Source organism: Orussus abietinus, unplaced genomic scaffold, assembly GCF_000612105.2.
Source record: "Orussus abietinus isolate OABI.00-Male unplaced genomic scaffold, Oabi_2.0 scaffold18, whole genome shotgun sequence".
Classification (NCBI taxonomy): Eukaryota; Metazoa; Arthropoda; class Insecta; order Hymenoptera; family Orussidae; genus Orussus; species Orussus abietinus.
In genome coordinates this window covers 1634061-1767628 of record NW_019396011.1, presented here as the reverse complement: position 1 = coordinate 1767628, position 133568 = coordinate 1634061, and the positions used below count along the sequence as shown (strand labels likewise).

General features: G+C 47.5%; 21 protein-coding genes across 38 annotated transcripts in view; 9 read left to right on the top strand and 12 right to left on the bottom strand.

Annotated features, from left to right (window-relative positions):
• The window catches only part of LOC105700325 (trichohyalin), a 52790-nt gene extending 18365 nt beyond the window's left edge, over positions 1-34425 (bottom strand). For 3 of the 4 annotated variants that reach the window (XM_012426068.1, XM_012426071.1, XM_023434504.1), the window contains exons 1-5: positions 34276-34425; positions 29180-30455; positions 28559-28844; positions 27054-27167; positions 21113-21217 (exon numbers count right to left, since the gene is read on the bottom strand). In XM_012426068.1, the coding sequence (XP_012281491.1) occupies positions 21113-21217; positions 27054-27167; positions 28559-28844; positions 29180-30408 (1734 nt within the window). In that variant the 5' untranslated portion in view covers positions 30409-30455; positions 34276-34425. The other variant, XM_012426069.2, reaches the window with a different exon arrangement.
• A 3958-nt stretch (positions 34426-38383) lies between these two features.
• LOC105700266 lies at positions 38384-40966 on the top strand. The gene is made up of 3 exons (XM_012425942.1): positions 38384-38745; positions 39345-39767; positions 40050-40966. The coding sequence occupies exons 1-3, from the start codon at positions 38468-38470 to the stop codon at positions 40339-40341; spliced, it is 993 nt and encodes a 330-aa protein (XP_012281365.1). The 5' UTR covers positions 38384-38467; the 3' UTR covers positions 40342-40966.
• Positions 40967-43131: 2165 nt separating this feature from the next.
• LOC105700295 (putative U5 small nuclear ribonucleoprotein 200 kDa helicase) lies at positions 43132-50827 on the bottom strand. The gene is made up of 5 exons (XM_012426008.1): positions 50709-50827; positions 50340-50503; positions 49632-50151; positions 49304-49550; positions 43132-49239 (listed from the first exon to the last, which is right to left on the bottom strand). The coding sequence occupies exons 1-5, from the start codon at positions 50751-50753 to the stop codon at positions 43811-43813; spliced, it is 6405 nt and encodes a 2134-aa protein (XP_012281431.1). The 5' UTR covers positions 50754-50827; the 3' UTR covers positions 43132-43810.
• Positions 50828-50852: 25 nt separating this feature from the next.
• LOC105700296 (another transcription unit protein) lies at positions 50853-53854 on the top strand. 2 transcript variants are annotated; one of them, XM_012426010.2, is made up of 7 exons: positions 50853-51005; positions 51118-51545; positions 51616-51901; positions 51976-52373; positions 52445-53035; positions 53101-53305; positions 53398-53854. In XM_012426010.2, exons 1-7 carry the CDS (start codon positions 50960-50962, stop codon positions 53595-53597), a joined length of 2154 nt encoding a protein of 717 aa, XP_012281433.1. In that variant the 5' UTR covers positions 50853-50959; the 3' UTR covers positions 53598-53854. The 2 variants fall into 2 exon arrangements, with proteins under 2 accessions (XP_012281433.1, XP_012281432.1); XM_012426009.2 differs by having other exon boundaries at positions 51088-51545.
• A 62-nt stretch (positions 53855-53916) lies between these two features.
• LOC105700301 (CDC42 small effector protein homolog) lies at positions 53917-65811 on the bottom strand. The gene is made up of 3 exons (XM_012426014.1): positions 64798-65811; positions 57432-57777; positions 53917-56129 (listed from the first exon to the last, which is right to left on the bottom strand). Exons 2-3 carry the CDS (start codon positions 57714-57716, stop codon positions 56121-56123), a joined length of 294 nt encoding a protein of 97 aa, XP_012281437.1. The 5' UTR covers positions 57717-57777; positions 64798-65811; the 3' UTR covers positions 53917-56120.
• An 84-nt stretch (positions 65812-65895) lies between these two features.
• LOC105700298 (non-specific lipid-transfer protein) lies at positions 65896-68423 on the bottom strand. The gene is made up of 3 exons (XM_012426012.2): positions 67921-68423; positions 67021-67830; positions 65896-66928 (listed from the first exon to the last, which is right to left on the bottom strand). The coding sequence occupies exons 2-3, from the start codon at positions 67821-67823 to the stop codon at positions 66109-66111; spliced, it is 1623 nt and encodes a 540-aa protein (XP_012281435.1). The 5' UTR covers positions 67824-67830; positions 67921-68423; the 3' UTR covers positions 65896-66108.
• Positions 68424-68954: 531 nt separating this feature from the next.
• On the top strand, positions 68955-72293 carry LOC105700297 (kelch-like protein 18). The gene is made up of 8 exons (XM_012426011.2): positions 68955-69694; positions 69821-69951; positions 70066-70566; positions 70625-70803; positions 70873-71053; positions 71127-71343; positions 71402-71571; positions 71680-72293. The coding sequence occupies exons 1-8, from the start codon at positions 69401-69403 to the stop codon at positions 71885-71887; spliced, it is 1881 nt and encodes a 626-aa protein (XP_012281434.1). The 5' UTR covers positions 68955-69400; the 3' UTR covers positions 71888-72293.
• Positions 72294-72402: 109 nt separating this feature from the next.
• LOC105700300 (probable 39S ribosomal protein L45, mitochondrial) lies at positions 72403-73997 on the bottom strand. Its single transcript, XM_012426013.2, has 6 exons — positions 73797-73997; positions 73378-73683; positions 73160-73311; positions 72988-73036; positions 72760-72909; positions 72403-72681 (listed from the first exon to the last, which is right to left on the bottom strand). The coding sequence occupies exons 1-6, from the start codon at positions 73845-73847 to the stop codon at positions 72457-72459; spliced, it is 933 nt and encodes a 310-aa protein (XP_012281436.1). The 5' UTR covers positions 73848-73997; the 3' UTR covers positions 72403-72456.
• Positions 73998-74197: 200 nt separating this feature from the next.
• On the top strand, positions 74198-76987 carry LOC105700393 (60S ribosomal protein L4). Its single transcript, XM_012426198.1, has 8 exons — positions 74198-74332; positions 74866-75043; positions 75118-75363; positions 75444-75568; positions 75813-75911; positions 75980-76251; positions 76449-76608; positions 76691-76987. The coding sequence occupies exons 1-8, from the start codon at positions 74330-74332 to the stop codon at positions 76910-76912; spliced, it is 1305 nt and encodes a 434-aa protein (XP_012281621.1). The 5' UTR covers positions 74198-74329; the 3' UTR covers positions 76913-76987.
• Positions 76910-77739, bottom strand: LOC105700394. The gene is made up of 2 exons (XM_012426200.2): positions 77322-77739; positions 76910-77248 (listed from the first exon to the last, which is right to left on the bottom strand). The coding sequence occupies exons 1-2, from the start codon at positions 77475-77477 to the stop codon at positions 77033-77035; spliced, it is 372 nt and encodes a 123-aa protein (XP_012281623.1). The 5' UTR covers positions 77478-77739; the 3' UTR covers positions 76910-77032.
• A 1130-nt stretch (positions 77740-78869) lies between these two features.
• Positions 78870-85500, top strand: LOC105700250 (neuronal acetylcholine receptor subunit alpha-9). Its single transcript, XM_012425924.2, has 11 exons — positions 78870-78930; positions 79886-80028; positions 80137-80291; positions 80380-80563; positions 81630-81846; positions 82182-82316; positions 82408-82574; positions 82641-82773; positions 82845-82987; positions 84561-84817; positions 84899-85500. Exons 1-11 carry the CDS (start codon positions 78870-78872, stop codon positions 85377-85379), a joined length of 2076 nt encoding a protein of 691 aa, XP_012281347.1. The 3' UTR covers positions 85380-85500.
• Positions 83007-84212, bottom strand: LOC105700392 (calmodulin-like protein 4). The gene is made up of 5 exons (XM_012426197.2): positions 84008-84212; positions 83909-83939; positions 83689-83820; positions 83442-83624; positions 83007-83366 (listed from the first exon to the last, which is right to left on the bottom strand). Exons 1-5 carry the CDS (start codon positions 84008-84010, stop codon positions 83266-83268), a joined length of 450 nt encoding a protein of 149 aa, XP_012281620.1. The 5' UTR covers positions 84011-84212; the 3' UTR covers positions 83007-83265.
• A 647-nt stretch (positions 85501-86147) lies between the features above and the next one.
• On the top strand, positions 86148-90366 carry LOC105700286 (signal recognition particle subunit SRP72). Its single transcript, XM_012425991.1, has 8 exons — positions 86148-86463; positions 86726-86843; positions 86913-87168; positions 87234-87713; positions 87864-88226; positions 88343-88647; positions 88736-88948; positions 89064-90366. The coding sequence occupies exons 1-8, from the start codon at positions 86364-86366 to the stop codon at positions 89191-89193; spliced, it is 1965 nt and encodes a 654-aa protein (XP_012281414.1). The 5' UTR covers positions 86148-86363; the 3' UTR covers positions 89194-90366.
• Positions 89253-99496, bottom strand: LOC105700288 (coiled-coil domain-containing protein R3HCC1L). 3 transcript variants are annotated; one of them, XM_012425992.2, is made up of 9 exons: positions 94971-95068; positions 94666-94880; positions 93618-93767; positions 93182-93309; positions 93003-93111; positions 92027-92903; positions 91639-91879; positions 91088-91324; positions 89253-90773 (listed from the first exon to the last, which is right to left on the bottom strand). In XM_012425992.2, the coding sequence occupies exons 2-9, from the start codon at positions 94743-94745 to the stop codon at positions 90709-90711; spliced, it is 1887 nt and encodes a 628-aa protein (XP_012281415.1). In that variant the 5' UTR covers positions 94746-94880; positions 94971-95068; the 3' UTR covers positions 89253-90708. The 3 variants fall into 3 exon arrangements, with proteins under 3 accessions (XP_012281415.1, XP_012281416.1, XP_023290257.1); XM_012425993.2 differs by lacking the exons at positions 94666-94880; positions 94971-95068 and adding an exon at positions 99413-99496 and having other exon boundaries at positions 93623-93767; XM_023434489.1 differs by lacking the exon at positions 94971-95068 and having other exon boundaries at positions 94666-94964.
• Positions 95401-100167, top strand: LOC105700284 (biorientation of chromosomes in cell division protein 1-like 1). 2 transcript variants are annotated; one of them, XM_012425983.1, is made up of 4 exons: positions 95401-95664; positions 95742-98707; positions 98843-98978; positions 100040-100167. In XM_012425983.1, the coding sequence occupies exons 1-3, from the start codon at positions 95533-95535 to the stop codon at positions 98943-98945; spliced, it is 3201 nt and encodes a 1066-aa protein (XP_012281406.1). In that variant the 5' UTR covers positions 95401-95532; the 3' UTR covers positions 98946-98978; positions 100040-100167. The 2 variants fall into 2 exon arrangements, with proteins under 2 accessions (XP_012281406.1, XP_012281405.1); XM_012425982.1 differs by lacking the exon at positions 100040-100167 and having other exon boundaries at positions 98843-99359.
• LOC105700291 (MORN repeat-containing protein 4 homolog) lies at positions 99723-100534 on the bottom strand. Its single transcript, XM_012425999.2, has 4 exons — positions 100525-100534; positions 100250-100433; positions 100054-100163; positions 99723-99980 (listed from the first exon to the last, which is right to left on the bottom strand). The coding sequence occupies exons 1-4, from the start codon at positions 100532-100534 to the stop codon at positions 99832-99834; spliced, it is 453 nt and encodes a 150-aa protein (XP_012281422.1). The 3' UTR covers positions 99723-99831.
• A 298-nt stretch (positions 100535-100832) lies between these two features.
• LOC105700285 (MMS19 nucleotide excision repair protein homolog) lies at positions 100833-104910 on the bottom strand. Of its 8 annotated transcripts, none has more exons than XM_012425990.2 (10): positions 104817-104910; positions 104315-104464; positions 103973-104211; positions 103573-103905; positions 102899-103493; positions 102553-102834; positions 101760-102484; positions 101430-101687; positions 101192-101356; positions 100833-101123 (listed from the first exon to the last, which is right to left on the bottom strand). In XM_012425990.2, the coding sequence occupies exons 2-10, from the start codon at positions 104409-104411 to the stop codon at positions 100929-100931; spliced, it is 2889 nt and encodes a 962-aa protein (XP_012281413.1). In that variant the 5' UTR covers positions 104412-104464; positions 104817-104910; the 3' UTR covers positions 100833-100928. The 8 variants fall into 8 exon arrangements, 7 of the variants coding, with proteins under 7 accessions (XP_012281413.1, XP_012281408.1, XP_012281411.1 ...); XM_012425985.2 differs by having other exon boundaries at positions 104315-104510; positions 104817-104908; XM_012425988.1 differs by lacking the exon at positions 104817-104910 and adding an exon at positions 104566-104805.
• Positions 104911-104914: 4 nt separating this feature from the next.
• LOC105700290 (ubiquitin domain-containing protein 1) lies at positions 104915-108360 on the top strand. 3 transcript variants are annotated; one of them, XM_012425998.2, is made up of 4 exons: positions 104915-105097; positions 105577-105936; positions 106013-106131; positions 106211-108360. In XM_012425998.2, the coding sequence occupies exons 1-4, from the start codon at positions 105016-105018 to the stop codon at positions 106370-106372; spliced, it is 723 nt and encodes a 240-aa protein (XP_012281421.1). In that variant the 5' UTR covers positions 104915-105015; the 3' UTR covers positions 106373-108360. The 3 variants fall into 3 exon arrangements, with proteins under 3 accessions (XP_012281421.1, XP_023290258.1, XP_012281420.1); XM_023434490.1 differs by having other exon boundaries at positions 105577-105939; XM_012425997.2 differs by having other exon boundaries at positions 105577-105942.
• A 407-nt stretch (positions 108361-108767) lies between these two features.
• LOC105700289 (cytochrome c oxidase assembly protein COX15 homolog) lies at positions 108768-111143 on the bottom strand. 2 transcript variants are annotated; one of them, XM_012425994.1, is made up of 6 exons: positions 110970-111143; positions 110731-110896; positions 110508-110640; positions 110137-110269; positions 109433-110063; positions 108768-109355 (listed from the first exon to the last, which is right to left on the bottom strand). In XM_012425994.1, the coding sequence occupies exons 2-6, from the start codon at positions 110887-110889 to the stop codon at positions 109101-109103; spliced, it is 1311 nt and encodes a 436-aa protein (XP_012281417.1). In that variant the 5' UTR covers positions 110890-110896; positions 110970-111143; the 3' UTR covers positions 108768-109100. The 2 variants fall into 2 exon arrangements, with proteins under 2 accessions (XP_012281417.1, XP_012281419.1); XM_012425996.1 differs by having other exon boundaries at positions 109101-109355; positions 110731-110913.
• Positions 111144-111396: 253 nt separating this feature from the next.
• On the top strand, positions 111397-114181 carry LOC105700283 (xaa-Pro aminopeptidase ApepP). The gene is made up of 7 exons (XM_012425980.1): positions 111397-111560; positions 111624-111711; positions 111801-112924; positions 112990-113316; positions 113379-113509; positions 113590-113765; positions 113857-114181. The coding sequence occupies exons 3-7, from the start codon at positions 111810-111812 to the stop codon at positions 113977-113979; spliced, it is 1872 nt and encodes a 623-aa protein (XP_012281403.1). The 5' UTR covers positions 111397-111560; positions 111624-111711; positions 111801-111809; the 3' UTR covers positions 113980-114181.
• A 7129-nt stretch (positions 114182-121310) lies between these two features.
• On the bottom strand, positions 121311-130652 carry LOC105700249. Its single transcript, XM_012425923.1, has 3 exons — positions 130301-130652; positions 125126-125719; positions 121311-123461 (listed from the first exon to the last, which is right to left on the bottom strand). Exons 1-3 carry the CDS (start codon positions 130650-130652, stop codon positions 122215-122217), a joined length of 2193 nt encoding a protein of 730 aa, XP_012281346.1. The 3' UTR covers positions 121311-122214.
• Between the last annotated feature and the right edge of the window lie 2916 nt (positions 130653-133568).

Sequence of the window (133568 nt, the reverse complement as noted above, 5' to 3'; positions counted from 1 at the left end):
GACAATTAGCCTCGACGGATTACCACGCAGTCTCTCGGGCATTACAGTTAAGTCGGCATGACGGGGATATTTCTGGCCGTGTACCCGCGTACACGCACTTTTGCTCGTACAAAGTGCACCCAACGCCAAGAACATCCGCGCACTCTCGCCAGTGAAATACCTGCGAGTTCTTTACAGGACTTACGTGCCATAAGAGTTGTAATAACTGGAAGTACCGGGAAAACTGTACTTGGTACATGAGCTGGATTATGATAAATATTCAACGATATCATGAATTTCCAGTACAGAGGAAAATTGCCAAATGCATAATAGAATGCATTTTCAACAGGTGCATTGTACTTGCCCACGTTCCAGGACGCTTTTATAATGTTTTCGAATTAATGATTTATATTTTAGAGCCCACGGTGGATTATTAAAAATATTCAACGATATCATGAATCTCCAGTATAGGAGAAAATTTGCAAATGCATTTTCAACAGGTGCATTGAACTTGCCCACGTTCCAGGACGCTTTTATAATGTTCTCGAATTAATGATTTATATTTTAGTGCCGAGAGTGGAGACGTTAAAAAATGGATGTCATGGAGACGAGTCGGTAATCGCACCTTTTTAAGGATCGGGTCGCGATTCGTCGATGTCGCCTTAGGAATGCACCTTGTGCCTCCATTGTGATCCTGTTAAGGATCGGCGGACGCCACGGTCGAGTCGTGATCGAGGACTCGATTTCCTGTCCTCGAGGCTCTTTAACCCTTGAGCCGATAGCAGAAAGAACTAGTCTCGAGTCTAGACGAGACCAGTCGAGTCTTTTAGCCTCCCAAGTCGCGACTTTACGCGCAACTTGTTAACTCTATGTACCCATAAGTGCGTCCGACGTTTGGTCCAATATCGCATGTACGTGCGGACGAAATTCGCCCATATGCCAAAAGGGCTTAGCGCCGAAGGCGTAAACAGGGACGGAAGGGTCCCAAGAAAGCAGCCATGTACCCTCCGCACTTTGACATCAAACTTTTCCGGATAAACTCGATAGAAAAATCTGGACAAGTCGATAGAGCTTAAATTGCGTCGGGATGCTCGGAGGGGAAGGAAGAGATAGTCGTCGAGGAGGATAATCGCGATCGGGAATGTGCGAGAGGGACTTCTGAGAGTCATGTGCCCCGTCCTACTTTTCCGGCATTACAATCTCCACGAGGTCGACGTAAACCTGGCCAGAGGCACATTTAATTCATATTTAATCATAACCCCGGGCACTTGTTTGCAGACCTGTCCGAAGAGCAAGCACGGCCCGGCTACACGCCTCTAATTAATTCCCACGAACCCGAGTAAATAAATAAATAATCTCGTAATCAGCGATGATCACCCTTCGGGATTGAGTAATTTTCCGCGGTTGACTGGATAAAAAGCAAGGTAGAAAAAAAATTGTTAACCATAAGAAGCATCGATTACAGCTTTGGCCCTAAAATCCGAGAAAATTCTAAAAATTGAATTAATCACTCGTGCCCGAGAACGGGTCAATTAATTGAAAAGGGAATAATGATAAACCGTAGAAATTGACGTTTTTCTTCGAGCCTAATGTCTTTTCACGTGCTTTGAAGCGAGATGAGAACTTTTGTATGCAGCCAGGATCCCGTAAGTTTCACCTTAAACTGTTTCCGATTGCACAAGTACTTAGAGGGTAACCCTTTCTCGACTTGCGAGCAAACAGTCTCGTCTTGAACCCCGAGATCGCCCAGGCCGAGGTCGCGACGAAAGTTCAAATTTCACCGTCCTGTTTGCACTTGCGAATCCAGGACTTTCTTCCTTCGGTTAGAGTATCGTCCTCTCTCTCCCGCTTCCGGATAGTGGGTATCCTCCTCTCTCTCCCTTTCCCAGATAACAGGTATCTTCTTCTCTTTCCCTCTCCCAGATAGCGGGTATCTCCCTCTCTCTCCCGCTTCCGGCCGGCGGGTATCGGCTTCTCTTTCCTCGGGTCCAATTATCGCCACTTAGCACTTTCGTGCTTTTCAAACAATTCCTTTAGACGACGAGAAGTGCTGCATACGCGAGTCACATTTCACGTAAACTATTCCACTCGTACTGCATTTTTTTTTCCCCTTAACATTCCTGCATAACCGCCTTCCACGATTAATTAAAAATCATTACGGCAAAACGACTAGACGCGTTTGCGGGGTTGTTACCGTTGCAAAATTACGGTTTTCATATTATACGAGTTATTTTTTACATTACGTCAGAAGGTTATATAAAAGATCGTGCGAGGGATTATGTAAAATTTCAAGAATCTCCCCGAGTTATCAGTCCCCAGTCGATTTTCGTGTAATGTATGTCATTCGTATAATAACTTGTACGTGATTTATGGTATCATTTCCTTTTCACGGGACAAAAAGAATAATTAAGATATGGAGAGACGGCATGCATGTGCGAGGTCATGGTATTTAGCATAATTACGAGCCCCACGACTTATATGATACATCGATATGACTTTATATGGCGGATCATAGATCGATACGATTTTATATGCCCGATGGTGCAGACTTTATGATCGAGGTGTCAAAGGTGAGCAGCTGTTAATTTTGCAACATTGTACAGACCCGACAGAATTATGTCAGCGTTCGCATTAAACTTCGTTAAAGTTCAATGAGTGCAAAAAAAAAAATAATCTAATAACTTCACCACGGTTTGCGATATTATTTTTGTACATTAGAGCGTGAGAAATCATTCAAATACAGAAACGACGCGTATGCACGTGTCATGATAATTTTGATAACTACGCACGATGTGATTTTATATGACCAGTCGCGCCACTAATTTTGCAATATTATACAGCCATTTACTAAGTTATTTCAATTTTCGCTACATCCTTCTGTAAAGCCACGCCATTTATATAATAATTTTACGCGGTATGCGGTATAGTTTTTTTTTTTTGCGCACGAGAATATAATTAAAATGGGGAAAAGGCAGGCATGTACGGGTCACGATACTTTGCATAATCACGCAGGACATGATTTTATATGACGGATCACACGACCTCATAATTGGAATGCCAAAGGCTGTTAATGTCGCAACATTATACAGCTGTCACCAAACTATATCGCAGAGCCGTCGATAGCTCGTCGGTCTTGCGTAAACGAACGACTCGCCGTAAACGGCAATCGAGGACTCGACTATCCACGGGTGAAATTGCAAATGTCTCTCTTCCGTGCCGATTAATACCGGTTATCGGAATCGGCGGGGTTCTTTAGATCGCCGCGGAATCGATCTCCCCGAGTTTCCATCATTGGGCCTGGAAAAGAGAGAGAGAGAAAGAGAGAGAGGGAGAGAACTCATCGGTCCTAGCTTCCGGGTTAGCAAAACCGATTTTACGAACCGCATCGATTCGACTATCTGAAAAAAAAATTGATCTGGTCTTGCGCAATTTCTCTCTCTACTGAAATGACACCGCCACCTAAATCTAAGAGCACCGTATTAATTAACATATTTCTTTGCATCGCGACCTCCGCACATCCCGGTAAAAAAAAAAAAAAATATATTAAACACGCCAATGAAATTCCGCGATGACTCTCGGTACAAGCGTTATTGATTATTTCGTATGAATTTAATATTCACGATTTCCCGATCGTTTGTCGGTTTGCATTTTCCTTTCTTCGCTCACGCTGGAGGGCAAAAGTGAGGTTAAGGAGTAGTTTAAAAAAAAAAATTAGCGGCTCCTTTTTCTCCCCTCGCTGGGGAATTCCGATCCGCCGGGTCGGATTTCTCGGGGTAAATTACCGGGGGCCCTCGGTTGCACACCACCTGCGGCCGTTCCGCGACGGCCGTTCCGCCGCGATGTATGCTGCGCGGGGCCTGGAACTGGAACGCGATCGGCGAGATCGAATCCCGGCGATCGCCATCGGCCGTTACCGACCCTGCGCTTGCGAAATCGGACTCGACTCATGTGAGACTTTACTTTCGATCGCGGTGCCGCTCCTCGCAGCTGCGACTACCGCTAATTAACGATTGCCCGTTATAAGGAATCTGGTTAAGGTGAAGTGAAACCCTGAAAGTGTCAGGACAATTGCGCGACAATTTAGAGCACTCCGGTAATCGACGAGCTCTCACCTGAAGGGGATAAATACAGAAAAAGCGTCTTACGCGCTGGTACTTTAAAACGACGGTAATACGAGGAGTGAAAATTTAGTTGGCAGGGAAATCACAGTGGATTAGGGTCTCGGGAAGCGAAAATTTCGGGCGCCATCTTGGAGGAGATCTGCCCGCGGTTTCCGTTCCCGGAGAAGATCGCGCAGGAAGAGATATGCTGCCCAGGGCGTTCCACGTGGGAGCGCCGACAGGGCAGAACGAACGCAAATTAATCCCGGCTCTCGGCTATTCCGCATCCGAGGCACGGGAAATCAATGTTGCAGGGAGGCGGCCGCGATCCGCGAGCACACCCTTGGATTCACCTGTCAGAGCTGCCACGCGCGGCAGGCAACTGCCTTACCGACCCTCGGGGTATCCCGCTTCTAAACGCGGGACTTAGGCGTGAACGCCGTCGGATGTGCGTGAGAGATGTCGGATTAGAGGCATTACAGGCAATTCCAATCGATCAGGCGGTACGTCACGGCTCGAATGCCGAATGAATTGAATTTAATCACCAGTGGAACCAAGAAGCGACCAAAGGCTAACCGCGGGTCGCGAGGAGGTCCCCAAATTGGAACGCGGTTCCACTTTATAAAGCACGCAAAAGTGCGCCGGGAATTAAATCCGTAGCTTCCCGGCGAGGTCCCCCGAGGGCCATTGTGCCGAAAATCCTGCGGGGGGTGAAAAGGCGACCAGGAGTTACGGTAAGCTCCCCGGGAGTAATGTGCCCGCAGGGTACAGGTAATGCAGGCAATTGCAAGACCCTCGGTGCACCGATGGGAGGGAAAACCCCTGCATGGGCTGCAATCGCTTAACGGATCCATTCACGGAGCTCGGCACCGAAGCTGCTAACGCATTTACGACTACTTAATGCCCACAATTTAAGGACCGAGACGCCTTCTCGTGTACTTGCAGTTAGACAATTATTTTCAAGCGCAGAAAGAAAATAAAACCGCAATGCTTGTCGCGGCTTCGATATAATTGGAAATAAATTAACTGGGCTTTGCGTCATGTAAACTCTTCTCTCTTCGGGTGTTGTTTATTAATAAAATGCGGTTTGTATACGTCTAACATATGTTTATGGCCGAGGGATTTATCTCGAGGGGAAGGAAGGAAAAAAGAGAAAAAAAATCGTTTCCGGAGCACCGAGAGCCGGTGCCTCGTTATTGGAATCGACTTAAAGAAGTGAAAGGAGACAGACTCCTTCTCCAGGACGAGAGTCGCAAACGGACAAAGCGTTATAAATTATAAAAGCGCCGTGGCGGTGCATAAAATCTACGGACAAGAGCCACCTACCATAAACGAGCCGTGGTACGCCCATGGCCGCCATTGTGCAAGGTGGAGGGCGGACGGTTTCGCGGTTTCTCGACTTTCGGCTCGGATTAGACTCGACTTTACTGCCAAAGTGACAAAGACGAGGTTGTTACGACTGGTAATGACTAGGGATTCAAGGGATTATCCGCGTTTGCGCAACGCCTCGTAAACGGGCGCGCCATCTTGAATTTCCAGCCCCCGATAAAGACTAAATCCCGAAAACGACGAAAGTCAGATTACACGTAAAAATCAGGAAAAAATTTCAAACGACGCGTGCCACCTTCTCCTATTACTCGTTACCGAGGATTATTAGTGATAAGCTCGGAATGTCACCTTTTTTCTTTTCTTTTCTCTCTCTCCGATTTTCGTAGCGATAATACGAACGATGGGGAAGATTTAACGATTTCGGGATTTCCTGGCATTCCGCTTGGATTTTAAATCCTGGATATGAGATATCGTAAGTCTGAGTTACGACTTTATCGTTGTCTCGTAACGTTTATGGGATTGTCCGTAATTGCGTAATGCGCCAATAGGTGGCCAAGTAAATAGTCTTTCTCGCTTTCGACTTGACATGTCGGAAAGGAACGAACGATACACTACTTGTAGAGGAAGAAAGCGACTTGTAGAGAGTCTCGAAGTGACGTTAATGGTATTCTTTGGTTAAGGAGGTTACAAAGTGATGGATGAGATATCGTACCCTCGAGCGAAATCGAATATTAACTTTCGAAGATACCGATCACCGATCATCGCGTCGTGTACCTCCCCAAACTTCCAAATATATCCCTCGGCTTTAATCGCGTTAATAAAATTTATTAACAAATCCAACCCCACCTTAGGAAACAAAGTCCCTAGGAAAGTGCGTATCAATCGTTAATTTCCAAACTTCGAAACTATATCCCGATAACGAGACATTTCTTATCTAACAATATTTCCAGGAGGAAAAAATTCATCTTCTCCTTCGCAATTATTAAGACGCAAAGATAAGCGTAAATATCCCTGGAATTGCAAGGAAAGAAAAAAAAAAGGAGCGTTTCACTTTCCGTTTCTCTTTTCACACGTGGGGACTCCCGCTACACCGTGACGTAATATAGGGTTTCTCTCGAAAAATGGAGGAAAGGAAAGAAGAGAAGGCTTCTCTCTCGTCGCGCTTGTCGGGGAGGAGGAAAAGAGAGAGAGAAAAAAAGAAAAATAAAAAAAAAGCGAGTAGCCGATTGCAGCTCCAATTTCGGAAGGCCTCTCGACCAAGTCGAAAGTCCTTCTTAAGACATGTAAGGGACATGTAAGAGCGCTTAACGGTGTTCCCGATTTAATGCAAAATCGCGACGGGTTTTCTCTCCTCGCGATCGACTCGGACGTATCGATTCGCGAGTACGTACCGGTCATTACCCGAGGCGGGATGAATAATACATTTCGCGGTTTGGGACTCGGACAAAAACTCGTCCAGAGGGTCCGTTTTCTCGAGCCGGGCATTCCCGTCCGCTCCTCCGATATCCCCGATCGGGCGATGCTTTTTCAAAAGACCGATCGGCCGCCGATTCGATATCGATATCAAGCGCCAGGAAACTCGCTCGGGACCCCCCGAGTTCTCCTCCACCTTGTGGCGGCTCTCCTTTTTCTTTTTCGTCTCGACCTTTCTTTCTATTTTTTTTTTTTCCCCTCTCCCCGAGGAATGGTTATCGACTCCCGTTCCTTGCGATTTCTAATGCAAATATGAAACCTGGAGTGGAAGGATAAGGATGTATTTTTTTTAATGAGAAATTAACTGACGTTAAAGAAATAATGGTTAACGTCTCTCGATCTACGTTGGCGATTTTCTCGATGAATTATTGCAAATAATGGTTAGTACCAGTCAATCGATTCGATCACTTTCTCTACGAATCCCAAGTCCGAGTATAAAAAATGTTTACTTCATTTCCACTTTTCCTTTATTTATTGAAAATAAAAATCATTGTTATTGCTATTATTATTATTATTTCTTGGGGAAAAATATATCATTTTAGCAGCCGGGAAACACTTTGGACAGTTCTGAGAGGTGCTCTGGTTTTACGATTTACTCGGAAACACGTCGAATATAAAATGATCGATCGAGACATCGTGCACCATCTCTCCTCCACTTTACATCGAGGTACCCGAAATCTTTATTGTCTCGGCAATTTCGCAATTTCGCCCAATCTGTCGAAGAGTCGCCCCGATATCGTGCAAATTGCAAGTAAAGATCCGAAAATCCCGCAATCCTCGCACTTTACGATTTATACCCGGAAATATGCAGAATTTAGAGAGCCCAATTGTTTGTGCACCTGGAAAGCCTCGTTTCGTCGGCAATTTCGAGAAATTCAAGGAATACCTCGAATGGAAATACCTTCCGGGTAAATCTCATCGTAATCGAGCCTTCATGGCCGACGAAACATTTCATACCCCCGAAATTGGGCGAATCGTTGGGAAAAGCTCGTAAACGAAAAAAAAAAAAAAAATCTCCCCCCAACATGAATCCCCGATAAATTGGAAGAATTTCAGTAAATGAAAGCCAGTACCGAGGAAAGGTAGCAAAATTACGATCAGTCGGTCGAGTTGCATTTTCTAAAATCGTTCCAACTGAAGGATCGAGCCCTCGATGGGGAATTTCTCGCCCGGCCTTTGAGCCTCCTCGATTAATGTTCCTTCCTCCTATTAATATCCTTTATCCTCCCCGGACAAGGATCCTCAATCACTTTGTCGTTTAATTTCCGTCTTTCGTCGCTCCCAATTTCATCGTCCCACGCGGCTTTTCATCGTCTCGATCAGGAGAAACTCTCGAGTCCTGTCGGCTATCGCGAGCGACCGCAAATCGATTATGAGTGCGGTCGATATCAGGATTAATTAGAAATCGAACGCGCCCTCCTTGTCGCCGATCGATTAGCAGCGACACGCGGTGGATCGTAATAAGATATACTTGTGCGTTATGTACCCGCCAAATTAATATATATATGCATATACATGCGTGCGTATATGTATATGACAGGTCGAGCAGTCTCCCACGCACTCGACATGCTTCGATGATCTCTCGCATTCTCCGCTGGACCACAAAGATCCATCCAGGAGGAGAGACCTTCGACCACGGTTTCCACGTCCTCGGCTCGGCATTATTTATTTAACCCCCAAGATATTACAACAACAATATTTTCCAATACGACCGAGAAATCGCGGAACGTCGCCAGAATCCAAAAGAAGAAATAACAAAATCAAAGTAGCAGTGATTCTTCTCATTTATGGAAATAAATCAGGTAATGGTGTATTCATTGTGGACTGGTTCGACGTATTGTAAATGCCTGTTTTTTTTTTTTTAATTAAATAATTTAATGGGAAATTTATTGAATGCCAGTTCAACACATTCCGTACGCTGTTCAATGACCACTCGCATTGCAATAAATAATCTCTGTCAGGCGGCGCTCATTGAATGTAAAGAGAAATAATATACCGATAAATTTATGACTAACCACTTTCTATTAACATAAATGATTTTCCTCGATATCCAATGATATTTATCGGGAACAAAACATCCGAGGGAGAAGTGAGAAGTTTCTAGCGGGGGGAGTGAAATTTAATCCGATTTAGAAATTCATTGAGTTTTTGTCATAGAAAGGCAGTTTGTACTTTTATCGGGATATATCTCGGGAGGACTAATTCCTCATTAATTAGATGCAAAGCCTGGATTTGAAAGGTGCAGCGGCTTCGATCGGCGCATCGCCGTTAGCTCATTTTTGTTAAGCAACGAGCGTTGCTAATGATTAAATCAATTAATCTCACGGGCCGGCGACTATGATCTATTTCAATTAGAACGCCTACGTCTTCGTTTTCTGTTCTCACGTTCGCCTCGAGGGGAAACACGAGATGAGTTATGGCTGAGAAAGAGACGATGACGCATTTCCTTCGCGACATTGCGTATCGACACGTACCTCGAAGGTGTTCCAAGTACGAGCTAATGTACTCACGTGCAGGCAATTCTATTCTCAAAGGACATCCCGTCATCTACATTCGTCGTGACTCATACGTGAGAAAAAGTCGCGTGCCAGGTAAAAAAAAAAAAACCGTCCAGTGTAAATACAGCCTTTCTATAAAAGGGTGCGCCCAATAAACATGATTATCATAATCAAGAGACACTTAAACGAAACTGATCGAGAATCGATCCTGATAGGATTTACCTCACTCCTTGTGTGACTCCTCGGATCGGTTTGCTTTTCAGAGAAACAAGGAAATTCCGGCCAAATTGAAAGAAATTCTAAGGGGTGAAAATGCGCGTGGGAAAATTCGGAAAAAATTCTGGAGGGTTAATCGAGATCCGGGGAGAGGGGAAAAAAATGTTAATACGAAGCAAGGTGATCGAGAATCGATACAGATAGGATTTATCGCGCTCCTTATGTGACTCCTCGGATCGGTTTGCTTTTCAGAGAAACAAGGAAATTCCGGCCAAATTGAAAGAAATTCTAAGGGGTGAAAATGCGCGTGGGAAAATTCGGAAAAAATTCTGGAGGGTTAATCGAGATCCGGGGAGAGGGGAAAAAAATGTTAATACGAAGCAAGGTGATCGAGAATCGATACAGATAGGATTTATCGCGCTCCTTAGGCGTGACTGCGAATATCGGTATTCACGGCTCGGGGTTTACGAGCTCGCCGACACACCGTGGCGATGAAAACGACGCCGGTCGGTCTTTCAGAACTCCGATGGGAGCTAGCCTCCCCGAGGGATCGGCCTCGTCATCTGCGAGGTATACGCACGAGCATTAAAATCGACAATCGACTTTACGAGGGCGCTGGCCCGATCCCGACGGTTTCTCCCACGGTCGGAAACGATTCCGGCATACAACGACCCCCCTGACTCCGAGTCCGCTCTTTCACGGAAATCCCGCAAAATGTAACTTGAAAAATCAATCTTGAGGGGTGAATAGGTAAATTTAATTAACCAAATTTATTTATTACATCTGAAAGCGTATAGATCAAGGACGCACTTCATTACCTCGGGAATTAATCGATAAGCACAAACCCAGATTGAAGATAAAAGTCTCTCGCGATTATTCCAGGCAGTACGGAGGCAAATGACCGGCGGATTTGCGAAACGGTATTCCCGCAGCTGAGAAAATTGGACCAGGTAATTGCGGCTCGAAAACGACCGTTCCAACCACCTGAGAGAAAACGACGTTAAGCGGTGTCAGGTGAGTGCACCCGAAAACGAGTGCAGTGTGTTATAGGTGCCCCCCTTCCTCCGAGTGCGCTTTCGACGAGTGAAACCCCGTATCCCCGATATCGGTGCACGATCCATCGGACATGCGCAATGAGCCTTGAGTCTTCTTCCCCGAGAAATTCCGCGATTAGAACCACGGGGTCACGCGGCGTGAAAATCGTGCCGATTTTCCCGTCAAATTGGAACGTGCCATCCGGACGGCCCGATTCAAGACGACATAAAAGACATAAACAATAATCTTAAAATTTAACTCGCGATTACGTAGATCCCAACGAAGGGAATTTCCCCCTTGAAACTCGGAAAATTTCAAATGAATTTCTCTCGTCCGTGGGTGCAGTTAAAATGTCGTCTATATTTTCCCTGTCCACGCGCGAGGGGATCATCTCGAGGGAGTAACTTCGACTCGGCCAATTAAACAGCCGAGTACTCTGTGTACCACCTCGGTACACGGGGCGTATGACCAAGATCGGGCGATCTCTTCTCGCTTCGTCGGTAAAGGCGGAATCTCCGTTCCGGGTCTTACTCCTCTCTTGCGGCCGGTTTCCTTTCATTGAGATTCGCCCGGCGAACCGGGACATGGAAACTTCCCTCCCTTGTCGGAAAGATTTACTTGCCGAGACCGAGGCGGCCTTTTCTGGAGCGATTCGCGAGCGTAGATATCGGGAATATAACCCCTTTCGGCGATCGCCGATTCATCGCCGCCCACCCTTTCCCCAAATTTTCATTACTCCATATACGTCAAAATATAATATAACTCTTCGTACCCAAGAAATGAATACTTATCAGATTCAAGTGTCGAGAATTAGCGCCGAGTACTCGGAGAAAGAGACATTTACACATTTACCTCGGTACAGGGTTGCTGATAAGGTTTTTCTCTTATCGTTTCTCTCCATCAGAAGGATGAATGGTTACGGATTGGGCGTAAGATATTATGTTATAATCTTACTTGCGTAACTAGGAATTTTATAGGCACGGACAAACATGAATGGTTGCAAATACGCAGAGTTTACAGCTAAGGGAAATTTTGCGCGTAAGTACGAGTATAGAGGAAACAGAAATATGAATGGTTACCGATGTCGTGAACTTTTAGTGGTACTGGGATTACTAAAGAAAGCTAAAAGCATGAATGGGTACGGACAAGGCAATATGAATGGACAGGATTAACGTAGATCCCACAATTCTGGTATTGTACCAACACCTGTACAAATATCGAACAGACAATATCAAAGGACCGACTCATTAGAGTCATAAATAGATTAAAGTCAGACCTGGAAAATGCCGGCCAATAAAACCCACCTGGGCCTCCCTTTTACCCCGAAACACCCCAGAACCCCCTAAAACCCCCCAGAAATCCCCAGGGAGCGCCAGGCGCTAAAATTTCCAAAAACTCGAACTGACTCACCGAACTAATTCCCTGACCTGAGGCAACTTTCGAGAAAATCCGAGAATTCGAAACAGTGGAAAAGTAAACGGGACCTTTCGGCTACTTTTCCCCGTAAAATTTAATTCCCCCTACCCGGGCACTTCCGAAATACCCCTGGGTCCGTATTTTCTATCATAGAAAAGAAATTAACTTCATACTATCGCCATTTAAATGTAAGTTACAAAAAAAGGCCGGATAAATTCATTCCTTTTTTTATTTCTTCTGGCTTATGACATTGGTAATTACGTGCACGTGTGTACAGACAGGTGTAAGGTGATAAATTCATTTGTTTTTAAATTTCCGACTTAGAACATTGATTATTATGGACCCATGTGTACAGACAGGTGTAAGGTGTTTAACAATGGGAAAACAGCGCAAAGTATGTGATAAATTCATTTGTTTTTAAAATGTCTGACTTAGAACATTGATTATTATGGACCCATGTGTACATACAGGTGTAAGGTGTTTAATAATGCGAAAACAGGGCAAAGTAGAATGCCTTAGTTCGCGAAAGGGGTGCAAGAGCCCGATCGGCAGTAGTCAGGTGAACTCGATGCGACACCGCAGATAAAACCTGAAATCCTGAAAGCCTTCCTCTCTACCGAGCCGAACGCCATTCTCGCGATTATGTATGCGTCGGTTAATCCGGTACGAAAGGTTACTCGGAAAGGGGACGATAAAAGCGAGGACAACCGCGAGAGAAAGAGTAATCGCGACTCGGCTGCACAGCGAGCTGCACTCGCCACCACGTCCGATTTCTTTATTTATTTATTTACTCAAGACGAGTGACGGCAAAACCATTTTCCTCGTCCTTTCCCTCTCTCGTACCGAAAGATATCCGGAAATCCTTCGTTTAGTTCGCAACGCTTGTGGCCGATCGAGGATGACTCGAGAGGATCGATTAATCCAACGACATTTCCACTAATCACATCATTCTAAATATTGTATTAATTTATTTTTGAAAATTTATATCACATCAACTTTTCGGACAAATCGAATGATAATTGCTATCGGCGTCGTTAAACGAAACCAAAGTGATTTTATGATTTTCCGAGATTCGATTTTAGCATTTTTTTTTTTTTTTCTTAATATATCGGATAAATAAAATCTCATTGAGAAAATTGAATTGTCAGGTCCAAGAGACTTTGAAAAATGAATAGCTTGTTAGGAAGGGTGTATGGATACAGGTGGAGGTGCGCCATAAAAAAATTCGGCATTAAATTGGGCGTGAGGATCCCTATGAACCTTGAATGGCGTTAAATCGATACGAGGTGGTCTAAAATCGATGTAATTAGCGTCGTTTAGGGCCCTTGTCCATCCAAGTCCGACTAATTTCACGGTTCTGAACAATTTCATGGTCTTTACGTCGAATTTCGAACAAGGCGTCTTGACTCCAAATGAAAATGCCGCTTTTAATTACGACTAACTTCGACAAATTTTCTGTCAATTTCCCCGAGAATTTGTAATCACGCATTTCGATTCCCATTGATAAGACTGACAGATATTAAAATTCACATTTGACGAATTTCGACGTGAATTTATGACGAAGCAATTAGACCCACATCGGGGAAAATGTTATCAATGTTATCTTAATTACTATTAATTACATTGATATCCGGCACGACAATGAAATCGACATTCGAGAAGCTTCCCGGCTTCAGAGAATTGTAATTCTGCGTCTTGACTTCCATTGAGGAAGCTGCTATCACTGATAACCGTTCGCGAGAAGTGATAAAATCTGCTTATCTAGGTCCAGAGTATTTACCGAATGGGAGTAGGAAATGGGAATCGATCTAACTGTATTAACATAATATAAACAAAAATGCCATGACGGTAAATGACTAATCTCGGGTCGTTGATAAAAATCGTTACACTTCACCGGTTACGGTAATTCCTCTCCCGATAACGAAACATACTTGGGAGTTAATGTTAAAATTAAGCGGCTCGTGTTAGAGAATTTGTTAAAAGAATAACGAGAAAATGCGTTAACTCGGGAGTCGGAAATCCCGAGGTCAAAAAATTCAATTCAGCGTCGCGTCATTGACAATGTTATAACAGCAATTCTTGTAATTATTCACTCAGCTTCTGAACAGTCTTAATGACTTCGGGAAATTCGCGGAAATGATAAGGATAATTGTTCTCTACCGGAAGAAACCGAACAAGCGATTTCAGCCAATTATTACCACTTGCTAAAGTTTGCGACCGCTTCTATTAACATCGAGAAATAATCCTTTGGACAAACAAAAATATTCTCAAAGGTTAAACGTTAAATTCCTCCGTCAGCTTGAATACTAAATTGCTCTAGTTTCGAAACAAGACAAACAAACCGCGCGTTCGTTCCGCCAGCCGGGAATAACAAAGAAACGAAAACCAAATCAAGGAGCGAAAAAGTTCTGCGACAATGTGAATACTTAAAATCGTAGAAAATCATGCATGGTCACCGATCGCAGAAAGAAATGAAATGATTAAATTCCCGATTGAATAAATTCAACGAATAAAAACAAGGTTGAAAGCCGTGTCGTCATTGTCGCGAGTCATTTTCTCATTTTCTTTTAAACCATGTAGTTGACAATGCTCACCTATTTATTAAATTCCCGATTAAATAAATTCAAGGAATAAAAACAAGGTTAAAACCGTGTCATCATTGTCGCGAGCCATTTTCGTATTTTCGCATTTTCTTTTAAACCATGCAGTTCACAATGCTCACCTCGTTCCACGCAAACCCCATCGCAGGTGGGTGCCGAGTCTCGGGGCCGCATACACTCCGGCGGAGCTTGGGCGAAGCTCCGCGAGCCAATGACCGCGCTAGCTTTCCCCTGTGCCGGTGGGCGCGCCAGTGGCAACGCGGGAGGGTGTCGCGTCTCGCTAAGCGCGCACTGCGAGGACGGCGGACGGCGAGCGGTGTGCGCGCGGCCGAAGTCTAGTCAAGACTGAACGTGACCGAACCTCTGGATCCGCACCGTGGCCTTCCCCGGACTCGCGCGGCACATCCTTTCCTTCCCTACTCGTTACGTCGCCGAAGTACAAGGTGAAACGGCCAACGGCGCGGTCGGACCCCATTGAACGCCGCCCTCGCCGATTCGATTGTTTACCCCATAGAATATTATCGAAGGGGATGTTTAGTCGATCAGCTGCCGCCATAACCCCTCGAATTACCGATTAAATGATTTACCCTGAATTTACAGATAAAATGATTTACCCTGAATTTGCCGATAAAATGATTTACCCTGAATTTACCGATAAAATGATTTACCTTAAAATAATTGATTCGACTAAATTTAACGTCTTTATAAAGTTTACTCGCCTATTCTAAGTGGTTGATCGATTTTTTTTTTGGTTCTGGTTAAACGCAAAAATGCGGATAATTGTTTAAATTCGATTGACCCTCCGTGATAAGTGATTCTACCGTTCCGACGAGATATATCCCTGGTTCTATAAATTATTCAACTCGACGAGGCGTTTCCCCGCATCGGGGATGCATCTCGTTGTTTTAATAAAGCACGTGAACGGACTGCCAATAAATTTCGTTGGATCGATAACAAATATCGCCGACGAACCGTTGCGCCGGCTCGGTAGGGATATTTCATTGCTCCGATAAACCACTTGGCGGTCTCGACGACAATTGTCGGCCATCTTGTCGTTATCGCAAGAAAACATCCGGTTCCAGGTACATCCTTTCGTTCCGTCCTCGTTACGTCGTCTCGAATAATAAGGCGAAACAATGCACCGAAGCCAATACGTCCTACACCTGAATTTCTACTTCCAATTAAAATACAGTCAAATGGGGCAAGTGTAAATGCAAATGCTTTTTATACTTGCGTTTTCAAATTGTGTTTCCGTTTAAACGATACGTACTTGGTAACGGTAACAATACCCATATACATTAAAAAAGTTTCACCTTTACTTGGTGCAGGCTATAACAAAGGTCCCGCACCCTTGAGATTTTATTATCAATTTTTATTTATACATGATCAATTCATCTACGAATCATTAGACATTCATTAATATCATTAATATTCTATTCCATACAATTTGCAAGAATCGGCCCGATGATCGTAATCAAGTCATGATCGTTTCTTTGCTTTCAATTGTTTTTATTTATTCGTGTTTACTCTCGGTCTGCGCGTTGTTACTTCTTCGGCCTCCCTAAGGGGGCAATTTCTCCGTTCATAGCCTTCGACTTCGGTTTTTATTTTCTTTCTTTTTCCTTTACTCTATTTTCATTTTGCAAACCATTCCCCTCCGGATCTCCCTAGGGGAGTAATTTCTCCACTCGGTTACTGCCGGTATCTCTTTCGCTTCCTTCGCGAAGTACAACATAAAACGGTACACGAGCTGCAGCACGTATACAGTGCGTGTGCGTAACGGTCGGTAATTAGCTATCAAGATGGCGATAAAGATGCCCTTTTTTGGCTGCGCACAATTGCGGAGACATTTTCCGGGGACTCGTTATTTCACCTACGGCTCTGGACTTTTTATTTTCTACGGCCAAGTGCAGTTCTCGCTTTCTGGAAGTGATTATTCCGAGTGCAGTGCTTTATTAGCCGGTATTGTTTTAGCCCCTTGATTACCCAAGATGGCACGAAAAATGGCCCTGTCGTAACGCGACAATTTAATTCGAGCAATTTGCCAAGGCATTCCTCCGCCATTTTGGCGAGAGGTAATTTACCTCTGTACTGTTTACTCCAATTTCAGGGAATTGTCTCGTGGACTCCTTTTCCCATTTCTCTGGGTCTCAAGTTTATCACCATTCACGTCTCCCCAAACACTCTTAAAACCACAGAATAATGTATCATTAATAACAACGTTCAATCATTTCCCTCCTGCAAGCATGAGACGGCAGGACCTCGAATATCATTTAATTATTCCTGACAAAGAGAATGAAATGTTCATTCGCAGACATTTACAGGAAGGCAGTGCAGAACATTTGGGAATTTTTCCACCGTGACTCACGGATCCAAAAATTACCAGATAAAAAGAGGAACTGCGAGTAAAGAAGTCCACTGTCCCACTTTATATTCGTTTCTTTTTTTACAGTTAAAGCGTTATATATACTTTTTTTTCGCATTATTCACCTGGAGTTCCCGTTTGGGCCGTGGCATTTAAAAATCTCGTGGATCTGGACTGTCAAACTCGTTTTCGAGTAACTAAAAATTCAAGATTCACTAAAAAAAAAAAATTCTCAAAGCCCTAATAAACCCATTTCATGAAATTTTTTTTTCTCTCCGTAAAATAGAATTCCTGGCGTTTTTCGAATTTTTTTTTCGCTGGAGTTCTTAAGGTCCTAGTTCCTCCATATTTTCGCGAGGAATTTAATCAGTACTCGCGGGATACTCGTTTCCAAATAAGGTACACGCAGAAACCCAACGTAGGCCTGAAAGCAGGAAGGAAGTCGATGCCTGGCGTTCTTCGTTAAGCATAATTGTATTTTAATGAAGTTATTAAACTCACGCTCGCTTCGGGGTCAGGTCGTTCGGAGCTCACGTATTCTACGACGTAACGCGATAACCAACGCGGAACGTAGCGTTCCTCTTGTTCTTCAGCTAACGGTCTGCGACCATCTCTCTTAAGAGCTGAATTACCACTCCCGAAGGACCATGAAATTACCCCTTTTACAATAAATAATTCCCTCAATTAGAGCCGATAATGCGGAAATTCGAGATATTCTGAAATTATCCATTGAATGATCCATTTCCGAAGGGCCCATAAGATCCATCTTAACCCATTGCCCTCCAAGACATTTTGGCAATACGCAGTTAATTAACTCCAAGACCTGGTATAAGTAAGGTAAAGGGTTAATAAATAATTTCAATATATTTCAAAATAAACCGGAAGGGGGAGACATTAATCTGCAAAAATATAGAAAAACATGGGAAGTAAAAGTAATCTCTCTAGGAACTTCTTCTTACTTTCCACATAAATTGAACGTTACAATTTAAGGATAAGTAGGTTAAAGGGTTTCCAAAACGTCTTTTCTTTTCCTCGTCGGGTTTAATTGGATGATAATTGGACGTAAGGAGTTTATTCAGAGCGGATTAATATTTCTTATGCACGGTAAATGAATTCCGATTGGACTTTTACTTCTTCTCTATTTCTTTATTTCTTCTTCGCGTGAGAGTACTCTCTAATTTGATTTTCGTTCACGGTTCGGCCTCGAATTGCGCAATTTTCCGGGCTCTATTTTTTCCGCTTACCTTTGACAACTCGGCGACGAAATCGGAGAGAGTGGCAGAAAAATTAAGATGACCAGATTTTATGAGAGCATGAAAAAGGCCAGTACGTGCATTGTACGCAACGTGGTTTTCCATCACGCGTTTATTGGACCAAGTCTGATTTCTAATCTGTGAGTGGTTCACTTCTCCGACAAACGTTTAATCGACGTCGATTTCAGTGAGTGGCATATTTTATTGCCTACCAACCTGGTCTTGCGTAAATTACAAGTACGTAAATTGTAAATGCACATGAACGGCCAGTTGTTAAATCGAGTCGCCGATAAAGGCTCCCAGCAATCAAAGGGAAACACTATGCTCGCGAGAAAAAAGAGAGAAAAAAAAAGAAAAATATCAACTTCGCCCACTTGACATACCTGGTCTGTTTTAAATACAATTTCCGACTCGATCGAGGCTTATCGCGTGTTTAGAAACAATACACGCGGCTTTAATCGCTTTTAAATCGAGGCGCGGTGAGAAACGCTCCAATAATTTGCGCGAAAAATTCCCCACAATTTTTTTTATCGAATTGCGAATTAATACAAGGCATTCATTTTTTTTATCACGATCTCCTCCATCTTCTCCCGATAATATTACCAGTCTCCCATTTTTTTTCAAGGCGAATTTAGTCACTCGTTCATGTACATTTTTTACAAGACGGAAGAAACTTGGTCGTTTAAATATTCCAACTAGGAAATTGTTGATGGACTTCGGGAGGATATAAAAATACGCACGTGCGTGGATAAGCCCTCCGATTTATTGCTAGTCGTCCGTGCGTGTCCTGACTCTTCGCTCCAGATACGCACGTTATGGAAACGTGTGCGAAACGGAGATCTCTCGATTTCCAGGGCACGAGAAGAGCTAACGACAACGGAGAATTAGTTGGAGGTGCTCTCATAATTGGCAGGAGTAAAAGTTGCACGTGCTCTAGAAAAACCCGCAAACTCGCGTCTTCCATTTTGCGTCGAGGATTGCGTGACGACCCATTCACTTAATTTCCACAACAATTTCTTCCCGATAAACTACATAAATATCAAACACGAAATACTATTTGAACATTGAACACCTCTACGCGGAGAAAAAAATTTATCCAATCAAAGAAATATTTTATTAAATTTATATCCTTGAATATTATTGTATCATTAAATGGCTGCAGAGATACCACATGCATTAGCATTCTGCAAGGTGAAGTGATCAATCAATGTTTCGGTGTAATTAGAATATTTAATTCAAACCCACGATGCATCGCGGAGATTGGAGTAAATTACTCGTTTAATTTAGTTTCTGATTGCCTCTTCTTAATCAGAAGTGATGTCCTAGAAAAGCATCATCGCCCGATGAACATAAAATGCGTGGGTGAGTTTTCACGCTCGCCTTGGGCTAGAAAATTAGCAAGTCGATTTTAATATTTTTCCTCGATGCCTTGGCTTCGAGCAATGATCCAAAAGAGCAAATTATTCCCTCCATTTCACTTCCACACATGTAATAACATTGAAATAGTGGTTTAGAGAAGAAAAAGATGAAAAGGAAGTTGAAAAACGTCGAAATTCAGGGACGCGCAAGATGGCGGCGCTCGGGGGCCCTCGAGGTGTTAATTTCCAGGGCCCTATCTTTCGCGTTACGGCGTGCATTAAGAAAGTGTCTCGAGCATATAGGTTCGCGTGTCATAATGCTCGTTTATATCGTGAAAGCAAGCATCAATAATAATCCCCGAACGATACCGGCCACGGCGCCTTTTAAAGGAACCGTTCTTGAGAGTTTCGGCAATAAGATGGCGGGCATGCCGAGACTTTGACGGAGTGCCACGGCTGACCGGAGTTTGGCGTTATCACCGAGAAAGGAGAGAAAGAGAGAGAGAAAGACTGCGAGTTATCGCCTTAAAAGAGAAGCTAATCGTTCCTTGTGGGAGCTTTCACGAGTTTAACCAGCCACTGTCATGTCAGTCAGAGGCGACATTCGCCGGCATTTAAACGGCCGATCGAAAATCCATTACCAGAAAAAAGCCCGTTATGTCCCCGAAATGTTGGCCCGTAAAATGCCGGATCTGTCGAATATCGCACCTCGCCATGGAATTGTTGACAATAACACATTTCACGGCAAAATCTTTCTCCCCTAAAAATTATACGTACTTCTAACCTAACCTAACCTCCCTCTGTATCAATTGTTAGTAATCGGTGTTTTTCTTCATACGTTTAATTTAATTTTTGCTCTCAATTCATTGAATGAAATACTTCAAACCGACTTCCTTCCGTGTCCGTATTTTCTGTTGATCCAGATATTATTTGTAAATAATGGAGTCGCGTGCAGTTGGTGCTGATAATTAATCTAGCAATCTTATTGTAGTCTGGTAGAAACGTTTCCTTGGACTGCTTCGTGAGAGGGAACCTCTATTGAAAATGTCTTCATGAAATTGCAAATGAGTATCTTACCGGGCCTTGATTTTCTCATTACGTTCAATGCGTGGGTTACTTCTTACGTCACTATCCGCAAAATGATCTCATCTTGTCATTCTCGAAATAAAACTCAGAGCCAGTGCCCGTCCGTCAACGATTTAATGCGAGAGGTGAGGCGATGCATTCTACGGAAATAAGCCTCCTCACCACTCGATTTTACAATTTAAAAACAATACTCGATCCACAAAACAGTTATTCTACGATGAAAAAGAATCATCTCGGGTCTCCGTCAGACTTAAAATAATTACCCACTTGCAATACGAAGGTACAAGACTGTACTCGCTTTACTTTGGACCTTCTCTCTCCGAAAGTCAAGAACAACTAGCAGAGATTAATTCACCTAATTACTCAAACTCCCGGTTAAACAAACTTTCTGCAAATCTACTTACCGCCTCCTCGTCTTTGATTCTCGACTTTTTCCTCAGAGCTTGCAGCTCTCTCAAGAGTTTCTCCAGCTTCTCGATCTCCCTGTCCTTACTTTTCAACTCGTCCATCTAAAACAGACCAAGAGAATGTTTAAAACCAAAAAAAAAATAATAACACATTTATAATACTTATTCCAGACAAAAGCGTATACGCGATGAAGGTGACTCATAATCTGAGCAGTCAAATCGAGTTCTTCAACATTAAAGAAAAAACTGCTATTTTATAACATTTTCCTAGCAAGATTCGCAATACGTACTAATTATCGGTTAATCGGTTAATCGGCGATTAACTCCACATAAGAGAAAGTAGGGAAAATTGGTAAACAAAAAAAGTGAAGTAGCAATCAAGTGCCCTAAATTTATAGAAGCTCTGCAAGTGGAGTTAATCACATTGGCCTGTAGATAGTCCAAATTATCCTTGAATTAAGGGAAGGTTTTCCTCGTTAGGAAGACCAAAATGGCCGACCCAGTTCCTTCTCGAAGTAGGTCGAAATACTTTTAACGGCCTTCGAAGTCTGACTCACAAGGGCCCTCGTTACTTTTTCCCCCCGCATTATCCTCCGTGACCGATTATTGGTCTCGAAAACCCTCTGTCTGGGAGTTCAACGATCGTTCCCCGGGTTTCCTTTGGCTTTTTGTCTTGGCAACGACCAGGCGAAAGTCTCTTGCCCATCGGCCGCGTCTACGCCATTAAGGAGGGGCCTTTGCCTTCACCTTGCCTCTCGCTAGGTTTGCGCAAGAAACCCATTGCTAATCCTTGCAAATTGCTAGAAACGCAGGATCGATCGGTGCTGCATTGACATTGGTGATCGGCGTTAATTTATGCCCACGAATGTCTCTCCCGTTTGCTCGGAAACTCGCGGCCGGTAAATTAACATAGAGAGCGGCGTCGACGCTCTCCAACGGAATTAAAATCGTATAAACTAATGAATAGGTACATTAGACTGATAAACGCGAACGGTGGTACGTATTAGTGTTAATTTATGCCTTTCTCATATTTCTTTAATAAATTCCTCCGGGATTTTACGGCACTCCGTCATTGGACTAACAGTTGTTAACAATTACACGCGACGTAATATATGCATCTGGCTTGTCTTGGTCTAATGAATTTAGATTCACCGTGCGCCAAATTCCGGACCCGACGTCGCGTTATGAATATTTAATATGTTTCAATTTTCTAACGGTAATCCATTTCGGATTTAGTACCGCGGGTGCAAGTACGAGTAACGTGACGTCAGTGCTCGGAAATGCAAGGAATACGCGCAAGAAAGTCTCGCGAGTGGTATATTAATTTAATTTCATTTAATTTTATTTAATTTTATTTCATTTCATTTCATATGAAGTTGATGACAAAAAGGGGGAAAGAAACGTTTACGAGGTGGCAGAGTTTAATCTCGATTGCGACTTCCCCTAGAAAAGGTAGATTTACGCTCCGATTTGCAGCGCAAGTAAAGTCGATCTAATGAGACCCGAATGACCGATTATCGACTTATATTATTATTTTATATGGAATGAGCGGGTCTTAAAGCTACTTTCTCGTATAATGTCGTCCAGCTCGGTATCACGTGCACCCGTGGGGTATAATAATCGAAATGGAAACCTGTTCGAGCAGTCTTTGGTAAAGAGACCGCAAACTAGAGAGAAAAGAGTTCAACGACAGAGAATTCGACAAATAGACTATCTCGTTACGAACAAGAATTACAAGCAAAACACCTAAATTATTCCCCCCCTAAGCATATTATCCATGCACATTCATTACCATAGAATTATCTAACCCGATGAAAAATGTCTCACAAAGTTCACAATAATATATCAAGGAATTTAATTAAATTTCCGTTAATGATCTTGTTTACAGTGCTCCCGCCCGGATTCGTTCGCGGCGCGGAATGCTTGCGCGCATGCGCCGTGAAAAGTAAAGGCGAAGGGAAAAGAAATTCCAGAGCAAGGCTGTTCCCACCGATCGGCCGTCTTATCTTGCCGATTGCGAAGAAAGCTCGACTCGATAGATCGATTCGGTTCGATAATCTGGCAGACGTCGCGTTACTTTCACCGAGGCCGCGAGGTCGAAATCGATCGTGGCGCCGCCGGAGTGTCGCGGCGGTGGTGAAAGCTCCAACTCGTTTTCGCGGCCTCCAAGCCGCGACCGCGCGTGCGCATATCGCACGTACTCGGACGTATTTATGTAATACCGTGAAATATTTATGCCTCGACGGAACTTACCCTGAGAATCGCGTAAGATCAGATATTCTAAAGCCCTGTGTCGACGATCACGTCCTTCGGTCATGGATACAGGACTTAAGATATTGAAAACAATCCTTCGACTGCCTTAAAGATTAACGGGGGCGGAATTCGAATCAATTAGCTAACCTCTTCCTGCCCCGCCCTCTTTGCGCTAAAGATCTGATTAGATTATTAATATCCTATAAATCCCGCAATCAATATAATTATATGCCTGGACTCACTTCCTTATTAACGCTATTGCCGCTTTAGTCGCGTGTCCATCCGTGCAGGAATATCGAATCCTTTGCAACGTGCGCCCTAACCTATAAGCGAGGTTATAAAACACGGGTACGCTTGACAGTACTGCCTGCTCGGTATCAAAGCACCGACCGTTAGGTCAGCTTGTAAACTTTCTCGGCTCGGTTTGCTCCTTTAACTGCGATTGCAAGCACCTTTCCCAGTTTCCACTCCGAATGGCGTCTTAATAACAACGGCGCGTGCGCGCGCACCCAACGTCCCCGGAAAGGGAGCGACCTTACGATCTCGATTTTTTCGTCTATTCACGTTGCAGGGAATTAAAGAATTTCCTACGTGCCAGCACGTAACGAGGCCACGATTGTCGAGCAAGTGTTCAATGAAATGTATCAATAGATTGTTCCATTATCGCCGCGAATCGCGGCAAAGGGAATAAACAAAATGGCCGCGCATGATTAGTCGAACTAATAGTGAGAAAAGAGTGAAGTAATAAATGAAATAATCAAAAGTTTAGTGTATTTAAAATGCAATTAGTCGATATTTGTTTGTATATAAAATATCGGAGGGTTGGTTTTCATTACTGATGTAGAGGTGTCTTTGACAAAAATTCATTCTTCAAGGTTTCTTTAGGGAAATGGCTACGAGGGTAGTGCACATGACACCGTGCATTGTCGAGGGTTTGACGAAACATTAGAAAGTTAATTACCACCGACTTAATGGCGCTCAGTTTCTATCGCCATGCTGGCCATTATGCAAACAAGTTTGGAAATTAAAAATCCCGCAAAAGATTGTCGATAATAGCTTTACGATCGCGGTTGCGAAACTGGCCTCAAAGGCTGGTTACCCGTTATCGAAAGTCCGCATTGTTAAGAGAAGTTGGCATCCGTGGAAAATTGGGTAGTGATTTTCTGTGTGACATTGGCGATTTACGTTCTAAAAGCTAACTAAAAAAAAAAAAAATAATCACTAACTAAAAATTTCCACAAGCGAGGTCGAATTTTGAATTTATGGTAGGCCATGAATCAATCCACATCGGTATTACTCGTTGGGATAACGATAATATCGTTGATCGTTGACTCGAGTTATCCTTGAGTGACTGGCAGTAACCCGTGACCCCCTCTACTCCTCTTTCTCCGTTTTTCTTATCCCCCTATAATCGGGTAAAGCAACCTACCCTGGACACAATGCAACATTGACACGTAATTTCATCATACAAAAAAAAAAAGAAATAAATATCGAATAACGAACTCAAAGTGGCGTCAATTGCAAAGTTAAATGCAGTTATTAATCCTTACATTCAGAAACTATATATGCGCATGTGTGCGTCCGTTGCATTGTTCTTAAGTAACTGTCGGAATGCACCGAGAAGTGTCTCCTCCAGCCCGACGAAACCGCGAGTACACGTAACGAGTGCAAGACTCGCTCGAGCACGGAATATCAAATAATGCAACCTGCACTGCGGCGAGCAAGTAGAGTCCGACGCCAAGTACACGTATGACCGAGTATTCCCACGCTGCCATGCCGCCAGAGAAACCAGTTTTGACCACGAGGTCGAAATTCACACGCTCCCCGAGTAATGTGCAAGGACGGGGACAGAGCTTTTTTTTTTCCACCGGAAGTGGGTGCAAAACGAAGGACGGAAGTGTGTAAATAAAAAAAATAAATAAATAAAAATACATGTATAGAATGACCGTATCACCTTAAACGGTGTTAAGATGCAGGAAGAGACCCCGTATCAGGAACTGCGTGTTTTTTCCCGGAGAGGAGCGTTCGATTGCTACATAACGAACGGGTTATGAGGGGTTTACGCGAGTTACCTACTTATCGGTCGTGGAAAGAGAGCGCATCACCCGCCGCGGGTATTACGAGGAATTCGACCTAGAAATCGACGGCGTGCGGGAAGATGGACGCCACGCCATTAGAATCACGCGATAAGGGTGCCAGGAAGGAAGCTTCGAGAGATCGAATTCCACTCGGTTGACCTCTCTCGGTATCGGTAAAAACCCACCGCGACAATGAGGGCTCCGAGTAATGGAGCACTCCTCCGAAGTGACCGGCTAATCTTTACTGGCGACTCGAGAAAGGATAATTAAACGCGCCATGTTGGGGGCAGAGTGCTTGCCCGGCCACCTCGCGACTTCGAGGCGAAAAATACTCCCCAGGGATCGGGGATAAAGGGTGACTTGGACCACCTCGTAAATTCAAAGCTTAAATTCTCTGTAACCATCGACGACAGATCCAAAATGTTTACTGGAATCTCTAAACAGGCCCTGAGAGAATTCGATGCGAGTAATTGGAACTAAAAAACAGCCCTCCATTAAATAGGAGTCCCATTTGAAAATGTAGGCGTCGATCCCTTCGCCGCCATATTGCCTTCCCTCTGCATCTTCCACTTTAAATCAGTGCTCGCCCTCGTAAAAGTCACAACAAACCGCGTTATACCTCGAGTCGCACGGAGGATCTCGCAGGGGAGACAAGGACCTCGAAATCAAGGAAAACAGTGATTAAGGGGGATTACTTTCATCGCTAAATCGGCCATTACCCCGTAATTGTGCGGGGCGCGCGGGGCGGGCCGCAGTCACAGCGAGCCGGGGAGGAAGGGTCAATCTGGCAAATTGGAGCGTGCACGCAAAAATCCTAAAAATAGTGTGGGAAGGTATTTCGTGTAATTACACGGGGGGCCCGTAGGGACTCCTACCGCAGTGGCATGGCAAGCATTCCCGCGGCCGGCGAAACTATTGACCGGTCGAGGCCCGGAGCCGCAGGGCGCGCGCGGGGCCAGCACTTTCCCCGCCGCTCCCAGACTCGGGGCCCCCGGGCCCCGAAATTTTAATCACCGGGTCCTGCCGGCCACTCCACTGTGGGAGTATATCGCGTGCCAGAGGGCCTTAACCACACCCCCGCGCCCCGGGGCACACGTCCCCGAAATCATCGTAGTCAAGACTAATGGCCGACCGTGCCCTTCGCACGAGATCGACGACAGAGATCGCGTATCTGGAGGATCTCCGCGAGATCTCGCAAGATCCTCGATCCCTCTGATCAAGATCCACCATCGAGCTAAATACGGCACTCCGGAAGGGCGTTGCTGAATACCTCTTTTCTTAGCTTTTTCGTTTACCTCGCACCTGACATATTAGATATTAAAAATAATAATCAGATATTAAAAAAATATCTTCCCTTGTTCGAGATAAATGGAAAGTTTCTTTTCGAAAATTGAAATCTCACAAGCTGCGCGTTCTTCCTTGGAGCCTCCGTAATCACGTGTTAAAGTTGAAAATAATTCGGTGCACCCAGTTTGGAGAAAAGTTTGACAGATAGGTTCACTTTTCGGTATGTGTGTATGTCACACTTTCATAGCACCTTAAATCACTGTTAAGGGCGAGCGGAATTCCGGAGCCGTTCAAGGGGGAAGAAGGAGAAGCTGACTCACCATTTTGATGGTGTCTGCACGTAATGTTCTTTGCAAAATGACAAGCTCGGCCTCGTGGCGTTCGTGCTGCGCTCTGAGGTCAGCTGCTCGAGCTCTCTCAGCTTCCGAGACGACCTGGACAGAAAAATCCCCACCGGTTGGAATTTATTTCATGCAATCGAGAAACCGCCGGGCGGGAATCGCGCGTTGGCGGTCGACGATAGACGAATATCCGGGGGATTTCGCAATTCCGTGGGTGAAGGAAGGAAAAAAGAGAACGAAAGAAAGAAAAAAAAATACACCCCGGAGAAATAAATGCTCGATGCCGGGAATTCAGCGAGAATGATAATGGTCATTTGATCGATCGATCGATTTCCTGCGACTTTTTACCCCGGAAATAATGTATGGTTTGCGGATTGTTTTTTTAAGCGGACGTTCCTGTTCGTTCATATTTATAGAGTAATACTAATAATTTGTCCGACTGTGCGATATGCAGATATGTCGTGGAATCCCCTGGGTGTATTAAATTGCAACTATCGTTTAAATAAGATTAATGTCGTAAGATGAATTTGATTTTCTCAGAGGGAGAGGCTTCATCTTGGTAGCTCCAAAGCTTTGAGAAAGCGCTTAAAAGGGTTAAGGGCGATTAATTCCCCTAGGCGAGGGCTAATTCCCTAGTCGGTGACTCGCGTGATCGGATTAAATCCCCGCGAATCGCATTTCCGTATCAAAGAGCGCCCCGAGGTGATCTAATTGTCTTTATCACCCCGCGGGGGTGGGGGATTAAATCGGGCTTCGAGGCGGCGAATAAAGACGTAGAGATTAAGTGACACTCCGGAACGTTATCCTGGTCGATAATTCATCTTGGCACTTCGAGTACCTATGGCGTCAAATGATAACCGAGAGTTGTACTTTCATTCCCGCCCGCCGAACCCGTCCGGGCGGATAAAATAATTCAATTCGCAGACCGAAGGAAACGTGACACGTAACGCGTAGAGCGAGGCCTTTCTTCGTGAAAGTGAAATTCCGAGAAGGCTTCCAGACACCGGCTCGAAAAGGAAGAATCGACGGAAAAAGGAGAAGAATCGACTTCCTGGCGATCGAGTCTCCTTTCAGGGCAACTCGAATCGTCGCAAGACTACGCTTCCGGTGCTGCGTGGAAAGTCTGCAAAGTCGATTTTTCACGTGATGAATTTAAAATATGACCCCAGATTATGACTCGATAAGGTGATTAATCATCGTGTTAAGCTTTATGTCGGGCACCTAAAACATGGTTATTCTTTGAGCAGCCGAGCATGGCGGGTCCACATTCTGCAGGGGCTTAAATTACCTTCAAATAGAAGAATACTTAAGAATCCTTCACCTACGTTATTTTCTTCTCCGAGTATTTAATATTGTATAGAAAAAGTAGAGCATAGCCCACGAAGAAATTTCTTCCTCGTGGTGCCTTTTCCCAGGATTTGCCAAAAGAATTATTTTTATAGGTTTTAATATCAAATCTTGATAATAACCACGTGAGCCCTTACGTGCAATTTCTCCTCCAGAGATTTGTTCAGCCGGCGAGCGTCTCGGAGATCGGCTTCGAGTTTCCTGAGGTCGATAGGTGCGACCGGGTCGAGTTTTCTGCGTTTCCCCGGACATCCGGGATCCAAGGAGTCAGCCTTGAGTTTCCTTACGGTCGCCTCGGCCTCTCCAAGGCGATTTTTTAACGCCGACATCTCTCGGCGGCGATTCTCCTCCTTCAGCATCTCGGCCTTCGCCGTCGTGGACGCGCTCGATTCCGACGTGGACCGCGAAGGAGACTGGGAAAGTCTGTAAAGAACATCGCCGAGAGGTCACAGATCGGCCAAAAAAGAATCCACCTTACTACCAACGTGCATCCGCCTTCGACTTGAACAATGGGCTTGTTGGAAACCACCGAACAACGAGCCTACACCTACGACAACCACGAGAGGTCCATTAAGGTCGACTTGCAGCGAGTAGTGACCTCCTTAAGGTGATATGAAAATGATATCGCACTTGTAGGATTTTTTCCATGGAATTGGAAACCTCTTTTGTTCATCTTTACAGAGTCTTTAATATGTTTCGAAAAATTGGACCGTGGGAAGAAAAAAAAATAGAATGAACGCTGAATCCGATTCGCTCACCTTGTCTTCAGATCTGTCACGATCAGCTGATATTTGGCAGCCTCCGCGTTCCTCGCCTCCCTCACTGCTGTGTCCATCTCTCTCTTGATAATTCTAGCAGCTCGTCTCTCTTCGTGAAGTTCAGCCCTCGTGCTGGCGAGATCTTCTCTCATCCTTCTCGCCCCTTCTTCGAGCCACGAGATGGTCTTCCTCAGCCTCTCGGAGTCGTCCCTCCTAGACGTCCTTGTAACTTCTCTTCGAGGTCCTTCGACATGCAGAACGGGCCTCTTCGAGGTCCTCGAGTCTTCTTCCGCTCTGGCTACCTCAAGATCCTTGCAATCCTCACTTTCCAAACTTCCCTTCAAAGCGTGGTCGTCTTCGTCTCCTCGAATTTCCCTCTCCAACGTCTGCTCCAATTTCTCGGAGGTCGAGTTCTCGCTCATGAAGGTCTCTGAATTTTCGGGAATTTTCATCGGATCTCGATCGACATTCTGACGGGACTCTTCAGGTTTTCTGCCACTCGGAGTGACATCCTGTGGCCTCTTCACCTCCTCGGAGCGGTTTCTTTTCCTCCGGTTACTTTCATCCCCCTTTGCACATCTCTTGACGGCCCTTTTTTCCGAATTCTCAAGATTTTCCGAACCCTTTCCCTGGATACCCTTTTTCGACAATTTCTTCAGAGGCCTCTTCGTCATCTCCCTTGCAGAACCCTCGACCCCGATCTCCGTCCTCTCTCTGCCGTTTTCCATCCAAGTTTTCCCAGCCGTGAATTTGTCTCCGCGAGCTGCGGGGAACTTCTCAGCATCTTCCTTTAATAGTTCTTTGACATCCTGGTGCACGACCTGGGGAACTTTTTCAATTTCCGAGTGATCTCCATTTCCATTACTCGGGCTCCTTTTCGAGGCTTCTTCTTCATCGTCTGTTCTGTCAACGATCGAACCACTCTCCAGGGCAGTTTTGCTCTTCTCGAAGCCTTTCGTTGACTGGGCAATTAATTCGTCATTTTGGCACGATTTCGAGGTCCCAGTTTGTAACCCTCCCGAAATTGTCAGCGACTTTTCGTCATCGTTCCCTCGAAGGTTATCGTCATGGCGGGGATTTTTCCTTGGTGTCTCGAGCCTCGAAGACGAAGACTCGAGCTGTCTCTTTCTCGCCACGGGTTTCGATTTTGTCCGGGCGAGAAGTTCAGCGGAGTCTTCGTCGTTTGCCCCAGTCTTCACCATCGTCTTCGTCGTCATCGTGCTTGTCATCGTCGGGATGACGGTGTCTCCCCCTGAGGAGCTCTTCAGGGTCGTCTCTGGAAGACGAGAAAAATCGCTAAAAAATCTCTTTCCCGCAACAAAGCCGTAGCAGAACTCATAATAGAATCTGCAACAAAATTGAAAGTGGAAATCGACGTAATTGGTCCGCCCTGGAACTTCTAAAAAAATTAATAAAATAAATATCAACCCATTTAATTTCCAATCCTCATTAGTCGTCCATTTAATAATCAGCAAGATTAGTAGCGACGACGATATGTTTTCATAATTAATCGTGAAAAAATTTAGTTTCGTGGAAGTTGTGATTTTTCACGCGAAGAATGCTTTTTCGAGCCACTTTTTGCGAGAAGCGATCGTTATTGATCGGCACGCGTTATTTCAGATAGCTCTCAGCGCAATCGATGACTGATTGACGGTCTGGGAGCGAGATCGATGGATTGCGCGGGCGGGGAGTTGTTCTTTCAAATGGAAATACAAATGCGAGGGTGCGTCCAGGGGCGCGACACTTTCGAAAATGAATGAAAAATTAAGGACACATTCCAGACAGCCCACGAGGCCCCAAATGTCTCGTAATTACGTTAACAATACCGGGTCAAGACCGTAAGACGACATAATTTGGCAACAACATTTGTATGTATATTTTTGCGAATTTCTTCATTTACTTTATTTAAGTGAAAAGGGAAAGAAAATTCTTGAGCAATAAAACCATTTAAATATCACTCCTGGGTGGAAAAGCATGATCAATTCCATAATCACTTTCCAAGATGCCTCCGGTTTTTTTTTTTTTTTTTTCTTTCGAAATTCCTCCCTCGACAATTGCGGAGTAATGGTTTCCTTCCCCTTTGTAACGAGGCGGCATTTCGCGGAGGTCTGTTTGCTCTACTTAAGTGGATTGGCCTTACTCTTTATTGCCAAGTATAGCGCTCCTAAAGCTCGATTTACATCGGCAGGAAAATTCTCCACACACTCAAAATCACGGCCCAATACCAACTATTAGAGATTAGAATTAATAGAGATGGAATTAATTGACGGGAAAGTACCAACTGACGTGCGCTTTTTTTTTAGGTTTTAAGCAAAGGGGTGAAAAAGTGGCTTTGGAAGGGTGCGAATTGTGGAATTAACGCGGCGGGTTTCCGCGGGATTGGCGGCGTGCCGGAAATGGGGATACGGGGACATGAAGAAACGTAGAAACGAAGAAATGGAGAAATGAACGGTGCCCAGGTGGGCGCGACTCGATGTTACTTTGCGACATTAAAGCACCGAGCGTTGCGGTGACTGCCTTTATGTTGGCAACGCTATTCATAGCCCTGGCCCGCCGGCCGCACCCTCCAATGGTTCCCAACTTTCGAGAGGAATATTTTTCGAATTACCTGTGTCCTCCAATTTCCCAAAATAACGCCATACCATTTGCACAGACCCTGCCACCTGAGAAGCGTTACGTCAATGTATAAATATTCATTTACACTTTTGGTGGCGTTTTCAGAATTTCTTCAGGAGCACTCTCGTGATATTCCACCTCATAATCAATTATGATTGTTATAAATCATTGGAAATTGAAAGTGAACGCAGAAATAGGAATGAAAGAAGAGTAGCGTTTCTTTGGCATGATTCAGGTATGAATTGAGGTCTTAAAAATAATCGGTCAAGATCGAGGGTAGGAATATTTTACGTCGGCGTGCGTGGGATCCTCGTAAGAATGTTCCACAAGACTTGATCGATGGTATCGAGCTAAGGGGAATTGATTTACGATCGAAATCCCAGGACCTTGCAACGAGATGGAATCGCCATATCGCGAAATTACGTAGAGACGTGAAATACCGGATTACGTCTTTCGCGCTTTCGCCGGATTTTTACTCGATTCCAAATTTTTTTAGAAGGAATCGCCATATCGCCAAATTACGTAGAGACGTGAAATACCGGATTACGTCTTTCGCTTTGTCTGATTTTTACTCGATATCAAATTTTTTCAGAAGGAATCGCCATATCGCGAAATGACGTAGACACGTGAAATACCGGATGACGTCTTTCGCTCTTCGCCAGATTTTGACTCGATTCCAAATCTCGTAAAATGTGGATAAAAGCGTCCATCCACGGTTTACTTGACCTCTTCCGAAAAACCGGCACATTTTCTCCATCCAGGAGAAATGTCAACGAAGATAACGCTTCACTCATTTTATCCTTAACATTAGAAAAAAGTGATAATATGCATTACTTGAAATTCTAAATGTACAACTGCGGTACAAATTTTTAATTATAAATATCACCACGAACGCTATTGCATGTTGTTCCAAAAAAGATAATCGAAAAATCTGAAATGATAAACCTCGACATAATAAATCGATCGTTGATTTTACAAAATATCGGTAGAGAGAAAAGTTGAGGGTAAAGTGGAAGGGCCTTTCGGCAAGTTTCCAAATCGTGGATCGAGCGTTTAAGAAAAGCGAGATATCGAATTTCGACCTCATTTCGTGGCGTTTTCCCTCTTTTCGACGGCTCCTAAATTGAGAAAGAAAAGTTTCTTGGAGGCGAAACATCTCTCGAAGTGTGCAATCGATATTATTGATCGTAATAATATCGCCGTCGCCAACTTCCAATAGTTAATGAAAATTATTTGTAATAATCCAAGGTCTAACGACACTGCGTATCAGTTTAATTGCTTCTCTCGTATCGACGATGTATTTTTACTTCGTCTGTAATTGCCACATTGAAACGCCCCCAACATCGAATGTCGAGGGAATTAAAGCTGATGCAGTTATGTAAATCATAAATAGAGCAATCCGTGGCATAGAAAGACAACCTGGTACTCTGAAGCAGGATTGAATTAATCAATCACAGGATGAGTTTAAAGAATTTAATCGAAACTGAGTCAAAAAGTGCGATCATTATTCTTAACAAAAAAAAAATGTATCATATTAAGTGAATTACCACGTGGACGGAGATATGCGTGAGAATTGTCGCTTGATTAATGAAAGCCCATCTATCCGGAAATTAGAACAGAAATGTTTAATTTCCTCAATTTATTAATTTACATATTATCATTGGATAAATGAACGGCCAACGACCCGGAAATTAAGGCAGAGAAACGTTTTATTCTTCCTTGGAAGAATAGAATCTTCAAATAGAGATTACATCTCGGCTACTATTAATTTATAATATGACAAAAAGAGGAATGACGCATTGTCCAGAAAACGGATTCTAGGGCGAGATTCAAGGCCAAGGATATTCTCTTGTAAATCAAGCACTTTGTTTCAATTCATCCAACAACAGGGAGGAATTACTCGTTATTCGACATCACTTGTTATTCAAAACAGGGCAAGGTAAACTGTCCAATCAGCGGCCATTTTCTTCGACATTTACAGCGGAATTATCAATACCCTCCTGGGAGATAATTGACATTACATGTAGACATTATCACCGGATCAGTGACACGAGTAACATTTCTATCTAAATTCCCGATACCGCGGTAAAAATATCGCCTCGAAATAACCGAGAAAAAAAGAACCTCCAATCGGCAGAAAAATTATTCTTTAAATTTAAAACTTAACCCCAGTTCAGCATCATAATTTTATGAATAAAGTCTCATTGCCCACATTAAACTTAGCACTTCACCGAGGTTCCTCGTAAACTACGAGACAATTTCTCATCGCTATCTCGAAGTTGAAAATTATTTTCATCTTATCTTCCTTACGAGCGTACACCCATCCGAGAGCCGACCGTGGAGAACGCCGCTTAACCTCGACACCTTTCCTCTCACCTAATAAGCAGCCAACGGGGCATTTAATTCCTCATTGCACCCAATTGCACCGGATTATGCACACATCGAATCTGTCGTACAAATCGGTCGGGAAAAAGAATTACCAAAAATTCGAAGACGACTCCGAGCAATCTGTCGGTCTCTCTCGGCAGTACGATCGGTGATTTTCCGCGGTATCGTGTTCTTATATTTATTTATTTTCCTCGTGAAACCGGCAGTGAGTTCCTCCTCGTGAGAGACACCGTCACTAACTAAAGCCTACACTAAAACTGCCAATGGACACATCCTCTTCTGGTATCTCGCAGGCACGCACGACCACACTTACGCGCGCCTACGCACTCGCTGCTGCAAATATAACAAGCCGAGCGAGCACACGAGAGAGAACACGAAAGTGTGTCCTGTGTACGTCTCGATGTATAGAAACGCTCTAGGGTGCACGCGAATATTTCTGACCCACCGAATGGATCCGATCCAATAATCAAATGATCTAGATAATTCGAGCGCCGACGCCGGAAGCTGCTTCGATACCTTGTTAAAGGGTGCTGCTTCGATTACTAAAATGTCCTACATTTTAATTCATTTTCAACAGATATAAGTATAGAGATGGATTAGCATCTCTTAAATCTATCATCATGATTTCTATCAACTAAGTGAGTTATCCAGATAATTCCAGTGCCGCTATCAAAAGCTGCCGGAATTTCCTGATTGGCGGTCATGCTTGAATCTGGATTATATTATAAACAAACTTTTTTTTTTTCATGGAATTTATTTGTAAAGCAAGGAATTGGACATATTGGGATGTTATCTCTAATGGAAGTTCCTAAGGGCCTCCATAATCAGGTGTTAAAGGTCCAGATAATTCGGTGCTTGGAGAAAGGTTTTATAAATATTTGGACTTTTTCTTATTTATATATCATACTTTTATATCAACTTATATCACCATTTCAGGTGAAATGAGCCTACGGGGAAGAGGAAAGCTCGCCGGCCGGGCGGCGGTTCCCGGCTAGGCGGAATCCTCGGCGTCGCGACGCCCTCTCTCGCCCATATCGATCGACGCCTGTGCAGTAGGCGACCCGGCACGCAGCAGCCCACCGGAAACAACCGCCATTCATCTAAAAGAGCCCAGGACGGTACCGCGGTCTCCGGTCCGGTGTGCGTGCCAAGTGCGACCACGAGACGTCCCCGAGGTGCGTACCAGGAAGCGTCGCTCCTGAGGGACGTCCCTAGGGTCCCGGAAGACCCAGGTGCGTCGTGCGCGATTCCCGCATCAGTGCCACGTGTCCGGGCGTCGCGACGCTCCGTCCGGGCGCCGCGTCCCACTCGCTGGGGTGACTTCCTCAAGAAGAGCCGAATTCTCACGAGGTACCGAGTTTTCCAATATGGTGGACCTGCTGCGTCCAGGGCGGTCCTTCTGGATGGGGGTGCAAGGGGGTTAACGTTTAGGGTGAAGACTTGTAAGGGGTAGTTATGGGGGGTTGCACAAATTATGAGGAATTGGCGAAGCTTTGGAATAGTGTCCCTTATGGGAGGATCAAAATAAGGGAAAAAAGGGAAATGAAGTTTGGGGGTTGTAATGACTTAGAAGGGGTAGTTATGGGGGGTTGCAAAAATTATGAGGAATTGGCGAAGCTTTGGAATAGTGTCCCTTATGGGAGGGTGAAAATAAGGGAAAAAAGGGAAATGAAGTTTGGGGGTAAAGTAATGACTTAGAAGGGGTAGTTATGGGGGGTTGCAAAAATTATGAGGAATTGGCGAAGCTTTGGAATAGTGTCCCTTATGGGAGGATGAAAATAAGGGAAAAAAGTGAGATGAAGTTTGGGGGTGAAGTAATGACTTGGAAGGGCAGTCATGGAGTTAATTACAAGGATTACGCGGAAATGGTGAAACTTTGGCATAATGTCCCTCGTGGAATGAAAAAAAAAGAAAAAAAGAAAACGCGCAGGGGAAATTGAAATCGAGGCTCGTGAAATATTTCACAAGGAGTCCTCCATTTCCTGGCTTAAATTTCATGTTGGTCGGTTCCATGTGTTGTGCAAAACGCATTAAAACCCCTACACAAGGTCCTCGTGGGTGGAATGCACTAAGGGTGCAGAGGGATGCCCTGGGGAGTGGTATTGCTGGAATTAAGGTCGAGGGTTGTGGAACGATGTTCAATAGTGAACCTCTACAGTTCTACAGCTCTACGTGGCAACCTAATTTAACACTCGACAAATTAAAAGCCTACATAGAAAATATTAAAACCGCAAGTCCTCTTCCTTCGGGGGTGGAAGGAAGAAACAATGCATTCGGAATTCCCCCTGCACTTATCCTCCTACTTTGTCCAAAGTACTCGTCTATATTCAATTCGCTCATCTCCATGCCCAAAAATATCAACATCAAACTATTCACCGATAAGTACAGGAGCATATAAATTGAGTAATAGGTACTCGCATTATTTTTCCACCGTTAATATCTGAGTTTAACAATTCATTAGCCTTCAGTTTCGATATCGAGGAGCGCAGTTTATATTAAATGGAGTATCGATATCGTGCAGGACGCGAACGAGGAAATCAGGAAGGTCGTTGCCTTCGATATGAGCTCCTTGAATTATTTCCTTCATGCTCGGCTGATGTTTAGCCTACTTGATGCTTGATTCGGTATTGACGAGTCTCATACATACATACTAGATATTAATATATCAAGCTGTTACTGCTCCGGAAATATCCCTAGTGCTTCCATGCTTCGCGCATAGAATAAATATAAAAGTCGATCGAAAATACGACCATTGGAAATATCCATGCCTACCCTGAGTTGTCGAAGTTTAACGCAAAGGTACAATTACGGAATATTTAATAATGCCAGGAGACCCTGAAGAGGCGGATTCGGTTTAATTAGCCTAAAAGGCTTCTTTTCGCGTGCGGCGCTTTCAGAAAATGCACGCAACCCCGTATAATCATGAGCCGTGTTTTTTTATGCCTCCGAGTAGAATGTGAGTACACAAAGGTGGAGGCAAAAACCTTGCCGAAGGTACAACGCGTCTAGGTAAGGTGTAAGTTGGTAGCCGGGCACTGGAAGCGTTGCTTTTCCCGAGAAATAAAAGCTGCACCCCTCGAAAAGGTACTAGAATTAATGGCGACCCTCAAAGCAACATTTCCGGTACGTCGGCGTAGAGAGGGCGACATTTTTGCGAAAGATTCTCGGTCGAGTGTCCCTTTGACAGGAAGGAAGAAAGGGCAGGAAAAAGAGGAACGGAGGAAATCGCTCGTGCCCTCTTCGTGTCACTTTTGCTTAGAAAATTTGAAAAGAAAAACGATTATATCGGAAAGTGAACGACGAAATGCATAATAAATGCCTTTTGTGTACTTCGCCCTGGGCGGACGATAATACAAATCACGTGAAAGGAAATGTTGACCGAATGTACCGTAAACGTTTATTTAACGTAGAGACTCGAGGCGCGTGTTTGCACTCAGTGTTCCGTGGAAATAGACATTTTGACCGCCAGAAGACGGGAAATCGATACGTGTGTCCATGCTACGTGTCTCTTTGTGTGACAAAGGGGCTTTGAAGATAATGCTTGGAATAAAACCCGTGAAATTGCGACGTCAGAATTTGCGAAAAGGCAGACAAGGCGACTCGTTACGTCCGTCAGGATAATCTATTTCCTCCCCGAGGAGATGACAATATTACATGCAAACATTTCCCCGTGACCCTGCGTCGACTAATTAATAATAAAATTAAATATAGGAGACGGAAAAGTGATACAGCCTTTGTAAACAATTGATTTATCAACCATTGCCTCGTTCTTCAGGTTCCCGGAGGGAATGCGGATCGAGTGCTTCCTGGAGCAGAAAGAGGGAACGGTATAGGAAGAGGACCCTGAAGAAATCGCAGCAAAGGCTTCTCGAAGAGCCTTTCCCGTTGTTCGCCACAAAAGGGACCGATAAATCGATTTCCCGGAGCCGTAGATCGTGACTCAGAGGCGCCTGCATCCTTTAAAATGGCGCCGATGAACGTTCGACCCGCTCAAGCGAAAAGTGCGACAAATTAGAGCGATTAACGCTAATCGATCGACCGATGCGAGGTTTTAGATCGTGATCGATCGGTTTCGCGTAGGGTCCGAAGGCCGATTTTCCCCTCCGCGCGTGCGTGGCTCCGCCAAGATGGCGCCGGCCGAGGAACGTTAAATCCCCGTATATCTCCGCAACCGATGGCGATTCGGGGCTGAAACTCGCGTGGGACGTTTGTTCACGTCCGACGATACTGTCTGTGCAGTTTGAGTGAATTAGGGTGGACGGTGGCCGATAAATCGAGGACGAAATGTTCGAGGCGGAGCAGAAGCCGGCCTCACCGGTGCCACCGGCCACGAACACCTTGACTACCGTACAGACACCCGTTCTACAGGTCGCCTGCAGGATGCTGCGGTCTCCTAGCCACGAAAGCGTCATTACTGATTTATCCCTGTTCAGTGTCTCGTCTATCGCCAGCGAAGTCAAGGCCGGCAATCGGCTCGTCGCCTTCAAGTCGTACGGCGATGTCCCGCTAGGTGGACGCGGCCCCTCACCTAATCCGGACACCAGACAGATCCAGAGCAACAGGTGAGACGATGAGTAATCCCGTGTTAACGCAATTGGCCAGATATAACGTGTCGAACCTTAATCTCACCCCGTAGACAAATTACTTGGGTCGACCCACCCCAAGATGATCTCCCAGAAAACGACATTTAAGAACCAAGCTTTGTCCTCGGTTCACCCTATTTCGAGATTACTAGATTATTTCTACACTCTGGAAAGGGACGTTACCAAAAGAATTCCCCGAAAATCAATTCCTGCGATAAACAGAGCACATTAATAATTAATCACCCGATAATATATTGCTTATTTCGAAGCCAATTGTCCCGAGGAAATTTTAGATTTTATACCTCAACGGCATTATCGACCTGCATAGTTAAAGTGTCGTAAATGGATGAAGAGATGCACACAGCCCATGAGGTTATAGGTCAGCTAGTAAAGCTCGGCGAGATTCAATTACTGACCTAATCGTGCGTAATTTCATGTCACTGGCAGGACCACGTGACCTTTCGAGAAACCTCGGGAGCCGGCCAACAATTCGTTCCCTTGATAAAAATTATTAAAAAAAAAAAACATATTGACCAATACAGAAACTCAATTTGATTAATTTTACCATGTCTGCCCAGGCCTGCGGATATTCCTGAAATCCTCTGGTTCGAGGAGGAGACGGACCTGATCCGCAGTTGCGGAGCTTTATCTTCCGCCTTGGGTCTGCAGAAGAGTTTCAGCACGAGCGACGTCTCCCAGCTTCCCAGTCCGGACGCCTGCGGTCCCCGGAACCTGAGATCGGCGGTTTCATCTCTGGCCCTGGATGCCGCCCACACGAACGGGTTCCTTCTGGAGCAGGCCAGGTTGGACCATGCCTCCAGGTCGTGCAGCACCTGGGTAGCAGTCGGGGACGTCGTCAGCACTTCGCAGCTTCCCAGTCCCCATGGAGGAGCTGCCCAGCAAGCTCCTGCCCCTCCTCAGCCTCAGACGATCCCATTCACCGCTGCCGACCTGGTCAGATCTGTGAACAAGAAAGTCCGCCAAAACTACATCAGACGAAGGTGGCCAAATTCTCAAAATTGAAATTTTTTACCCCATTACCGCCCCAGAAGTTCTCATTTGTTTAGTGATTAACACGACTTAAAAACGACATCGAAAGGGTCTCACCATTATATGTTATAAATTTATGAAATACCAGTCTACAGAATATATGAATAGGATGATACAAACTTAGCATACCCTGTCGAAAAAAAAAAAAAAATGTAAAATCACAAAATTTTCCCGGGGAAAAAATGTAGCCTGGGAGATGAATACATTTTTTAACAATTGTTCCTTATCTTCAGATTGCTGACGACCTATCGAGCCTTGGAGAGACTGTCTCAGAGCGAGTTCAACCTGGACCGATTGGAAGCTGCAGCATCTGCAGCCCAAACCAACCCTGGAGCAACTTTAGTGGTTCCTGGAGCTCCCAGCATCTCAACCAGCTTGGTAGGTCGCAAAAGTGGAAATCATCCCCTAACCGTAAGAGATGTCGAGAGAGAACGTGGGAAACAGCTCTCCAAGTACGAGAGGAACATGATGATCTTCAACTGGCTGCACACCCTCGACGACAGTGTCATCGATAGTATTCAATAAGGAGTTAAAAAAGGAAAAAAAAGGGCCGATTGGATATCAAATCTCATTAAATGGAAAAGAACGCGACCGAAAAGTGCTCGAACGGGATGAAAACGAGACCTCGGAGCGCAGACTTTAATTCTTCGAGAAAGGGACAAAATTAATAAAAGTAAAGAGAGCGAGGTGGAGTAACAATCGACAGATGTGCAATTTCTTTTTTTTCTTTTTTTTTTTAATTCATGCTCGAATGAATTCCTCCCTCTTGCTCGTAAAACGAGAGGTTGTTTAAGCGATTGTTTCGACCTTTCGCCGATTTTCATGAATTCTCGCGGATAATGCAATAAACACCGCAATTACGCGCGGCAATTGTTGACGTAGATTTAGTTGGGACAAAGTTCAGTAGACTCGAGTCGGATTAACAATATCGATAAACGCGAATACTAAAGATAAACATAACGTTGTTACGTCTAGTCTCAGGGAGTGTACCGAAGAATGAGACATTGTTTAAACAACGAGCGTCACTTGGTATTGCTCGGTACTGCACATAGAGCCGGATGAGTGCGGAGTACTTTTGAATGATAATGAGAAAAGATGTCACTAAAAGATTTTAAAGACACTAGCCTGAGTCCTATTAAACTAGAAGTGCATGTAAACAAAGACAGAAATAATCACCGATTGACTTCCAAGGTACTTGATTAACGAGCCTAAAAACTGCAAAAAAAAAACGCGACGTTTTGCGGAGAAAAGTACCGACGAAATCTCGCAAACCGTGAATGGCAATTTAAGATGTAAATGGTCCATCACCGAAGTCGAGACTGTGCCAAGAGCAGCCAACAATGGCACCGAGATAATGGAAATATCCCGGGATCTAATTATTGCTAATCTTTGTACGGGGAGATTTTTTTATTCCAAGGAAATCGGACCTACACCGAGAGGAAAAGAAAAAAAGTCACTTTCCAAATGTCGGAAACAACTGCGAGATGTCTCTCGAGTGTAATGAGATATACAGCAACACTGACCTAGACTGCTTAGGGCTACTTTTAGAGTACTTTTAAACAAACTAGTACTTATAAACAAATCACGTCGCTTTTAACGTGCGCGTAATTTATACCGTAGATTTGTACTCGGCATTGCATAAGGGAGACGAGGAATAATTTCTAATTGATCATTCGACAATTGTTAACGGACAAACCACTATCAGCTGTGCCATTAGTCGGAGTTACCATTTTTTATCGCCGATGATAACGTTCCCTGTATTCAGGCATCCAGAATTTGTTTATTCGTCATATCTTCCTAAGCTTTCAATATCGGTGCCGGAAGATGCAGAATCCCGAAATGAAATCGAAGAGATCGATACCAGAAGATTATGAACCCACGTTAATTTTGGATGAACCTTAGAATTAAGATTAACAGGAAATGAAAATCCCCGACTGACTTTTAAATCCTTTTTATACGCACTTTTATTTTTTTCTTTCTCTCATTTTCCGTGACAATCAGCTACGACTATCGAAGGCCCTTGCGAAAGAATTTCCCGATTTTGAGGAGACTTTTGATAAATCTTTGCGGGAAAAGCGAGAAAAGCGATGTCCAGATATGGAAGATAATCCGCAAATGTTAATTAAGTCTAGTCAGTGTTTCTCTTCTACCATAAAAAACGCACCTCTAGATCCCCAAGGCGTGAAAAACCTCCGAATAACCACTATTGCAAAACAGAAAGGGAAGCAACAAATATCTAATCGTGCAGATTAACATAAAGATATATGTATATATATATAAAGAAAAAGAAGAAAAACAAGGCATCCGTCCCTTCTCGTCCGAGTCTGCTTCGAGAAAATCTTTCCTGGCATATCCAAGCGTTTTTAATAATCTAAGATTAATCGCGAGTCCCTCGGGATTTCTTGATAAAGCCTAACAGAAAGATAGATAATAAAAGAGGAAAACACCGAGAGGAATGAAACGGTCGCTCCAAGAAGCCTCCAAATAAGGAAATGTAACAAAAAGTACTCGTAATCGGTCTCTAATCAGCGAGACATTTTTACGTTTACACGGCGAGGACTGAAAGATTAGAAAACAAAATGGGAATTTTTACATGGGTCCACCACGTGTTGCGAGGAGCCTCGAAAAATACAAATATTTTCCAACAAGCGCTCATAATTTTTTTTTTACAAAATCCATCTGCCACCGAGCTTTAATTTACAGACATATCGCGCAATATTTCTAATAATTTCCCCGCAGATTCTTTTAAACCCGAATAGCGTGAAACTAATTCGACCAGATGTTGTATTAAATTATCGGTGCCGATAATTGATACCCGAATGTTAAAAATTAATTGCGTCAATTACCACTTCGCACCGCTCTAAAACGCATACCGCCCTTTTTTACATGTTCTTTAGGCTTAAAAATATTTCGGCAAGCTCTTTCAAAATTAGCCGATTTTTTTTTCTCGCCAAGATCGAGGCTCCTCGCGTGCGATCGATAATTTATAATAATCTCCGAGACGACAACATTGTATTCTTAATGCGTGTTCCTATCAGAGCCTTACATGTATGCATAAATAATTAATGTTTTAAGAAGCGACGTTAATTTGCCCTGGATTTATTAGCACGATTTCTCAGCTACCGTAGATAGGACTGCGAGCTCCCACGAGTTTTTCTTTTTTATTTTTTCGACAAATCTCTCGAAATTTTTTTCTCCTGGTAAACTCGCAGATTTGCAAATTTGCAAGGATCGTTACACACTCGATGGCGGGGCGTTAATTTTAAGATTCATGATTAAGAGTAAATAAAAGAACGCATAAAAAACACACGCCTGTACATTCCCGAGAAATCGTTATAATTAATACGCCGATTGACCGTCGATAATTACAATACTTTGTTAACGAATAGGTACCTCGGTTTTACTGTTATCGATATTACTAATAAAATACAGAAACTCTATCGTCTATCTGCCCAGATAATTCTTCAGAAAAAAAAAAAAAAACGAGGCAGAATTAGTTGCAAGCAATCCGAGTTTACTCGCAGTGGCCCGGAAAATGTAATTCAATTATCCTGAATGTAAAATCGAAATTCGATTTCGAGTAAAATTTCCCTTTCAGTTATAACTGGGAATTCTTCTGGGGGTGGATTTGTACATAGTCGGTCACATTTCAGGACGATCTAACTTGATAACAGAAATGTCTTTGATACCCACGTCTAACTACACCCCTCCCTCAATTTACGCGGTAAATTAAAACACAATTTACGCGGTTTGTCTTTCCAATATTTTTTTTTCTTTGCACCGACAGACTCTACGCGCCGCGATTTTCACTCGCTCTAAACGGGTACTCAGGGTAAATTGAGGGACGGCTGTACACTTAAATTAAATTACATTTTCCACTCCTGGGGTAGAAAAATTCCCTCCTCTTGAAGGGCCCCGGAAGTCGCAGAGTCTATCCTCCGGAAGGGTAGAAAATTGTACAAAATGCATATCCAACACTCAGTCCACCTTATCTTCAGTCCGATTCGGATCCGGAGCTGACATCGGACTCGTACTCCCCGACGCCGATGGTGAATTTATATTCCTGGTCGCATCCGAGATAAGCGTCGCTCATAAAGTACAAAGTATACGAGTGTTGTCCAGGAGCAGGAGCGACAAAGTCCAGCTTGACTTTCGCCTTCTGCTGGAGCGTGAGTCGTTTAATGGAGAGTAAGGAGTTGCTCTTAGGATCCCCGATGACGACCCACCAGCCCTCCTCCCTCTTCTGCGGGAAGAAGGGTGCGACAACCGGACCGGTGATCTCATCTTCCCTCTCGAGCTGAACGATGACGTTGACGGTGCCCCCGCTGTGCAGCTTATCTTTATCCTGGACCTCGTAGGACATCTCTATGTTAGGATACCTGTTGCAGAACTTGGCGACGTCGGCCATCTGAGCATCGGTCAGCTGCAGGAGCCTGTTACGATCGTCATCTTCTAGCTCCATGACGTCAAAGACGGTCTCCACGCCCTTATCGGTGCACCTCTTGATGGTCTCGCTGGTGAAATGCGGCAGCTGCTTCAGGTACGAGTCCTTGGACCACATCGCCTGGGTGACCATCTGGGCCAGCTCCATGGCGGCTACGGCAGGAGCAAGCCACCCCGAAGAGCTAAGGACATCCACGCACGCCTGGATCAGGCGAACAGCCTTGCCGAGGACGAGTTCCGTGTCCTTCTGCAACTCAGGGCCCAGCTGTATCCTGGAGAGATGCGCCTGCAACAAGAGCTGGGCCTTTACGTGCGGATCCGCCATCCTGGTGACCTGGGGAGCGTGCGGCAGTCTGGCCGCCAAGCTCCTCAGCAAGTTCTCCTCCCTTTGCCTAACAGGGATGGTCTCGTACTCCGCGGCCGCGGAGATGATCTCCAGCAGGCCCCTGATCTTGGTCTTATTGTTGAGGGACAAGCTGAAGAGCTCGATGGTGGCGTAGTTTATATAATAGTAGGCAGCGATCATGCCCAGGTTGAGCGGCACCGTGTCCATCTCGTCCTCCACCGCGACGCACTTGGCCTGCTCCAGGTCGCCCAGGGTGCTCTCTACAAGTTCCGACAAATGGTCCGAAAGATGTCTGTGAGTCACTCCCTGAAGTCCGTAGTAATTAGGGTTCTGGGTGAGCCTTCTATAAAGGAAGGTCCAGGTGAGATAATCCACCGCGTCCTGCTTGTTCTCGATGGTCTTGGTGACGATCTCCGCGTTGAAGTGGTCGTGGAGTCTATGGTCCAGGTGGCTCTCAACCGGTAGCGGCTCGTTGAGGAACTTCTTGAAGAAGTCCTTCTTTGAGCTCTGGCAGAGCAGGACGCACTTGGCGTCGTCGTCCTCCAGGGGTCTGTTGGCACGAGCCACCATCTGAAGGACGTCGGTTATGGGGTAGTCCTCGTAGGCATGGGTCTTCCCGTTGTAGCACTGGGTGTCCATCACCACGACCAGGTGGGAGCTGATGGACAGACCCCAGCAGAGGTCCCTCGTGGCCACGGCAACCTGGATGGCCCCGCTCTCGAAGAGCTGCTCCACCAGGTGCCTATCATCGGCGGAAAGGCCTTCGTGCAGGTAAGCTACACCTTGAGACAGGGTCTCCTTCAGGGTCTTATCCGCCATTCTGTCCAGGAAGGGCTTGATGTCCGACTCCTCGGCATGGAAGAACTTCGACGGCTGACCCTCTGCAGCGGCGAAAGTAAGCAGATCTATCGCGGTCATCCTGGCCTGCCTTCTGGTAGGCACAAAAATGATAACGGGCTTATGTGGCGCGTGTCTTAAGATCGCATTGTACACAGGCTTCGCCATGGCTGCCAGACGGGACGCATTGTGGGTGATGTTCACCCCCTGGACGTGGAGTTCCAGGGGAATGGGCCTGACCGAAGGGTGGAAGTTGAAGGTTGCCGAAGCAGGAGCACCCAGCCACTGGGCGGTGTCTTTGGCATCTGCCAAGGAAGCCGACAAGGCAATGATTCTGGTGGGCTTGTCCAGCTGGGAGGAGATGTACCTCGCCCTGGAGCAAGCCACTTCCAGGACGGGCCCCTCCTCGCCGCCGATCAGCTGTAACTCGTCAACGATGAAGAGCTGGATGTTCTGCACGTTCTTCCTCTGTTTCCATCTCCGAGATAGAACGTCCCACTTATCCGCGGTCGTTATGATGATCTGTCCCTTGGCCAGGAGTTTCAAGTCCGTCCCGGTCTCGCCAGTCAGCAGGACGACTTTCCTCCCCAACAGCTGACCGAACTTGAAGAACCAATCCTGATACACGAGCTCCGCAAGAGCCTCCTTGCTGACCATGTAGACGCACCTCCCTTCAGGGTTCTGCATGAGAAGTCTGAGCACTCCAAACTCTGCTATCGTCGTCTTCCCCGACCCTGTTGGGGCTCCGATAAACACGTTATCATCGGAATTATACACCGCGTTGAAGACCTGGGTCTGGATAGGATTGAACTGGGGGAACTTATCCGAGTAGAGGTTCTCGAATTTCGAGTTACGGAGGGCGGTGATGGGGAGAGGCTGCAGGTCCAGGAGCTCCGTGGGTGGCAAGTTCTTCTCGGGCAGGATTAAATGCCGGAAGCTGACCGGAAGTTGGGTCTCGGCGCCGATCCAGCGGTCCGACACGACCCTGAGGAAGTACTGAGGGGGCAGCGGCTCGAACACTGGAACGAAGAACTTGATGAGGTGCTCGTCCGCGGCGTACTTGGCTTTCAGCAGGAAGTACTCGTGGTGAAGGATGACCTCGGAGTCGACGTCCTCCACGAGGATCCAGAAGGCTTCCGAGGCACCGTGCACCTTCTCGTCCCATTGGAAATCCGGAGTAATAGTCAGCTCCACCCTCAGGGTGCTCCTCGTGATTGGCTGGATGTGCGTGGAGAGCTCCAACTTCGGAAACTGATGAATGTACTTGTGAATGGTCTTACCGAGTTTAGGGACCCTGATGAGTTCCCCGATCTCGTTGGGCCCCAGGTCGTATAGCCTCTCCCAGGGGAAGTTCTTCTTCTCTATCTTCTTAACGATCTCTTCGGGCATTTTCCGGAATTGCCTCAGAGGAGACATGGACTGCCACATCCTACGGTCTATCATCTTGCACAGGGAAAGACACTTGTCCGCCAGCTGGGCCCAGCCCCGGAACAAGACGATCTCGAAGATGGCTCTCATGAGTCTGGACGCCGATTGCGTCACGAAGACCATGTCCGACATCAAGGCGAACCCTTCCAGCTTCAGCTGGGAGATGTAGGCCTGAAGAAGCACGTTGACCTTGGCACTAGGTTCCTCGATGCTCTCCTTGATGGGGATCGGCACCCTCTCCATGAGCTTCTGCAGCTCCAGCTTCTCCTCCTCTCTGACATTGATATTCTTGAACTCCCCCGACAGGGAGAACACCCTGAAGAGCTCTATCTCGCTCAGCGTCCTCTTCAGAAGTTGGTTGTACGTCGACATGGTCTCGTGGGTGCAATAATAATGGGAGGCGATTCTTCCCAGCTCGGTGGCCTGGAAGTTTCCGGACTTGCGGTCGTACTTGATGAGCCCACTGCGATCGAGAGCGATTGCAGCGGAATGGATCAAGTCGGCTCGGTGCAGCTCCAGCAGAGGATCTTCCTTGAGCTTGTCGTAGCTGATCCCGTAAAGGTTCGGACACCTCAGCATCCGGATGTACAAATACGTGTAACCGAGCCAAGTAACCGCATCCCTGATGTTCTGAATAGTGCCTAACACTATCTCCGCGTTCAGCATGTCGGACATCTTACTGATGAGCTGCGACTCGATGGGCAGCTGCTGGTTCAACAGAGACAGGTAATACTGGAGCTCGCTGTGATTGGTTATCAGGATGCCTTCGCCTTTGGTATCATACTGCGGTCGACCAGCTCGACCCAGCATCTGCAAAACGTCCAGAGCACCCAATTCTACCCATCTACCCTTTTCAGGATTATAAACCTGGGTGCCCTTGATAATAACGGTGTGAGCCGGCAAGTTCACACCCCAAGCCAACGTGGCCGTCGACACGAGGACCTGGATATGCCTATCGGCGAATAGATCCTCGACCAGGGTTCGGTCGACCCTGGTCATGCCGGCATGATGGATAGCGAACCCGTAAGGCAGCAGATCCTTCAGCTCCTGGTTCTTCACCTGCTCAGCTTCCGTCCTGAGGACCTCCATCGACGCCGACCCTTCCCTGAGGAACTGTCCCAGCGTGTCTTTCTCCAAGCACATGTCTCTGATAGCTCTAGCCGTCTTCCCGGTCTCCTTCCGGGAGTGCACGAACACGAGGACCTGGTTCCTTCCCGCGTGTTCCATAGTCTTCTCGTAGACGATCTCGTTCATCACCTGGAACCTCTTCAGCGCCTTCTTTTCCGTGACGCCGATATACTGCTGCTCCAGGGCGACGGGTCGGAAGCTGTTGTCGAAGTAGTAGAGTCCAGTGTCCGTTTTTATCCGTAGAAACGCAGCTACGTCCTGGTAGTTTGGCAAGGTAGCGGAGAGGCCGACCAGACGGACGTCTTCCTGGGTCGTCTCGATGTTCCTGATCGTCCTGGCGACGAGGGCCTCCAGGACGGGTCCTCGCTCGTCGTGCAGCAGATGGATCTCATCGATTATCACCAGCCTCACCAGCGAGGTGAACGTCTTCTCGCCCCCCTTCCTGGTTATTATGTCCCACTTCTCCGGGGTGCATACTATTACCTGGGTCGCGGCTATCTGCTCCCTTGTTAGCTGATGATCACCCGTTAATTCGGATACCGTTAGGTTGTACGTTGCCAGCCTTTTACCGAAGTTTCCTACCATTTCTTGCACCAGGGAGCGCATCGGAGCCACATATATAATTTTAAACTCATCAGCATTGATCGTCCCGTCGTCGTTTATGTGCTTTCCTATCTCTCGCATCATGCACAGTAATGCTACGTTAGTTTTACCAGCACCTGTGGGTGCACAAAGCAGGAGGTTCTCATCGCTCTCCAATGCTGCGTAGTGCAATCTACTCTGGATCCTATTTAATGTTTTGAATCCTTCGAATGCTGGTTGTACATATTTAGGCAGTTGATCGATAGGATGTAACTTTTCATTCTCAGCGAAGGGCTTTGGTTTCAAGGCTGGGACGTGGACTTCTTCGTAGCCTTTTCGTTGTTTTCTGAAGCTACCGTCTGGCAGCTGACATCGTTTGTTGGCCATGAAGTGACTTCCTTGGGCGAATATTAAGTCCTCCAGGTCTATTATGTTTCTTGTTCCTTGTACCTGGCCCCCAGGACCTCCGGTGTCCTCGTTCTCTTCTCTTCTTTTACGTTGAGCTCTTGCTTCCATGGTTTCATCTGCGTCATCGTCTCCTTTGCCTGTGTCCAGTTGCCGGAGAATCTTCGCTAAACTGGGATCGTCGTTCATTTTGTTACGGATCTTTTGCCGTTCCGAGTCAGATTGTGAAGACGCCAACATCGTACAGTATGCGACTGAAATTGATAACATAATTGTAAATAATGTGATAAGAGATTGTGTGTCTTTAAGTGTACTTACTCATGTGTCGATATTTCTTTAGCTGTTTAATGAAATCGAAGCAGTCGTATCCGAGTAAAAGAACTAGTTGATTTTCACAGTCACGGTCATCTCCAGCGTCTCTGAGAACTGCAAGCACTTCGGCAGCTCTTGCTTGGGAAACCATTGCGTCGTCATATATTCTACTGAGTCTTCGCTGCAACCAATAGGCATCTATGTCTAACGGGTGCAGTGGCTTCTCTTTCTTCATTTCTTCTGCACCTCCAAGCTGTTAAGAAAAATATATAAATTAAACAAATTCTTCCAAGGGATAACGTACTGTTTAAACGAAGCAAATTATTTAACTTACATTTTCAGCATGTATAGCTCGATCGTCATTAGCTTCTTCACCTTCATCCCCGTCCTCATCATTGTCTCTTACTTCTCCATAAACATCTTCGTCGTCTTCTTCGCTACTCTCTTCAAATTGTACATTAATCCCATATGTTTCATCAATATTCTCCTCGTTAGTTGTACTCTTCTCGTCGCTTCCAAAGTCCGTTATCTTTTTCCCAAGATTTACCAGAAGTGCGAATCTTTCCTCTGCTAATGTGCCGAGTAACATTTCCGTTTCTTTTTTCTTTTCTTTCTCTTTCAATCTGTCATTTTTTAGTACTGCTAAAACCTCATCAGCCGCGCCGCATAAAATGTCACGAGGCTGATCACCTAAGGCTTCTTGAATAAAACTGAGCAGTACTTCATAAGTCTGCCGAGTTTCCTGTGTTTTTGGTCGATAAACAATACCGACCATTTCATCGACTCCTTCCGAAAGTAATGTAGCCCCTTTCATTCTTGCAAAATCATATTGCGCTTCATCACGCTTTTGTCGCCTGAACGGAAATTAATAGTGACATGTAATATGGTCACGAATAAAACAATATACAAACTTACAAATGTGAATAAATACTCATTTCATACCTAACATAATGACTTACAAGATATATTCCAACAGAGTAATTTCGAATTGAAAATACTCTTCTTGAACTTAAATTTAGTATATGCTTCACAGTAAACTCACTTCGCTTTACGTTCTTCAGCCTTTCCCGGTTTGGTACGTTGGGCTCTATCGCCCATCCGAGTGCCGTCAAGCTTGCCCACAAGGGACATAACTTCTCCCGTGGCTTCATCTCTACTCCGACGTTCTATCAATCGTACGTCAGCTTGTAAAACGAGATTGGAATTCTGCAAGAAGTATTGTCAAACAGGTAATGAAATTACAAAATATCAGTGCGCTCAGTGAAAACAATAAACGTAACCTATACGTCCGGTAACATCACAACTATTCGGAGTCTGTCAACATCCTGACTTAAACAACTTATCTCATAGGTACATATAGAACTTGAAGTTGTATTACGCATATTATTTATAATAAACAAATGTTACTTACCGCTTTATATTCATATTGAAGTTGTCTTGCCGCAGCGTCCGCCATGGCGACGGATTATTGCGGATTATTTACCAGACATGAGTTGGGAGATTGCTCACGGGTAGAGTCGCACGATCGCGTCCTCATCAGGGGGCAGCACAGGACGCATGGTTGAAGGTGCATGAATTTATTGTATTCACCCAGCATCACATAACCTCAAAAGATACGGTCCGAGTGCTGTTAACTATAAATCGAACTGGATAATGTGAAATATGTCACCGGTACATAGTATTTCACGCGATTCCAGCGGTGATTCGGGTAAGTATTGCTCACATAATAAATTAATATGAGTTTCTCATTATGGTTTTGATTCCTTGTATGGATATTTAATCTGTAATAGAGGTAGAGTTGGAAAATCATGATTTTCCAGGCTCAGAGTCTGATAGTGGGTCGGCTTCCTCGGGATCGAGTCGGAGTGCAAGTCCTGCTTCAATCGCAGCTGCACCAGCTTCAAGGAGTGTGCGTACAGACGATGAGCACGATGAGAACATTGAGAACGATGGTCCTCGATCACCGATGTCCACTGGTAGTCGATCCAGATCTGGCAGTCGGTCCGTTGGGGAAAACAGGTCCATTGTTAGTCCTAGGTCTCGGAGATCTCCCAGTGGATCTCCGGCTAGGTCTGGGTCGAGACATTCTACTCCAGATTCGCCAAGAAGCAATAAGTCTGGTTCTCAACGGTCCAGGAGCGGTTCTCCTGAATCGGCTCGCTCCGTGAGTGCTGGATCACAGAAATCGGTTCGTTCGCGTTCTGGTTCTCCACAGGGAAGCGTGAGATCTGGAAGTGTCAAATCTCAAGTAATTATCAAACTCTGCACTTCTGTGATCCTCTGTTGTTTATACTCAAGTATATAACTCGTAATTCCAGGGACGGGAATCGAGAAGCCCTGCATCTCCAAAAAGTGGACGATCGGACAGCCGGGCCTCTCCGTCCGGTCGAAAGTCTGCTTCTCCAGGTTCCCCAAGAAGCGGCAGATCTCGTGGTGGATCTCCAGACAGTGTAAGATCAGACGGCGCATCTAGAAGAAGCGATCGATCCAGGTCTGGCACTCCGGCAAGTCCAAAGACCGACGGAAGTCCTAGATCCAGAAAATCGCAGAGTCCCAAAGACGAAGGCAGTGATGCCGAATCCGAGAGGTCCGTCAAGACTAATGGTTCGTCTCAATTGATATATTACTCCTTGCCATATAATTTTCTACAACCAGCTAATTTTCGCCGTTCTCTGCAGGTGAAAACCGGAGTAAAAAATCAGAAGAAAGCGACGAAGAAGACGGCGAGGCGAAACGCAAACATGGGAGTTCAGACTCTGGTTCGGAGACAGAGAAAATATCAAAACGAAGGAAGGTGGCTTTGGCATCCGACTCTGAAGAAGAAGAGGAAGGAAAAACCAATGCCCCGGAGCCAACTGCAGACGCACTCTTCGGAGATGCCAGTGATATAAGTACTGACGACGAGAAAGAGAAACCCGAAGCAGTAGTAGAGACTAGGAAGAGCCGAAGCAGGAGCAAGAGTCGCAGTAGAAGTCGTAGTAGGAGTCGAAGTCGCAGTAGAAGTGGAAGCCGCAGTGGCGGAGGCAGATCTGACAGCGGAGGCGAAGGCCCCAGCAGACAACCAGTCATCGAAGAGGTACGTTTCTATCCAGATTCATGTAATTTTTAATCAATCTATATCTACAGAAATCGTCTCTTTATCCCAAGGACGAGGAGAAGGAAAAAGAAGAGGAGCCGGAACCTCCACCCGAAACCAGGATCGATGTGGAGATCCCGAAGATCACGACAGATCTCGGTCGCGAGATCCACTTCGTGAAGCTACCGAATTTCTTATCCGTAGAAACGAGGCCCTTCGATCACGAGACGTACGAAGATGAGATCGACGAGGAGGAGACCCTGGACGAGGAGGGGCGAGCGCGATTGAAGTTGAAAGTGGAGAACACGATCAGATGGAAGGATGTGTTCTCCGACGAAGGGAAAGTGGTGAAGGAAAGCAACGCCAGGTTTGTCAGGTGGTCCGATGGGAGTATGTCCCTGCACCTGGGGTCGGAGATCTTCAACGTGTACAAACAGCCTCTCCAGGGGGACCACAATCATCTGTACATCCGCCAAGGTACCGGTCTTCAGGGTCAGGCGGTCTTCCGCACTAAGCTGACGTTCAGGCCGCACTCGACCGAGTCCTTCACGCACAGGAAGATGACGATGTCGCTGGCGGACAGATCGCAGAAGGCCTCTGGCATCAAGGTCCTCTCGCAGGTCGGAATGAACCCCGACCAGAACAGATACGAGATGATAAAGGTCCGTACTCTCTCTCTCTCGGCTTGTCTAGAGAAAGCGATAACCATCTCTATTCTCGTTCACAGAAAGAGGAGGAGAAGCTGCGAATGGCGATGCGCGTCCAGAGCAAGCCGAAGAAGGCCAGCGGGAGCGGAAGAGGTTCCGGGAGAGCATCCGGTGGATACAGCGGAGACGCCTATCACGACGACGGCTCCGACGACGAGGGCGCGATTTCCCTGGCCGCCATCAAGAACAAATACAAGAAGGGCGGCTCCGCGGTCACCGCAAAGGGTGAGCCCTCTTCAGGAATTCTCGGCCTCGCCTTTTCTTAGAAAAGAACCTCTTTTCTTTCTCACTCTCTTCCTTTTTTATCTCCCCCATAGCCGCGTCCAATATTTACTCTTCCGACGAAGAGGGCTCCGACTTCGAGACGACCAGGCCAAAGAAGAACGCGAAGGGGAAGGTCCTCAAGGACTCCGACGAAGACTCCAACACGAATTCGGAGAGCGCCTCCGAGGCCGGAAGCAGCGCGGCGAACTCGGCGGAAGCGCCGGCCGATTTAACGGACTTCGAAAGGAACTGAAGCACCTTAGGAAATGTTCCACGATCGCGACCAAACTGTGGGTCATCGTAAAAGTAATGACGCATTTTCGTAACACATGGCATATGAAGAAATGCGTCAAGACTTTTCCGACAACCCAATTCTACCCGAGACAAATTTTTAACTTCTCGACCGTTCCGCTCTTTTCTTTCCATTCGTGTACTTAGCGTAATTAGGCACGCTCGCGCATGGTGCATCTTATATACAAAGTGTAACGGTAAATAAAAATATTTAGACTACGTTCAACTGTAACGATCCTTGAAGAGGATATTTACCTAGAAAGAAAGAATTTGTCAACGGGTACCGTTGATCACGATTTTTATTCTCGGAAATATCTCTGGTGTCCTCGATAAAGGAAATATTAACCATTAGTCGCTTACGATTATGAACCTTGAACAGCCTCGCGGCTTAAATCCTAGTTTAACGGATACAATGCGAGGATTCGCTTGAGATGAAAATCGAAGAGTCTTCGAGTCCGCGCTCAAAATCCGGAATAGTCATTCTAATTCGACTTCTAACGGCGGGCGAGAGGTGCGAAATTTAATATATATATACCGCCGCCTTTTTATGGTAATTCGACCACGTCCTCGGTACTCGTCCAACTGATCTACGGAATGGAATGAGATTCCTAGACTCTTCTAACATGCGGAGTAAAAAAAGATGATTGGGATGATGGGCTCGTCCTTGGCGGAGATTCGCCTCTTAAACTCGCCCGCCACTCGATTATTGTTAATTGCGGTAATTGTCGCCTTAAGTGTTATTCCATGGATATATGTATATATACACAGTGCAGTAATCGTTAATAATCACAAAGCACGGATTTAAATACGCTACCGTTAAAAGTACACGACGTATATGTACACAGTCTATTCGTCCAAATCTGCCCTCTCTAGGATCGCATCTAATCGTCTAATCGCACTTTACATATATCATTACATTTATATTTATTCTTACGTCTCGCGTCATCAGCGTCGACCGTTTCACTTTCGTTATCAGTTATCGCGTCTATTGCACAGGTTTGCTCGCTAATGCTGAATCCGACGTCGAGGCTCGATAAATATCGCTGCCGATATTTATATATATATTATTTTATAATTCGACCCCGACTCGCGGATTTATCTTAACATGATTAGGGCGAATCTGCGCGCGATTTGTCATGCAAGATAGAGGTAAAAAAAAAAAAAGAAAGTCCCCTCGCGATGCAATTCGAGGAAAGGCGCGATACATGGTATCGTTCCTGGATTTTCGCGACTTAAGGTCTCATGAAAGTGTCATTCTACGTGTATCATAACGTGGGAATATTTATGAAACCTTTCGCCAAACTGCACCGAATGATCTTAAACATTAACACGCGAAGAAAAGAGGAAATTGTTTCATCTATCTCGGACCTGAATCAATAGTTTCACACCTCTTCGGCGCCACTTTCATATCACCTTAAAAACGTGCGCGTTAAGTTCTACCCGGGAGGATGTGCGAATATCTTAAAATAGAACGAGTTATTCGGGAAAGGCCGGGGCGCGTCTATTTCTTTCCTCGGGTCTCTCTCCCGCGAAAAGTGATCGAGGGCCTCCTCCCGTCATTAATAAAAATCGGTAGAAATCGCATCCTGGCACTTCCCACTGACGGGGATGATCTCTAGGTGTCCTAACTATCGATATCGTACAGAGAAACGCTCGAGCAGTCGCAATAAATAATAATTCTCACAGATGGCTCCAAAATGGCGGAGCTCGCGAGTACATGTGCGGAAAAAGAAGTGTCCATCGAACCGGAACGAGATATTACCTTGAACGGTACCAAAGAAATATATCATTCAAAGGATCACCCCAAACACTCCAACTCACATAAATCGTCAGTTCCGAAGAAACGTAACATCGCAATTTATTCCAGTTCATTTGGGTAATATAATTACTCTTGGAATTAAGGGGACGGGAAAGTGGCATTCAAGGAATCAATCGTTCGTGAAACTTTTCTCTTGACTGGATGTTACGAATCGTGTCAAGCCTTGCAACGCGAATATAGAGGCCATAAGGAAGGGGTGTCTCATGGCGACATGAAATTTAATTCCTTTATGAGAAATTAAAAATAAATGGAAATTCCATGGGCGTCGGGACCTTCCCTATTGCCTCTGTAACGAGACCTCTTTGACGCCACTTTATCACGCCGCCTTAACGAGATATTTCTCCGGTACCGTTCAAAGAGGAGTGAGCCGAGGAATAAGTTCCCACCGTTTTTAACGTAACGTGCCGCAATTAAAACCGCGGGAAGTCATTCCTCAGCCTAATGTTTCTTAGGTTCAATGAATTATTATTTTTTTTCTTCTTCAAGCCGCAAGACGCGGAGCTCCGGAAGAGGTAGAGCCAGTTTGGGATGCGCGTCCACCTTCTACGGGAAGTTCTAAGTCGACGGCCGAGATGGATACCGCTTTTCGTGGTGCCTCCTCGACGAATGTTCGAATGCTCAACGGGGTCCAGTCGCAGCCTCGCAGCCAGGACCACCGACCGTTCCTCAGCAGGCCTAAAACAGAGAAAAAGAGGGGAAGGAGAGGGCGATCGATAAGGCAGGCCGGTTTCTTCTTCTTTTTTTTCCCTCTCTCTCTCTTTCTCGCGGAGAACGCTTTTAACGCGAAAATCCGCCAGACGGATGGACACTTCAGGGGCCGTCGAACCGACGCTCCGTCAAAACTGGAGTCAAAAGCGAGCCAACGGCGAAGGGGACGGACACAAAGCGACCCTGAAGAGAGGAGAGACTGTAATGGACTTGCGCCGAGAGAACATTTTTCTCCCCTTCAAGGATATCACTCCCTTGAATGGAGTTAAAGATACCGCGGCATAAAATTAGAGATGCGGTATACCCTTTAAAAAAAATGCCGAATGTTTAAGGCGATATCAGAGGGTCATTCTTTTTTCTCTCTTTCAAGGGAAACTTCACGAGCATCGCGTTCTTCCTTAGGACCTTCCTAAGCACATGCTGAGGTTTCAATTGATCCGGTGCACCCAGTTTGGAGAGATGTATTATAAATATTTTCACGATTTGATATGTGTATTAGGGGTGCCCTTAAGTTAACGATTTTTTTTGACGTCTAAAATACCTCTTCCAAAGTAATCGATTACTTATGGGTAACCCTGATATATAGAACGACCCTATCATATCACCTTACCTGTACCGTTACGTGGGCACGCACGCGCGTTCACCACGAGGAAAGCAGATCGGATCGGATCGAATCGAACGTCACCGGGTATCGGCTGATCGCGGTACGGCCGCGGGTATTCCGCCGACAAGAGCGGGTAACCGAGGGCGAGTTACGCGGCGGTCAGGCGGAAAAATCAATCGCAGAAGTTAAGCGGCTCTCTTGCGGCGACGATTTCACTTCCGCTCCCCGTATGCTAGGCAGTGGATAAAAATGAAAAAAAAAGGAAAAAGAAAAAGAGAACAAAACAATTACACTGGAAAGAAACGGAATTCCGGTAACCCCACCAGGATTAAATCCAAAGCCCTAGCAATTCATTTAAGGGCACGTGAAAGTGGCATCCGAAGTGCCAATCGTTCATGAAGCTCTTCTTCTAACTTAACATGCCGAATCGTTTCAAACTTTACAATGTGAATATGAAAGCTGTAAGGAAGGTCCTGACATTTCATTTTTTTTCCTAACAAATTTTAACAATACCTACGAACAAATATTTTCGAAAAATTTGGGACTCCATGAGTTTCGGGACCTTCCTTATGCTGTCCACATTTGTACCGTAAAGCTTCGATCGATTCGGTGCACCGTGTTGGGAGAAAAGTTAAATCCTTTTATGACATCCTTCCAGGATGTACCTTCACGCCGAAGGAAGCCTCGTAGCCGCCCTTGCCCTGCATCTGGGTCTGGATCGCCGTCAACCGGGCGCTGGCCATGTCGAGGTCCCCGCTGCCGATGTGGCCCGTGTGCTGGAAGTTCGTCGGGGCCCCGATGGTGCTGCGGTCTATCCTGTGCCGATGACGAGGTCCGGGGCCCTGGCCCGAGCCGGGGCCCGATCGTTGTCTCTTGCCTCGGGCCCCGGGGCCTTGCTGCGTCAGACAACACGTGAACCACTGGACCCAGACCTCGCCTGCACTGGCCATTTTTTCCTCTCGACGATCTCCCACCACCTCCGAGGCTCCTGCCGGTGCTTCGATGCCTCTCCTGCAAAACGGAAAGATTTTTATATATATACTTTTTCTTTTTCCATATTTTTTAAAAACATATATATATATATATATATATACGAAACGTCATTAACGTTGCTACATTGTTAAGGGAAGAAAAAAAAAAATGTTTCTTCATGCAGGAAAATCGGATAGAGTCGTTCGGCTGGAATTCCAGGACTCTCTTTTCGCGAATCGCCACAGCTCAATGCTCTGTGCTTTTGGAACAAGTTCGCGGGCTATTCTCGCCCTGGGCGTAAAGTCCGCGGAGGAAAGCATTTTTTCCTCCCCGGGGGTTCAACGCCGACGAGAAGGTGCGACTAGAGCTGCCAGGCCCGAGAATAGCGTCGACTCGCCGCTTTTCGAGCCGAGTCGGGGTCGACCTTTTAATAGACTCCCAAGACCCGACCTTTCGACGATTCCCAAGCCGCGATGTGTAAACACCTCGACCCTGGCCTATGGCACCGAGTCCCCTCGTGTGCAGGGAGTAGATCCTGAAGAAGGCCCTGAGAAAAATTCAAAAGGGTCCTTCCCGCTAATTTGGACATTTCATTTCATTATTTCAGGTGCCCAGACGATGGTGTAGCACTGGTTGAGGTGATTCCTCGTGTGCAGGGAGTAGATCCTGAAGAAGACCCTAGAAAATTTCAAAAGGGTCCTTCCTGCTAATTTGGATATTTCATTTCATTGTTTCAGGTGCCCAGACGATGGTGTAGCACTGGTTGAGGTGATTCCTCGTGTGCAGGGAGTAGATCCTGAAGAAGACCCTGAGAAAATTTCAAAAGGGTCCTTCCTGCTAATTTCGATGTTTCATTTCATTATTTCAAGTTCCCAGACGCGTTGCACAGTCCGAGGTGATCCCGATTGCGGGGGCATTTAACGGCGACCTGGGCAACGGTGAAGGGAACGGTACGCGGTGTGCTCTTCGTCTTCGAACGTCCACACAATGAGATTTTCGCACGGCACGACCGTTTCGCACGGACCGAGGCCTTGACTCCGGTGAGTTTGGCGAATCGGTCGTACTTTCGGCCCTCCGTCTGGTAAGTATTCCTCGTGCCGATTGTGCTCGATGACGGGCGTCCGGGATACCGGATGATCTCTTTAATAACGCCGGACGCTATAGGTGTGGAAAGGGGATCCGGATGAAAGAATGGAATAGCTGACGAAGGGGTCGCCGGCCCTATACTCGCCCCGTTCGTCGCTCGACTTATCGCCTCCATCTACCCCGAGGTAAAAACTCCACAACGTCCAAACAACGTCCGAAACTATATTAGTCAGACCCTGGACAGGTTTTGAGCTCGGAACGACCTGGCCTAGAATTCTCTTCGCTGATGGAGGATGATTTTCGACCGCTCCTTATAATAAAAGGAACATTTTTCAAAAGGCATTTCCCCCGCCTTGACGAAGAGGATCCATCGGGAATCAGCCTGGAGAACGCTTCCTGAAGGCATTCCAGGTCTCCTCGATATTTCCCCCGCCTTGAGAAAAATCAGGAATGGTCTAGCGGCAGAAAGGAACCCACTCCAGGAACCTGGAATCAATTCCTTGCGTAATAACCCAGGTTCTGGTCCTTGGTACCCGGTACCAGGGTATCTGGGGTCAAGTTGGGGGCCAAGCAGGAAGAGAGCCCGGGGAACAGGGTCACGCCGTCGTGCAGAGGCTCTCATCCTCCCTCGTCCTTCTCCAGGGTCCTGCCAAGCGATTCGATTCTTCGCCCGGCGGAAGATGCCGCGTCGGGAAAAATTCCTGGCATCGGGATCACCACGTCGAGAAAAATTCCTGGCGTCGAGATCGCCACGTCGAGGAAAAATCCCCTGGCATCGAATCGCCACGTCGGATGAGGAATTCCCTCCGCGCCTTCCGGGAGGACGGAGTTGGCAGCGAAAGGAAGAGAAGAGGAGGGAAGAGGAGATAAAAGAGGGAGCTTGCCAGGTCCTGGAGGCTGAGCCAAATCTTCGACCCAGAACCGCGACGAGAGTACTCGACTGGCTCGAATTGGAAACCACGAGGAAAAATTAATTTCGATTGTTTAAGACGATACGAAAGGCGCTGAGAAGTGATAATCGAGGTCGATTAATTGAAATCCATGTATATACCCTTTTCGGTGGTAACGTCGAAAAAAAAAAAATTGATATTTCATGAGTTTCAGGGCCTACTTTAGGGCTCTCCGTATTCACGTGGTAAGATTTGCGACGAATACTTTCACCAACGATTTGACCTCTGAGATATATATTTATAGGCAGACTTTTTCATATCGCCTTAAGGTGATTCTATATATTTATCGGGACGTCAAAGTATGAAACTTTCCTCTAAACTGGGAGAACCGAATCATATTTTTTCCCCTTTCGTCGCTCCTCACAGCAGAGTCGTCCCGTTCCTGTCGACGCATCTGGGACACTCTCGAGGGCGAAAATCCCGGCCCGAAAGTCGGAACAAAGCAACCCGGAAGCCCGAACGCGGGGGCGGGAAGAGATCACTCGGGACATTTTTATGCACCGAGTCGGACGAGCCGATTACACTTTCACTCGGCTCTCTTTACTCGGGAGGGTTTACTCTTTACTCGGGACTCTTTACTCCGGAGGAATTGGAGTGCTCTCTCGAGGCGTTTCACCGAGCGAGCCTCACATCTCGCTTTCTCGTCCCTCCGCGTCTTCCCTCGGGATGCGGAAAAAAAAAAGAAAAAGAAAAGGAGCCTGCCTGAATCTACCAAATTTTTCTTACTTCAGCCATAAAAGATCCCGTCGAATGTTACGGTAGGTCGCGTCAAATGCTCGGTACCCTCGAAATCCTTTTAACTCACCGTGCACGTTTTTGTAAGAAAAGCATTCCCTTTATAACAGTTTCCCCGGTAAGAGATGAACTTTGTTTAGTGAACAAGAAAAAGAAAAAAAAATCCGCGTCCCTCGTCGCGACTTTGCACACGATATGAGCACGTTCGAAACGTAACCCTCGGCATTCGCCCTCGTGAATATCTCTCCGAGCCTGTCCAAACTTTAGATAGCGAGGAGGACCCTGGCGATAACTCGAGATGCCGCTCTCCGAGGAGGGCCTAATGCAAACCTCGTCGCCTCCGAATCGATTTGCGAAGTAAACTTATGAGTAATTTTTCCGACGCGGTCTCGCCGAGTCGTTAAATAATTTTTCGACGAATTTCCGAAGACCCACAAATTTATTCCTCGCCACGTGACGAACCACGTGACGAACCACGTGACGAACCACGTGACGAACCACGTGTCGAAGTTGACCACGTGTCGCCGCCATTCTGCGGTACTTTCAGTTAAACGTGCAACTGTCATAATTATGTTATACATTATGTATATATATATGTATATGTTAATTCGAAAAAATGTGAGGTTTTCTGGGAGCTTTTGTTATTCCAGATGCACATCCAGGAACACCTTTCATTCGAGTGTCCTTAATTCGAGTAGCTCGCGAATCTCTCGGAGATTCGGGCCGACCTGTCCGACAGGACGAGGTGGAAATTCGGCATTGTTCCCCGGACGATTTAATGCCCTGGAATCGCCCGAGTCCCGTTACGCATTGTCCGGATAAGATCGTGAGCGAGCACGGGTAACTGGGCACGCGTGCGAGACCACTGCGTACCCTTCCACCTACTTCCACCCACTCCGCTTATCAAGACCGCCCGTTCACCTATCACCTACACCGAGGGAAAAAAAAAATGGGTGAATGCACCTTAACACGCGTTTAAATGGCACCGTTCACCCTACGCAGGTCGGACAGGGTGAACGGAATCACTGAAACGCACGTTAGGATATTCTGTCGGATCGGAACCGGCACGTGTCTGAACCGATACGTGTCGGACAGGGTGAATCCACCTTCAGACGTAATTTCCATCAGTGCACGGACCCGTCACGGACACGATACGGGGTTTAATCGATCGCGGAATTGGCGCCGCCTCCGAGGGATCGAATCGGGATTTCGCGTGGATCGAACGGATCGATCGGAACTTTCCCCGGCGATAGCCAGTCGAATCGATCCCTGAGCTCCTCGTGCTCCCGATTCGGTCCCGAACGGTCTCGTTGCTTTTTCTCGGCCGTTGCGACACGCGAATGGGCCCTGACGAAACGGTTCCCTGAAACGCAGCGACTCGTGTCCGTCGTTTCACCAGGTCGTCGTCGGTCCCCGATCTACTCTAAAGACAATGGACGCAAGCCTCGAATCGATGCAATCTATGGAGAAAAGTTTTATCAATATTTTGACGTTCTATATATGTATAGAATGACCCTTTCGCATCAGCTTAATCTGAGGATATTTGACGGATAATAGCGTGGCCTCATTTTTAGGAACCCCGGAAGTGACGGGTACCTCCGGAATTGGAGATCGATCGGCGAGCATGGCTCGATCGCTGAATCGATCCAGGTGGGACGAGAACCGCGGTCCATAAGTCGTTGCAAATCCCTGCCTACACGTAGCCGACCTCGCGCGAATTCCAGATCCAAGGAGATCAGGGAATACGTGGAAACGTCAAGGATCCTTTCGGTCCCGGCTTCGGCGAGCTTTCGATTTTCGAGTCGAGCCTCGATCCGCGGGAAGGAAAGTCTCGACGAGAGGGATCGAGGATCGATCGTATCGAACGATTTGCCGGCGAATTTTCGGTTATCGAGTCGCACCTCGATCGGATCGAACGATTTGCCGGCGAGCTTTCGATTTTCGAGTCGCAGCTCGATCGGATCGAACGATATGCCGGCAAATTTTCGAATATCGAGTCGCGCCTCGATAGGATCGAACGATTTGTCGGCGAATTTTCGATTTTCGAGTGCCGCCTCGATCCGCGGGAAGGAAAGTCTCGACAAAAGCGATCGCGGATCGATCGCATCGAACGATTTGCCGGCGAATTAGAAACCGCAGGGGTTCCGCTCGACGGGTCTCGAGAACGACTTCGGGATCCGGTCCCAGAGCTTCCGACCTGGTTAACGAAAAGTTGATCCCAACCGCGTAGAAAAAAAAAAACAAAAAAATGTAACAAAATCGCCCGATCTCTTTGATATATACGAAATGACCCTTTCACGGCAATTTAATATTCATCACAACTTTTTCCAGAGACCTCTCTCCAAAAAGTGCGATTTTCAATTTTATTTTTTTTCTCAAGATCCAAAGCGGTCGATGTTCAGCTGAACTTCACTTACGGGAGTCTCGAGGAAGCCACCACCCTTATCTATGAAATATCCAGCAGATAATTCTCCACTTCATAATTTTCCCCGGGTTACCCTCCGAGAACGCGATTGTGTATTCCTCGGCAGAGCCAAGCCGAGGTCTCTGTTTACAAGCAGTACTTATACTTCTTATGCGAGAAAAGAAAAATGTACTCCGGCAGGGCACACGCGTTTCCTCGCCAGCCGCGCGCGCCCATTCCGCGCGGTTCGGCCGCGCGGCGATTAAAGGCGGAGGCTCGGGGCCCGATATATCCTGCCGGGGTTTTTCTCGGTTTCGGATCCGCCGCGTATTCGCCGCACGTCGCGCGAAATGGACGTGACTCACGTGCGCGCCCGGCCGCAGGGAAGTCGCCGAGCGAACACATTAAATCGTTTATCGCAAGCTCGAAGCACAACCGAGCCGGAAGTGGCCGTCTTCGGCGTCCTCCCTGGCATCGTGTTCAGCCTCGTCTTCGGCGTCCTTCTCCCCAGGAGGCGGACTATCCTCGGCGCGACTTGACCGACCCGAGGGGTCATTCGCTTAATAAATCATGAATTTTTTATACGCGAAATCACGCGGAAATCGGTGGAAATGTTATCACAATTTCAAGAACGAACGTCAATTGTTACCAAATCGCACTTTTCATCACGTGAAATCAAGGGCAAAATTTACAATCTAATATTCACGTTTCCCACCGGCTGATATGAAGCCACGGATTTTAATTGAATTATTGGCCGATGGCCTAGCAAGACGAGTCTCTCAGCTTATGGCCGTGGGAAAGAACAGCCCGACCGAATCGGCTTTCAAAATATTTAATTGAATCAACAGAATTTTTCTTAACTTAACACGTGAAAAATGAAACCATCCGGTTCACATGACTTAATCCTTTGTTTAATAATTTTTCATTCTTGATCAGAATAAATTTGATCGAGTATACTGAAATTCGATTCGCTCAACCAAAACGTTTTCTGAAATGTAACCAAATGCGGCCAAATGATTTCGACAAGTGAACCAATTTTTTTTTCCTGCGTGTACACTTCGTGCTGGGAAAGAGCCGATGTCACCAAACATCGATACCCTTACTTATCACTTCCATCGAGAATAAGTATGACTCGGTATCGAAGGAAAGACATCGATCGTATTGAAGGAAAACACGGAAATGTACGAACCAAACAGGACTTTCGCAGAAGACACGAAGTGGTAGAATGTTTATAACCAGTTCTTTTTTATTGGTTAAAACAGTGCAAGTGCTTTCCATCGACACCGGGTACGATACCAAAGGTACTTGATATCGAAATGAAAGTATCGAGTAAATACTTTTATCGATTTATCCCTACTTGGCGCTCGGCGGGCTTTCACTTATTGTTAGTAGAGAAAATCGTGTATATCATTTATGCATCTATGAATGCTTTCGGAGTTTTCCGTTCGGAGTATCTAGAGACTTTCACTAGTTAACAGAAAAAAATCGCAGTATGGTCCGTTTTCAAGTTCTCCATTGCCATTGGCGTCGTGGCGTTCCACAGAGTAAAAATAGAGTTTTCTACAAAATTTCGATCATTCGACTCTTCGACTGATTTTGTCGTCGTAACAAGTAAAGTATTCGATCCAAGAGATTTTTTTTCTCTAAGAAGTGATTATTTCTCCCAGGGTAACCCAAGCAACATCGAAGGTCCTCCCAGGGCTTTCACATAGTAATACAAAAATCTCTCTTGTTGCCGCCGAATTTATAAACATTTTTAAGGAATTCTCAATAACACCAGGCGTCGGTGCGATGTCGAAGGACCTTCCAGAGCTTTCCTATATTAATACGAAGCCCTCGATAATAGCCTCCGAATTTACAAACGTTTTCAAACAGTTCATTTACCTCAGGCGTCGCGGCGCTGTCGGTGGGACGTCGAAGGGCCTCCCAGGGCCGAGTGCACGTGACTGCGCGGCGCGGCTCGGCAACGACTCGGTCCCTCCTCGAATCCTTGACGCGCCTGCGCCGTGGCGTCCCGTCCGGCCGTTGTCACGCTACCCTTTCTCACGCGCGAGTTCTTCGACTTTAATTCAACGAGTCGGCCAGCCTCGAATTTCGTAGGGTCCCGTTGAAGCCGACTTACGACCGCACTTCTCCCGCGTAGCGGAAACCGCGAAAACCGGAGCGCGCGACGCGAAGCGGAGTACGGGCTGAAGCACGACTGCGCGAGTCGGTCGAGTACGCTCAAGCATGCTCGAATCGGGCCGAGTCGGGCCGAGTCGGGCCGAGTCGGCTAGAGTCGGCTAAAGTCGAGCGAGCTCGGGCCGCTTGAAGCTCGAAATCCTCGAGAGTGGGGGGCGTGGCCGGTCGCGGCCGAGTTTGCGGAGGGGAATCGACTCGCTTCTGACCGCTTCGAGCGATCGCGAGTTCCGGCGAGATCGTTCAATGTTTTCTGCGGACCCTCCTCGGCGAACCGGTCGAAGGACTCCTCTCTTCGAGGCCGAAGACGCGTTCCTCGCGGCGGCGAGGTCGCCTCAAATCGGGGATCCCTTTACAATTTCTTCCTTCCGCTGTTTATTGAAAACTTGTATATACGTATATATGTAACATGCAGGACGAATGCGTACACCTACGCGTATAAACGATAACCGTAACATTGCAATTTAATTGCCGATTAAGCGCAGTTCCCTAGGCCCTGTGACGATATATCAAAAATATTTCTCCCCCCTGATGATAGGCCCAAGATCCCAAGAAGAGCGATTTGATTCCACTGCCCACGAAACTCGTGTCGTTCTTAAGGCGACGTGAAAATGGCATCGAGTAGGTCTCCTTTATGAAACTTCTCCGACCTGGGTGTACCGAATCGTTTGAAACTTGACAATGTGAATACGGAGGCTATAAGGAAGGTCCCGATACCTATGAAATTTCAATTTTTCTAAAAATTTGTTTATAGATACCTTCAACATATTTATAAATAATGACATTTTATGAGGGTCGGGACTTTCCTTATAGCCTACATATTCACGCTGTAAAGGTTGAAACGATTTGGTGCACCCAGTTTGGAGAAAAGTTTCATGGACAATTGATATCTCGGATGCCACTTTCGCGTCCCCTTAACGCGACCCACGACACGATTCGGCGATTTGATCGACGAACGATTATTTATATTAGCTTTTAACGGAATGATCGAACCTCTGGACTTCGTCGCGCGAGGGTTTACAATTTGGCGCGGATTAGTTCTATCTTTTTGGCGGCGCGTTTTTGCAGATCGGGGAGCTTCATCGCCAACCCCATGTTCCCTTGGATCTTGACCTTTCCCTGGAAGAAGGCCTTCTGCGGGTTCAGCTTTCCAGAGATGAAGTCGACGATGTCCGTGTCGCTGATCGTGAAGGTCACGTCGGGCTTGGTCTTGCCGTTGAACTCGACTTTGCCTTTCCCGGTCTTAGCGTCGACCACCCAATAGCCCTCGGCGCCTCCTGGACCGTTGATGACCTTGAATCCGTAGATACCTCGGACCCTCTCGATGAGCCCGTCGGTGTCCTCCTGCATGGCGATCTCGAGAGCCTTGAAGAGCACGTTGGCCTTGAAAAGGTCGGGGTTCACTTTGGCGTTTACTCCGTTTGCTCGAGGCCTAGAGGCTGAGGGGAACCCTTTGCGATACAGGGCTACGACCACGGCACCCCCTAGACCTATGTTGTGCTGAAGAGCCAGCTTGGCTCCGGGGACTTGTCTTTTGCCAGCTTCTCCTCGGAGCTGCCAGCACAGCTCACAACATTGCGCCAATCCGGTCGCTCCCAGGGGATGGCCCTTCGAGATCAGTCCTCCGCTGGGATTTATCACGTACTTCCCTCCGTAGGTATTGTCACCTCGGTCGACCAGCTCTCCACCTTTGCCCGGTGGACACAGACCAAGGGCTTCGTATGTGATCAGTTCGTTCACCGAGAAGCAATCGTGCAGCTCCACCACGTCCACGTCCATGGGACGGTACATCGAGTCCGCGAATGCCTTTTGGGCTGCTCGTCTTGTCATATCGTATCTATGATGGGATTGACGGATTAGATATTTATTTCTTCTATGAAATGTTTAGGGGTTTATATTCTGATGATCTTACGAGAATTCTATCCTTACCCAATAAGTTTTATCCCACTGCGCTCAGCAAAGGTCGATGGCAGATCGGTGGCCATCTCCATCGCGACGATCTCTATGGCCTGGGATTCCAAGCGATGCCTTCGAACGAAATTTTCGTTTGCCAAGACAACGGCTGCAGCACCGTCGGATGTGGGACAGCATTGTAATTTTGTGAGAGGTCCGAAAACTGTAGGAGACTTCATTATTTGCTCTAGAGTGTACTTGTCCCGGAACTGAGAGTACGGATTGTTTACGGAGTGCAAGTGATTCTTGTAGGCGATCTTGGCAAAGTGCTCCGGTTTGGTTCCATATTTCTTCATGTGTTCGATACCTGCATTGCCGAACAACTGGGCGGTTATAGGTTTCTCAGAAATACCTGCAATGTCTGCCATTAATTCCACGTGTTTATCCATCGGATGGGTGCGGTCCATAAACTTGGACGTCAAGGACCCAGGCTCCATTTTCTCGAAACCCAGGGCCAAGACGCAATCCTCTCCTGTCTCGACGATCTGCTTGGCCATGATCAATGCAGTGGAACCAGTGGAACAGTTATTGTTAACGTTATATACTGGACAACCGCTCAGGCCAACTTCGTACAGTGCCCGCTGGCCGCACGTCGAATCCCCGTACACGTATCCAACACATGCAGCCTTGACATTGGCATAAGAGACATTCGCATCTTGCAGAGCCTTTGTGACAGCTTCCTTTGCCAGCTGAGGGTAATCTACGCTGTCCTTTTGCCCTGGCTTTTCAAATTTTGTCATGCCCACCCCGACAACGTAGACCTTTGGCTTGAGAACCATCTTGCCCCTGAAAAGTCACAGTCTTCACGGTCTACTCCTTACTTTCTCCACTCTACGAAGCCTTCTGGTGAAAGCTGTGAAATCGACCAAAACTTACCGGTTTTTAACAGCAGTTGCAGATATTCAAATATAATTCGTGATAACGGTCGCTTATCAGAGCGCGGACTAACAAACTGCTATGTCAGGAATGCAGTCGCGTAGCCTGTTGTAAGGTGGACTTTGCACTTCTGAGGACTGCACAGGCTGAAACGCTCCTCGATTGCTCTCCGCTCCTACCAGGGCGAGTGGACGACGACTCTCGAGGAAGAAAACTCGTTTTCCTGACGTAACGCCGCGCGCTTGGTTAGGGTCACGGATGTCACGGCTGACGGCAACCACGGTCGCTCCTCGCTACATCTTCTTTCGACCGCTTTGAAACCGGACGAAATCTTTATTCCTGTTTTTCCAAATCATTGCAAAATTGTATCATTAGAAGGAACCTCGACGCAAGGAACCCTTTTTCCCCTTTTCCGGCAAGATTCCCGAACGAAGGATTAAATTTAAACGAGTCCACCACTGCGCGTCGCTCGCTTCGCGTTCGACCGTCGCGACCTAACCTAACCTCAACAATTTATATGACTCGCGGCACTTTTTCTCACGAATGACGTTTTGAATTATCGATGCTATAAAAACATGTTGATAGTTACTACGTTGATCTGAATTACTTCATTTTCGAGACCGCGTGAAAAAAATTCTCGGCATTTCAGCGTCTCTTTTTGTCTCGAGCGTAGGGATATTTGTTATTGGTTGTTACTCACGAGAGTGAGATTTTTTCCACGCGTTATTTGTCATCTAAGGAATTTATGATTTTGTATGAGATAGAGGACAGAGTTCGTCCCATTGTCGAACTAAAAATACGGGGAGGTGTAATCGGGAAATTCTCCCTTTGTGGCCGGGAGAGTTCTCGCCGGTTTCGGGAAACAAAGCCGCGCCGCGGCGAAGTGACTCGGCGAAGAGCCGCGAGGTGCGCTCCTTTAATTGCCCGCCAACCTTCGGGCAACCTTTTGCGCGAAAATTAGCATCCGGGCCAAGTTTAGCCACAAAGAGAAGGCCGAGTTTAAAAGGGAGTTCGTTGGCTTTCCGTGATTCATTTGCGCGCGAGCGGCGTCCCAAGGCGCGTCGACGCGCGCAGGGACGCACGCCCTGGAATCGCGAATTCTCGAGGTGCAAAAACCGTAAACAAAACTCGAACGGTCTCGGCAGAGTCCCCGAAATCGCCGGCCCAAAGGTCCCGGAGTCAGTTCGAAGCCAAATTTCGGGGTCGCGAGACGTCCGCGAGGATAATTCGTGCGATATAAGTCGGGATGATAGCGACCCGTGAAGGATTCCATTGATAAACTTTCGCGCGTAAAGTGAAGAGAGGCTGGACCTCTAGTAATTATCGAGACCTCAGTGTTCTTCGTTCGTTAATTAGTGCTATCGAGAGAGACATTGTTAATTAGCCGAAGGAAACGAAATTCGTGGTATTTTTTTCAGTTTCTAGGGGAGTCGGGAATCCGAAGTAGGAGGTTTCTTTTAGTTCGCCCGGTTAGCGGAAGATGTCGCGCCGAACCCTGCCGTCGGTGACCGGTTTCGCCGGTAATAGGCCGCCCTTCGTGACCGGCGGGGCAACAGCCACCAGCGAATTCTCCCGCAGGCACCGACGTGTCTGGAGCAACGCCGCGACCTCGCAGGGGAGAAGTCACCGTTCGGTCGGAGAGCAGCTACCTGTCAGCGGTGTCATGGAAGACGAGAAACTACTCGTGTATCAGCAGACCGATCTCTTCTTGCAGAGTTTTCCGATTTTCGAGGAGATCCGGAGACAGGGTAAACTCTGCGATGCCACGCTCAAGGTAAGCCGTGGACTCCTGGAACAGACGGATTGTTTAGACGCGCTCATTTGCATACGTGGAGTGGTGATTCAGGAGAGGTTAAGATTGACGCGATTGTTTTTTTGTATAATAATTCCGAGTTTTTAGGTGGACGATCAGAGCTTCAGTGCACACAGAATCGTGCTGGCTGCAACGATTCCGTATTTCCGTGCAATGTTCCTGAATAACATGGTCGAGAGCAAGCAGAAGGATATCACACTGCAAGGATTTGACGCTACGTAAGAATTATGTATTTTGGGCTTTGTTTAGGGTGGGTAATGTATAGGGAGAACTGCTATTACTTTGAGGTCGAGCGATGGCGATTGCTGGAAATATTTGACATTAATTTCTAGGGCTCTGGAGACTTTGATCAATTTTGCATACAGTGGTCGCATCACGATTACCGTTAGTAACGTCCAGAGCATTATGGTCGGAGCATCTTTTCTACAACTACATGGAGTAAGGGACGCCTGTGCCGGTTTCTTGAAAAGACAATTTCATCCACAAAATGCATTGGGCATTCGGCATTTTGCGGACACTCTGAGTTGCTCCCCACTAGTAGAAGAAGCAGACAAATATATTCAGCAATACTTTCATGACGTTTCGAGATCGGAAGAGTTTGTAAATCTTTCCTTTATGGATCTGAATGAACTTGTAACACGTGACGAATTGCATGTAATTTCCGAAGAGCACGTATTCGAAGCCATCATGAGATGGGTGAGGCATGAAAAAGAAGGAAGAAGAAAACATTTACCAGAACTGTTAGCTTCGGTCAGGTTACCTCTCCTGACTCCTCAATATCTAATTGACTACGTGGCAAAAGAGGAACTCATAAGGAGTTCTCATCAGTGCAGGTATGTAGGCATGTAATTTAGAAAATTGATAAAGTCTCAAAGAATCGAATACTTTTAGAGATTTGTTAGATGAAGCAAGAGACTATCATCTTATGCCCGAGAGGCGACACTTAGTTCAGAATTTTAGAATCCGACCTAGATGTTGTAATTATATTACTGGTCATATTTTTGCCGTCGGGGGGATCACAAAGTTTGGTGATTCTTTAAGTACGGTCGAAGTATACGACCCTTTCGTCGGTGAGTTATAGTCGATTTGAGAGGTTGCGAACAAGGAAGGGTGTGATAATATGTATCACAATGTTGCAGGCAGATGGCAAATGTCCGAAGCTATGACAATGCTTCGAAGTCGTGTTGGAGTGGCTGTTCACAGAAATAAACTTTACGCATTTGGTGGGTACAATGGAACTGAAAGACTCTCAACTGTAGAAGTCTATTGCCCATCTTTGAAGTCTTGGAAAATCATAGCTTCAATGCATTGCAAACGAAGGTGAATTTGAAGTCACCTAAGTTACGTGAATCCATGGCCGAAGAGAGTTAAAATGTGGTCTTTCTACTTCCAGTGCCGTCGGAACTACCGCTCTTAACAATTATTTATACGTTTGTGGGGGTTATAATGGTGCAACATCTTTAAATAGCGTTGAAAGCTATTGTCCTGAGACGGACGAATGGAAATTGATTGGCTCAATGAATAAGCATCGCTCTGCAGGTGCAGTAGATGCTTTCCAAGGATATGTTTATGCCCTTGGTGGCCATGATGGACTTTCGATATTCGATTCTGTGAGTAAATGCAACACAGTGGTTTGTTCAGTGATAATTGTCTATGTATTATTAACAGGTTGAAAGGTACGATCCAGAAACTGGTGTGTGGACAGTGGTTAAACCTATGTTGACTCGAAGGTGCAGATTAGGTGTTGCTTCATTGTATGGTAAATTATATGCTTGCGGAGGCTACGATGGTTCTACCTTTTTGCAATCCGTAGAGATGTACGACCCAGTTACCGACACGTGAGTACAGTTTTGTAAAGAATTGCTTTATCATTAGGATGCTACATGGTATTATTGTTCCTTCTGGGCTGTTTTGATCTTAACTAATTAAAGCTCACTTATATGCAGGTGGAAGTACGTAGCTCCTATGAATGTGATGAGAAGTAGAGCAGCATTAGTTGCGAACATGGGAAAGTTATGGGCCATTGGTGGTTACGATGGTGTTTCGAACCTGTCGACAGTCGAAGTATATGATCCGAAAACGAATTCTTGGTCTTTTGCGGCACCTATGTGTGCTCACGAAGGAGGCGTGGGTGTTGGCGTAATTCCGATATGATAAGCACTTAGTGTATATTTTTCATCCATTTCTTGAATGCAAACTCGCGGGTATACATTCTCTTCAAATAATTGTGATCAAAGTGACGTTTTCTTTTTTATATTAAAATGTGGAGATTTAGGGACATTTTTGAAATGTAAATACCTTAATATATGGTGATATAAATGTAAATTGTATGTTATCTTAAATAGGTTTGTGCATTTTAATATTTGACGGTGTGATTCCGCTGATATTTTTAGAGTTTTTAAACACGACTGTTTCAGTGTACAGGCAAGTCCATACTTCGCAGGTATTTTTTTTTTAATAATACTGATCTCCTTTTATACTGAGTTGTTAAATTGTATTTTTTAAGTTCTCTTAAAATATCGTGATATAAGTGAAATAAAATGCGATTCTTTTTATACTCTGCTGTGCTACCTATCTAATTACTTTCTTATCGCTTTTAGAAATAACGATTTAATAAGAGGGAAATCAACGTTTTAATTCATGATTTTATTTATAAACAAATGCGTACATTCGATGCAGTTATACTAATTTATTTAACGTTAGTTTAAGGTTAAAGGTTAAAGTTAATCCACAGGTACTGTTTTTTCAATGACTTCTGGTTTTTTTATATATGTTTTTTGGGCTGGTTCAGGAAGTGACATCCAGGGTGGAATAATTTTTCCATGAATACGCCAGGTGCCGTACTCATCGGCTACATGTTTTTCAAACACAACGTATTCAAGAACATCTTTCTTCAATATCTCACTACCGTGCATTAGGCGTCCAAATCGATCATAAATAGCTAATAACTGCAACGAAAGACAATGTACACCTTATGCTCAAAGGAATTTATTCATATGCTTAGCAGCTGATAAAAACAAACCTACCTGTTGAGTATGGAAACGGACAGTGATTTGAGCAAAAATATTTTCCTTTGTAATCATGTCTGTGCATCTTACATGTACTGCACGTGCTGGTTCTAAAGATTCAAGGAATTTCCAGTGAATCGTTTTGTATAAAGTATTACTTCTCATATCCTGCAATTGTACCACATTTTCATTATATTTATCACATGTGATTAAACAAGTCAGAGATGTCGAATGTGTTATACTTACAGGATATGCTCTTTCTGTTACGTACTGTCGCAACTGGTGTCTATCCTTACTAAAAAAAATAATATTTGAATTGTTAACATTTGTAAAGTCTGAAGTTTAAACATTGACAATGATGTTCTGCTAGAAGTGTAATGATGTATATATTTAAAGAAAACATTGAAAGTCTTATTACCTTGCTAATGCTTCATGGGCTTTTATATAAATATCACGTGCTTCCTCGACAAAGATGTTGACGTCAAAATCTTCTTCAAAGCTTCTGATCTTTCTAAGTGCCAGCATGGATTTTCCTTTCTTCTCAACAAATTCTAATTTTTGTTTTGCACCCTAAGGACGATAATTATTATTTATTCAATCCGGCAAATATGATATGTACGAAATATGAAGACAAACCGTTGTACTGATAGCTGAGAACTTTCCATCCCCTTCTGGTGGTATGTACGGCTCGAAAATAGATTGAGTGGAAGCAAAGTATAATGTTCTTTCCGTCGATGGTGCCATAGGTTGTAAACCCATCTTTTTCATGTGTGAGCGCATTTCCTCCTTTGATAAGGATTCCACATCTAAGTTATAATCTGGTAGCTCCACTTTAATCACTTTTTCTCTACGGAATTTCTTAAACTGTGGATTCCAGTGTTTCGCTCGCGAATGTTGAAGCCAACTCGAGGTCACTCCTGGCACGAGAAGGCCTGGATTTTGCTGAAATTTCAGTTTATACATATCATTCCTCAGTTTATACATGACAATCAGTAAAAATTCTTTAACAATTACTGCATTTATCTGCAACATTGCTTCCACACTGTTTCCAGTACCTGTATAATTCTGCCAAGGGCAGAAATTCCGGTGACTGTGTATCGCGACATATTTTGGTCGTTCACGCGTAAATTGTAATTAGCTTTTTGTTAGAAATTCAATCTCCTCTTCTTGTTGTTAATAATACGAAATGATATGAAATTACAATCTCAAGAAGGTGACATTTCCATGTGTGAAGTGTAATGGCGGATTCACACGTGCGGAAATGCAACAATTCGCCCACATGTGCGGAAGCCGCCTTTATTCCGTTGGAACCAAATTTGTGTCCTGTCATTGGCTATTAACACATTTCACGTGACGTGTTCCGCGCGTAATGTTTTTAAGAAAACTCACGAGAATTTAAGTTTGAGTTTGAGTTTCTGTTGGCCGCATTGGAGGAGTTTCCAATAGCGACCACATGGCGCTTCCATCGGCCCGACGGCCGCCATTTTGACCCGTGTCGTTCTCTTCCTTTGCACCGAGACGAAGGCGAAGGCGGAGGCGAGACGCCGGATCCTAATGTGTAAAAAGTAGCGAGGGGCTAATTCGCGAAATGGTAAGTTTCGTTCACCTGCGTTCTAAAGGCTTCTCGCGCAAGTATTCGGTTCTTTTATCAATCGCGATTACCCGGTTTTTAATACTAAATATGTGGGGGTCGATGAACAGACGGTGCCATGTCGCACAGTCGGCCACGTGCGAGCGCGCTTGACCGCGGTCGGTTTTTGGAGAACACGGTATTAGTTTTCACGTTTTTCCCCTCCAAATTTGTGCCTGACGATGCCGAATAATTAGACAAGCATCTAGAGAAGAGGAAATGGAGAGAATTGCCCTGTGCATCGCTCGGGTTGTAGTTTGAACCCGTTTCGGGTTCCGGATGCGGGCGCCATGTGTGCTTGGGTGTTCGGCGGACCTCGTGGACAAGTCCTGCTTGTTTCAAAGTTTTGTTATTTTAATTTGAAAGGTAAATGGAGACCAGGAAATCGTTTTATTCTCACATAGTTTTCTCTGTGAATTTGATCGCGTGAGATCCCATATTTTTATTTGTTTTAGTTATTATTTGGTTAAAAGTTTTTTTTCGTCTGTTCGTAGTCGTTATCAACAGCCCGCCCGCTCGTTACCATCTATTCGGAGAAAAATGAACCATCGGGGGACACGATTTCATTACCTGCCGTGTTCAAAGCCCCTATTCGGCCAGATGTGGTGAACTTTGTTCATCAACAAGTTTCGAAGAACAGCCGGCAGCCGTACTGTGTCTCGAAAGAGGCTGGTGAGTTCAAGGCTGTACTGCTAAGGCTGTTGTACTGTTATATTAGACAATGATTAAGATGTAACATCTTACAGGGCACCAGACTTCTGCCGAGTCATGGGGAACCGGTCGAGCCGTGGCACGTATTCCGCGTGTCCGTGGAGGCGGTACCCACCGATCTGGTCAGGGTGCCTTCGGTAACATGTGTAGGGGAGGGCGCATGTTTGCTCCAACTAAACCTTGGCGCCGCTGGCATCGTCGTGTGAACGTTAATCAGAAACGTTATGCCATTGTATCTGCTATCGCTGCCTCAGGAGTGCCGGCACTCGTGCAGTCTAAAGGTATTTTAAAACCTATGTTTTGTGACCTTTCAAGTGTCTTGCATGTAGTTAAATTATTGTATGTCAAAAACCTTTTTTAGGGCATATGATTCAAGAAGTACCAGAATTCCCTCTGGTAGTATCCGATAAAATCCAAGAATACACTAAAACCAAACAGGCCGTTATTTTCTTACGGCGTATCAAGGCCTGGAATGATATTCAGAAGGTAAGTAAAATAACTCTCCATTTAAGCATTTCGTGACCCTCATAATGTCCTCGGTTGCACCAATGTTTGCAAGCGATCCAAAAGCAGGGTCAGAGTGACACGATAAACGGTTATTCTCGTTTGCTAATCACATCTAAACGGGTTAAACGTTAATCGCACAAGATTCTTCAAGTCAGTTCGAAATGATTTTCTATCTCCGCCTTGTGATTTGCTGAGATTATAAATCATAATCTTTGGTGTCTAGGTGTACAAATCGCAGCGGTTCCGCGCCGGTAAAGGTAAAATGCGTAATCGACGTCGCATCCAACGTCGAGGGCCTCTCATCGTTTATGGGAACGACCGGGTTGGTACTTCCTCAAAACGTATCCTCTCCCTTCCGAAAGAACAAACAACTATGCGCGACCATTCTAGGGAATCCGTAAGGCGTTCCGCAATATTCCTGGCGTCGACCTTATGAACATCAACAAGTTGAACCTCCTGAAACTTGCGCCGGGTGGCCACGTAGGTCGTTTCGTCATCTGGACAAAATCAGCATTTGATCAGCTGGATGCTCTCTACGGAACATGGCGTCAGGAGTCGAAACTGAAGGCTGGCTACAACCTGCCATTCCCGAAGATGGCCAACACCGACCTCTCGAGGCTCCTAAAATCCGAAGAGATCCGCAAAGTCCTCAGAGCACCGAGGTGATTTTTGACATTATTGGTCCTTCCGATCATGCATCTCGATACATCTCAATGATGATCCAATTTGGTCCGTGTTGCTGAACGACAGTGATTAGTACTTTAACCATTTCTGACGATGACATGTTCAAAAAAGAAATTACGTTTCATTTGTAATCTTCGAAGCGCTAACCAGGGATTTTGTTTGCTCCGAATTACAGGAAGAAGGTCATACGCAGAGTGAAGAAACTGAATCCGCTGAACAACACTCGGGCCATGCTGCGTCTTAATCCGTACGCTGCTGTGCTGAAACGCGCTGCCATCTTGACGGCGCAAAAGCGACAGCACGAGAAGGACTTGCTGCTGGCGGAGAAGCAAGGAGTAATTGTCCCTCCATATCTGTTTATAATCTCTTTTCTAGATTTAACAAGTTCTTGTAACAAATGTTTCTCCCCGCTTCCAGATAAAGCTTCCGAAGTACGCGCCGGCGTTGAGGGCGAAGAGGCTGCAGGAGAGGCGCAGGAAACAGATCCTGGCTGCCAAGGCTCTGAAGGTTAAGAAGGTGAAGACTGCGAAAGCTAAATCGGCCAAACCTGCAGAAGCTAAACCCGAAGCTAAACCTGCAGAGGCCACCTCGAAGAAGGCCGCGACCCCGAAGAGCGCACCAGCACCGGCCAAGAAATAGACACGGTCCAGGGACTCGCGATTACTTGAATTTTCACTAAGCATTTCATTAATAAAAAGAGAAACTGTACCGTGACTTTTACTTAAGTTCTGATTTATTCGTTTCCTGCGGTCTTCGACGTTAAAGAGGCCTCCTTTTCAGGGGAGCTCTCACGAAGACGGTGTCCCCGTTGAACACCTCGACCGAGGCCTTCTTAACATCGGCCTCGGGAGGAATGTGAAAATTCAAGTTCCTTACTTGCTTGCACCCTTCCGTCTCTTGGATCTTCACGTTCAAGATGTCCTGACTCGCCAGGGCGGCCGAGCCGACCTTGATACCTTGTATTTTCATTTCTGCCTGAGAGATATTGCTTGAAATAGGTGACTGACTATGACTATTCGAGGATTATCTCTCTCTTAAACATCCTTACCGCGTAGTAGTCCTTGTCGTCGATCGTGTAGAAGTCCGGGACCTTGTTGAACCTGACGCTCGTCCTGAATCCCTCGGATCTGGCGTCGAGGTTCATGTAATCCTTAGCCTTGAAGAGGACGGCGTTCTCGCGGCAGTGAGCTGGTAATTTCTCCATCTTCGGGACCTGTGCTTGGAAACTTTCCGATCATTGGATCAGCAATCGGCTCTTTGAGCGGATGCCACAGACGGTCGATCACCGTGGCGATTGATACCGTTTCCATCTTTTGTTTAGCTCTTTCCGAGTTCACGAAGATGAGGTATATACACAGTGTGCGATAACGCTTCGTCCTCCGGTTGTCTTTATCATTTTAGTAGGCGTTAAAGTTCTTAATGATTCGGTGTACCCAGTTTGGAAAAATGTTTTACAAATATTTTGACGTTCCTGATATATGTATAAATATATTGATATTGTGATATGATATGTATATATTGATATACCCTTTCATATGACCTTAAGCTGCTGTAGTAAGAAACGTCACAAAGTATTCCCTGCCCAAGGACACGAGTCTTTGTACAGTACTTTGGTACATTTATTATTTTATACAATTTCTAAAACAAAGTCTGTTTTCCAGCTAACGAAAGCAGTCGTGGAAGCTCCTTCTGGCCGCTCCTCCAAGGACCTCCTTCGCAGCTGGGGCGGTAAGGACGAGGAGCCTCGTCTTGTTGTCCACCACCGCTCGGACCTTGTCGCCGTCGACACTTCTGGGCACCAGGAAGTTCTCCTGATGTTTCATCGTCATCTCCGAGGAATCTCCGAGGCAGAACGACGGATTGGTCCCGGAAGACCGGCGATGGACGGTCACCCGGAGATTGTCGGATTTGACGGTGACCCTGATCGAGGACATGTCCACTTCCGGTGCCAGCAGGACTCTTGCCTGTCGGATACGAGGTTCGTATACGTGTCCTGAATCCTTCAATTAATAAACACAAATTACAGGTGTAAGCCCACCTCGAAGGAGCCATCAGGGCGAGTCGAGGCGGAGACGATTTGCGCCACGAAACCGCAGGAAGAGGGACCGACAGGAGTCGTCCTGGATCTCCTGGTCCTTCCTCGGTCATCGAGGCATTCTTCTTCCTCCAGGGAGTCCTCGGAACGTCCATGAAGATTTCCAAACGTGCACGGACACTTCTCCGACCTGTCTCTCGTCGAACTCATATTTTTACCTCTCGGTGCGACCTCGCGATTCGACCCTGAAGAGGAACCTAGCGCGCATGATTACGTCCTGGAAGAGTCCCCGAAGACGCTGCAAAATTGTCAAGGTCTGCTCGAGTCAACTCCTTTGGAGGAACGAAGACCTTACTCGAGTATCGCCTGCGAAATCCTGATGATCCTGATTTAACTCGCGACTTGGGAAGCGAATTTTGACGTTTGCGCGTCTCCGAATCCGCGCCTGCGCGGAACACCGGGAAAACTGAGCTCAGTTGAAGTTGCATCGGTAGACGGATAGAAAAGTAGTCGACCAGGGACCGCTGCGCCGCTGCCAGCCGAAAACCGAATTTCGGCTTCATGTCGCTGCTTTTCCTCGTCGTCTTTCGACTGGAAGTCCTGCCGATCCTCTTCGACCTAGGTACAGAATACCCGGTACATTCCGAGAATCGTTTGCACGGCCTGGCGATTTTAAAGCGCGGAAATTCAGGGATGCTAATTTTAATTTACCGTGGAACATAAAAGTTACCTGTTTATTTACCCTGGTATTTATATTCGCTAGTCTAAGCTCCGTTGTCCCTAGTCGTAGGTACTCGTAGATCCTTTTAGCGCGGGTAGATTTTCAAGTGTTCCTAGTTTTAAGAGAAGTGTAAAATCCCTCCGAGCCAGCGCTTTGTTTTCCGGCCGAGGTCACATCCGATGGAACTTTCCGCCGCTTCGCCGAAATGGGAAAAAGTTAATACGATTCGGCTTTAATCGATATATGTATAAAATTGGATGCCTGAGACGCCCACGTGCATATGCATATACGTGCAGGGAGTGCGCCAAAACTCCCGCCTCCTCTATGGAGAAGGATTTAAACGTGCGAGGAAGGTGAACAGAGGTGCGCGTATATATTCCCGGAATTATTTCCATTATCATCTCGTTACGCAAAGGAGTTTAAGGGACCGAAAAAGAACCCCTCGAAGAGGATCTAGATGCTGACGGGAGAGTGGATTGCAAAGTAAAAACATCTCGCTCGGGTCTCCGGGAAAGAAAAAGGAACGGCGGAGTTTCCCATCTCGTGATATGGAAACTCGGGGAGGGGCTCTTCGATTTCTCCCCCATTTCTTCAATTCCTCCCTCTCTTCGGCACTCCTTCACTCGAAAGAGTTCGCCCCCTCGATTGCCTGTCAGTTCTTGGCGAAACTTCATCTCCCTCTTGCGACACCGTCCAATATATCCCGCCCTCGTCTATAGTCGGATCTTCGGCATGGGCCGTCTCTTCGGGTAAATTTCTATAAATTCGTGGCGTACGTTTCTCCGGCGATCTCTTCTATGAAACATCTAGATATATTTAGAAGATTGAGATTCAGGATGTTTCTTTGTGGTTCCAGGTCGGGTCTTCTGCGACGAGCACGAGTACAGGCTGACGAAGCACCTCCTGGAGGACTACGACGCCGGGGTCCGCCCGGCGGAGAACTCTTCGAGGCCGCTGACGGTCGTCTTCGGATTGTCGCTCCATCACATCATCGACGTGGTAACTCGTTCCTCCAGGGTCTAGAAGAATTTAATTACCAGTAATTTATAGGACTCTTCAGGGTACCAGGGTACAGCGGAACCCTGAGACCTCCCGTGATACTTCCAGGACGAGAAGAACCAGATCCTGACGACGAACTGCTGGGTGACCCAGGTCTGGACGGACCACCACTTGAAGTGGAACACCTCCGAGTTCGCCGGCATCAGGGTGATCCGAGTGCCCTATAATAGAGTCTGGAGACCGGATACTATCCTCTACAACAAGTACGCTCTTCACGGCGATGTTTATACCTCTCGGACCCTGTAGGACTTTTTTTTCAATCTTGAAGATATTTTTCTTTTCACGCTGCAGCGCCGATCCTCAGTACAGTTCTTCGGTGATCAACACCAACGTCATCGTCAGCTACACCGGCCAGGTCGTCTGGCTGAGCCACGGGATCTTCCGGAGCAGCTGCGACATCGACGTGGAGTTCTTCCCCTTCGACGAGCAGCGTTGCGAGCTGAAGTGGGCGTCCTGGACCTACGACGGATACCAGGTTGAATTTTTAAAGAACTCTTTTATTTTCTTAATATTACCATAAAGGATAATTAACTACATACAACCTGCAAGGAAATAATCAAGGAAAATTAACTTGACACAACTCGCCGGAATTCCCACTCGAGATAGAGAAATTGGAGTGGACTCGTTTCCCCTTTCCTTTCAATTCCTTCGCCATTGTCCCTGCATTGCCTTTGCGACGCTGGGACCGGCCAGGATTTTTCTTTGAGGAAGGTCGGGAGAATCTTCCTCTACGATCTCAGGGAAGTCTCAAGTTCTTCCTGGACGTTAAATAAGTGCGAGGTTCTACGGCTTCCCGGGTAATATCGAAATTAAAGCGAGAGGGGTCAGGGTGGACAGCTCGGAAGCGCCGACCCTGATCCGAAATTGCCAGGAAGGATCTCCCATTTATTGGCCCCCGAGAGCGACGACCTCTAAAAATCGGCTAATCGAAAATCTGCCGCTCCTTTGGTCCCAAATCGAAGTCCGGAGTCGAAGGGGTTAATCCGCATTGAATACACCCTTCGGTCCAGACGAAGCTTTCAATTTCCTATTCTGCCTTGGCCCATTCAATACCCGTTCAGTCCCGAGAGGGTGAGACCGAACAATCAGGAGTCGCCGTACCGATTATCGCCTGATTATCGGCGACATCGTTAAACTCCGGATCTTCCATGCCAATGAGCATCTCACCGTCCCCATAGTTTCTGCCCCCCCGATAATTGCATCCTTCCGTAACTTCCTTACATTCAAAATTGTTTCTTCCAACAAAAAAGGTGTACTCCTTTTTTTCCTGTGCGGTGAATCATAACAATTTTCGCTGTTTTCCAAACGTTATTTTTGGTTTTACCTTAAGCTATTTGAAAGAAATACGTATCTAGAATCTATATCTACTAGCTTATTATTTACAATATGTTTCTTTTTTTTTTTTTCTTTGTACTGACAGACTTTATTTCCGGCATTTTCATTTGCGTTAAACGAATCCACGTGGAACGGACACCTCGCGTAAATAGAGGGATACATAATTGTACTTAAAATATAGATATTACGGAACATTACTGACACAGCTGGAGTTAGAGAAGCAGAGCGAGCAAGGGGACATCACGAACTACCAGGCGAACGGGGAGTTCGACCTGGTGGACTTCTCGGCGAGCAAGCACGTGGAGTTCTACTCCTGTTGCCCGGAGCCATACCCTGACATCACCTACGAGATCCGTCTGCGAAGACGACCCATGTTCTACGTCTTCAACCTGATCCTGCCCTGCATCCTGATCAACGGCATAGGTAGCTCGGCCAGTTCTAGATCTGCGAGTAAAAAATGAAGGTAGTCTTCGATCAGGTGCGCCAATTTACCTGATTCGATGAAGGAGAGATAGGAAGCAGGTTCCCTCCCGGCAGGGCTGCGGTCGATCTAACCCCTCCGCTAATATTCTTTCAAAAAACGTTCCGTCCTCACGGATAGGCAGGGAAATAAGTAAATTCCGGCCGCGGCCGCCTCGGGGAAATAAGTAAATTATCCGAGGCTGAAGCCGGTGCGAATCATTGCATTACCGGCGCGCCGACATAAAAAGGGAACCTGCTCGAAGACTCGTCAAAGTTGTCTCGTCCTTGCGGTCCAGCTCTTCTGGTGTTCTACGTCCCCTCGGAATCCGGGGAGAAGGTCACTCTGGGGATATCCGCGCTCCTCTCGATGACGGTCTTCCTGATGACGATTCGAGAGACGCTTCCGCCTACGGAGAAGACGCCGCTCATCAGTGAGTAATTTCAGTTTCATGTTTACGGTGTATTTACTCCTGGGAATCGGTGCCTCTCGGTCCAGGTATTGAGTATCCAGGATGTCAACAGGTCTCTACTACGGGGTCAGCATCTGCCTGGTGTCCTTCGCGTCAGGGCTCGCCGTGGTGACCTTGAACCTCCACCATCGAGGTGTTCGGGGCACGAGGGTACCCCGGATCATCAGGTCCCTAGTGCTCGACAAGCTCGCCAAGGTCCTTTTCTTTGATCTGCAAGAGGTAGCCGTTATTATTTTCTGGTCATCCCGTCAATTCACTGGTAACTCTTTGGAGGATCTCTTCCAGGACGTGGCGGAGCCTCCCAAGAGGACGAACACCTGTCCGGTGCACAGGAAGGTGGACTGGGCTCATCAGCAACAGCAGATCTCGCCCAAGTATGAGAATCGTAGACACGGCAGCAGCGGTAGTCCTAGTTTGGGTAAATGATTCGTCCTTGCCTTCGAATTTCTTCTCCTTCCTCGCAGTTGCTTGCCTTTCACGCCTTTTTAGAGTTCCTGAAGGAGACCAGCTTGGAAACTCACTGGTCCAGGGCCTTGGGCAGGGTCCACGGGACCATCGAGAGGAACGAGAGGCGTCTCGTTGAACAGGATCGTCGGGACAGGACGGAGCTCGAGTGGAAGCAGGTTGCGCTGGTCAGTGATCGCGCCCTGCTCTGCGTCTTCTTTCTGACAACCGTTGTCAGCACCACCGTCATCCTGTGCGGTTCTCCACCTACCGCGATGTAGAAAGAGACGTACTCGCAAACGCACTTCTCCGTTGAATCGTCCTTTTATTTAAATATTTTATTTATATTGATATGCAATAGGGTATAAGTGTATAAAAATAGTGTAACAAGTAATACCACTTCCCCAAGGCTCATGGCAAATTTGGACAGGACGGAGTGCAAAGGATCGATAAGGATCGAGGCATGTTAGTAGTAATCGGGCACTGGGGCACATGCGATCTTGACGAAGTCCTCATATTTAACGAAGCCGTTTGGCGAAACGTTGGCTTCTCGGAAGATCTGCTCAACTGTAAAGGAAGGTCAAAGATTGAAGAGAATGCCTTGTGTACGGTTCGAGTAATTACAGTGAATCGGGTCGCTACCTTCTTTAGTACTCAGTCTTTCTCCCCAGTCGAGTAGCATGTGCGCTAGTTGTCGTGCAGGAATCGTTCCACTTCTCGAAGTATCGGCAGCTCTAAAGGCATCTATAACTTCCTTGGGAAGGTTCTCTGCTCTGGTCTGAAGATGCATTGCCTCCAGAAAATCGGCAAAGGACATCTTTCCACCTTAGAAAAGTGAATATATGTCATCATCATATAATTAATATTAGGTGATATTACTCGTAATTACCTTTATTCTTGAGGTACTTGTCAAGTTCTGCCACTGTTGGACTGAGACCCAGAGATCGCATGACTATCGTCAATTCGTCCAAAGTCCTGATCCGACCACTGCGAGCGAAGAGGTAGAAACATTCTCTGAACTCTGCGGTTAAGAGAATATCGAATCTAACGGTTACTCAAAAATCCATCTATTGTTACGAAATGAAGAGGAATTCTATCTGGATACTGACCATCGATGTCCTCTTCACGGAAGTACCTTGCCTGGAAGAAAAATCAATTTGGTCATTCGTGTATTTGCAATCATATAATTATCTCATAAATGTAATTACCATCTTTCCTATGTATAATGTACACAAAAGTCTTTCCGAAACAGTTCTTAGATCTGTCAAATTCGTGCCAGAGATGAGTTGGGAGCAGGGTTGGGTACAGTTGGGTAAGTAAAATACCCTAGGTAATTTATCGTAGGTAATACATCGCGAGTGCGCGAGCCGTCCGCATTCTCTACCGATGGCAGCACATAACCGATCACGTGACTCTGCCCGTAATCTCTCAACTTAACTCTGGTTGGACTCGAAGACGCGATGACGACCGGTAGTGGGTCGGTCGGTCATGGAGACTTCTGCCTTGAACTTGGTCAGTGCCTTCCGCGCTATTGCGGCGGGGGGAAGCGGTTCCACCTGTGTCGAGATCTCGTAATCGTCCATTTGATTGATTGAAAGTCCGTGCGGTCGAAGGTGGAGTCTTCCGAGTCCGTCAGGGTGGACTCGCTTCCCGTTGGCCGGTCGCCCGGGGACCGAGAATCCCTGGGAGCAGGCAAACCGCCAATCTTTTGGTACGCCTTGACCACCGACTGACGATTACTCGTTCCAATGTCCCTTGCAGGCACACGAGAGGCAACGCCGAGCGGAGGCTTTAATACGGGAAGGCCGATTCAGAGAGGCGGCCGAGTGCCACGAGTGCGTCGCCAACCTCTTAACCGAAGCGCGCTCGCGAGTGGAAGGTAATCTCGGTGGGCTGCACTCCGCGGCCACCTCCACAGGAGAAACTCTGCTCTTCACGAGCTCGATTCGCTTGCTCGTCACCTTGGAATCGCTTACCCATCAGCGAGATTACCACAGAAAGCAGGCCGCGATACTTAGGTCGGTGAGTCGATCGGTCTAGCCTCTGGACTGCTCCTGCGTCCCGTTCATCTGGAAACTGATCTGACTTTTATTTGATAGAATGAAGGAAACGCAGTACGAGGATTTTAAAGCAACCTTGGAATCTCAGCAGCGAGACATTTTAAGCAAGCAAGGATCCAAACCGGTCGAAAAGGGTAACTCTTGCGAAAGGCTGTACGACAAGGCCGAAGGATCGCTGCGCCAGGCCATATACAATACCATCGAGGAACACGATAGTCTTTTGAGCTTGATCTTGCCTTCACCTGATGATAGTCAGGCTTTCAAACATCCTAAAGACACGACAGTGGTGATAGAGGAGTTACGTACCGTAAACTGTCAGTTAAGATCCCTCGTCGAAAGACTGTTAACTGATTTGGAGAAAAAGGAAGAAGAGGTTAAACATTTGACGGAACGTCTACGTCATGTCTCCGTTGATTCTAGTGACACGATCAATTCTGAACATGCGCATTCTTTGCATCTAGATCCTTTGCCACCACTTGTACCACTCGAAATGCCCTTATTTGACTTTGCCTCCACATGATTTAACATCTTATAGATATTTTAATCTATAGACGTCTTTCATTTTTAGATCAATGATAGTTGGTCTTTGACATGTTTAAATAACACTTTTTTAAATTAAAAATATACGTTTTCCCTTTAAATGTCTTTTATACTGCTTATCTAATGCTTTTCTTTTAATGTAAAGCACCTATTTTGAAAAAAACATGTACCCCTCACAAAAGCTTCAAACCCTGTATCTGTGAAAAAAAATCGCAGCCACTCACTCGAGAGACCAATTTAAAGAAAACAACCTTTCCCGTCGAGCTTCTGTGGTCACAGTTGCTACCAGAGATGAGTTGGGAGATTGCTCACGGGCGTGCAATCGCATCCTGTGATGCCTTCTGGTTTCGTACGTCAGCACCCGGTAACAAGGCTGGAATTGATTGGAATTGAAAATTTTAATTCCACTGAATACCTGATTTTTCCTTTGTCTTTTATTCCACTGACGATACAAGAAAACGAGCGAAATCTTATCCCTATCAATTCACTCCAAAAACTTGAAAGGAACGGAATTGAAAGGAATTCAAAACTACGAGAATAAGAATAGAAGCAAAGGAATTGAAAAATTTCCTTATCAACCGACCCCCCGGTTGCCTCTTTCTCGTCACCTTAACGGAAAATCCGTAATTATAAGATGATGCAAAAGAAGTACAAGGGTACCTTTTTCAGGTATCTGCGGTCAGATGTCGACCGCTAGAAAACCAGAGGGCAGCACAGGATGCGATCGCGCGACCCTGCCCGTGAGCAATCTCCCAACTCATCTCTGGTTGCTACTCATCTCTGATCTCTGATATACTACTCCTGTAACTCATTTTTTGTGGACAGTGGCGCAACCAAGTGCCTCGGATCGAAACTATTTTGGGTATCACGCATTTTAATCAAAACATGGGTTTCTAGGAGATGTCGAAATTTATCGGTTGAAGGCAGTTGCTGTCGTTGCTGTCAGTTGCAGTCAGTTGGCAATATGGCGACAAAGGAGAGTAACGTGTCCTCTCTTTACGCGGAGTTAAATAAATTGGGCCAAAGTAGCGAATACGAGAGAGCTTTAAAAACGGCCAATAAAAGTATGTCCGATCTTAGTTGCGTTTAACGAGATACGTGTTATATCATTTGGAATGGTTTGGAGTAAGGTTAACTGACGTGTGTAAATATCCGTTTGGTGAGATAACCTCTCACTTCGCTTTACAGTAGGATGAGTATCGAGTGCACGTGTCGCGGATAACTAAATTTAATTATAATATTTCAAACATTTCCAATGGTCGATACGTTGATTAATGGTTAAACATGGAATAGTATAATTAAATGAATCTTTTTGGTTTCATTTAGTTCTTACCATTTCCGAAGAGGAGGAGCCTGCTTTCCATTGTAAAATTGTTTGCTTCATTCAATTGGGGAGATTCAAAGAAGCTCTACAATCGATTTTAAACTTTCCAAAACAATTGGCGTAAGTTATTACGAAGATAACATTTGTTACGTCATTTATTTGAGATACTAAGAAGTTATCGTCTTACAGAAATTTGGTGTTCGAAAAGGCATATGCCCTTTATCGGTTGAATGAAGTAACCGAAGCTCTTAAGGTTGTAGACAGTGTTCAGAATCCTTCTTTAAGAATCAAGGAACTAAAGGCACAGATTTTATACCGACTGGAGAGATACGAGGAGTGCTTCTCTGTTTACCGAGATATTATTAAGAATTCTAATGATGAGTACGAAGATGAAAGAGAAACCAATCTAGCTGCTGTAATTGCTAATTTAGCAGCAGAAGGTTTGGTATGTATTCTTCCTTATAAAATCTAGTCCAAAGAGAAAGAAATTTCAAAATGACTTGTTTGTAGGATTTAGAAGTTCCTACATTAAAAGAAAATACTTACGAGCAAGTGTATAATGCTGCCTGTCAGTTAGTATCTCAGGCCACATGTGAGAGCAAAGAACTTCTCATTGAAGCAGAAAATAAATTGAAAATGGCAGAGAAAATGTGTCGAGAATCATTGGAAGAGGATGAAGTACCTCTTGAAAAGGTGGACGAGGAAATTGCTATCATTAAAGTTCAGCTTGCTTATTGTCTACAGCTGCAAGGAAGAGAGAAAGAAGCTCAAGCTTTGTACTCGGCTGCACTTAAATCATCTCCATCGGATATTGCGTTAAATGCAGTTGCTAATAATAATCTACTTACTCTGAACAAGGATCAAAATATATTTGATAGTAAGAAGAGAATGAAAAGTGCTTTTCAGGAAGGTTTAGAGCACAGGTTGACTTCTAAACAACGGAGAACTATAGCGTACAACCAATGTTTACTTGCTTTATACGTGAATCAGGTACATAGTACTAAAATGTTGTTATTGGTATAATTTATTATTCCCTTGTGAGATTCACCGCTTTAAATTTTCATCCAAAGTGACTGCTTCAGTGTATACCGCATTGGGCTGCTTTTTAAAATTATGACAATTATGTTTGTATTATTTTAGGGTGATCGATGTCAGCAGCTCTGTGATAAACTAGCAACTCAATACCCTGAATTAACATCTGATGCTATGTTTGTGAAAGCTCTGCAAATGAGTAAGGAAGATAAGACGAAAGAGGCAGTAAAAATAATAAACGAGCACGCTTTCGGAGAGCACCAACTACAAATGAAGTTAAATTGTATACAGGTGCTTTTAAATCATGGAGAGCGCCACGAGGCAATTAAAGTCCTGGAAAGCTTGAACGAAAAGGACAAATCACTGCCAGGAATTGTCAGCGCTCTTGTGACCTTTTATATGGCAGAAAATAATCGTCAAAGAGCTTCATCAGTTCTCAAGGATGCTGTAAATTATTATAAAAAGAATAAGGTGCTTTAATTAAGTGTCTAACTTCGAATGTTTTGTTCAAACTGATCTATACAGTTTCATCGATGGAATGATTGCTAACAATGGAAAATAATTAACGTGTAAAACATTTATTTTAGGAAATGGGTGGAAATCTCGAAACACTTTGGAGGCAAGCAGCAGATTTCCATTTGCGCAGTGGTGAAGTCGAAGTTGTTGCTGCTAGTTTGGAGGAATTGCTGCATGCTTCGCCTTCAGATACTAAAATTTTGGCGCAATTGGTTATTGCATATGCCCAATTCGATTCTGCCAGAGCCCAATTATTATCTAAACGATTACCTCCTTTGCACGACCTTGCAGAGACTGTCAATGTGGATGCATTGGAAAGTAGCAACTGGATTATCGGTACTAAAGTTATTAAGCGGAAAGTGGAAGCTTCACCAGGGTAAGTCACATTTTCAGGTTTAAAATTTATAATTAATTCTTGACTACGTACATATTGATGTGTCTTAATGTTTTGTCTTCCTTTTTAGAACCCCAGCAACTGATCTGATCAGGAAGAGGATTAAGAAACGAAAACGGAAAGGGAAACTTCCTAAAACCTATGACCCGAATGTTCCGCCAGACCCTGAAAGATGGTTGCCAAGACATGAACGTAGTGGCTATAGGAAAAAAAGGGATAGGAGAAATAGGGATTCAGCTATGAAAGGAACCCAGGGTGCTGCAACAGGAGCCAGCGACATGTAGTACGTAAAATTATTGCATATCGGTATAAACAGTTTTCGAAAATGAGTTACGATAGCTGAACATTGTCCATGAATAGCCTACTATTAATTATATACGTGACCTTGTCCGTTACAGTGATATTACTAAAATGCAAGCAAAACCATCTCCGAACGTTCGGAATAGTCCGGCAGTTGAATCATCGGGTCCACGACAGCAACAGAGAAAGGTACAACAAAAGAAAAAAAGGAAAGGTGGTAAGTGGTAAATGGAAGAAAAACAGAAGCAGTATCTGGCAGACATAACGAGGCAAAGGAGCAGTACTAATTAAGTATGTAAACAATTTTTAATAATCTTTAAAAGTGAAGGTTGTTTTCGATTGATCACATATCGACGTCTAACATAGAATATAACGTGTCTGTCAAGCAATGATTAGGACCTGGTGATGCAGATTCTCTTGTGTATGTACACTCAATCGATAACAGTTTTACATAAAAAAATACAATTTTTCTTCGGATTTGTTGCGGTATGTACAATATATTTTAGAACTGCTTAACTGCATGGCATAGTGGCCTTCAAGATTTCTTATTAGATTTACTTTTACAAAATGAGCAATGTTATCGCTATGTATCATCATTGCATTAGTTGTTCGGACAGTTTCATCGATCAGTTTATATACAGTGCAATGTTGGGAAGGCGTATCCGCAATAGTTTAACGTAATACATCATTTCACCTTGCATGTCAAACGATGACTAGGACGTTTTACATTAAAACTCATTTAATCCCATCGTCCAACACTAGGAAAGCCGGTAAATCGATAATTGCTCGCGTTTTAAGAAATCATATGGATTCGATAAAAAATTTTTTGTTATGTATCAAGTATGCTGTCAGTCAATTAATTGGGAAACTAACATTTCTTTCTTTTTTTTTTCCTTTAAACGATTTCAAATTATTTCTTCCGGCGACAGGGTACAAATCATGCAAACTAAACGTAGAGCATATAAATGTAGGCAACGATCCGTTACATTCCAATATTCTAATTTTATTGTCTCGAATTGCATCGCACGTCTCGATAAACATGTACGATCCACGACAAAGATGTCCGCTCGAATTACGAAATATGATGTCTACATTATAGAAAAGCCATCGAGTATAAATAAATTCGCATCGAATTGTCCGCGAATCGTCAGATCATGACTCAATATGTTATCCGATGTTCTCAGTCTCACTCCGAAGTCCATTTTTAAGGAAAAAATCCTTACGTAGATTTTATAGAATTTTCATTCCCTCCGATCAAGTCGATGTTTCGCCAATAAAAGTGGCTCCTTAATCCGAGGGATTCGTTAGAGGCACGTGAAGATGTACTTTTCAATGTAAACCAATACGTTATCCTGTAATATTTAGAAATCAATGTTTAAAAGAAAAAAAATAGTTAACGACTCCGTCTGTTTTTATCTTTTTTTTTTTCTTCTTTTTCTTTTACAGTCAATCCAAGGATCAGTCCACGTATAAAATTCTTGGGAAGTATTTACACAAGTGGATATCGATCGAAGTGCACTTACATTTGACGCGTTGTACAAGTTATTCAACGATAGGAACGCGTTACTCTAGTCGACGACGAAGGACGTATCGTTAGCTTAAGGGGATGTGAAAATGGCATCTGACGAGAGTCAATCGTGGGAAAGGGAAAAGTGAAAGCGACTTATTTGACGTAACCGTAGGTGGGGGGAAAAGGAAAAAGAAAGGAAAAGTTGATCCAGTCGTTCAGGTTACAGAAGGGAGCTATTTTTCACCGATGACGCCCTCCCAGGCGTCGTCTCGTTGTTGGTTCGCCAGTCTTTTCTTTTCTGGAAATAATTTTCCCCGGAGATTCGTATTAGCGACAGTTTTTACTCCTCGGCTGGATATCGATGCTTTGAGGGGATGCGAAAGCGGCATCCGAGGGGTACATCCTTAATGAAACTTTTCTCCGAACAGGGTGTGCCGAATCGTTACGAGCTTTGCAAATAAAAGAGAAATTGAAATTCCATTAGTTTCAGAACCTTCCTTGTCCCCTCTATATTTATATAGTTAAGTTTAGAATCGAGTTCGGAGAGATGTTTCATAAGCGAGACGCTCTTCGACGCCGCTTTCGCATCCCCTTAACCGAGGCTGGAGATACCTTTTGCTTCGCGTAAGACAAGCTTCTCGCGTTCCCTCTCTTGCCTGGCAGTAGCTAATTTAACTCCCAAAGCGCCGGTGACCAAACGTCTGGCCAAAGCTGCGCAGGTCTCCGGGCGGCTTCTGTAAGGCTGCAGACATTCGGCGCTTCTTCTGGCTTTCGTTTTACTCGACGCGGTGGCCTCGCTAAGAGGTCGAGTCTTGACGAAGGGGTGATCGATGGCCAACACTTCGGCAGCTGAAAACCATTTTGGGACTTTATACACGTATAATGGCGGACATGAATAACTCCCCTGCAGATACGGCATCGCCTGTGCAGGATGGGAGGGCATTGATGTCTCCCAGTGTACAACGTATGTCTAGCCTATCGTTGCGCGAAAGCAATCGACGTCGATTGAAATAGCCGACAACTTAACGTAAGACATCGACATGGCAGGACGTTAAATGTTTAAAACGTTTAAAACGTAAAGAATTAACTGATAGGCGAGTCAATGCCATCATTGCCGGCGAAAATCGATCGACCGATGTCCGATTTGCTTTTCAAAGACGTACCGATTAGGGGACTGCTGAAGACCCCGAGGCAGTGGGTGTCGTCCACCCATTTGAACTCGAAACCTCCGTTTCTGAAAGGACTGAAGACGGCCGCCAGGTCGCTCGTCTTAAAGTCCGAGGGAAAATCGTAGATTTCCACGACGTGGGCGAAGTCGTCCGTCGAAACCTCGACTGGCCTCGCGTAAGCCTTGTAGTCGTTCTTCGGCTGCTCTATCGTGACCTCTCCGACCGTCGACGTGAGCTAGAAAAGTAGGAAAAAAAAAGAAAAAAGAGGGAGAAATTAAAACCAAATCCGATAAATCGCCGCGCTTTCCGACAAGCCAAGGGTTCCTTTGAAACCGTTCGGGCGATCTAACTCCAACTTAATCGTAGACAGGAAGAGTCGAACCTCTTCGATCAAGGTCGGATCGAGGCAGTCCCCGTTGTCGTCGAACAGGCTGTCCCAGTCGCACTCGTCCCGGTTGACTTTCGAGGCGGGAAACGGCGGGGGGACGGGCTTGCTCTTCTGCCTCTCGACTTTCTTGATTTTCTTTTCCGAGGGCGCGACCGTCGTCGTCAAGGTCGTCCCGTGACCCGGTAGTCGTTCCCGGGTGTCGCTGGGGACGATCAGGACCCCGGTACCGATTTCCAGCCCGTTGATGCTCTCGCGTCCAGGAGACGAGTCCTCCTCGCTCCTCCTCCGATGGTCCGCTGTTCGAGAGGCGGATGAGCTGGCCTCGTCCTTGGAATTTTTCGCGTTATTCAGGACGATCCTGGAGTCGTTCGACAGGCTCTCAACGGTCGTTCGATCTCTTTGGCGAGTCGACGTCTTCCTGGACAAGTTGGAGTCGTTTGCGTCGTTTGACTCGTTCGGCACTCGAGGCCCTTCGACCGTCGACGTCGACCCACCGTTTGCGAGCCTCGGCTCTTGAATACTCTCCCCAGCTGTTGCCGTGGCCTCCTCATCCTTTCCCCCACCTTCTCGGTCGGAAGCGCGGTTTAAATCTGCCTCCACCGATGAAGGATCCCGGAGCGACCCGGAATCCTTTCCCTGGACCTCCTCGATCAACAATGGCGATTCCTTCCGGCTCGATGTCGCGTCCACCGGGGTTCCGGTCCTCTCGTGTCGCGTACTCCTCCTGGAGTCGTCGCCGCGTGTCGTCCGGGAGGAATCCCGCGTAGAAGACGACTCGGTCGGGTCTTGTGTCGTAGGCCCCACTTCCGCGTCCGTGCTTCGACGATGTCTGGGCACGTACACGGCTCGGTCGGGTCTCCTTTGTCGGCTTCTGAAAATCATAAGACGCTTATTGTTTCAATCCAGATAAGCATAAAAAAGTTTCTTGTCTCTTCGTTTAAGCACTCACGGAGTGACAACGGACACTCACTTAATGGACGGGGAAGGTTCCGACGACAAACGCTCGGTTGGGACCTCTTGAAGGATCTTGGTTCTTCGGGCTGGAGGTACGTATATGCCAACGGGTGGTGCAGACCTTGCTAAGACACGGAAAGGAAAAGCGTCGTAAGAAGAAAGTACCCCAAAGGAGGTCCTATCCTGGTTGCTCACCCTGTCGCGTCCGGGAGTGCTCTGGAGAGGGCGACGGAGATCGCCTTCCCTCGACGCCCATTCCGCAGGTTGACGCCGCCTTCGAGGGAATGCTACCTCCACCTGGTACACCATTCGACTCCGGATCTCTAAAGACATGACAAGATTCCGATTTATCCATCTTCTCCTGGTGCGCGCACAGACCGAGAAACGAGGGGTCGTTCATTCGGGAAATCCTGGATTTTAATAATCGAAATCGCGGGGAAATCGTAAGGCCGATAGTTACTTATTGTCGTTTATCGTATGAAATGAAAGGTAATCGGTTCTCAAAGAAGGAAATCGTTTTCACCGATTTCCCAGGGAATAGCCCCTCGTTCTTCCGCGAGATCGGTCCGACCCTTTTGCGAAGGTTTCGGACCAGAAGTACTCCGTGTCCGGGGGACGCGAGAGAGAGCACCTTACGACATCGCTCCTGTAGCAGACAACGGTTCTCCTGCCTTGACCCTGGCCAATTGAGAAGGTGTGCAGCACCTCCGGGAACCTCTCCTGCACGAGCCGGTGGATCAAGAACCGCCTGTAGTTGTTGACCGGAGGGAAGACGAGTGCCCTGAAAGTGGAAAGCTACCTTGAGAGACCCGAAGGGCAGTGAACCAGTGAAACCGACGGGAAGCGGAGCCCGACGTTTTACGTAACGCCACTTTCACTCTTATTGGCTTCCTCGTGGCGAGGCTGCGAGCGCAAATTTAAACGTCGAAAAGTCGAAAGTCCACCTGTGACATTTGCAAAGTCCAACAAATGACAAAAAGGAATACTGTAACGTAGGCACGGCATGTGAATCGCCATGTGCTCCAATTTTAGACAGTTCATTGTATGCTCGTTCGTATTCTCACCGCAGTGGCGCACACCTTAGGTGGGACAAGTAACGACAGATACGATAGATATGCTTTTATTATCCCTTTATTGCTTGCAAACGGTTATAATTACGAGCGTGTCACATGGTAAAGCTTATAACTCGAGTATTCAAATTTACAATCTATGTAATCAGTCCGCACAATGAATCGGGTACATCAAAGAAGTCAACGATTAGGCATGAAAGGTCAAGGTATAAACGGGCGCTTTGAAATCGTACTCTCGTGGCATCGAAAGATAAGCCAGGGTATTGAAATCATTCTAAATCGGTGAGAGTAATGGAGAGAATTGTTTGCCTTTGCTTTATGATTAGCTTCGCTGGGGTGAATGCGTGCTCTGCCACTTTTGCATTTTGATCTATCGAGGGAAACGACGAAGCTTTACCGATCGAGCAATGGTCAAATGCATCTTTAACGGATAAGTTGGCTATTGACCAAGTGTTTTCCTAACGTCTTCCAGGAGGATGACGTTTTGATGGTGCGGAGGAAAAGATAGGGCCTAATTTTAGAAAAATTAGCGATTAGCGATGGATAGATTGTCACGTTATTAGCGTGGAAACGGGAGCAAGTAATCGTGATAAGGCTCGATCTAAGTACCTTTTGCGTTTCTTGTCGGCCGCGAATTGTATCACGTCGTACTCCACGTCCTCGGAGAAGAGACTGTCTTGCAGGTTCATCTATTGGCCTCTCCACTTCTGGCACGGAAAGAAACAGCGAAGGGTAGATAGATCGAATTTAACGGCCGAGCCACGTAACTCCCGCATTCCACTCGAGGAATGCTGGCCGAGTATCTTCATTAAAAAATGTCTAAACTAAAACAATTCGCAATAGTCACCACGAATCACTGTCGTGCTGGACACTGTGTTACGTAAACTCAGTATTTAACTTTTACATGCTCTTACACGAAGGATAAATCTTCGAGAGAATCTGCAAATATCCTGCTACGTCGGAAGACCAGGTTGTCTCTCTCGCACCTTCACATCTAACGAATGCGACGAAGACGCCATTATGAGAGGCAGGGTCGCGCGATCGCATCCTGTGCCGCCCTCTGGTTTCGTACGTTACTTACGTTGGCGGCTTACGTGCTCGTGATGGTAATACCATGCAGCTGTTGACAGTGGTGGCTTACCTACGCTTACCGACCCTGCTCGCTTTTAATGATAAGAGAAGACACTCGTGGCGTCCTCTTTGCCTTTACCCTTCGCGCAGTAGGTTCCTTTCAGAAAATGTACATGATTTCTTGCAATGTCCGGAAGGTCACAGAATACACCAGAGGTTGCCGTACTTGATGCATTTATAAAAAAACAGTGTAAAGCAGAGTAGAGTGGCCACGAATGGCAGCGCGCTCGGAGTAAGAGTTGGAATGTGTTAGGTGAAAATATCCGATATTGAGGAGCCCTTGCAGTTAAACCAAAGGAATATGTCGTTGCTCCGTACAGCTTGGTCTATTTACACCGATTAAAGATGGAAATCGGCTTGAGCAATACGCTGTTAGCTGGAGACCCGCGTCTCATTGATCACATAGTAGGCGAAGTTAAGTCACAAGGAATCTTCGATCAATTTCGAAAAGAATGCATCGCCGACGTCGATACAAAGGTATATTGCGTCTGTATATTGTTACATTAGAGATTCAGAGGAACATAATTTAATGCATTCATGATTCTTGGTTGTAGCCGGCATATCAGAATTTACGAACCAGAGTGGAAGGTTCCGTGAACACGTTCCTTGCAAAACAGATATGGAAGTCAGACTTGAACAAAAATCAACTGAGAGAAACCTTGCGCAAGCATATAAACGATGCGCCGTACTTAGATGCCGGCGTCGAACGCATAGTGGACCAAGTAGTAAATCCAAAGGTTTATTCCTCCTTTATGCCACACATCGAAGACGTCGTTTACAAATTTTTGGGAATCGAAAGGCCAAAACCTCGCGACAAAGTAACAGCCTGTGGTTTAAAGGATCTACTGCCCAAAGACCTGGATCCTGTTTCTCCGGAATCGGACAGGAACAGCTTAAGAGATGTCTCCCTGGAATCCGTTGACGTCGAGAACGGTACCGACAAATACGAAGAATGCTCATCGAATAACGAACAAGCTTTGGAAGCAAACTCTAATAATGCCGAGAACGAGACAGACAACGCCGTTGAAAATGGGCAAATCGACTACGAAGAAAAATCATCCGGTGTATCGCAAAGAGTCACGGTTGAGAATATTTGTCACGTCGTTTTAAATAACTCCGGAAAAACGGATGACAAGGCGGACGAAGAAGAAGAAGACAGTCCAATGTTCGAGCCAATCGACATAATGAATCTCAACGAATCCAACGTATCCAACGACTCGCATTTATCCGGAATATCGGAATTAACCAGCCACAGATCGAGAAGTCCAGATTATTCCAACGAACTTTCACGGGACAACTTTGACTTCAGCAACCACGATTCCCAACTTAGTAAAGTGTCGTCCGATTCCCGATTGTCGATCGTTACAGACTTCGGTTCCTCGAATCAGGCGTCGACGCCTCTACCCGAGGGACCGAAGGAAGACAACAGGGATAAACCGGAAACAAAGTGCAACAAAGACAATCTGAAGGCGATCGGAGAATGTGAAACGTGGAGAGGTAAGGAGAACAAGACTATTATAGATTGTAACAAATTGGAAACGAAAGAGAGCAAGGATGCCAAGAGTACAAGGAGCAACTTATCGTCGAAGGAAAACTCGCGAGACGCCACCGACGCGGGAAATAAATACAGGTATGAACAAAAGGAGAGAACTAAAGACGGTGACTCGTCCAGGTCGAAAAGTAGCAAGGAAAGGTCCGACTCCAGGAGTTTCAAAGAGGACAGAGATCACAGAAGAAGACACAGCCAGACGAGCAGGACCGACAAATCCAAAGACAGGAGCAAAGACAGGAGCAAAGACAGGACCGACCGATTCGGCGACGCGTTGGAGAAAGTTCGCGACTCCGGCGAAAAGACGAAGGACGCCTCGGGAAAAAATAAGGAGGAGCGTCCTAGAGAGACGGAGAAAAGGGAGAGCGGCAGCAAAGAGCCCAAAGACTTGAAAGACATCTACAAAGAGAAGATCAGAGAACTGAGGGAAAAGAAGGAACTAACCGAGAAGGAGAGGCTAACGAAAGACGGGAGAGACCCGAAGAGAGGCAAGGAATCGAAGGATCGAGACAGAGGGGATTCCTGGAAGGAAAGAAAGGACCCTAAGAGGGACTCGAAGGACTCGTCGTCGAGAGGCTACACCTCCAATCGACACGAGAACCGATCCACGAAAAGTGGATCCGACTCCAAGGAAGGGAAGAGCGAATCCAAGGACAGGGGTAAGCGAAGCGACCGGCACTCGTCTCGAGACGGCAAAGGTAGAAACGGCTCCAGGTCGGACCTCCTCCAGGAGAGGTCGGAGGGGAAGAGGACGTCGAGAAGCGAAAAGGAGGACCAGAAGAGAGACTCGGAGACCCTCTCGGAGAAGTCGAGCGGGAAGAGGGAGTCGAAGGTGGACTCCCAGTTCCGAGGAAGCGAGAAGCCGGAGTCCAGGAGCGGTCGCGAACGAGGGAGAGACCGGTCGGCCAAGGACGCGGGGAGAGGCGAGGAGAAGAAGCGCCGGGAGGAAGAGGACGAGAGGAAGTCGAAGAAGACGAAGGACGACCATTCGAACTGGAGGAGGGACTCGAGCGACCGGAGGTCAACGGACCGGGACGGGTCGAGCGGCTCCGCGGGCGGCAGGAGTTCCTACGAGGGCGCGCCCGAGTCCGGGGCGTCCGGAGGTGGGAGGCCCTCCCACGAGGAGGGATCCTCTGGATCCGGAGCCCTTGGCGGAGGCGGAGGTCGTTCGAGCGGTGACGCGGGACCGAGCTCCACCGTCCCGGGAACTCGCGGGCCGAGTCCGGAGGACGTCCGGACCGTGCCGGACGAGGAGCGCGTGCAGATCATAGAGATCCCCGACGAGGAGTACGACCAGCCCTATCCGGACAAGCACGCGAATCTGACACCGGAGGAGACGGCGATCGTCATCCTGGACGGGCCGACGGAGGGGTGGTCCTTGGCACCGACGGGGATGTCCACGGCGCCGTCCCCCGCGCCCGCGGAGGGGGAACGAGCCCTCTCGAGGCCGGCGTCGCCCGGGAACCGGGAGAACCCGGATAATCCTGAGAATCCGGAGGATCGAGAGAATCGAGAGGACCGGGAGGACTGCCTCTACCTCGAGGAGGACGACGGTCGGGCGTCGAGGTTCTCGAGATTCGTCGAGTCCCTGGAGCGGGGCGAGGGCGGGAGCTTGGAACAGATGATAGAGAGTCTGGGGGGCCGGGTGGTGTCGCCTCAACCCCGAAGCATGGCGCCGCCCTTGCCGAGGAGGAGACCGGCCAGTCCCCCGCAGGCCCGCGTCGTCCCCGGCGAGCCGGCCGAGGAGGATGACGCTCGCGAGACGGCGGCTCCCGCCGACGACGAGGGTGGCCTGCCCCTGGTCAAGAGGCGAAAAGTCGGCCGGCCCAAGAAGCAGAGGTCCAACCCGAACGTCGCTTCTCCCCAGACTCTGCAGAACGGGGAGAGCTTCGTGATGCCCTTGAGCCCGGAGAGCGACGTCTCGGCCTCCAGCGAGAAGGTTCCTGCGAATCCCCTCAAGGAAGAGAAGAGGTATCGCGACTTTTCCTCATAACCTCGCCCTTAAAAAACCGCTTTCGATGCCGATCGAACCCTGTCCAGTAGGATCGGGTATATCCGGCGTCGCGCGATCCAGAGACGACTCTAACTCCGATTCGATCCTTCCAGCAAGCAGCGGAAAGCACAGAGATACTCGAGCGACGACCTTTACAAGCCTAGGCCGCTGTTCTCGAGCTCATCTAGGAGATGCAGAAGACCCAACCTGGGATAATCAGGCGAATCTAGTATTACGTCGTGTTAAATTGTACATACCTTTGTATATATTAGTTAATACCACTCGTTAAATTAATTCCCCATCGCGCGGATCGATCCTCCATAAGATGCCGTGTACTTGTAAGCAGGGTTGGGTAGGTATAATACGTCACGTAATATACCTCAATTTTTTTTACGTGTATATTACAACGTATTGTACGTCCCGAATTTTCAACGCGAGCGCAAAGTATATTACACCCTCTTATTTCTAAATAGAAAATTATGAATCCAGGTAGAAATTTGATATTAAAGTGTTAAGTTGAAGGAACTTTGAACGCAAACACCGGGTTATTTATTCCTTAAAAATAATGACGCGTTTACGTATAAGTTAAAGGACATTTATAACCTGGTGAATACATGTATCATGCATCTGCGGCTTCGGCCATATTTTAACCTATTGCGTTATATATATATCGCGTCGATTACCTGGACGGTTACTCGAGATATAATTGTAAATTGATAGTCCGGATCCGAATTTGGTCGTACAGACAGAGGTACAGAGGACCTCGATCCGCCATGTTGAATTTTTGTACAGAAACTAGCCACCCTAACCTCAGTCGGTACGCCAGTTGAATCGAGAGTGGCGCCATCTACCGGAAACCTCGTAGCCCCGCTTACGCGCGGTTTTAAAAAATTCCCCAAACAAAATTATGAATCAAATCGCCTAGAAAAGTGTCTGAACTACCCATAGTATTCTTAATAATCGGGAAAGTTGCATCATCCAGAGAAACGATCGTCGATTGAAATCTCTTTATTCGGAGCCTACCAATTCTTACACACCGGAGAATCACTCCGAGTTGAAATTCCACAAGGGCGAGATTCGTTATGCGGGGACCTCGGGTTGATTAACTGCACTGGGTGCGAGCCATCATCGATATCTTTTGCGATTTCTGCACGATGTCGGGACAGCGTCTACGACGCACCAGCCGACAATCCTGGAAGAAGCCTTCGTTCCTCGGGAAACCGTGGGAACCGTCCGCATAGGTCACCAGGCCTGCACCGAGCGCAATTAATTAAAACATATTATCTAATATCTGGATAATTATTTTACAGGGAACTTAACGAACCAAGGCCCCACACTCGGCCACCGCGGAATTCTCCTTCGAACTTCATCCCGTCAGCTCGCCAGAAAACTCCATGACCGTGGAACCATCCTTGCATGAATTCACCCTCGTACCTGCAATGACGTCGAGGATACAGAAAAGTACGTCACACGTCCATCGTTATTTTACTTAGTACTAATCATGTATTGTAGAACCTCACTTGGCACCGTCTGGGAACACTATGACACCGAGTCCTGAGCATAATCCATTTTGGAATCCACCGTCGTAACGAGTTCCGTCAGGCAGAGCTAAGGAACCAGCTCCATGTTTCAGCCCTCGTCCGTTCCAGTCGCCGACGTATCTCGTTCCATCCTCGTACTTGTACGCTCCGTTTTTAGCGACTCCTGGAATGAAGTTTAAACCCAGTCCACTAGTATCACCAAGAAATCCTCGATTCCCAAATATTGGAGATCGCGAGGTACGGAAGAACCTTACCGTCACCCATGTCTTCGGCGCACTGGTGGCGATCCCGGCTTTCAAGTTTAAATCCAATTACGGTAATCAATGCGTTATTTGATTATCGATGAGTGCCGCAGTATTACGTGAGGCATAAACGGCGGAAATTCATCTTACGCATGGCAGAGAAGCATACAGACCCTTGTTAATAAAATTCTGTACACGGGAAAAATCACAACCTTGATATTTAGGCTCGGGAACCGAGGTGTAAGTTTACCTCAAGGACGGACAATTTTATTCCTGCTAGATTGAAAGAGCTTGTCAAATTGTGACTTTGGTTCGATTAATTAAATGGAATTACTGTTTCTCCCTTTTATTGTGTTGGTGGTACTGGGTCGAACAGTACATAGGCGAGTCGCTTAAAAAACGTAATAAAATAGAAATTATTTAGAGCCTCTGATAGAACCAACCAAGAACCAGCGCGTTCTGGCTCTAACAGCGACCTTTCTAACTAATCTTTTTCGATCGTCGATTGTTTCTTGTAACTTCTCTAGTACGTCTGGTTTGTAAACGATGATCACGCTGGTTGGATATGTACAATAACTCGTTAAGCACTCTAAAGCTGCCATCCTAACGTTCTGAAGTGGAAAGAACATTAAGTGAGCTTGTGAATAATCATGGCTATGTCAATTATTTCAATACTAACCATTTCTTTGTAGGTGGAGAGATTCAACAATTTTGGAATAAAATTTTGTACTTGGTCGGCGAAGATCTCGTTATTAGTATCCAGCAACAGTTTCAAGGCAATCAGAGTCGACAGAACTAACTGGGTATTATGTAAATTAAGAGATTCCTGAAGGAGTGAGACTAGCTGGAAGTAATGAGGAATATTTTAGGAAGACTTTAATGATAAGGATCATCTAGGCAATTATAGGATAACTCACCTCGTTCAAGTACATGAAAAGCAATTCGGTGGGCACTTCTTCTAACAAATGCGTTACAGCTATTAAATAATTTTCTCTAGAGTCGGATGTAAAGAGGTGTCTTGCTTGAACTAGGTTTTGAAATATCCTCTGCTTGAAGAAGATCCTAATCGTACAGAAGTTTTCCTCCGTTAAGGAATCTTCTTGTCTATTTGTTAATATTTGGAATTCTTTTGCAGCATCTAAACCAACTTTAGAGTGTTTAAGGATACTGATATGCTGGAAAAAAATTAATCATTTTGATATACCATGTAACGAGTGCAACGATATGTGTATCGGTTTGTTACTTACATAGTTCAATAAGTCTTGAGAAATTCGACTCCCCTTCATAATTAATGCTTTTGTCAGCCAGACGTGTAAAGTAGCAGCAGCTTTTGTAACTTCGATACTGGCATCGCTGTTGTTTAAGATTTCCATGATTCGCTCTCTCAAACGGTTTAACAGTTTTTCAATGTGTTCATCTTCGGCCATTTTGTTAATAAGTACAGAAATCAATTTACAAGCAGTATTTTTACAGTCGACATCGCTGCTTTCGATGGCTAAATTACACAAGTTATTCAGCAACTCGTCAATCTTTGGTACAATTACATTTGGCCGCAAGGGTGTTATTATCCCTTCTAGTAAAATGACACTGCTTTCTAATGAACGTTTATTTACAAGGGTGCCATACTTATTTAAAACTGCCTGCTGGGATTCGATATCAAGTCGTCTTACAATCGATCGACAAATCTTTGAAATTAAGTGCAACCTTTCATAAGTGTCACCGCTCTCCGAAAGGAGTAGCCTTTCGATAACATTGCAATTATCATGGAGATATTTGTTAATGTCGAAATGACCTCCATTTTTCTCAGCAACTAATCTGCACAGGCAAGACAATGCTGTAAGGCCCAGTTCGACATCACGCGCAGCTGTAGCAGCAACAATTTTTGGAAGAACTTCATGTCCTATTTCTGGTACTTTAGCAACGATAGAAAGTGCTTTCAACCTGCGTGTCAGTATTGGCACCGTTATGTCTTCTAAGATAAAAAAAGTCTATTAAACAGACATCGATCGGTAGAGATTACATTAATCAGTGTCAACTCACCGACATCAATGGACAGTTTTTCAGTCACGACATTTAAAACTTCACCTGGGTACAATGTAGCAAATGCCAAGAGACACGAGCAACATACTGTTTCCACCTCGTTACTGGTAAAATCAATTTTTTTACAAATGACTTCATATAAAGTTGCACGATGTACATCGTTTAAATAAGATTTTTGTGCAATCAGACCCTGTAATACCTTTGACTGCAATTCTTCAGCCTCAGTATTTAACTCATTTAGATAGAGTAACGGTAAATCTGTCCAAGCCAATTCTGGAACACCTTCAAAATAATAATGTAAGTAGTTAATGTGATCAAGTGTAAAGTAAACTTATTGTTAACTCACTTTTGATAGAAAATCCGAAAGCATCAGAAATTCTTATGAAATTATTTATAGTTTCCATTATGATAGTTTTATCAACAAAAGATGTTTTCGTTGAGTATTGTCCAAGGCATAATGGAATAATGCTTCGAAGCACTTGTACGCACGCTTCTTTGTTTGTATTAGCTATAATTTCCAGTATTTTTTCTGCAGGCCAAAAGAGGCTTAATTGCACATCACACAGAGATGATTTTGTATCCGTCAAGATCTTCTCGATAAATTCTTCTCTGTCTAAATCGGTACTAGATAAAGTCTCGACGATTTTTCCTAGAGCTTTCAGACTGGCATTCTTTAACTCCAAATCATTTCCGGGCATGATTTCTCTTCTAATGAGTGGCCACAATTCATCCAAGTGGGGTTGACACCCTTTTGCTCCAAATGTAGAAACTCCATTGCTCAGCAATGTCAAAGAATCTAATTTGGCTGTCTTCAATGCTGAGTTTAACTTATCGATTACAAGAGGTAAGCAAAATTCTGCAAATTCTGGAATCGCATAGAGGCATGGAGCCAGTGCTTCGGCAAGCCTATCACGGGTGATGTCACGACCTTCGTTTCCAGACTGAAAAATTGTCACATTAGGTTAAATTTTCATTTTTGTAAGAACAATGTGTAGAAACTTAATTACAAGTGTTAATTACGGAATTGAAGTCAACGGGAAAATAGCAGGCGATGACTTCAAATAACTCTTCTGTCAGCTGACCAATGGGAAATTCTTTTGCAAAGATTGGAATTATATTAAAAAGTAACATGAGATTTCTAGGATCACGTTCTCCATCGATGAAACTTATGAAACCATAAATAAATTCTGTTCCCATAGCTTTCAAGCTGTCGCCTCTCTTCTGAATCAGAGTTTTAAACAAGAGGTATACATTTCTTCGGTCTTGCTTTATCTGAGATTGACACTGTACATGTTGAAACAAGGCAGTAAGTAAACCATGAGGTGCATTTTGTGGGAGGCAACTCATTTGTACCTGCAATATTACAATTAATTTGTAATTATTAATTTACTATTTTGATATGCAACATAAATGAACGTACAATTGATAGAACTCCTTGAAACACAGCAGGCAGAATATTATGGTGATCCTTCATTCTATCGCAATAAAATAACGTTATAAATTCCAGTTCAGATTCATTAAAAAAATCTGTAGGCAAAAGACCTAATGTAGTAGAAAGAATTCTGACTCCCTTCTCTCGTAAGTTGACATCCTTATTTGTCAGAAAATGTTCCAGCTCGTTGACAACAGCAAGGAATTTAATACGCCCTTCTTGAATATCTACAAGAATAGGAAATTAATAAATGTATATCAACTACTAACAAACTGCTGTTCTAAATCTGGAAAGCAGGTATCGATAAATAAAGTAAATAACAAGGCTAACCCAATGCAATGCTTTGACATTTTGCGAGTACTGCATTATCATCTTCCATGGTCGAGAACACATCTTTGGGAAATAACTCACTGGTGGGTGATGCCATTACAACAGGTGTATGATGTTATGTTTGTCTCCTTATCAGACCCTGCTCGAGCCCTGATTAGGATGTCCAAAATGAATCAAGATTAATCTCCCTATAAATCTGTAGAATAAATGTCATTAAGAAAAATCAAGGAGATGAATACAACATGACTGACAATTAAATCCGGCGTAAAAAAAAATCCGTGTACCCAGCTACTCCACGTGACTTTTGGAGTTTAACCCTTTGCGACCTCACATGTGTGCAAACAAATTACCCGAAACTGCGAAACCGGCACAAATGCGTTGGCAAATGCACCGACGTTGCACCGCAGGTGCGTCGTACGTGTATATGTACACTACGTGCAAACTCATGTACACACGTGTACACAGAAGAAAAACATGAAAATATTACTCCGATATTACGCACGCAGTAGGAAGGACGTCACGCGCCGATACGCAAAAGCGCAGTGGCGCCATCTTGGATTACACGAGTGGCGTTGAGAGAGGTTAGGATCCTAGCGCCCCTCTCGGCAGAGATTTAAATCGCCAGAGATAAGATGGACGAAGATGGCATGCGAGGTGTTGTTAAATTCCAGTGAAATGTTTGGTCACTCCAGCCGCCTACGATGGGAGGCTGCATAGGCATCACGAGGACGAGAAACGCCTCCGTAGACGATACCTCCGCGAACTCCACGAGAACGAACTCCGGTGAGAACCTCGAGGAAACGTCCTGCGTGCCCGAAGGCACCCCTAACGTCAACTAACCTTGGAACTAGTCCACCGTTTTCTCAGTGCATCTGTTTTTGCGCTCTGCATGATTTGTCATGCTCGATAATCCGAACTCGATGCCAAAGAGAACGATACTCGCGGTGGCGATCTTATCGCGCTTTGCAATCCACTCGTGCGATGCCAAAGGTGGCCCACATCGAGGACATATCGTACAGTCTTGTTCCACATAGTTTGACTAATGGTGCACGATTAGATTCACGAATTGATGTAAATTGTGTACAAATCTATGCACTGCGTAGTTGACCGGTCAAAGGTGCAGCACCATTTGTTCGTCTATTTCCTTGGCGTAAAGTTACGCTCATTTTGCATAACTCTTGACCTTTGTTTACGTGCACTCTTGTACTTGACAAGCTATGTACTAAAGTATGAAATTTCTTTCCTTTGCTAATGCCATGCAGGTAACTCAAGGAAAAATCATCCACTGTGCCATGAAGTAATTAGATGGAAGTCGGACGTACCTTTAACCGAAGGTCAATTACGGAGCAAGAGAGACGAATTCTGGGACACGGCACCTGCATTCGATGGGAGGAAGGAAATATGGGATGCCCTAAGAGCTGGAGCTACAGCTGCGGAAGCTCAAGATTATCAACTGGCCCAAGCCATTTTAGATGGAGCAAACATTTCAGTGCCTAATGGGTTTTTAACGGAATGCTATGATGAGTTGGGAACAAGATATCAAGTCCCCATATACTGTCTATCGTACCCTATCAATATCGTCAAGGAGGACAGCGGTAGAGACTCACCGGCTGACTGTTCAGGTAGCAGTAAGTTATTTGATAGCACGAATCACATGTATCCAGCATACATAAGCTAACATTTTTTTTACTCCTTTAGAGCCTGTTGACGGTGGAACTGAAATGACACTAAAACTTCGACTATCGACCACAGTGGGAGACGTTAAGTTACCCGTATACAGTAAGGACACTATTGGGATTGCTAAGAAAAAATTACAGGTACGATTCCCTTTGATTAAGGAAATAAGAATCAATGAATTATCAAGTCATATAATTTTTTTTTGTAATTTTTCTCTAGAGCCAAGAAGGATTGGAGCCATCCCGGCAGAGATGGTTCTTTGGTGGCAAACTGTTGGGGGACAAAATGCATATAGAGGAGGCAAAGGTTCAACAAGGTTACGTTATTCAAGTCATTGTAAATCCTGAGAAAACCGAGGACAGTCCAGTGAGGACTAGTTGAACGGGACGACACGTGAAACAAGTCATACAGGTTTTCGTTTCGAGCTGATAATTCACACAACTGGCACATTCCTATTGATTCGCGAGATCCGTCTGACTTAACTGATTTTGCGAAATAGAACTGTGCTCGTGATATCAAACCGAAACCTGAATTATGGAATGGTTCTGCCTATTACCGACTGTTGACGTGGTATCAATCGTCCGTGCAATTTAACGAATAACAAATCCTATTTATAATGTCAGAAACATGTGTCGGTAAGTTAGCTATGACATGCGTTAACTATGCTTCGATTTTCTGCCTAACGTGGGAAGTCTAAACTACTTGTGGTGAAATTCAATCGCGTTATCTATCACGACATATACAAAAGTAGCTTATTTATAAATTCGACATGGATTCTATTTGGCGCTATTACACTCACAATGTATAATAGGGCTGACTGAGGTTTTTACAGAAGACCGGACGTTTTGCATATACATTTTCTACTTTTGAAGTTGAACGGTGTGTCACGCGATACCGTGTTAACATATTGGCGTCATATCAGCCAGCAGGCGATTACGTTCCGATTCTACGCTGCCTAAAGTGGATCGAAGTCAAGGTATTTTTACAGTTCTGAAGGGCCTGAGACAAGCCTACCAAGTCGTTGAATCCTTCCTCCCAGGTATTGCGATTAGTCGTGCAAGATTACTCAACGCAAATGACACAACCGAGAAATTAAGAAGGGTCCGAAAGTTTGGTCACAAGGAAATTGGTTCGAAAAGTCAACGGAGGTTTGCCACGAGGTTTGAAAATCACCATTAATAGGCCTAACGACGTTAATCGCACTACTCTGCATTAATGGCTGAGAATGACTTCAGCTACGCCCGTCGCGTACTCGTAATAATAATAGTAATATAACATTAAATAACGCAGCGCCCTGTGCGGACGAATTTTTTGGGACTAAGCTATTATAACAATAACGACCGAAGTAGTTTGATAACCGTTTTCTTTTCTTACGTTTTAATCGTCGAACCTGTACGTCGGGCGTACATGTATGTAAATATGTGTATGACATACGCACGCGTGCACACTTCGCGCCTGTCACAGATTCCACTTGTCAAACTGAGCTTCAAGGCAACTTCGATACGCACATCCTGCTTATTTATCGGTTTTCTATAAGCGTGACTTCTCGTTTGTATATTGTATAACGGTGCGTTTTTTCTAACAGAAGAATCTTATCCGTCGAGTGCGTTTGGAACTCAGTTTGTGTGGAACGCGAATCGTTATAATATATTGTGCGTGTATATATATTCGATATTTTATGCATTTCCTTGATGTACTACCTTGGCGATGGGAGTTCACGTACGGTTTATAAACGGCGGTTTCGGAGATGTTATTCACGCGTATTCCGTGGAAACGAGGCGAACGAGATTTGCATACACGACGTCGATGCAATTGACCTCCACGGCTAAGATAAACGGGCATGAGCGATTTTTATTTATTGATTAATTTTTACGCGGGAACCTTCAACCCGACCTAGGACACCAGTCAATTTGGCTATAAGAATTTCACCATTTCATTTGAACATGTACCGATCAAGGGGTTGGAGATTCCTGCGACTTGAAGGGACGAGATGACATAGGTACCCATTTTGCTTGAATGTATAACAAAGAAAAGGGATTGGTGTAGATTATATTGAGAAAAAAACAATGTACAAAGGTATTTGCATGGAAAACGTAATATATCTCAGCCCCGATTGCAGTGTTTAATGGCTGCTTCTCAGTTATATTCAATATGTTGCTCAGAAAATATAATATCGGTTTCAGTTACATAGAGTCCGAAGGAAAAGAATTGCCCTTCGTTATACATTCTTAATATGATTCTGATGTAACGAAACAGAAATACTCATGGAAAAGTGTCATACAAGAAACGTGCGTTGAGCCACCAAACCGAAGGAAACTATGTCAAGTATGTAAATAAAGAAACTTACAATAAAAAGAAGAAAAGTGCAATTTCAAGCGCGTGGCGAATTAGCAATCGCCTGATATTGTCGTCACGCCGGACCAATATGCGAAGCGCACGCTATTGAAATCAGATAATAGGTGATCATAGGACAATTGCAATGAACTGCCAATTAAATCATGTAAACGATTCAACTTCTCATCCCTTCGATGCCGATTGAAAATAATTCGCGACCGGTAGACTTTTCTGCCGGAGGAAAATTAATTACGACTTAATTCTATTTAAAAGTTAAGGACGTAGAACAGTTGTCAGATTTAACGGAAGAGACAGACTGCTCTCCGTGTGTGAAATCGAAGAATTTAATTGAGCCCAACAAAGGCGACTAACGATTCACGTATTGGATAGACTAGATGGAAAATCACAAAGACTATCGGATAGAGTAGAAAGGTACACAAGATGTTAAATAATTCTTTATGGAACGATGCAAGTCATGCCTCCATTTCCCAAACTACAGATTGAAATTTGATTATTGCTTTAATATGATCAAGTCGGTAAAGCTGTTGTCCTTTTGGCATAGGGTAACTTCAACTAGTAACGATCATTGTAACACTGCATTTTCAAATAAAACAAACACAATGTTGTGAAACAAAATATCCATATACTTGGAATCCTGAGATCCCCCTACTACATGTTAAAATGCGACGGACATGTTCACAGGCTGTCGTTCTCGTTAACGACCTTTGCAAATAGCTAACTTGACATGCGATACTTGTACATCTCGTGAGTTGCATTACTTTGGCAATTTTTTTAAATGCTTTGCTTCATGACAGAGCCACGTTGCAGCACTCAAAAGAAGAAGACTTCCAGACTGATGCATCGTTGCAAGATTCATCGGTACGTGAAGAAGCAACGTTGTAATTCCTAGTCCTACTTGAAGGTATGCAGCAGTAATTAGAATCTTTATAACTGTTTTACAACGCCCAGGCAACTTATGTTTGCGCGATGCTACACCCATAACGGTCAGTAATGTTAAAGTAAGGTACCCCTAAAATATAAAAAAAGCATTATTAGAATTAATGAAATACTTCCGTCTTGATTTTGGTTGCTACGCAAACTGCTCACCATTAACCTGTGGTCGAACTGAGCAGTGGTAGGATTTTCGGTAATGTTCCTCAATGGCGGAGAAAGTGCTAAAATGTCATCCGGAATCCACTTCTCTCCCATGCGTGGGAAAGTGTTGTAAATCAATCCGGCATCCAATCCTGCCACGATTGCTCCTGATAAAGCAGTGAGGAAAACTAGACCTTTCGAGGAGTAAATCACCCATCGAAATCTTCTGAGTGACTTGATCTGCCTAGTGTTTATGACCGCAGCACTGAAGTAGTCGATCGATACTTTCTTAGCAGATAGCAAATGGTCTAAAGCATTGTACAATAAGCCCGAGTAAAGTATTAGCGCCAATCCAAGGTGCGCTGCTAGTCTGTATTGCGATACTCTGGGGACATCAGCGGGACCCTGGAATCGGTCTTCTAATCCAGACTGAACCATGTACCATCCCATTAAGCCCTGAATGCCAATGAGAGAACCCAATGCCAAGACTCTTCCCTTCATGGTCGGTCTCAGCATTCCCTTTGACCAAAAGTAAACTGCTGGAACTATGAATGCTGCTCCGATTAATCGACCCCATGTTCTGTGTACGTACTCCATCCACCAAATACGTTTAAACTCCTCCAGAGTCATATTTCGATTCATTCTAATAAATAAAAAAATAATATCAAGACAAATCCACTTTCTCACATTGCTTGACTTGAATGTAGAAACCTTACAGCTTGAACTCAGGATACCGTTTGTACAGCTCAAATTCTGCAACCCAATCGGATTCCGAAGTGGGCATCTTTTCTCCCAGCAATTTCCAAGTGACCATAGACAGACCAGATTCGGAAAGTCTGGTTACGCCACCTGAAATACGGGGCAGGTCACCGATTAATTGCTCTTCTCTTAAAGAGAAATCTTTTTATTGAAATGATACACGTTATCACCTATTGTTACTTTTAGTCTATAATCAAACAGTACCCACCTGCTCTAATAAAAATCTTATTCGATATGTGTACGCATTTTTATTTTCCGTACGTTTCATCTACAATGACTTTAATAACAGTGCGTATACAATAATAAAATATAATATAACCCAATGTACCTAAAATAACGGCTGCAAGGACCATGCCACTGCACGTAAGCATCCATGTGCCTACAATTTTGTCAGACTTAGGATTTGTCTTTGTTACATAGCCTAGAGCAATGCTGCCAGTTTGTCTGAATAATCCCCGAACCTGCCATACAAGATAATCAATGAAGACATTGAATTGCACTGAATAGGTATTACCTAGAGGAATTTCGATGAATTATAATGTATCGCCTACCTTCCCTAACTGATTTGGAATCCTTCTTAGAAAAATATAACCGCTATTAACCATAGGCTTTCTTGCCGCAGTTGTGTTAAAGAGGCGTTCCCCATAACATACGTTAGTAACACCTTGCCTTCCAACAATGCTTCGTCCACATTTGAGTATGCTCAACATTATGAAACTGGAATAAGCAACATTCTGTAATTGAAACCGGGTTACAACAAACAAACGTACAAGAATTACGTGATTCCTACCTTTTATTTTAGCAACAGGAAAGAGAGAAAAAATATCCTAGATCACGTAATCCCGCAGAACTCACTCTGACAAGTCACAAAAACATAATTATTTTATGAAATAGGTGAACCTCATTTTACAAGTACGTACTCGAAAACTTTGGTAAATTCACATGGCGTAAAGCAAATCGCTATATATTGATATAAAATTAATGCCTTATTTTCATACACGCGGAAAGGGCGCGGAATCAACGCGAAGCGCGGAACGCGGTACGCGCGTCAGGGTTAAAGCATTACGCTGATTGGTTAAGCCATCTCTGTGTTCCGCGCTCCGCATTCATTCCGCGCAGTTTCCGCGTGTATGGAAATGAGGCACAAGAGAGATGCTGATTACAGCGCCGCCATCCGTTGGCTATCGTACTATTTATCTATATACTATTTGTGGAACGAATTTTTCGAGCAACGGAAATAAATTCTGACATCGAAGCGAGAAGGATAACGCCACCTGGACATTGATCTTACAAATATATGATTTTATCACAGTTTACTTATAGATATATAATATAAATCTGTAGATACCTCAGATATGAAAACTTGGTGATAACAATACAGGTATATGACTTTGCAATCTTGTTACACATATTTCTGAATTTCAACCAGGTGAATTGGTTCAAGGCGTTACTGAGTTGCTCCTAAAGGACGTTGGTATTAATAAGTTGTAAAGAAGTTTACACGTGACACCTGATACATAGCAGTTATACGTGTACGTACATCCTACAAAGTGAATTTTAAAAGTTTTTTAACATTAGATTGTATTTCCAAGTATATGGCAAATGTCATTTTATTTGCCAGGAAGGAACCATGGCAGGTAAGAATGGTGCGTTGAAACTAGAGAAGCTGCGAAAATTAATGGCAGCTGTTAAGGTCCCAGGTGTCGAAGGAAAAGGTATTCAAGCACTTGTCGTTAAGATGGAGGATGCTCATCAGTCCGAGTATATAAAGGAATGTGACCAGCGATGTCGCTTCATCTCTGGATTTAGTGGTTCTTTTGGAACTGCCATTATTACCATGGATAAGGCCTTACTTTGGACGGATGGACGATACTTTCTCCAGGCATTGAAGGAATTTGATCCTCCTGATGCATGGACATTGATGAAGTACGGAGTGATGGATACTCCTTCGGAGGCTGCATGGCTGGTTTCCAATCTGCCTTCGAAGTCGATAGTTGGAGCTGATCCTAACTTAATAAGTTATGCAGCATGGGTACCTCTTGACAATGCTCTTGTCGCAGCTGGGCATCGTTTGATACCGTTAAAAGAAAACTTGGTAGATGAAGTATGGGGAGAAGAGCAGCCACCGCTGACATTACAAAACATTCTTCCTCACCCAGTGATTTATTCAGGAGAGAGGGCAGGTGACAAGATAGAACACTGTCGAAGAGAAATGCAAAAGAATCAAGTTACAACTCTTGTTGTTACCGCCTTAGACGATGTTGCCTATGTACTTAATTTAAGAGGTTCCGACATACCCTGTAACCCCGTATTTTTTGCATACGTCGTTATAACATTGCAAGATGTTCATTTCTTCGTAGAAGAGTCAAAACTAACGGCAGAAGCGAAAGAGCATTTAATAGAAGAAGGTATATGTCCAAAATATCACCCATACAAGGAATTGCGAAGCTTTTTAAAACAAAACAGTTGTGTAAATGGAGAGAATGAGAAACTGTGGATTAGTTATACATCCAGTTACATCTTGCACAACGACTGCAAAGACGTTAGGAAGCACACGACCATTACACCTATTAGTTTAATGAAGACTATTAAGAATTCTGTAGAGATCGAGGGAATGAAAGCTGCATACATAAGAGACTCGGTAGCTCTCGTCAAATATTTCTCTTGGCTAGAGGATCGAGTCAAAAGTAAAGACAAAGAAATCACAGAAATCAGTGGGGCCGATCGACTTGAAAAATTCAGGCAGTACGTACTTCCTGTATTTTAAATCTAATAGTGTTAAACCATAATTCGTGTTCATTTGTTCGAAGGCAACAAGATAAATTTGTGCAGCTAAGTTTTCCGACTATATCTTCGGTTGGACCACATGCTGCTATAATTCACTATATCACATCACCTGCCACAAACGTACCGATAACTGATCAAGAGATTTATCTATGTGATTCCGGGGCACAGTACCAAGATGGAACGACGGACATCACTAGGACTCTACACTTTGGCATTCCGTCAGACTATGAACGAGAATGTTTCACTCGTGTGTTCAAGGGACAATGTTTGCTATCGACAACAATATTTCCATTGAAGATACAAGGCAATCATCTAGATTCGTTGCCACGTAGATACTTGTGGGCCGTAGGGTGAGTGAATGTAGCTAAACTAAAAAGACATTTTGCATGGATATCCACTTCGACTATTACAGCCTGGACTATTCTCATGGTACTGGACACGGAGTCGGTGCCTATTTAAATGTGCACGAATCACCCATTGGGATCTCTTGGCGGCCAAACCCCGACGATCCTGGCCTCGAAGCTGGCATGTTTCTTTCCAATGGTATAATTACGGCATAACTTATTTCCAATTTACAATACTAATTATTGCATACCGTTAAACGTATTATCATATGTTACCAGAGCCTGGATATTACGAGGATGGTAAATTTGGTATTCGACTGGAGAATATCGAATTAGTAGTCAAAGCGCAGACTCCTCACAATCACAAAAATCGTGGATTTCTCACCTTCGAAACGGTGTCCCTCGTCCCGATTCAGACCAAACTGCTCGATTTCTCGATGCTTACCGACACCGAGGTAACTGCTAAAAATGAAAAATAATTCATTAAAACGTCTACTATAAAGGAATCTAATAATTAAATATTTCCTGCATTATCACATATTTCAGGTCGAGTATTTAAACGCGTATCATCAAAGGTGTCTCACAACTTTGGAGCCATTGCTACAGAAAGAAGAGGACCGGCAAGCTTTGCAGTGGCTGAGAAGAGAGACTCAACCTATTCATAAATAACATTTCCTTAAGAATACGTAAAATCGACGGCAAGATATGTACATACATGCATAATTACCTCTATTTCTCGTTTCTACAACGTACAATAAAAAATTGTTATCATTCCATTGCGGGACCATTCCTACACTTTAAGTTTCAACGGTCATTCTGTCGACTCCATGCGTTCTCTGTCATTGGTTAGAAATAAATTCTTTGAAAACGCCCCCCTGTCTCACAAATCGATGCAGAATTGATATAATTACCTACAACGTTAAAGTATTCATGGAATTACGTTCTCATCCACATTTAAACTGCTATTTACTACGCAAAAGACCCGCGTCTACCGTTTCATTTGAAATCCAAGATGGCGTCGGTCCTTCCACAAAATAACTCGAAAATACTGTCGCACGCGTGCCGAAAAACCAGAAATAGAGCTAAAAAAACCCTAAAGCGTAGTCATATTATCAAATAGAATACAGAAGTATAATTCTATTAATGACAGAAAAGCACCGATCGCAAGTACAGAGCGTCGCAATGCGGACGGCGCGTCGCTCAAGTGGAAAAGCCGCGCGTCGAGTCAGCCGGCCGCGAGCCGGCGTACATAGGAAGGTAAATCGATAACAATCGACGCCACCCCTCTACGGGAATTTTTTTCCAACTCACCTCGTGGCTCGACCACCGCCGACGGTCCAGCGTCTCCGGAAGCGATCGATCGTCGGATCGATAACCGGCACCCGTTCGAGGCTCCTAACACCGCCGGGGGGCACCTCCGTCTCGCATGGTCTCCTCTCTCCCGAGGAAAGCGAGAAACTGACGCGATCGATTGCTCGCGGCCCCTGTCACAACATCGGGATAAACCGGCGAGTCACCGCAACTTCTTCATGAATGGAGGAACTACAACCGCTACTCGGCCTTGAGTCGACCTTCCTCTCGGGCGTGCGAAATAAGGAAAGGAAGCATCGAGAAACGGGGTAGGGAGGAGGTTTCAAGATTGGCCGAAAGGATCGACGGGGACCAGGGGTGGCGGGATGCGAGCGCTCCCCAGGTCCGTTCGCGCCCCTCCAGGGCGGCCGGGCTTATGAATGGATGGTCGAGTGAATGGTGGCGAAGGAGCGGCGCGCCGCCTGGTGGGGGGTTACAGGGGCGCGAGGGGTGGCTGGCCCGCGGGGTGGGTTCGCCGGCCGGGGGGTGCTGGACGGTCAAGGTCACTAGCGGCGTAACGTCACGCGGCGCCACGGTGACGCAACGGTTGCCAGGGGCAACCTGCGGCGGCGCGCCGGTTGCCAGGCAACCCCCGCGTCGCCCCCCGGCGCACACGTGCCGACGCCTCAATGGACGCCCCCGCCCCTGCCGCGGCGCCTTTGCGTCACTCGCGCCCGGGCGCCGACCTTAACCCCGGGAGGTGGCGCGACTCGAAGGGAGCCTCGCGACTCCCCGGTGACATTTTTACCGACACCGCGCGACGATCCCCCTTCCCTCGTCCGTCCTTTGCGTCACAAGGATCCCTCGTGACACTCTCCCCGAGGAATCCGCGGATCTCCTCGACCTTAACCCTCGACGGGGTGGGTCCGACCGGCATCCGGATATAATTGCTTCCTCGATGGCGTCACGTGCTCCGCGTAATTCGAGAGCCTCCTTCGTGGGGGGTACGCGCAATGACGCCAGCTCTCCGACGAGACCTATCGTCCAGGATTTACGCGGATTCGTGGGGGGAGGAACCGGAAGTTCGATCCTCTCGCCTCGGTGGATCCTCGGGGATCGCGATGGGGTTTGGATTTATTCCGGTGAAATGGGGGATGGGAAAAGAAAATTAAAACCGTGGAGCGTGGAAAAGAGTTTGCGGTCCGGGAGGTCGCAGGTCCTCCCGCCGGGGGGCGGCCGTTGGAAAGCGAAAGGCGAGTGCGGGTGCAAGTGCAACGAGCGGCGACGTTACGTCACGCGTTGGAAGTCGCATCGATCGCGTCCGACGGTCCGCGTCGGTCCTCGTCAGTCCACGTCGGCCCACGTGGCGAGGGTGTGCACCTCGAAACTCGTCACGGTCACGGCCGAGCTGCGGCATGCAGTCGCGGGCGGATGTACCGCCGAGGCGGATCAAAGAGGAGACTTAAACCGAGAAAATGTCTCTCCTCGACCCTTGATATAAGCACTCGCCACCTAAATCAGGAAACTCGGCAGTTTTACGCGAAACGCTTAAAAAAAACATGGGCGAACGGCACCGAGCACTCGCCGCCAGATTTCGGTACATGAAATTGATGAATATTAATTAAATAAAAATAAGATTAATTAATCTGAAATTTCACCATGTCTTCCTGTGCCTAATAGGAGAATTTTATCGGGTAAAATACCCCTACACGCGGAGAAATTCCCGAAACAGGCCCCAGTCTCTAGAGGGGACATCCAACTACTGAAAGAGCCTTTACGAATCGTAACTTGACAAATCCTAAAATCATTTCCCTGGTCGTAGAGGTCAGGTTCATTTTCTCTTCTCTCTCTTTCTCGCGAGCCGTCGTCTCGCCGAATGTCTACACCATTTTCTATGCGAATTGATGCGATATTTATATTCGGGTCTGTAAGGACGGTATCGGATGTACGGACGTAGGGGATAGGGGGGATTGTTTTTTTCTCCAGCATCCCTGGCGGTCCAGGAGAGACGGGGCGGGCGTGGCCGCGCGCTCGCGGCGCGGCGACGCGTTTTCCGAGGCACGTAGGCAGGCCCGCGGGAGGCGAGGTGTCGATATTTCGAGTGTACCGATATTCTTTCTGCATCCCCGGCCAGGCCCCGAGCCTACGAGCGGCAACAGGTTTAATCGCGCCCGGGTGTGGCAGGCGGACCGACCGGCCTCCCGGCGGGAATGCTCGCTCGGAAAGCCGCTCGAGTTAAACCTCGTCGGCCCGGCTCTTGCGCCGGATGGGTGCCCGCTTTTGAGGTCCTCCGAAAGCATCTGCTCTCTAAAAAAAAAAAAAATTTACCGAACGAAAGAAATATGTTTGTATCCGATTTAAAAGGGCAAAAGTGTATCTTAAAATATTCGGTATAAAAGTATGTATCGACTCGACGAGGGTATCGTGGATGCACGGGTAGGTGGAAATTCAAAGGGGACGTAAAGTTTCGGATTTTCGGAAAACCCGCCTTTTCGGATCGGCCGCGGCAGGTGGCGGGCTCGCCTCGTCTCCGTCGGCCTCCTAAATATTTTTAGAGTGTCCGGGTGGAGCGAAAGTGCGTACATCCCAAGAGGTGCATCTCGCCGCATCGATCGGGTTTCCCTGCAAGGGCCTCCTCGGGGATCCCCTCGCCGGTCCCATTCCGGGCAATTATCGATACCTCCAGGGTCGATGCGTATCGTAATCGACCTTCCAGGTCGCCTCTCGGAGTCGGGCGCACGCGCCGGGCCGATTTCCCGAAGGCGGGCGAAAATCGAAAACGGACCTCTCGGGTTTCGGGAGCGTCGAAAAAGGCCGCGTCGAAAGTCGGCTCCGGGAACGGCGGTGCTTGCGGGCGGGTGGCAACTGCCTTCTCCATTTTTTTTCCGCCGAGTACACACGTATATAGGTGCGCGTCGTCCTCTCTCTCCCCCGTCCGCCGGCCGAATGCGGGCGTCTCTCTCGCGCGCCACGCACTCGAGATGCCGTGAGCGAGAGTCGCCGCGGAGGGGTGGGGGGTGCGAGCGAGAAGGCACCATGCGCGCGCGCAGGGCGTGCGAGAGAGAGAGCAGCCTGCGCGTGCGCGGCGGGCGCGAGGGAGGCGGCCGCGGAGCGCCGAGAAGGACCCCGCTATGCCGCGACCGTTGGTGGGAGAGAGACGCCGAGCGAGAGAAGGCGAGGGAGGCTGGGAGACCGCGAGGTGCAGAGGAGGCCTCATCTCGGTCTTGGGCCTATTTATAGACGTGCTCTCACAGCCTCACTCCTGCCCACTTCTCGCACTGTCTCTCGTAGGTACACCTATGTACCATTGCAAGCCTCTCGGGGTACAGGGTGGTCCAAAATCTTCAAATCGTCCGCGGAGGACTCCGTCGGTTTGCGTCATCCCGACGCCGCCCGGCTGGGAATCGTTATTTAATCACCCACCGAAGGAATTCGGCAATTACGATATTTAACTCGCACGGTCTAGGTTAGGTACATCGTCCCTGCGAGGATTAACCTGTGAAGGGTTCGTATGGTAGCAGAAATTCCGTAATTTTCAGAGATACCTCAAATGGTCCGTTTTAGGTTAGGAAGAAATTACGTTCCTGCGACGACGAGTATTAAAAAGGTTTATTTTAAGCAGAAACTCTAATCTCTTGGGATAATCTGCGCAATACGTTCCAGACTAGGAAGAACGTACGTCTCTGCGATCCGAGTGAACAGGTAAAAAAATTTAATCCCGATAAAAACCACCTCTGGAGTAAAAAGAAAAAGAAACGAGCCAAGAGCTGCAGCCGCCACTAGACCTCGTCTTGCCGCCGCGATTCTTGATCCAGAAGCAGGAATTCGTCAATTTCGCTAACTCGTGCCGCATTAAGATAGAACACGGCGAGGTTCGTCTCCGCTCGAAGAAACGAGAAGAAACCATTTCTTCGCCCAAGACCGCTCGATTTAGCATAAACATCGAAGGAAATGTCTCGACCCCGAGGTGTCGCGTTAATCATCCGGCATGATGCACAGTTAATTGGCGTATGACTCTATTTCGGCGCACCTTCCAGGAAGTTTCTGCGAATCGACGGCTGTCTCGGCGCCCTTAAGGTGTTACGAAATGTTCATTCTAAACATATCAAACCGTCAATATATTTATAAAATTATTTTCCAAACTGGGCTCACCGAGTCATTATTCGCGTTCTTCCTTAGGGACTCCATAATGACGTGGGTAAGGTTTCGGATAATTCGGTGCACCCAGTTTGGAGAAAAGCTTGATAAATATTTTCACTTTCAGTTTAGACATATATGTATATAGAATGACCCTTTCATATCACCTTAATTGGCTCCTAATCCCGGCCAATCCGGAGGCCGAGCGGAGCCGATCGCCAAATCGGGAGGCCGAATCCCCGTCGAGGTCCTCGATTACCGGAGAGTCCGGATTTACCTAGAAACCGGGAACCGGACGTCTCTTTCTCGGGACAAGGCGCGACAAGCCGTCCCCCTATCAGGGCCCAGGTGTAAATCTCCGCGTTATCTATTCCGATATAAAAAGACGGGGCGAGAACAAGGGTAAACCCGCGCCTCCTCTTATTTTCTCTCGTTTCACGGCGTTATCTTTTCCCTTCCCAGGTGTCTTTATGCAGTCGTTCCTGGGTGGTCCCCGGACAGTTAATCGGCGATCGACGGATCCGTCCCGACTGCCTGCGAGACCAGGTGGATAGGCGTTGGTAGACTCGTAAAAAGGGGCCGTTAAAAAAGGAGGATCGGCCCCACGAATGCCGGACACGTCCGCGGCCATCCCGCCGAGGGGGGATCGAATGGAATTGAATTCGACTCGATTGGCATTAGACGAGAGAGGAGGCTCGTGCCCGATGGAGAGTCGGTCTCGAGAGAGAGAGATATTGGGTCTTCTCGGCCGAGAAAGCGCCGCCGGAGACTAACCCAAGAGCGAGTCATTCGCCGGCGCGCGCCGACGAGCGCGTGCCCGTCGAGTAATCGATGCTCACCCGAGATCCGAAGATCCCAGACTTTGGGGCCGATAAGGGCCGCGAGGTGATAACTGGTGAGGCGTGTGCACCGACCGTTACCCCCTATCCTGGTGAAATGTTAGTAAAACGTTAATTCAAAGAATAGGCGTTTGACTTAAACCAAGTAGGGGCCTCGTCGAATAAATCCACCCGAGTACGGTTCATCTCGTTAACTTGTATTTCTCTGTTAATTGATTATCGTAGGAGCGTGGCCCGCCCTCGACTCGCCGCGCGAATTACAGGTAGTTGGACTCGATTTTATTTAATCTCTTTCCTTACTTTTTTTAAGTGCGTTGCACTCGGAGCACCGTCCGCGCGTCTCACCTGCGGTTTAAATCGTTAATAGTTAACACATATCGATACGATAGATCCTCGCGCGTAGAAAAACTGATCGACACCTCGGGACGCGTGCGCGATTCATACATATATATATATATGTATATATATTTCCAAATGGCCGCACGTGTATACACATATACGTATATATGTGTATAGACATGTAACACGCATACTCTCGTAGCGCCCGCGCGCTTTATTTATAACGCAACGCACGTTGTGTTCCACCGACGACGTAATAAAAATAATGATTTCACTTTAACAGTATGTATATATATATATATGGATTGAGAGAGATGTATGTATAATATGTATATCTGTGTATATGTACATACACGTCGTGTTAATAAATAGAGCAACATATACATAATATTAATCGGCGCGAAATCGATAATCTAGAAAACGACGCGGGCCTCTGCGTAAAGAGGAAACCCCAAGAGGGAGACGGACCTCCCGATTGCACATCTGCGGCGTCTCTCTCACTCGCCGTGCAAAAGATAGCTCGCTCTCTCCTTTTCTATCCGGTTCGCCACCTCGGAATCGCGAAATCCACCCTAAATAAGTTAATCGCTCGCTGGAGCCGAGCACCTTCCGAGACTCCCCCAGGCGAATGTGGAGGCCCCAAGGAAGGCCGCAAAGTCCTCAACAATGCGACGTTTTATTAACATATAATTAATTAAAGATACTCACGAAGAAATTGAGAATTCATGGGTGGGGAGACCTTCCTTGGGGCCTACCCGTTAACATGACAACGTTACGAAAGATTCGGTAGACTCGGTTTGGAGAAAAGTCCTCACGAGCGGTCGACGACTTTCGTAGCGCCTTAACCCCTTAACTAGTGGGCTCGAGTTAATTCGAGTGCGCTAAACGGCCAAACTGTCCACACTCGAGATAATTCGAGGGGCGTTGTATTTTATGCTACTATAATTTTCCACCCTCGAATACAATCGAGAATTATATTTTTTTTGCCAAGGCAATGTTCTAGTGTTTAAAAAAAAGAAACATTGATTTTTTTGGCCGGGTTTTTTCAACAAATCTGTGCGTCAAGGGGTTAAATCTCTCTCTCTCTATCGGGCGAGGAATTCGCGGCGGCGTCAAGGGATTGTCTTCGATCCGAATTGGACGTTTCGATTCTCGAGGGTAATTGCTCGCCGGGTGCGAATAGAAAACCTCTCCGGGCTCGGGCCCGTCCTACGAGGCTACATTGAGCGGTTGAAAGACACTTGGTCGCGGCTTCGGCTTCGCCACTTAGAAACGCGTGCAATGCCGACGCGAACTTGCAGTTCCGCGGTTTCGCGAAGGGCACGGGTTTCCCTCGAAACCCCGTCGGAGCTCGAAGCGCCTTCCCCCTTTGAACACGGTGCCATATCGACATATGGACGAAATTCCTCTAACCGTGCAGGCAATATTGGACCAAACGTCGGACGCCTTTAGGCGCTTTTCCTAGCCAAAGGGTAAAAGCAGCCGAGAATTGCAGGGATTCTAACGATTCCTGAAAACCGTCCTCGGCGAGCACCGAGGAAATCGAGCGTCCCCATTCGTTCTCCATTGTCAAAAATGCCTTTCAAGATTCCTCCCTTAACCCTCGAATGATCTCACCGCGATGACCAATTTCGACGAGACCTTAATATCGCGAAAAAAAAAAAAAAACACCCAACGGGTGTACTTTCTTTTACTTTTACGAGAATCGAGTATTTCAAGATGGAGCCATTTTAATTCCGGCATAAGAAATGAACGGAGAAGAAAATATGGAGGACGTTCGATCTCCTCCGAGACGCCCCGAGCTCTTCGCGTCGTGCTTCACGGGATAAATTCGAAAGAGAATCGGGAATCGCGAGAGTCCACCATTTAGTTACGGAGGCCCGTGAAGCGCGTCCCCGCGCCCCGCGCGCATATAATCATATATATATATACCTATGTATACCTACAACAACGTACCTATCCATGTGACTCGGTATATATATACATATGTACACACGAGAATTCCCATTCAATAACAATGATCACGATAATAATTACAGATGGCGTGGTGGTCGGCGCTGCGACAGGGGAGGCGAGTGATAGGCGACGGGTGATAAGGAGGAGGACAAGGGGAGGAGGATGCTCGCAGCGGGGAGGAGCGACCGGGTTTAACGTGTCCGGGACACGGTCAGGGGAAAGGACGATCGGACAGATCCGAAAGACACGAAAAGGCAGAAAGTTCCTCTGGAGGAAGTCATCGGCGCGAGGTGGGTCTTCGCCGGCGGGTCTCTCCCCGGGCGATGTCCAGGTTCGATGCCGATCACTGATTACAGGTGGGCGAGGCGTGGGTCTGCTGGTGGCTCCTTGAATTCGAGTGCGTGGCCTCCCTCTTCATCCTCTGTTTGAGGTGCACCTTGGCGTGTCTCTTCTTCTCGTCGCTCCTGGCGAACTTCCTGCCGCACTGGTCGCAGCAGAACGGTTTCTCCCCGGTGTGAGTGCGTACATGGGTGGTAAGATGGTCGCTCCTGGAGAAGGAGCGCATGCATATGCGGCACTGGAAGGGTTTCTGCCCGGTGTGGATGCGGATGTGCCGCGTGAGCTCGTCGCTGCGGGAGAACCTGCGATCGCAGCCGTCGACGGGGCAAGCATAGGGCCTCTCGTGGACGGGAGTCTTGCTGGGTCGGTTGGGGTACTTCCTGGGCTTGACCGGGACGAGCCTGAGCGGCAAAGCGCTCTGTTGGTACACCTGAGAGAGGATCTCGTGCCCCTTGGAGGTGCTGGGGTTGTACTCCGCGAGCTGCACCCCGGTGGAGCTGGTGGTGCCCTGTTGCTGGGGCTGCTGTTGCTGCTGCTGCGGCTGCTGTTGCACGTTGGCGTTGTACCCGGCAGCAGGGACCGGTTCCTGCTTGAGCGCGGCCTCCTGGTGATGGTGGTGATGGTGGTGGTGGTGCGGGTGCGGGTGCGGGTGGTGGCCCAGGAGGTTGGGATCGTAGGCCTCCTCGTGCGGGGTCAGCCAGGCGGAGGTGGAGGTCGGGGTCTCGTGGTACCCCGGCGGGGCCGGGGGCTTGGATTCGACCTGGAGGAGCTCGACGGTCTCCCCCGAGTAGGGAGAGGCGTGAAGAGAGGGGTGCAGGAAGGGCTGCCCCGAGAGGGTCAGGGTCGGCGAGGGCAGCGAGCTCCAGAGTTCCTGGCTCGCCGAGGACTGCTGCTGCTGCTGCGTCTGGAGCGGGTTCAACGGCGATGACTGCGTGCAGGTCGTCGTGAAGACCCCCCGGTAGGTCAGGGTGGGAACGTTGCAGATGTTGACGCTGGTCGAGGGCGCCGAGGAGATCGAGGGCGCCGAGTGCGGGGCGGAGTACAGGATCACGCCCCCCTGGAGGACGTTGCACCTCTCGGGGTCGTCCTGGTGGTGCCTGGGACTGTTGGGCTGTTGGCCCACGTCGCGCACCTCCTGGTGATGGTGATGCTGCTGCTGCTGTTGCTGATGGTGGTCCCGACTCGCCGGTCCTGCATCGTCCTCCTCTACCGTGGCCTCCTCCAGGGAGAGGTCCTCGCCCGCCAGGCTACCTGCAAGCAACGTCAGGGCTCGGATAAGAGAGGAGCGACCGCGGCCTTCCGAATCGTGGACGAGCGCTCCGCGGCCCGGAAGCCAGCTGATAGGGGTTGCTTTATCGCCGACTGGCACGCCCCGCCCGGCCTAACCTAACCTGGCCTATCTGTAGTGCGTTTCCGGCCGACCTGACTTCCTGCCCTCGCGCCTCGGTGCGCTAATTGTCAACGGAGAGACTCTCCGGAGACAATCGTCGGATCCCGAGCCTGCCTGCCCGGGTTGCCCTCGATGGCGAAATAAATCGGTCGTGGCCTCCTCCCCTCGTATTTTTCCCAAGACCGAGACGCAACGCCAGCAAGATCGATCTTAGTCCTACGATCTAGCACGATCGCACTTTTTCCAGGACCAAGACCAAGACTGCTAGACGAGTACAATAAGGTAAACAAGTGCACGACCAAAACCCGAAGACCGAAACTACAAGACCAAGACCGATATCGCATCGACCCGCTCGATGAAATCTCCAAAGGTGTCCTCGGCGCCTCTCCCCGCCACCGCTTCATTACGACTGGTATCCACGCGCCCCTCATTGTTTACACGACCGAAGCTCAAGCCTCGACCAGTCCTCGATATCAATCAACCTGTAGCCGCGGATTGCACGCACGTCGGTGGCGTCACGGTAATCGCATCGATCGGCACGTCCATTCCATTACCCCGCGGAGCGTGTCCGCTAACCGGCCTGTCAGTCCCTCCGGAAACGGATCCCGATACCGGCCGATATCGGAGCGGAACATCTCTATCGGTAATGCATAGCGCTTCGATAAACGAGAATCCGGAAATTCGGGAAAAATCGGAAAGCCGAAAGAGAAAGAGAGAAAAAAAGAAAAAGATGGCCTCCCCCGTAAAGCGGCGTCGGGAAGGCGAAAGTGCGCCACGGAAAGTCAGGGTTGCCGGGTTATCGGCGCGCGGAGGGTGAGTGGGTGGTGGGTGGGTGGGTGGAAGCATGAATGAACGCGGGGGAGGGGGTGCGGGGAGTGATCGGGAAAGGAGAGGGTCTCCGAATGTCGGGGTCGCCGAGTATTGATCGCGAGTCCGACATTAGCCATTTCGCGGGGGGAGGGGAAGGCGCCGCGGGGGCTCGAAGGGCGCGGAGGGGGACGTACGTCAGCCCGGCACCTCGTGCGCGTCCCGACGCCGGTGGCGCGACCTTGAACGCCCGGGGTCTCGCGGGGTCGCGCCTCCTAGAAGAGGGGGCAGGTGTGGGTATGGTCATGGTCAAGGTCGCCGTGGAAATTTCGGGCCCTCGGACGATTTCGGCAGTGGCGAGCGAAATCGATCCTGGCCTTAAAAAATATACGACCGGGGCCGAGCGATTTATGCTTTGGAAAAGTAACTCGAGACTAAGGCCGTGATACCAAAATTGAGTTTGCCCTTGCACAAGCTGCAAGACCGAGACCGAGACCGGCTTCGCTCGATACTAAATTTCGGACGGCATCGATTTTCGCGAAAGCCCGTAAATAAAAGAAAATAAAAGAAAATAAAAGAAATGCAAAGGCAAGAGAGACGGCATCGTTCCCGAGTCTCTCTCCTCGAAGGCGGAGACGCAACCGCGGCGCCTGCTGCGGGGGACGACGAGACCTCTAGGCGAAGTCCGACTCCTACGGGGACGTCTCCGGGTCAGTACCTGAGATCGGAGGCGGTTCGACGAGGGCGGAGGGCCCGAAGAAGGAGGGCAGGTCGCTGCTGGTGGTGACGGGGGTGTTGAGGTCGCCGGGCTTGTCCTTGTCCTGGGGGTCGCGGTCGTCGGGCCGGGCGGCGTCCTTGTCGTCGTCGCGCTCGCCGTCGGCGCGCTCGGGGTCGGCGGGCGAGGGCGGCCCGTCGGGGCGCCGGTGCCGGTCGTCGAGGCGCTGCAGGTGGTGCCGCAGGTGGTGCGGCGGGTCGGGGCCGTCGCCGGGGGCGGCGTGGTGCGCGTGCAGGGCCAGCGAGGGCGCGGCCTTGGGCCCGGGGGCGGCGGCGCCGGGGGAGGCGGCCGAGGCGGACGCGGAGGTGGCGGCGCTGTAGGGCAGGCAGGCGTCGAAGCTCAGCTGGACCGCCTGGAGGTTGAAGGTCGCGTGGTGGTGGTGGTGGTGGTGGTGGTGATGGTGGCCCAGGGGCGGCGACGAGAGCAGGAAGGGGCTGGCGGCCGCGTGGGTCTGCGAGCCCACGACCTCCATCCCGTCCATCGTCATCCTCTGGAGCGAGTCCCCGGGGGCCTCCTCGGCCGGGCACGCAACCTCGCCTAGGGTCGAATCGTCGGTCGACGCAATTATTGCGGGCCCTGGATCGCGCGCTCGTCGGCGGTCGGTCGGCGGTCGGTCGGCGGTCGGTCGGCGTCAGACCTCGCGATCGATGGGCGGCCGCGCCATGGGCGCCCGCCCGCGGCGGACGACGGACGACGGGCGACGCGGGCGGCGTCGACGGGGCGCTCGGCCGCGCGTGGGCGTCCGACCGTCCGCGGGGGCGCGGGTCCGGGCGAGCCGAGACTGTGCGCGCGGCCACCCGCGCGCGCGGGACCGGGTTAGAGGATACGGGCGCGGGACGTGCAGAGGACGCGCGATGCGTGGGGGTCGCGCACCAACTGAGCCGAGCCGCGGCGCGCCCCGTAGTTTTATGAATGGACCGCGGAGACTGTCCCATATTTGGAAGCGCCGAGCGACCGCCGGCCAATCCCCGCTCCGCGGCGCCGTCCGTGTGCGAGCGCGCTCGCCGCCGCTCTCCTCTCGGGCTCCCCCCACCCGGCGGCGCCCCCTCCCGCGGCCGTTCGCCAGTGACGTCGAGCCGTGACGTCGGTCGCGGCGCGCGCCGCCGTCGCCCGCCGCGCGCCAAGGGGCGGCGGGTGGCGGCGAGCGCGCGCGGCCCAGGAAACCGCCGCCCGTTACGCGGAAAACCTCCCGTCCGCCTCGCGCGAGCCCGAGCGGCCGAGTGCCGCCCGATCGATCCTCGCGCCGCCCGATCTCGCCCCGAGGCGACACCCGATCGCGGCCGAGCTCCCGACTCCCGAAATAGCGGACCCGGCCGAGGAGCCGCCGGCTCGGGTGGCGCGCGCCCCCGGGGGTATAAATACGGGCGCGCGGGCCCGCCCCCGTCTTTCGCCGCGGACACCTGTGGCGCGCGGGTCGGCCCGCGGAGCCCCCCGCGCCCGAGGGCGCCTCCTTCCTCTCGGGGCCCGCGCGACCACCTGACGCCCTATTAGGGGCGCCGCGACGCGCGCCGCCACGCGCCTCGCTCGGCTCCTTGCCCACCCGGCCGCGACGCGCGCGACGCGCGCGACGTACGCTCGGAGCACAACAAAATCTAAAATTACCCCGCCCTCGGAGGCGGTGGGCGCGAGCTATTCGCGGCGCGAGTCGCGTCGGGTTTGCGCGGGCGAGCCCCGGTATTTCGGGCCGCCACGCAACCACCTGAGCCCAGCATCCCCAAATATCAACGTGACTCCTCCCGCGGTGAGTCACGCGGAGATCGAGCCCGGAGCCTGCACCCCCTCACCCTCGATCGCGGGACGGAGGACGTTGCGCCCCTTCGAGGAGCCCCGACTACGCACGTGTCCCTCCTGGACGATGCCCCCTTCCCCTTGAAAAATTAATATCGACCACCGAGGGTGAATTACGCCCCGTCTCGTCGACCTCGACTTTCCGCGCCTTGAGGTCGGTCGCCCCGACGTTCGAGGTAAAATCCTTAGTCGCGGATTAAAGTTTATCACCTGGCGTCGATTACCGAACTGCGGATGTTAATCTCCGATTAACTTTATTTTCATTCCGGTGATTCTGAATCAATCGATCGTAGTTTGGAAATGTCACGCTAAGTGTGGCCGAGGTGATCGGACCTCGAGGTACACGAAGTCGGGACCGTTTCCCTCGTGGACGCTCCCGACACCTTTTTTCCCCCTTTTCTGGCACGCGACCGGCTTGGAAAAAAGTCGCACCCTCGATACGCGAGTCGGGTACCCGAGTACCTCCCAGGGCCTAACTGTACCTCTCCTGCCTACGTGCCCGCCTCCTTCCTACACGCCCAACGGCGATCCGGCTGGATCGGCGGTGAGTCACGCGGGCTCGAGCCAGGTTTTTGCGCGACTTCGAGAGCCGCACGAGCGCCCCGGGCGGGATCTTCCGCCCCCGGAAGCTGGCGCCGATTCCGCCCGATTTGCGACGCCCGGTTAGCGAGCTCGACTTCGATAAATACCCACAAACCCTATTCTCGAGTTCCTATTTTTTCAAAATTATTTACAGATATTTAACAAAACTTCTTATTAAAAAAGGAAGCTTCGTGGGCATTACCTTCCCAATAGTCTTCGCATTCACGTTGTAATCTTTGAAACGACTCGTGAACGGTTGAACCCTTAGATGCCACATCCACCCTCCCTTAATCCAGAGGGTCGTAATCCAGTCACCGGTTTCGGAGGTTCCCCGTAAATTAGCGATGAAATATAAATGTTTATATCCAACGACCCAATACTCCAGTGGTTTTTCTCGCGGAAGTTCTATCCGCGATAAGGGACCGCGGGGCGGGGGCCTTATCACGAGCGATTCGCGCGGCTCTACTCGCGCGTGGCCGCGCTCGTAAAAGCGAGTGCGCGTTGGATCGGCGAGCGTTCGATCGCGTCAGAGCCACGTGTGGAGATTTGACAGTTCCGCCTTATCGGCACCCACGCCGTATCGGCGCACGTGAGGGCGCGCGAGCACGTGCGTCCACCTTCGCGGCTAATCGCGACTTTTCCCGGGTCCGCTGCGACGTCGGCGGGTTACGGCCCCGGTTTTACGACGAATCTACGCGCGAATCGGCGCGAGGTCGTTTCGTCACCACTCGGTGACGTAATTCGGGACGACGACCGTGACGGCGGTCGTAAATACGACCGTAACGCGGGACCCGAGGAGACGCGCGTGACGGTCGATCAGCTGTTCGATCAAGTCCCGATTTTTCGGCGAATCTACGCACAAATCGAAGCGAGATCGTTTCGTCACAGATGCCGACGTCATTTTTTATGACGACCGTGACGGCGGTCGTAACAACGACCGTGACGACGACCGTAACAGCGGTCGTAACGGCGACCATAACGCGGAACCCGACGAGGCGCGCGGGGCGCGTGACGGCCGATCAGCTGATCGCGCGGGACCTAACGTCAAAAAATTCGTAAGAAGTTCCCGAAAAATCGCGCCCGACGTACGTGCTCTCCGAATAGCTGGAACGGGTATTTTCGGAGTGCTATCTGGGCCGGCCGAAGACTTGGCCCGCTTTCGCGCCTCGGAAAAGCGGAGTAACGCTGTGGAAATTTCTCAGATTTTCAGGATTCCCTGGTGCGCGAACGAAAATGGAAACTTTGAGTTAAAGTCGGTGGGGGGTTTTATTCCTTTCACGTACGAGGTACGAAAAGGGGCCAGGCATATAACCGATCGCTAGTCTAATTACCGACCGTGTGAAAATAAACGATGGACTAATCGAGGGAGCACAAGTGCGGATATCTAAGCTAAAAGAAAATCGGAAAAATTTCAGAGACAGAGGGAATGCCGACTCTTGGAGATGTAGCAATTTTTCTCCGAGTTTGCTTCATCCGAAGGTGGGGAGGAAATTGAAAAGCGAAGAGGGACAGTGCGGACACTCGCGAGAGGGGAGCCTCCTCTACCTATTATAGTTGCGACACTGCGTAAGAGGAGCCCGGACCCGACGACAAATCCGAGGACCGAGCAAGAGTGGACACTCGCGACCGTGTCGTCATCCAGAAACTGGAGTGACGTCATTTGGAACATTTGGGCAACGGGGAGCGGGAATGGAGTCCGTTCCGAATGTCTCTTTTCGAGAAAAAATCGCAAAAATCGCGAGTTAACGGCGCGATAGAAAGAAGAACCGCGTCGAGAACTCTAAGAGCGAAGATGTATAAGAAATGACCAAAGAATGGTAAAAACTCTCGGGACGTCAGAACAAATCCCTCGATTTTCCGGAGATTTTCCACCCGACGAACGATAGGTCGCCACGTAGAAACTGGGCAAATCGATAGGTGCAAATTTAACCGCGTGAATTAGATTCCCTCAGGATTTATATGTCAGATCCAGAATCATGAATCGTGGAACCTGCGACACGTGTCGGAGGGTCCAACGAAAAAGAACGGTTTTCCGGCCGTGAAATCGGGCCTTCGGTTATCTCGCGTTATCCGACTTCCGTCGACCAGCCCCGACGGGGCCGTCGCTCGCTTCGAGCGGCTCTAAACGTCTCTCGAAAGCCTCGGATTTCCTCCGCGCGAGCCGAAGGCGAAATTTCCAAAAATGATCACCGTAAGAAAATTGCCGAAAGTATGGAAGGATACCACTTAGCGGGATTTCTCGATCGCAGGAAACTCCGAGGGAAAATCGAGCACTCCTTTATTGGTCTCGCCCGGCCCAGCGACGGCGGCGACGGCAGAGGACACACCCATGAAATACCGTCTCCAGGTATTCCAGTCATCGCGCGATCGATCGATAATTATCGATGGATCGGGAGCGCAAAATCTCCCCCATCGGAGTCGGTCGCGCGTGCCCAATCTCCGAATCGCAAAAGCACCCGATCGGCCGTCAGCGTTAGTACGGAAAGTCGGCATTCCGCGAGGGCTTTCCGACGGTGACGAGCAAGCTCGCTCCCGGCGCCCCATCCTCGAGTTCGTACAGATTTCCTAATTTCCCAATAAATTGAAAGGAAAAATTCCGCATCGTCTCAAAACCGCGTAATCGGTCAACGGAAAGTCGTCCGCGAAACATGACGGGACGAACTCGAGAATCGGGTCGACGGAACCGCACAAAGCGAGTGAACTCGAGGCTCGAGAGCGGAAAATAGGAAGACAGGGCCGGGGTATTACCTGGGGGTGGAGGGTGATGATGGTGGTGATGGAGATGAGGATATCCGATGGCGGGCGGCGGGGGCGGATAGACGGCGCCCCAGACGCAGGAGGCGCCGGCGCCGGGGGCGGGCTGCTGCTGGTGCTGGTCCTGGTGGTGCTGCTGCTGGAGCAGCTGCTGCACCTGAGCGATGTCGACGAACTCCTGGAGCTCGGGCTCGTTCTCCGGGGGGTTGGCGGGGTCGCGGAGGCGGTCGGCAGGGGCGCCGAAGGGGCCGGCCTGCTGGAGGTGCTCGAAGCCCGCGAGGGGGTTGGCGGGATCGAAGCCGCCCCGTCCTGTGGGGTGTTCGCGTCGCATCGCGAGGGCCAGCATCTTTTCCGGCGGTCGTGCCCCTAGTCCAGGTCGTTGCGCGCCGGAGGGCGGTCGGCGGCGGTCGGCGACCCGTCGGCCGGGCGCATGCCGGCCGGTCGGCGGCGGTCGGCGGCGGTCGGCGGCGGTCGGCGGCGGTCGGCGGCGGTCGCAGCGGTCGGCGGCGGTCGGAGGCGGTCGGCAAGGGTCGGCGGCGGTGGCGGTCGCTTCCGGGCGCGGAGTCCTCGGGCGCGCGCGCTGCACTAGCGCGCCCGGACGCGCTCGCAGTCGACGGACCGAGAGTCGGCGCGTCTCGGCTCGGAGCGGTGCGATCCGCCGGCGTCACGTGTCGTCGACATCACCCCGGGGTTACTCCCGATACTGTGTTGACGGTGGTTACCTATGCGAGGTCTCCTCCTTCTCTCGGGCCTCTCGGTCAACCCATCCGTCTCTCCCGCATGGTCCGCGATCTCCATTCATTCCTTCCCCGCCACCGGCGCTCGCTTCCCCTCCGCGGCGCGCCCCCCTCCGCGCGCCGCCCCCCTCCGCGACACACGGACGACGTTCGCCGGGTGACGTCACCCGGCGTGGGCGCACCCCCGCAGGAGCAAGCCCCTCTCGCTCCCTCTCCGTCTCTTTCTCTCTCTCTCGGATTCCCTCGGAGCGACGGTCCCGTCGACGCGCGGGGCGCACTCCCCCGTCAAGGGGTCCGTCGACGCGGTGCTCGACCTCACCCGGGGGATCGAGAGATCCCCCTCGCCTCCCTTCGTTTCCGGGGTAAAAGCCCCCGTCTCGTCCTCCGGGGTCTCGAAGATGGCGGCGATCCCCGGTGACCGGGCTTCCCTTGCGACACGGCGACGGCCGGCGACGGCCGGCGACCGCCGGCGACCGGACGCTCGCGGATCCTTGCATGACCGAATAAAGATACGAGGTTGCCTCCGCGCTCCTCCGGAGAAAGAAAGAAAACGGAAAGAGCGGAGAGGGAGGGAAACGCAGGGAGGGGCCGGGGAGGCCAACTATAGTAGGGATAGGGGCGATTGACTGAAACGGCGGCGGCGGCACACGCCATATCTGGCCAGACTATCCTACGTGGGCTAAGCCGGGCGCGCGAGCGGCCTCACCTCACCTCACCTTCCGAGCCGAGCAAACACACCTTTTTAGCGGCATTACATTAATCTCGTAATAGCCGGACGCGAGAGGCTCTCTCGCCGATCCGGGATCCAAGATGGCCGCCGCGCCCACCTCGCGAATTCGGGGATGAATACCCGCTCTTATCGAGGTACCCCACGAGATATCGACCAACGATCCCACGGCGCCGAAACCTCCTCCTCGGGGATAGAATGCGCGGTTTCTCGATCGTTATCCCGGGGGATGGACAAAAAGAAGAGGGCGATCATTGTCGCGGAATCCCGGCTTTTTGCGCGGACACAGGTACAAGTGTGGGTACATGAGTACGCGTGCGTCCGTCCGGACGCGTTCGCACGTAGGTACCTCTCGGGAGTCGTCTCCGGGGTGGGGGAGGGGGGCTCGAAATTGGCGGGGTCAGAGGGCAGAGTCCGGCTACTTGAGCGAGTTGACTCCGCCGGTCCCGGGGGTCACGTGCCGCGGCTTCTTGCCGCGTCGTCCCCTCGCCCCGCATCCGGCGTCGCGGGGCGCGTCGCGGCGCGCCGCGACGCCGCGGCCTCTCGCGAGGAACCGGCGAGGTGACCTCATCGGATGTGGCTCTGATTCGCTCAATTCGCTCCAACTTGGCCGCCACTTCGGATCGGCGCGCACGCGCGCGGGCCCGTCTCGGCGGGGAGCGAGGGAGAGGGAGGGAGGCGGCCCGCGGGGGCGCGAGAGAGAGGCCGCGCGCGGCCCGCACGATTGCTATCGTCTTTGCCTCATTATTCCATTACGATGGCGTGTGGCGTGTGCCTACCCCGTGCCCGGAGGTCTCTCTCTCTCTCTCCCGCCGAGCGTGCGTCGCGCTCTCTCGGGCCCGCATCTTCTCTCGGCGCCCGCCTCCCCCTCTCGTCCTTTCTCTCTCCCTCTCCCCTCCGCCGCCGCCACCCCTCTCCCTCCGATTCTCGAAGCCGGGCCTAGACCGTTCCCGCGATGTAGGTAAAGACTCGACTCTTCCTCGATCCTTCCCGCTCGTTCCTTAGAAATCCACTCCGCGGTCCTTCCACCCCTCCCCCGGAAAATTACCCCTCATCGAGATTTCCGTCGTTAACTTTCGCGATCTCCTTTTATCTCCTCTCCCGTTGTCCCGCTCTCCTCTCTGCCTCGCTCTCGTGCGTCGCCGGGGTCGCCCTCTCGCTCTCTCCCGCACGCGCTCGCGCGACGGCCCATCCATCTTCCTCCCTTACGCGCACGCGCGCGCGCGCATGCGCGCCCCCTTCTCTCCTTCCCCTCTTCCCCTGGTCGATCCTTCTCGCGCGGGTCCTCTCCCTCGCGGTGCGGCGCGGGGGCGGTGGAGGCAGACGAGACGCCGTCGGATGAGCGTATAGAGACGGAGAGGAGAGAGAGAGAGTCTCAAACGGTTCGGAACAGGTTTCCGGAGCGTTACCGGGCCGGCGCTGTGCCGCTCGTGGGTGGAGCGCGCGACCGCGGCCCGTCGGCCCGCCGGACCGCTCTCGGGGACCCCGTGTCGAGGGCGACCTTTGCGTTCGCACCGCTCGCTCTGTTCCTTTTGGAGCCGGGTCCCGAGGGATTAGCCGAGCCTCCACTCGGAATCCCGGATTAGGGGCCGAGATCTTCCTATCTACGTTCAGGGGGTGCGGGGTCTCGATCGTTCGGGACACTTTCCTCCGCACTGGATACGTCGAATCGTTTTTTATTATATTTATTATACCGGAATATGGAGGCTTCAAGGAAGGTCCAGGGTCGGAGGAAAGTTTCGTATACGAGCCCCCTCGGATACCCCTGTCGCATCCCCTTAGGGCGGCATGTGTATCG

What these genes read in the sequence shown, in the direction of transcription:
- LOC105700289 (XM_012425994.1), bottom strand. Translation starts at nt 110,889, where the DNA reads ATGTTGAGCATACTCAAATGTGGACGAAGCATTGTTGGAAGGCAAGGT. An exon ending in TTCCAAATCAGTTAGGGAAG is followed by an intron (nt 110,641 to 110,730) that starts GTAGGCGATACA and finishes CTTGTATGGCAG; the next exon opens with GTTCGGGGATTATTCAGACA. An exon ending in AGTTCGACCACAGGTTAATG is followed by an intron (nt 109,356 to 109,432) that starts GTGAGCAGTTTG and finishes TTTATATTTTAG; the next exon opens with GGGTACCTTACTTTAACATT.
- LOC105700394 (XM_012426200.2), bottom strand. Translation starts at nt 77,477, where the DNA reads ATGGAGAAATTACCAGCTCACTGCCGCGAGAACGCCGTCCTCTTCAAG. An exon ending in ACGACAAGGACTACTACGCG is followed by an intron (nt 77,249 to 77,321) that starts GTAAGGATGTTT and finishes AATATCTCTCAG; the next exon opens with GCAGAAATGAAAATACAAGG.
- LOC105700392 (XM_012426197.2), bottom strand. An exon ending in CCGTGAAGAGGACATCGATG is followed by an intron (nt 83,821 to 83,908) that starts GTCAGTATCCAG and finishes TCTTAACCGCAG; the next exon opens with AGTTCAGAGAATGTTTCTAC. An exon ending in CAAGTACCTCAAGAATAAAG is followed by an intron (nt 83,625 to 83,688) that starts GTAATTACGAGT and finishes CACTTTTCTAAG; the next exon opens with GTGGAAAGATGTCCTTTGCC.
- LOC105700300 (XM_012426013.2), bottom strand. Translation starts at nt 73,847, where the DNA reads ATGTCGCGATACACAGTCACCGGAATTTCTGCCCTTGGCAGAATTATA. An exon ending in GCCCATGAAGCATTAGCAAG is followed by an intron (nt 73,037 to 73,159) that starts GTAATAAGACTT and finishes TATTTTTTTTAG; the next exon opens with TAAGGATAGACACCAGTTGC. An exon ending in TCCGTTTCCATACTCAACAG is followed by an intron (nt 72,682 to 72,759) that starts GTAGGTTTGTTT and finishes CTTTCGTTGCAG; the next exon opens with TTATTAGCTATTTATGATCG.
- LOC105700285 (XM_012425990.2), bottom strand. Translation starts at nt 104,411, where the DNA reads ATGGCATCACCCACCAGTGAGTTATTTCCCAAAGATGTGTTCTCGACC. An exon ending in AAAACTGTCCATTGATGTCG is followed by an intron (nt 102,485 to 102,552) that starts GTGAGTTGACAC and finishes TTTTTATCTTAG; the next exon opens with AAGACATAACGGTGCCAATA. An exon ending in CTCAAGACTTATTGAACTAT is followed by an intron (nt 101,688 to 101,759) that starts GTAAGTAACAAA and finishes ATTTTTTTCCAG; the next exon opens with CATATCAGTATCCTTAAACA.
- LOC105700393 (XM_012426198.1), top strand. An exon ending in TCGTTTATGGGAACGACCGG is followed by an intron (nt 75,912 to 75,979) that starts GTTGGTACTTCC and finishes CGACCATTCTAG; the next exon opens with GGAATCCGTAAGGCGTTCCG. An exon ending in AAAGTCCTCAGAGCACCGAG is followed by an intron (nt 76,252 to 76,448) that starts GTGATTTTTGAC and finishes TCCGAATTACAG; the next exon opens with GAAGAAGGTCATACGCAGAG.
- LOC105700284 (XM_012425983.1), top strand. Translation starts at nt 95,533, where the DNA reads ATGGAAATCGGCTTGAGCAATACGCTGTTAGCTGGAGACCCGCGTCTC. An exon ending in TCGCCGACGTCGATACAAAG is followed by an intron (nt 95,665 to 95,741) that starts GTATATTGCGTC and finishes TCTTGGTTGTAG; the next exon opens with CCGGCATATCAGAATTTACG. An exon ending in CCCCTCAAGGAAGAGAAGAG is followed by an intron (nt 98,708 to 98,842) that starts GTATCGCGACTT and finishes CGATCCTTCCAG; the next exon opens with CAAGCAGCGGAAAGCACAGA.
- LOC105700298 (XM_012426012.2), bottom strand. Translation starts at nt 67,823, where the DNA reads ATGGTTCTCAAGCCAAAGGTCTACGTTGTCGGGGTGGGCATGACAAAA. An exon ending in AGTGGGATAAAACTTATTGG is followed by an intron (nt 66,929 to 67,020) that starts GTAAGGATAGAA and finishes ATCCCATCATAG; the next exon opens with ATACGATATGACAAGACGAG.
- LOC105700295 (XM_012426008.1), bottom strand. Translation starts at nt 50,753, where the DNA reads ATGGCGGACGCTGCGGCAAGACAACTTCAATATGAATATAAAGCG. An exon ending in GAGCTATACATGCTGAAAAT is followed by an intron (nt 49,551 to 49,631) that starts GTAAGTTAAATA and finishes TTTTCTTAACAG; the next exon opens with CTTGGAGGTGCAGAAGAAAT. An exon ending in AAAGAAATATCGACACATGA is followed by an intron (nt 49,240 to 49,303) that starts GTAAGTACACTT and finishes TATCAATTTCAG; the next exon opens with TCGCATACTGTACGATGTTG.
- LOC105700290 (XM_012425997.2), top strand. Translation starts at nt 105,016, where the DNA reads ATGGGAGGCTGCATAGGCATCACGAGGACGAGAAACGCCTCCGTAGAC. An exon ending in CTCCACGAGAACGAACTCCG is followed by an intron (nt 105,098 to 105,576) that starts GTGAGAACCTCG and finishes AATGCCATGCAG; the next exon opens with GTAACTCAAGGAAAAATCAT. An exon ending in GGCTGACTGTTCAGGTAGCA is followed by an intron (nt 105,943 to 106,012) that starts GTAAGTTATTTG and finishes TTACTCCTTTAG; the next exon opens with AGCCTGTTGACGGTGGAACT.
- LOC105700301 (XM_012426014.1), bottom strand. Translation starts at nt 57,716, where the DNA reads ATGGCCAGTGCAGGCGAGGTCTGGGTCCAGTGGTTCACGTGTTGTCTG.
- LOC105700283 (XM_012425980.1), top strand. Translation starts at nt 111,810, where the DNA reads ATGGCAGGTAAGAATGGTGCGTTGAAACTAGAGAAGCTGCGAAAATTA. An exon ending in CGACTTGAAAAATTCAGGCA is followed by an intron (nt 112,925 to 112,989) that starts GTACGTACTTCC and finishes ATTTGTTCGAAG; the next exon opens with GCAACAAGATAAATTTGTGC. An exon ending in CGATGCTTACCGACACCGAG is followed by an intron (nt 113,766 to 113,856) that starts GTAACTGCTAAA and finishes CACATATTTCAG; the next exon opens with GTCGAGTATTTAAACGCGTA.
- LOC105700266 (XM_012425942.1), top strand. Translation starts at nt 38,468, where the DNA reads ATGTTCGAGGCGGAGCAGAAGCCGGCCTCACCGGTGCCACCGGCCACG. An exon ending in AGACAGATCCAGAGCAACAG is followed by an intron (nt 38,746 to 39,344) that starts GTGAGACGATGA and finishes ATGTCTGCCCAG; the next exon opens with GCCTGCGGATATTCCTGAAA. An exon ending in CAAAACTACATCAGACGAAG is followed by an intron (nt 39,768 to 40,049) that starts GTGGCCAAATTC and finishes CCTTATCTTCAG; the next exon opens with ATTGCTGACGACCTATCGAG.
- LOC105700297 (XM_012426011.2), top strand. Translation starts at nt 69,401, where the DNA reads ATGTCGCGCCGAACCCTGCCGTCGGTGACCGGTTTCGCCGGTAATAGG. An exon ending in TCAATGCATTGCAAACGAAG is followed by an intron (nt 71,054 to 71,126) that starts GTGAATTTGAAG and finishes TTCTACTTCCAG; the next exon opens with TGCCGTCGGAACTACCGCTC. An exon ending in TACGACCCAGTTACCGACAC is followed by an intron (nt 71,572 to 71,679) that starts GTGAGTACAGTT and finishes ACTTATATGCAG; the next exon opens with GTGGAAGTACGTAGCTCCTA.
- LOC105700286 (XM_012425991.1), top strand. Translation starts at nt 86,364, where the DNA reads ATGGCGACAAAGGAGAGTAACGTGTCCTCTCTTTACGCGGAGTTAAAT. An exon ending in ATTTAGCAGCAGAAGGTTTG is followed by an intron (nt 87,169 to 87,233) that starts GTATGTATTCTT and finishes ACTTGTTTGTAG; the next exon opens with GATTTAGAAGTTCCTACATT. An exon ending in ATTATTATAAAAAGAATAAG is followed by an intron (nt 88,227 to 88,342) that starts GTGCTTTAATTA and finishes CATTTATTTTAG; the next exon opens with GAAATGGGTGGAAATCTCGA.
- LOC105700250 (XM_012425924.2), top strand. Translation starts at nt 78,870, where the DNA reads ATGTCGCTGCTTTTCCTCGTCGTCTTTCGACTGGAAGTCCTGCCGATC. An exon ending in TCCATCACATCATCGACGTG is followed by an intron (nt 80,029 to 80,136) that starts GTAACTCGTTCC and finishes TGATACTTCCAG; the next exon opens with GACGAGAAGAACCAGATCCT. An exon ending in GATACTATCCTCTACAACAA is followed by an intron (nt 80,292 to 80,379) that starts GTACGCTCTTCA and finishes TTCACGCTGCAG; the next exon opens with CGCCGATCCTCAGTACAGTT.
- LOC105700296 (XM_012426009.2), top strand. Translation starts at nt 50,960, where the DNA reads ATGTCACCGGTACATAGTATTTCACGCGATTCCAGCGGTGATTCGG. An exon ending in CGATTCCAGCGGTGATTCGG is followed by an intron (nt 51,006 to 51,087) that starts GTAAGTATTGCT and finishes AATCTGTAATAG; the next exon opens with AGGTAGAGTTGGAAAATCAT. An exon ending in GACAACCAGTCATCGAAGAG is followed by an intron (nt 52,374 to 52,444) that starts GTACGTTTCTAT and finishes CTTTATCCCAAG; the next exon opens with GACGAGGAGAAGGAAAAAGA.
- LOC105700288 (XM_012425992.2), bottom strand. Translation starts at nt 94,745, where the DNA reads ATGAACCTGCAAGACAGTCTCTTCTCCGAGGACGTGGAGTACGACGTG. An exon ending in GCCGACAAGAAACGCAAAAG is followed by an intron (nt 93,768 to 94,665) that starts GTACTTAGATCG and finishes TTCCACTTTCAG; the next exon opens with GGCACTCGTCTTCCCTCCGG. An exon ending in ATCCGACCTTGATCGAAGAG is followed by an intron (nt 91,880 to 92,026) that starts GTTCGACTCTTC and finishes CTACTTTTCTAG; the next exon opens with CTCACGTCGACGGTCGGAGA.
- LOC105700249 (XM_012425923.1), bottom strand. Translation starts at nt 130,652, where the DNA reads ATGCTGGCCCTCGCGATGCGACGCGAACACCCCACAGGACGGGGCGGC. An exon ending in TCATCACCCTCCACCCCCAG is followed by an intron (nt 125,720 to 130,300) that starts GTAATACCCCGG and finishes ATTCGACCCTAG; the next exon opens with GCGAGGTTGCGTGCCCGGCC. An exon ending in CGAACCGCCTCCGATCTCAG is followed by an intron (nt 123,462 to 125,125) that starts GTACTGACCCGG and finishes CGTTGCTTGCAG; the next exon opens with GTAGCCTGGCGGGCGAGGAC.
- LOC105700291 (XM_012425999.2), bottom strand. An exon ending in GTGTTCCCAGACGGTGCCAA is followed by an intron (nt 100,164 to 100,249) that starts GTGAGGTTCTAC and finishes ACGTCATTGCAG; the next exon opens with GTACGAGGGTGAATTCATGC. An exon ending in TGGCCGAGTGTGGGGCCTTG is followed by an intron (nt 99,981 to 100,053) that starts GTTCGTTAAGTT and finishes CGCTCGGTGCAG; the next exon opens with GCCTGGTGACCTATGCGGAC.